General features: G+C 62.8%; 13 protein-coding genes across 27 annotated transcripts; 5 read left to right on the top strand and 8 right to left on the bottom strand.

Annotated features, from left to right (window-relative positions):
* Positions 1-15424: 15424 nt before the first annotated feature.
* LIF (LIF interleukin 6 family cytokine) lies at positions 15425-18736 on the bottom strand. Of its 3 annotated transcripts, none has more exons than XM_065692394.1 (3): positions 18658-18736; positions 16942-17120; positions 15425-16798 (listed from the first exon to the last, which is right to left on the bottom strand). In XM_065692394.1, exons 1-3 carry the CDS (start codon positions 18674-18676, stop codon positions 16361-16363), a joined length of 636 nt encoding a protein of 211 aa, XP_065548466.1. In that variant the 5' UTR covers positions 18677-18736; the 3' UTR covers positions 15425-16360. The 3 variants fall into 3 exon arrangements, with proteins under 3 accessions (XP_065548466.1, XP_065548465.1, XP_065548464.1); XM_065692393.1 differs by lacking the exon at positions 18658-18736 and adding an exon at positions 17964-18055; XM_065692392.1 differs by lacking the exon at positions 18658-18736 and having other exon boundaries at positions 16942-18028.
* Positions 18737-22875: 4139 nt separating this feature from the next.
* LOC136020926 (uncharacterized) lies at positions 22876-26488 on the bottom strand. The gene is made up of 4 exons (XM_065692585.1): positions 26470-26488; positions 25118-25436; positions 24165-24301; positions 22876-24037 (listed from the first exon to the last, which is right to left on the bottom strand). The coding sequence occupies exons 2-4, from the start codon at positions 25152-25154 to the stop codon at positions 23576-23578; spliced, it is 636 nt and encodes a 211-aa protein (XP_065548657.1). The 5' UTR covers positions 25155-25436; positions 26470-26488; the 3' UTR covers positions 22876-23575.
* Positions 26489-28056: 1568 nt separating this feature from the next.
* Positions 28057-32597, bottom strand: CASTOR1 (cytosolic arginine sensor for mTORC1 subunit 1). Of its 3 annotated transcripts, none has more exons than XM_065692759.1 (9): positions 32412-32597; positions 32264-32334; positions 30246-30439; positions 30001-30133; positions 29357-29495; positions 28685-28798; positions 28504-28586; positions 28301-28395; positions 28057-28216 (listed from the first exon to the last, which is right to left on the bottom strand). In XM_065692759.1, exons 1-9 carry the CDS (start codon positions 32522-32524, stop codon positions 28151-28153), a joined length of 1008 nt encoding a protein of 335 aa, XP_065548831.1. In that variant the 5' UTR covers positions 32525-32597; the 3' UTR covers positions 28057-28150. The 3 variants fall into 3 exon arrangements, with proteins under 3 accessions (XP_065548831.1, XP_065548832.1, XP_065548833.1); XM_065692760.1 differs by having other exon boundaries at positions 29357-29480; positions 32412-32596; XM_065692761.1 differs by lacking the exons at positions 32264-32334; positions 32412-32597 and adding an exon at positions 31100-32257.
* A 275-nt stretch (positions 32598-32872) lies between these two features.
* Positions 32873-41927, bottom strand: TBC1D10A (TBC1 domain family member 10A). Of its 2 annotated transcripts, none has more exons than XM_065692581.1 (9): positions 41679-41927; positions 39254-39353; positions 36372-36479; positions 36014-36120; positions 35372-35486; positions 35199-35264; positions 34709-34898; positions 34226-34380; positions 32873-34057 (listed from the first exon to the last, which is right to left on the bottom strand). In XM_065692581.1, the coding sequence occupies exons 1-9, from the start codon at positions 41873-41875 to the stop codon at positions 33656-33658; spliced, it is 1440 nt and encodes a 479-aa protein (XP_065548653.1). In that variant the 5' UTR covers positions 41876-41927; the 3' UTR covers positions 32873-33655. The 2 variants fall into 2 exon arrangements, with proteins under 2 accessions (XP_065548653.1, XP_065548655.1); XM_065692583.1 differs by lacking the exon at positions 41679-41927 and adding an exon at positions 41344-41444.
* A 1977-nt stretch (positions 41928-43904) lies between these two features.
* Positions 43905-58316, bottom strand: SF3A1 (splicing factor 3a subunit 1). The gene is made up of 16 exons (XM_065692578.1): positions 58125-58316; positions 56231-56343; positions 54328-54532; positions 53302-53559; positions 52580-52654; positions 51929-52079; positions 50624-50817; positions 49893-50010; positions 49616-49801; positions 49159-49280; positions 48731-48973; positions 47459-47669; positions 46561-46715; positions 45799-45900; positions 45518-45589; positions 43905-44539 (listed from the first exon to the last, which is right to left on the bottom strand). Exons 1-16 carry the CDS (start codon positions 58188-58190, stop codon positions 44438-44440), a joined length of 2373 nt encoding a protein of 790 aa, XP_065548650.1. The 5' UTR covers positions 58191-58316; the 3' UTR covers positions 43905-44437.
* Positions 58317-58678: 362 nt separating this feature from the next.
* On the top strand, positions 58679-64711 carry CCDC157 (coiled-coil domain containing 157). Of its 6 annotated transcripts, none has more exons than XM_065692166.1 (10): positions 58679-59090; positions 60325-60496; positions 61093-61777; positions 61860-61937; positions 62243-62433; positions 62544-62699; positions 63198-63366; positions 63676-63815; positions 64278-64348; positions 64426-64711. In XM_065692166.1, exons 1-10 carry the CDS (start codon positions 58843-58845, stop codon positions 64682-64684), a joined length of 2169 nt encoding a protein of 722 aa, XP_065548238.1. In that variant the 5' UTR covers positions 58679-58842; the 3' UTR covers positions 64685-64711. The 6 variants fall into 6 exon arrangements, with proteins under 6 accessions (XP_065548238.1, XP_065548240.1, XP_065548237.1 ...); XM_065692168.1 differs by having other exon boundaries at positions 61090-61777; positions 62553-62699; XM_065692165.1 differs by having other exon boundaries at positions 61090-61777.
* A 263-nt stretch (positions 64712-64974) lies between these two features.
* Positions 64975-69512, bottom strand: RNF215 (ring finger protein 215). Of its 2 annotated transcripts, XM_065692173.1 has the most exons (11): positions 69478-69512; positions 68431-68818; positions 68071-68199; positions 67795-67866; positions 67631-67716; positions 67148-67202; positions 66908-67012; positions 66070-66186; positions 65857-65994; positions 65644-65746; positions 64975-65549 (listed from the first exon to the last, which is right to left on the bottom strand). In XM_065692173.1, the coding sequence occupies exons 1-11, from the start codon at positions 69495-69497 to the stop codon at positions 65527-65529; spliced, it is 1236 nt and encodes a 411-aa protein (XP_065548245.1). In that variant the 5' UTR covers positions 69498-69512; the 3' UTR covers positions 64975-65526. The 2 variants fall into 2 exon arrangements, with proteins under 2 accessions (XP_065548245.1, XP_065548244.1); XM_065692172.1 differs by lacking the exon at positions 64975-65549 and having other exon boundaries at positions 65600-65746.
* A 697-nt stretch (positions 69513-70209) lies between these two features.
* Positions 70210-75325, top strand: SEC14L2 (SEC14 like lipid binding 2). Its single transcript, XM_065692174.1, has 12 exons — positions 70210-70358; positions 71472-71547; positions 72013-72056; positions 72202-72261; positions 72339-72527; positions 72895-72990; positions 73134-73194; positions 73270-73353; positions 73489-73595; positions 73690-73829; positions 74714-74883; positions 74965-75325. The coding sequence occupies exons 1-12, from the start codon at positions 70305-70307 to the stop codon at positions 75114-75116; spliced, it is 1233 nt and encodes a 410-aa protein (XP_065548246.1). The 5' UTR covers positions 70210-70304; the 3' UTR covers positions 75117-75325.
* Positions 75326-75721: 396 nt separating this feature from the next.
* Positions 75722-77575, top strand: MTFP1 (mitochondrial fission process 1). Of its 2 annotated transcripts, none has more exons than XM_065692175.1 (4): positions 75722-75828; positions 76686-76813; positions 76890-77122; positions 77376-77575. In XM_065692175.1, the coding sequence occupies exons 1-4, from the start codon at positions 75777-75779 to the stop codon at positions 77449-77451; spliced, it is 489 nt and encodes a 162-aa protein (XP_065548247.1). In that variant the 5' UTR covers positions 75722-75776; the 3' UTR covers positions 77452-77575. The 2 variants fall into 2 exon arrangements, with proteins under 2 accessions (XP_065548247.1, XP_065548248.1); XM_065692176.1 differs by having other exon boundaries at positions 75734-75851; positions 76631-76813.
* A 1632-nt stretch (positions 77576-79207) lies between these two features.
* GAL3ST1 (galactose-3-O-sulfotransferase 1) lies at positions 79208-86069 on the bottom strand. Of its 3 annotated transcripts, none has more exons than XM_065692452.1 (3): positions 85931-86069; positions 82474-82607; positions 79208-81253 (listed from the first exon to the last, which is right to left on the bottom strand). In XM_065692452.1, the coding sequence occupies exons 2-3, from the start codon at positions 82596-82598 to the stop codon at positions 80101-80103; spliced, it is 1278 nt and encodes a 425-aa protein (XP_065548524.1). In that variant the 5' UTR covers positions 82599-82607; positions 85931-86069; the 3' UTR covers positions 79208-80100. The 3 variants fall into 3 exon arrangements, with proteins under 3 accessions (XP_065548524.1, XP_065548522.1, XP_065548523.1); XM_065692450.1 differs by lacking the exon at positions 85931-86069 and adding an exon at positions 85084-85354; XM_065692451.1 differs by lacking the exon at positions 85931-86069 and adding an exon at positions 84666-84733.
* A 4345-nt stretch (positions 86070-90414) lies between these two features.
* PES1 (pescadillo ribosomal biogenesis factor 1) lies at positions 90415-97374 on the bottom strand. Its single transcript, XM_065692348.1, has 15 exons — positions 97227-97374; positions 96753-96832; positions 96400-96553; positions 96206-96315; positions 94500-94671; positions 94164-94253; positions 92939-93055; positions 92739-92816; positions 92292-92381; positions 91978-92108; positions 91725-91850; positions 91460-91644; positions 91217-91356; positions 90886-91053; positions 90415-90625 (listed from the first exon to the last, which is right to left on the bottom strand). The coding sequence occupies exons 1-15, from the start codon at positions 97248-97250 to the stop codon at positions 90539-90541; spliced, it is 1752 nt and encodes a 583-aa protein (XP_065548420.1). The 5' UTR covers positions 97251-97374; the 3' UTR covers positions 90415-90538.
* A 1556-nt stretch (positions 97375-98930) lies between these two features.
* Positions 98931-102559, top strand: TCN2 (transcobalamin 2). The gene is made up of 10 exons (XM_065692349.1): positions 98931-99114; positions 99648-99834; positions 99940-99996; positions 100575-100717; positions 100806-100967; positions 101048-101223; positions 101691-101865; positions 101948-102140; positions 102246-102367; positions 102456-102559. The coding sequence occupies exons 1-10, from the start codon at positions 99030-99032 to the stop codon at positions 102515-102517; spliced, it is 1362 nt and encodes a 453-aa protein (XP_065548421.1). The 5' UTR covers positions 98931-99029; the 3' UTR covers positions 102518-102559.
* Positions 102560-102947: 388 nt separating this feature from the next.
* On the top strand, positions 102948-107982 carry SLC35E4 (solute carrier family 35 member E4). The gene is made up of 2 exons (XM_065692589.1): positions 102948-103908; positions 105356-107982. Exons 1-2 carry the CDS (start codon positions 103299-103301, stop codon positions 105763-105765), a joined length of 1020 nt encoding a protein of 339 aa, XP_065548661.1. The 5' UTR covers positions 102948-103298; the 3' UTR covers positions 105766-107982.
* The last annotated feature ends 11542 nt before the right edge of the window (positions 107983-119524 follow it).

Genomic DNA, 119524 nt, shown 5'->3' with positions numbered 1-119524 from the left:
GTAGGTTCTGCATTCTTCCTCTTGAGTCAGCAGGTGAAGTATGTGGTTGTGGTTGCAGTGCCTGCGTTTCTCATGCCGCAGGGCTGCCATCCTTGGGGGCCAAGATCCTCCTGCCAAAAGCATCATGTCACCCTGCTGGAATCCCACCCACGTGTGGCGCTGGGCAAAGGCTTTTTGGTTAATGGATGAGTAAAATTTCATCAGGCTTTTGTTGTCATCACGAGCTAAGTAAGAGGGGTTTGCATCTGAGCTGGCACATTTTCCATAGCCAGTTTCCAAGGCTAATTTAAGGCAGGTTGGCACGTACATCTTTCCTTTAAGCGGAGGCTGAGATTCCAGAGCCTCACAGGAGTTTTCCATAGGAAACGCTGCCCTGGGCATATGTGCCAGACATGCCTGTGTGGCATTTCCTGGAGCTTCAATGACCTACTGTTCTAATGCAGAATTGATTCTTCCAAATACCTTGCTCTGGAATTTCACAGAATCCCAGCCTGGTTTGGGTTGGAATGGAGCTTAAAGCTCATCCGGCTCCAACCCCTGCCACGGACAGGGACCCCTTCCACTGGAGCAGCTTGCTCCAAGCCCCTGTGTCCAACCTGGCCTTGAGCACTGCCAGGGATGGGGCAGCCACAGTTTCTCTGGGCACCCTGTGCCAGCGCCTCAGCACCCTCACAGGGAAGAGCTTCTGCCTAAGAGCTCAGCTCAGTCTCCCCTCGGGCAGGTTCAAGCCATTCCCCTTGGCCTGTCCCTACAGGCCCTTGTCCAAAGCCCCTCTCCAGGTTTCCTGCAGCGCCTTTAGGCACTGGAGCTGCTCTAAGGTCTCTCTGGAGCCTTCTCTTCTCCAGCTGAACAAGCCCAGCTCTCTCATACTGTCTTCTGTTTACATGTTAGAAGAGGAAGAATTAAGATACTCAAGCTGTGATCAGTGGATTCAACACAGCGATGGTGTGGTTGGGTTGTAACAGAAATGGTACAGCTGTTCCCTGTGCACTTTGCGTTTGTTTTGGAAGGGCTCATGATTCCCTGTGCATTCCCTTTGCATGCCTCTTGACCTTTTCTGGTCTGGTTAGCTAATGATTTAGCTCTGCATTTAGCACCTTTTGAAGGGGGGGGTCTCTGCTGTGGAGAAGACATGGACTTTGGCAGAGATCAGGAAAGTTCAAGACGTGTTGCTGTGATTTACAAGAAAACGCCCAAGACCTGCCCTGGAGGACTTTGAGAAAACACTTACCAGTGGGAGAAGGGGGATGTGGTAGGCAAAGAGAAGGTACCAGTTTCTTTTACAAGCATGTCATGATCTATTCAGTTCATATTACTTGTATTTCTTTACAGGACGTGCAGCGAGGGGATGTTTATTCTGATGAAAGTCTAAGCTTGATAACAGGAAACCAAGTCCTTTGTGCAGTAAATTGACCTTGAATCACACACAGACCTTTTTTCAGTAACAGAGGGTAAGCCTGTCTAAAACACAGGAAAATGGTGTCTCTAGAAAACAAAGTGGCATTTTGAGTTGGCTAGAATCTACCCAAGCCTTTGCCAGCCTCAGAACCGTGAATGTCAGCCCGAGCAGGTGCTGGAGATGCATCCGAGGTCAGGAGCTTCTCAGGAGGACCAGGGGGACAGTTGCTTTTTGTCCCTGAGTCCTTTTGCTTTAAAGTTCACTCTAACCAGCAAATTGAAATTGCGTGTCCCTGTGGGAGAGAAACGGCACTGGGATGGCACTGGGATGCGTGCCCCGGTGGGGCATTCAGAGGGTTATTGAAGGAATCCCTTCCTCTCCCTCAGCCTCCCCCGTTTAGAGAGTACTGGCCTGTGGGAGTAGGAACCACATCTCATGAGCACTTGCCCATCACAGAGCTGTGATCTTGTCACATGTGGGGACAGGCCAAGGGGAATGGCTTGAACCTGCCCAAGGGGAGACTGAGCTGAGCTCTTAGGCAGAAGCTCTTCCCTGTGAGGGTGCTGAGGCGCGGGCACAGGGTGCCCAGAGAAGCTGTGGCTGCCCCATCCCTGGCAGTGCTCAAGGCCAGGTTGGACACAGGGGCTTGGAGCAAGCTGCTCCAGTGGAAGGGGTCCCTGCCCATGGCAGGGGTTGGGACTGGATGAGCTTTAAAGGTCCTTTCCAACCCAAACCAGGCTGGGATTCTATGATTCTGGATGTTTCTGTTGTCCCCATAGTTCCACAGCATTAATAAACCAGGATGCAGTTCCATCAAGAACCAGCATTTCCAGAGTGAAGGACCTCTGTTTACATACAAAAAGGGTTGTTATTTTTTCCTCTCTGCTGTTCGTCCCCAGTATCTGAGACCTTTGCTGAGCTCTGCTCACACATCTCCAGGTGTCTTCTGCTACAGCTCTCCAGTCCCAGCATCTTCTCCCCCATTTACTGAAGACTGGATCTTGTTCAGTGGAGGCCGTTACTTGCCATTGATCATTCCTCCTATGCCAGTGTGGCTTTGGTCATTCCTGGCTGTGTCCCTAAGCAGGTTGTTGGGAAGGGACAGCACACATGGCATTACCTGTCGATTCTCCTAAAAGCTTAGATCAAGTCTCTTTGTTGGGTCAGTTTTCAGCCAGAAGCTTTCCCTGCTCTGCCTCAGCCCATGGCCAGTGTGCAAGGGGAATGGTGAGAACAACCTCAGGGATGTGGGGCAGGGGCCATGGACTTCTTGTTTTGACACCAACCTCCATGTAGACCCACTTCAAGAGGAGCAGGAGGCTGTAGAACAGCACATGGCAAAACTCCCCCAAAACAATCTTGGTGTTAATCCATGGTAAAAAGTTCCTGGGGTTTCAAGACCAAGTTGGACAGAGCCTTGGGTGACATCGTGTAGTGTGAGGCATCCCTGCTCATGGCAGGAGGTTGGAACTGGATGATCTTAAAGTCCTTTCTAATGCTAATCATTCTATGATTCTGTGATTCTGTGAATCAGTGTAGGCTTCAGACATGGAAGGTCTTGGTAAGCATGACATCGAGACAAAGCGTAGTTGCCTGCACACAACCAAATATTTCCTTTGGCTTCTGGTGGCTTGGCAGTTACCTGCTTTCCCTGTCGATGCAGTGGAATTACGCTGAAAATAGAAAGTACATGTTGTCAGGCAACCGGCCCAAGGCTTTTTTTACTTCAAAGTACTGCACAGAGAGCTCAACCTGAGACTTTGGGGCAGAAAAAACCCAAACACACTCAGTATTTCCATACATTTTGGATAAGGCCGGATGGGCACATCCAGTGCTTGCTGCTTGCGTAAAGTGTGTGCTCCAAGGCTTTTGCTGACTTGGAAATTGGACTCACAGTCAACCCATGATGTTTCTACAAAGGAGGTCCAAGCATGAGCAAGGATTGGACATGGTTGTGTCCATTTGCAGCTTTAAAGAGACATCAGTTTGCGAGTGAACTCGCCGTGTCGGCGCTGCTTTGGAGGGCCATCACCTCCTTGTTTTCAGGAGTTACTGAGCCGCTTGGCTGGCCAGCTTTCCTTTTCCCAGGCTGTTTGGGAGAATGTAAGAGCTGAGCTACTTGGCTACAAGAGATTTTCTTCTCTGAACTTGGCAGCTGCTCGTTCCGGAAGAGAATCAGCATATTTGGCCACTGGTTGCAAAGGAAAAGGGAAAACCATTAGTTTTTCATTTCGCTTATTTAACTATCCAGTGGGAGACATTGACTGTGTTTGGGTGACCCTCATTACTAAGGCATTGCGAGGCTTCCCTCCTCTGCCCTTTGCTTTAAAGGAGAAAATAGAAATATTCAGTTTTCAAAAATGCATATATTCTCCTTGGCTGGATGCGGAGGAAGCGGGTGCCAAGTCTCTAATTGTGTCAGGCCTTACACAGCAGTATAGTCAACGTCACGGCTTCATGAGTCAGGGTTTTCTGTCTGAAAAGGATCACGTCAAGAAGCCTGGGACAAAAATTCCCTATAGCCCAGCAACAGAGCTTTGCTGTGTAAGAAGCTCTGTTAGGAAAGAGCGTTAGATGTGAAAGTCAGATAGTTCTGCCTGGGCATCCTTCCACGTCGGACAAAGGAAGTACTGAGGAGCGGTCAGCGCGGCTCCCGATGACTCAAGTGCTGTGATAATTGCTGCTGGAGCGCAGTGTGTGAACCTCCAACCTGCGAGGCCGCGGTGGCCGGCGCGGGGCGGGGGTGCTGAGCTCAGCCTGCTTTGAAGTCGCTCCATGTGCTGCTCACTGCTCGGGTTCCTGCAGCTGAGGGACGCGGGGCTGGACCATGGCGATGTCCAGGCTGGTGTCCAGGCTTGCTGTGAGCTCACACCGCACCCAGAGCTCCTGCTCCTTACGTCACCTCGGCTTTGCCTGTGCCACAGGCAGCCCCACGCGCATCACCGGGGCAGGAAACACTGCCCCTGGGCACGCCTGGAGTTTTCAGTGTCTTGCAATCGGTATTTCCTCCGCCCTCCGACAGAAATTCCATTAACCCACAGGTGCTTATTTCATCCGTGGCTCACAGGGCCCTTTGCAAAGGAGGTTGAACATCTTTCTCCCTACTGTAAAGAGGGAGAAGCTTAAATTCAGGCTGGAAGTGACTCTGCTGAGATCACACAAGTCTGCAGGAGGGCATGCGGAGGTGTCAGTCCTCCAGGGTCTGTCATCAGGTGCTAAACTGGAGTTTCTGATACTGCATAGACTTCTGTTGAGAATTTCCTTGGTTAATCTGGAATATCACCAGAGAGCCCTGTGAAGCCGGGCTTTGGGAAATGAAGTGTTTGCTAAACGCAGCTCTTTGCTGGATGCCATCTCACTTTGTGGTCTGCACCTTAGTTGTGTGTTCTGGGGTGTTTGAGGGAGGCATATGGGGGTGCTGAGGTGCTGGCACAGGCTGCTCCATCCCTGGCAGTGCTCAAGGCCAGGTTGCACACAGGGGCTTGGAGCAAGCTGCTCCAGTGGAAGGGGTCCCTGCCCGTGGCAGGGGTTGGGGCTGGATGAGCTTTAAGGTCCCTTCAACCCAAACCATTCTATGGTTGTTTGATCTAAGAGAGGTCCCTATGGAGGGGTGTTCTGCTGAAGCTGAAATCTTTTCTGATGGTTTTTTCACCCTAATTCAAGGTGTTAGAAGGCTCTAACTGAAGGCCAACAGCCCTAAACTCCGTATTTGGTCACTGAAGAGAGATCAGCTCTTCCTTGGCGTGAGTCAGAGCAGAGGTGAATTCTTCTTCTGAATCACTCCAAAGGAAGTCTTTCATCTCTCTGTCTCCATTACCTGTAGAGGGATGTCTCCCCCATCACTGGTCTTTGAATGAGCTGGTGTGAATACCCATCCACGTTGAGCTGCTATTGACTACCAAAGCCAGTGGACTTGCTCCTGGGGCCTTGTGTGGGGTGATGAGAAGTCATGCATGGGGGGATTCTTTTCCCTCTGTGCACCAAGGAGGCTTTGCACCTTCCTCTGCAGCCTGTGGTGTGAGTTGCTGCCAGAGGCAGAGACTGGCTGCTTGCGCTTTAGGTCTGATCTGGCCATTCTGTCTTCCTTTGACCCAAATTAAGGTTTAGGCACCCCTTACTGGGGCAGAAAGGACGAGACTTTTGCTGACTTCAGTATTTGTGCAGCCTTTTGAGGAACAAAGCGTCACTTTCTGTGGGTTTGGTGATCCCAAAGATCAGTGTTGATCCCCATCAATCCTGCAGCATGTACAGCATTCCAGGAGGTGTCTGGGCTCTGCCTGTCCCCACACCAGCGCAGCCTGCCTTGGGTTGGCTCATTGGGTGGAGGTGACACTGGGGAGAGGTGGGCAAGAAGGTGGTTTGGCAGATGACAGCAAAGATGGAATGAAAACGTATGGGAATCATGCAAGGGGCTGAACGTCGGGGAGTCCTCGAGGTTTTGGCGACTATTCCCACTCCCCAGAAACTGGGGTTTCTGCTGCAAAAGAGCTGATTCATGGGCAATTTGTTGGAGGATGCTACTGGGAGGTGCTTCCAGAGCTGCGCTGCAGCTGGGACATGGAGTTTTGAGCCTCATCTATGGCATTTTCTGAAGTGGCAGGTGAAGGAGGTAATGAAGGTGCCCCAGGTCCAGCCTCCTGCTTCCGGGATGCAGTGAGGGCTTTGCTGACCTACTTAGGCCAAGGAAGGAGGGAAGAACCTTCTTCACTGAGCTCTTGTTCCGCAGTTCCTGCAGCCAAGGAACATACCTTTGCTACGGAAACACATGAACAGGCAGCTCTTTGCAAGGAACTGAACCCACCTGTGTGGGAGGAAGAGGGAGGCCAGCCGCAACAGCTGCCCTCTGCTAGGCAGGAGGCTACGGAGCAGCCTTGGTGCCTTCTGAGTAAGAACAAGTTGTTAAGCAAAGCCGGGGAGCAGATTCCCCATCGCTGGGAGCCAGGCAAGTCTGTTCTTGGTGGGAAGTTCCTTCTTGGAGTCTCACCTGGGAAAGAAGAAGGGGAATATGGAAATCAGTGGCTGCGTGGGACCGTGGGGCTGCAGCCTGCCCGTGGATGGGGCAGAGCAGGTCCAGCCCTGCGGCAGGGCCTGCCCTGGGATGTCGGAGCAAGGTGGGCTTCCATAGAAGCTGTTTTACCCAGGGACATGAATGCACAAATCTCTTCTCAAAGAGGGAGGAGGACCTTGGATTTCCCCTCACCTGAGCTCTCTGTTCCTGGTGCTCTCCCACGTAGAGGCAAAGAGGAGCAGCTCCCTTGCTCTTGCCATCCTCCTCCTGGTGCTGCTGGGAGGGAGCCATCCTCATGGACCTGCACACAGCTGTGTCCCTGTGTCACGGGTGGGCAGCACCAAACAGCCCCCTCCACTCGTTTCATAGAATCCCAGCCTGGTTTGGGTTGAAGGGACCTTCAAGCTCCAGGGAAGAGCTTCTGCCTAAGAGCTCATCTCAGTCTCCCCTCAGGCAGGTTCAAGCCATTCCCCTTGGCCTGTCCCTACAGGCCCTTGTCCCAAGCCCCTCTCCAGGGTTCCTGCAGCCCCTTCAGGCACTGGAGCTGCTCTCAGGTCTCCCCTTCAGGAGCCTTCTCTTGTCCAGGCTGCCCCAGCCCAGCTCTCTCAGCCTGTCGAGGCCAAGAGATGCCCGAGCCCCAGGGACCAGGAGGGTTTTCCATGGTGCTGCCCTGCTGCCCCGCTCCTCCTGGTTGCCACTTGCTCGATGTTGACGTGCTTCATGCTAACATCGAGCCCTGGGCTGCAGCCCAGGCTCCGGGCCCAGCAGTCACTGTGCCAGCTCCAGCTCGTGAGCGGCTCTGGATGTCTCCCAGCACATTGCATTGAGGGCTGCGGGCTGATCCCACGGGGCTGTGCTTGCATCTGGCATCCACACGTCCTTGTGTGGATGGCCGCTCTCCGCGGGGGGATGGAGCACCCGTGCTGGCCCGTCCGGCCCCGCCAGCTGCCCGGGGTGCCCGCGGAAGCGGCGCTGCGGCTCGGAGCAGCGGAAGCGGCAGCCGGCGCGTCCTGGCCACGTTTCCTTCCCCTGCAGTTCCCGGGAAGGGAAGCTCTTTGCCCTCCAGCACTGCCCCACCACCGTGTCCAGCAGCAAAAGGCTCTGGGTGCTGCTGGGGCCTCGCTGCCTTTTGGGCCGCACTTTGCAGAACTCACCCTAAAAGTGAAGGGTTGGGGTTTTGGAGATAAAGGTGGGATGAGTCCGTGCAGGCAGCCGGGTGCGGATGGGACAGGAGAGGTTGGGCTGAGGGGTACAACCTCAGGTTAGGCTTTGGGGGAGCTGGGATGTTTCTAGGGAACTGCCCTGCCTGGTTTCTGCCCAGCTGGGTCCCTCCTCCCCTGTGCTTATGAAAAGACGGTTTTCAGCCAAAAATGCCTTGGTTCCGCAGCCCCTCTCTGAGCCTTGTGACACTGCCTGTAGCGAGGCAGAGTGGTGATCGCTGCTCATCGCTTTCCCACAATGGGCTGGACACCGCTGTAAGGAAGCCAAAACAACCTCCTGGCTCCAGAAGGGATTTAGACCATTCAGCTGCCTGAATCCAGCCCCTCACCCTGGATGTCTCCTCTCGCCTCCATCCGCTCGCAACCAAACCGGTTGTACATCCCGGCCGGGGGGTTGAGGTTGGGCGAAAGTCCATGGAATTGGGGACCAATGCTTGGAGATGCTGTGGTGAGCAGCTCCTTGGTGAGAGCGAGCTGCTCTGCATCCCCATCCTGCTGCTTCCTGGGGCTCTTCCACAGACAGCGGTCCCAGCGCACCCCCAGCCTGGCCATAGGGAGAACTCCCCAGGATGTCTCTTGCTGTGGTCAAATCCCAGAGTTTCTTGTCCCCCCCTCCGCTGATGGCTCTGCCCTGCTCACCACAGCCCCTGCAGCTCCCACCTCACCTTGTCCAGGCTAAGCCAGGGCCGGGCTTTTCCATCCTTTCTGGCAGGCCGTGTCCCATGCGGGCCGGGTCAGGGCTTTCTGGCAGCATTCAAGGTGTCCCATGAGCTGCAGCTGCAGGAAGAGGGGTTCCTGTGCCCTGCCAGCTGCTGTCGGATCGGGCTCAGCCCCGCTCTGCAGCCCGCCCGCACCAGCCCCAGCGCTCTCCCATCACTTTGGTGGCCCCCCCGGCTCGGCCCCTAGCCCTGTGCTGACACCTCCCTGTGCCCCCGGCTTCACCGCTAGCGGAGCCGGCGCCCGTGGGGGCAGCGGTGACAGCAGCAGCTCCCATCCCGGCTGCGGGCGCTCGCGTGCAGGCAGCTGGAGGGAATCAGGCGCTGCTCGAGAGAATCTGGGCAAAGGCAAGGGAAAAATCCCTGGGACCTGGCAGGGGCCCGCGCAAGTTTCCATGAGAAATGTAGCGTGGCCGTGGCCAGCGCCGCGGCGGTGCTGGAGCCCTCCCAGGCCTCCCCCGGGCGCAGCGGCGCTGCCAATGCGCACCCAACCTCCGGCTGAGCGCCGGTGCCACGGCTCCGGCGGCACCGCGAGCCCCGTGTCCCGGCGCTGCCGGCGCTTCGCAGCCCCCTGCGGAGCCGCTGCTCCCGGGACGTGGTCACCGCTGTCGGCAGAGCCTTTCATTTCCTTCGTCTCGGAGCGTGTGACGGCGCAGAGGAGCAGGCCCGAAGGGAAGCGTGTGTGCTCGGTCATCAGCCCTGCGGTTACCGGCTGTCTGGAAGCGGCGCTGGAGCGGGGCTCTGGGAACAGCTGCCAGGCTTCCAGCCTTGTTTTCGTGTTCCAAGAGGTTAGCTGAGAGCCCGATGCGAAGAGACACCCATACACACCCGAAACCCCGCCACACACACGGAGCCACACGCACACGCACGGAAACACACACATAAACACAGATGGGGGCCGACATGGGGACACGTAAACACACCCCGTGTGCGGAACCGGCCCCGCGGCCGCCGGACGGCACCGCTTTGGTGTGAGCGGGTCACGGGGAGCGGGGACGGCGGTCCCCATGGAGCGGGGTCGGGAGCCGGGAGCCCGTTGCCCTTTGCACCTCCAGGCTGTGAAGCGCAGCTTGTTCTGCCCCGGCTGCGGGGCGATGGGGCAAGTCCCTCCCTGCGCTGGTCTGAGACCTCTGCGGGAAGAGCCCGGTCGCAGTAGCCGAGCAGAGGCACAGCTGGGGCTTGTTTCCTCCCGGGCTTGGCTGCGGGACGAGCATGTGGGATGTGCCGGGATCAGGAGCCAGCGGGTCCCCTCTGCCCCGCGTGCTGGAAGGGGTGAAGAAAGCTTTAGTAGGGGTTGTGTTGGGGCAGGAAAGGAGAGAGCCTTTTGCTTTGCCCCCAGGGGATGGGAAAACCCGGTCCTCGAGGCGTTGTGGCTTGTGGTGCACTGGGGACCTGGTGCTGGGGTCATGGGGACCAACTGTAATGGGGACCAGTGGAACCAGGGTGATGGGGACCAGTTGTGGTGGGATAATGGGGACCAGTGGGGCTCGGGAGATGGGGACCGTTGGTGCTGGGGACTGGCAGTGCCAGGGTGATGGGGACTGGTGGTGCCAGGTGATGGGGACCAGTGGAGCTGTGGTGTTGGGTACCAGGGAGAGCCACTGCTGCCTCACCTGAGGCTGACGCACAGCAGCGCCCAGGTGGGGTGTTTGGCAGCACCAAGGTGGGGCAACCACAGCTTCCGTATGGAAATCCCCATCCCGGAACCCGGCAGGCATCTCACCTACAGACGCCAGGAGCAGACGGACTTCGCCCACCCGGCGCTGCCCTCCCTGCCCCTCAGTCATGCGCAGAGCCCATGTGGGAAATGCCGGGCCGGGAGGAAGGCGAGCAGGAATCCTTCTAGGAGCAGAGGATGAGTCAGGAGCACCGTTCCTGGCAGGTTCCTGCCTCGCGGCGCCCGCCTGCGGAGGAGGAGATTCTCCGGTGGCTCGTAAAGGCTGGGCCCAGGCTGCAGCTCCCGTGCTGCCGTGGGGGCTCCTTCGGGGCTGGCTCCCCGGCAGCTCCGGTCTCCACAAGACCCGCAGGAGCCTCCGGTCTCTGCAGCCTCGGGGCTCGCTCAGCCGCTCGCCCGGCGGGGCTGCGCGCACCCCTTGTCCTGCGAGGAGACAGCCCCGGAGAGCCCGCGGCCGGGGGGAGCAGAGCGAGCCCGAGCCGGGCAGCGCTGTCCCCGCGCTTCGTTTGGCTGCGGCGGATTCACGGGGCAGCGCTTCCGGCCCGCAACCCTACCCAGGGGCAGCGGGAGCCGGGGGGATGCGTGGCAGCACAGGACCCCAGGATCCCAGGCTCCTTGGGGTTCAAGGGACCTCAAAGCCCACCCAGCTCCAGCCCCTGCCCCGGGCAGGGACCCCTTCCACTGGAGCAGCTTGCTCCAAGCCCCTGTGTCCAACCTGGCCTTGAGCACTGCCAGGGATGGGGCAGCCACGGCTTCTCTGGGCGTCCTTGCAGTGAGCTTAGCACCAGGGTGAAGCGCAGTCAGGTTCAGTGGGGACACCAAGGTGCCCATCGGGGCTTGGTCACTGCCCTGCTGCTGCCGTGGGCAGGCGGTCCCAGTGGTGGGGTCCTGCTGGGGCTGGGTGCTGGAGGTGCTGCAGGGTTGGGCATCCCCAGTTTTAGGTGCTGTTGGGCTGGAGGTGCTGCCTCTCGCTGGGCTTGGGGAGCCTGGGGAGACCAAAGAGGAGTTGAACACCTCAGAGACGGGTAGATCCAGCCTGGGCCATGGCTGCTCCCTTCTGCCATCCCCCTTTAACAGCAACAGAAACCTCTGCTCTCCATTTGCTCTGGTTCTCCAGGAATCTCCACTGCTTTTGCTGGTTTTCCGCATTCTTCCCTGTCCCAGTGGGAAGGACGATGGCAGAGGCTCATCTTCCCACCAGGCCACACTGAGCTGCAGCCAAGCATGGCACAACCCCCTTTGCTTTCCAGGGCCGGGGACCATGAGCTGTGGCAGCAGGAGTGGCATGTGGGGCGCCGGTGGCACGTGCCCCTCGGTGTGCCATGTCACCCTGGCTCTTGGAACCCTGGGCACCAAGCTGCTACTTGGACCTGGGGCTGGTCCTTCCCCACCGTCCTCATCGGGTGTCACTGGTTTCTCCCCTTCATCAAGGGTCCTCCATCAGTGAAGAGAGCACCCAGGGCTGTCTGAGGGTGACAGAGGGGAGACTGAGCTGAGCTCTTAGGCAGAAGCTCTTCCCTGTGAGGGTGCTGAGGCGCTGGCACAGGGTGCCCAGAGAAGCTGTGGCTGCCCCATCCCTGGCAGTGCTCAAGGCCAGGCTGGACACAGGGGCTTGGAGCAAGCTGCTCCAGTGGAAGGGGTCCCTGGCCGTGGCAGGGGTTGGGACTGGATGAGCTTTAAAGGTCCTTTCCAACCCAAACCAGGCTGGGATTCTGTGACTGAATGAAAGCCGTGCTGGGGCAACCCCCACCAGCAGACACCTGCCCTTCACTCCTGTCAAAAGCCAAGGCAGCAAATCCCACCCTTGATGGAGGCTGGTGGAGAAGGGTCCCCGAAGCCCTGTGCAGCTGAGGTGCAGCAGGGAGAGGCCTCTCCAGCTGGCTCTGACCCCGCTCCAGGCTCGCTCGCTGTGAGACTAAACACTTGCTGAGCAAAGCTGCCGCCGAGGGTCCCTGGGGCCGCCGGGATGTGTCATCCGCCCCGGGGCCAGCGCCGCGCTCCAGCCGTGTCACACAGCGACTGCTGCGCCGGGGGGTCCGGATCCGGCCCGTGGGCTCCCCCCGGCCCTGGCCGGCCCGGGCCAAGTCCCCTGCCGGGCACGGCGGCGGCTCTGGGAGCCGGGTCCTGCGGCGGGGGGTGCGCTCGTCTCGCCTGCAGCCATTGTCTTGTTTGTTCGTCACGGTTGGTCCCCAGGCAGGGAGTTTGGGCCGTTTGGGGCAAGGGCTGTTTCTTCCCATGTGAACGTGCGGCTCCCAGGCCGCTGCGCTCTGATGTGGTCAGGGCCACGCAGGAGCATCTGCTATTGCAGCAGCCGTGCCCGGGGATGAATGCGTTTCAGATGGGCTCCGCTCGGCTTTCCGTGCTCGGGCTGGTGGCCAGCCTGGGACGGTGGGGAAGAGCTGCCGCCTGCGCTGTGGACATGATGTTCCCCTCCCCAGAAACCTGCCGGGAGCCGGCTTGGGGTCAGGGGCCTGAGGGAGAGGTCGGGACCAGCCGATCCCAAATACCAAGCCTTGGGGGCAAGCCTCAAATGGGGAAGGGGCTCTCATGTGGGCACCAACGGGGCCGACCCCAGCCCGGGTGGACACGGGGGAAGGTGGGATGCTCCGAATGGGCTCTTGCATGGGATGTCCCATCCCGGGCCGGCCCCAGCTGGGATGCTGCCGCCGCAGCGCAGGGTACCGGCGGGGGGGACGTGAAGCCCCAGCCCCGCACCTGCAGCCCGGGGATGGCAAGTCCGGTCTGGCCGGTGTCCCGGGGGCAGCGGCACGGACCCGTCCGGCCGGGTTGTGCGGCGTCAGGCAGCACATGATCCGCGCCGCGGGGCCAAGGGCTGAGGTCAGCCCGTCACACCCAGGCAGCGGCACTGACTTCACCGCGGCTCCTCACGTACCGCGCTCCCTAAGGCAGCGCTGACCCGCAGCCGGGCCGCTGGTCAGAGCGCCCGGTGTCAGCGGCGCTCCCACCGCAGCGAGCGGCTCCCGGAGCCTCCGCGGCTCTGCCGCAGCCAAAGCGGCTCCTCCAGCCCCGGGGCCGGAGGGGAAGCGCTCACGGGGTCCCGCCGGTGCCCTCGGGGGGGGGGGCCGCAGCGCCGGTTCCCCGCCGGTGCTCGCAGCCCGGCGCGGGGGCTGGCCCGGTTCCCCCAGGGCCGGCTGGGTGGGATCGGCGCTGGCTGAGGTCATGGAGAGCCCTTTCCATCTCCCCGGGGCTGGGATGGCCGCTGAGCGCGGGGCCTCGTGTCCTGGCTCGCAGGATGGCGATGGCACGAGCAGGGGCTGCCTCCAGCCCCAGCCTCGCACCCCGCGGCGGGGGCTGTGGGGAGCGCGGGGGTCTCGTCCTCGCCGCGGCCGGAGCCGCGGTTCCAGGGAAGGAAGAGTTAATCCCCACCCGCTGCTAATGAGTCTTAACTGGGAATGACCCGGCACAGGGGAGAAGTGAACCCATTGTCCTCGCCTGTGTTTGACCGCCTTCCAGAGGGACTCATGAAGCGCAGAGCCCGGGCGCGGGTTCCCGATTTGTGTCAGGAGGGGCTGATTTATTCTATTTATTTATTTTTGCCATCTGGAGGAGCAGGGGCGCTGAACGCAAGCGTGAGAAATGCAGATGTGCTCCGCTCCTCGCCGCTGCCCGGCCCAGCCCCGCAGGGCGCGACCGCAGCCCCGGCCGCTGACACCCCTTGAGTCCCCGCAGCCGCATCGGTGCTGGCTGCCCCGGGCACCCGCAGGGTGAGGTGCGGGTATTCACATGCAGGTGGGCTTCCAGCGTGCAGGGTATGTGCCATATGGCAGCCGTGGCTGTGACAGCCGTGGGAGCACCCGAGCGTCCCCAGACACAGAGATGCGGTGACCTTGACGTGGTGCTGGCAAGTGCTGCAGGACCTGGCCCTGCTGCATGGTGCCCACCCCAAATAGCTGGTGCTCACCCCTCCTGCTGCTGTGCCCGGCCCCATCCCTGTGGTTTAGGGGTGGCTGTGTTGCTTTGAGGACACCTTATGTGGTGGTGCAGGCAGGAAATGAGCCCCACAGACTGGCTGCAATCTGGGCACCCTCCAAGGCGGTGGCACTGGGGACATCAAGGGTCCCTTCCCTGGTGGCGGGATGAGGTGATGGAAGAAACCCCCACACCATGCCTGGGATCCACTGGGGATGTCCCCTTGTGCCTCCTCCATGGAGCAGGGAAGCTGGCACTGGTTCGGGGCTCACATCCCACCACGAACAGGGTCAGGATGGAGCTGGGCACCGCTCCTTCTGCTGTCACCCATCGATCTGGTGTGGCACAGGGCTGCCCATGGTGTGGCCGGTTTGGGGACAAACAGATGCCATAACGCCTCCTATAGGAGCTGGGGGATGCTGTGGGCAGCCTGACCCCTTGGGGCAGAGCAAGAGGGGTTCCGGGGGGGACGACTTTTGCATCTTTGTGATGATTTTTGTTGGTCTGGGCTCCTCCGAGACACAGAGATGATCACACAGGATCTTAGCTCATCCGTTTGCTGTCTCATGCCTGGGAGGTTTGGCCCCAGGCCCGAGGGCTCCGGAGGAGGAGGAAAATTTCATCATCCTGCTCCAACGTCTCCCGTATAATCAGGCTCTTGTTAACCGATACAGCCCCGCCGAGCCGCGCCGAGCACCGGGGCACTGCTGGAGCCTTTGGTGGTCTTGGCCACGGAGAAGCTTTGCTGAGCCTCTCCCAGGGCTGCCTGGGAAGCGGCTGGGGCTTTATCTGACCCCCCCAACCCGCACACCCTTGCTCTCCTCCCTCTGCCTCTTTCCAGCCGGTTCCAGCGGTCCCCAGTACCCCCAGGCACTGCCAGAGCGTAGCTCCCTGTGCCACCGTGGTGCCTGCGCTGCGATGGTCCCCATGCTGTGATGCGCCCCACTCCATGATGCTTCCCCTCCATGATGCTCCCCCCTCCATGATGCTCCCCATGCCATGATGATCCCTGCATCACGATGCTTCCCACACCATGGTGCTCGCCACTTCATGATGCTCCCCATTTCATGATGCTTCCCATGCTGTGATGGTCTCCACTCCATGATGGTCCCTACACCAACGTGCTCTCTGCACCACAATGCTCCCCGCACGGTGATAACCCCCACATCATCATGGTCCCTGCACCACGATGCTTCCTGCACCCTCCTGGTGCTTTTGAGCAGCTGGAAAATGTCAGTTTAAGCATTACCCCCCACCCCCACCCCGCCTTCCCTAGAAAACGCCTTCACAATCAGGCATCCCATAGGAGATGGGAAAGGAAGAAGGAGCAGGGGGACAGGGGATGGTGACCCCCTCACCCACTGCGATGCTTGAGGGGGTGTGGGGGCCCTGAGGGTGTTTCAGAGGAGCAGCAGAGGAGTTTGGGGTTGAGTTGAAGGGAACCCAGCAAAGAGAAGGCAAACGGAGTCTGTTTCTGTTGGTTTATTTAAAAAATGGGGGAGAGGGGAAGAAGTATAAAAAAATAAATATTTAAATAGAATTCTCTCTATATATATTACCACAAATCTTATTATTAATTATTATTAATTATTATTATTATTAATAGCATTATTAGAAGCCAGGTAGGAGCCCTCGGTGCACGCTGGGCTTTACCACCGAGGCAATAAATAACCATCACAGCCCGCTCTGGTGCCAGGAGCGAGCCAGCGCCTCCTGTCACCGGCCTGGGGCCCGTCCCCGTGTCCCTGTGTCCCTGTGTCCCCATGTCCCCGCGTCCCTGCGCCGGGGCCACGTTCTGCTGTGCGCAGCCCTTGGTACATTCAGAGCCCTCCCGAAGGGAAGGGCGCTTTTCCAAAGGGAATGGCTCGTGGGGCAGTGGCCAGCTCTGTCCCCAGCGGCGGCCTTGTCCCAGCCGGTGGGACCCAGCCCCAGCTGCCACGGCCACCCCGTACCCTCAGTTTGGCTCCTTTGTGGCAGAGCCCAGCCTCAAGGTGTGCAGGTCCCCATGCTCTCTGTCCCCGCCAGCCGCAGCATCCGGCGTCCTTCATCCCAGGGCTTTGGGGCGATGCTCGGGATGTCCATGAGGTCCCTCTCCAGGGTGGAGGACACCGGCTGTGAGGGACAGAGTCCAGCCCTGCCGCCAGCCCCTCACAGCTCCCCACATGGAGCACGGAAGCAGCCGAGATGCATGCCAGGACCAGCCTGCGCTGCAGCATCACCTCTGGGATGCGCTGCCTCGTCCCGCTGGATGCCGGCCCCAGCTCTGCTCCACCCGGGACACACCAGGCTGCAACGTTCACCCCCGCAAGGGGCAGATAAAGGCCAGAGGTCGGTGGGGCCAGCGCAGGGTCCAGGGTAATAAATAGGAGCTGAGAGGAGGCCGGTGCGGGGCAGAGGAGCCGGGGCAGGCGCTCACGGGGGGCTGAGGTGAGGTAGGAGGACACGGGCCGCCTGGGCGATGACCTGCACGTATTTCCTGAGCACCTGGCAGCCCTGCTGCTTCTTCTTGAAGGTGCTCTTACCCTTGGAGCTCTCCCCGTAGCTGACGTCCACCTGGAAGATGTTGTAGTTCTTGCAGAGCAGGCAGGTGAGGTTGGAGATGAGGCCCCGCGTGGTCTTGGTGGTGTTGTGGAGCCGGTCCAGGAGCTCCTTGGCCGTGGGGTTGAGCTCCTCCTGGTCCCGAGTGATGTTGCCGAGCGAGGCGTTGAGGAAGGCGAAGAGCTTGTACATGGCCACCATCACCTCCTTCCTCTCGCTCGTCCGGTTGACGCGGAAGGCGGGGAAGAACACGCTGCCGGGGTTGCAGAGCTTGTCGGTCTCGCTGCTGAACGGCTCTCCCTGGCACTTCAGCTGGGAGGAGAGGACACCGTCAGCCCCGTGTCCCCTGCCCGCCCCCCTGGACACCTCCTGCCACCGTCCCCGGCCCTTCCCATCCATGCACAATCAGCCCCAGGGGTGGTTTCGCGGCCGCAACCTCCCCGAGCAGCACTTACATAGAGGCTGAAGAGGTCCTGAGCGGTGGCGTTGAGCAGCGCGACCTGCCTGCGGGTCTGCTCCTGCACGTTGGAGCGGCACAAGCCGTGGCCGGGGCAGCCGGGGCCGCTCACCAGCAGCGCCCGCCCGGCCACCGGCCGCCGCTGCAGCAGGAGCAGGGCCACGAAGGGCACGACGCCTGCGGGGAGAGAGGCAAGAGAGAGGTCACGGCGGGGCCCGAACCGGTGGAGGTCCCTGGGCACCGCGGCACTGGTGACACAGAGCATCCCCTGAGCGTGTGCCCAGCTCCGGGTGTGCAGCCAGAGCGGGGACGCATCCTGCTGGGGCTGGGGGTCCAAGCCGGAGCCCACGTTCCCATCGCGGCCGTGCAGAGGCTCCCGTCCCTCGGCCGTGCCCCTCACCTGCCCCCCGGCAGGCGCTCTCCCGCCTCCCTTCCCGGCGGGGCGCCCCACGGCATTCCCACATTTCGCAAGGGGCCCGGTGACGACCTGTTGGGTTTGATCAAATATGCAAAGCGCTTTCCCTCTCCGTTATCCCCGTCCCGGCGCTGCGGGAACAAGGCCCCACCCCGGCCCCGGCTGACTCACCGGGGGCGCCCGCAAGGAAACCTGCCTCCGGCAAACCCTCCCTGCCCGCTCCAGCCCCAGCGCCTGCCTCAGTTTCCCTGTCTGCGGAGCAGGCACGAGGAGCCCCCCGGGAATGACGCTGCAGCTGCCAGAGACACCAGCCAGGAGATCCCTGGATGCGGAGCAAGGAGACCCTTGAGCTTCTGGGTGACCCTGGTGAGAGCGGGATGCTCCAACCCCCCAACCCTGGGGACCCCTCAAAGCAGAATCCCTGCTCAGGGAGGCCCAAGCGCCTCCGGAGCACGGCATTCCCAGCGCAGGGTACCCCAGGATGCCAGCACCGGGTGCCCTGGATGCGTCCCCAGCCGAAGCTGCCCGCACTTGCCAGCGCCTCGGCCACGCCGGGTAATTCAAACCTTGTTTTATTTACCCTGCCCAGGTGGGAAAGGACTTACCTGGGCGTGATGAGATTCCCGGCCCACCGCCGCTGCGCGGGGGGGGGGACCCTCCCTTCCTGGGTTTTCCCATGGGATTCAGATGCCCTGACCCCCCCCCCCCCCCCCCAAGCCCCTCTCACTGCATCCTCCCCTTGCCCCGGCCGCTGCCCTCTGCCCATTTCACATGTGCCAGGGGATGGACTGAGGGAGGGCCCCGGGTGGGTGCTGCCCTATAGGAACCCCCAGCACCGCTGCTGGGGTAGCATCCGCTCCCTGCTGCACTTGGCATCCTCCCCAGTGGCTCCAGCGCTGCGGGGCAGCGGCGGCCCACAGCACCGGGAGCCCCAGAAGGAGGAAAAGCAGGAGGGGGGTGGAAAAATATAAAAAAGCCCAAAAAAGCCCAAAAAGAAAATTATCCCCCCCCGTGTTGGGTTTCTTTCCCCGCTGCTTGGCCGCAGTTCCAGTTATATAAGTGTCCAGATGTTGGCTGCCCCGCGCCAGCGCCGCGCTGCGCTCCCGGCTGCCAATTCCCAGAGATGCTCATCCCGGGGGAACGCGGCGTGGCTGGAGCCCTGGCTCCGGCGCTGGCAGCGGCGGCGAACCGGGACCCGCCTGTGCCCGAGCATCACCGGGGAAAGAGGAGCGGGGGGAGAGGGAGGGAAGGGTGGGAAAGGGGGAATAATCCCCCCCCAAAGCTGAGTTTTCTTTTTACCTGCCGGCACGAACTTCATTGTGAGCCGCGTCCCGGGAGCGACTTAATAGGGATTGGTGTTGGCAGAGGGAGTTTTCAGAAATTCATGTTCATACTGGGGGACTTCTCGGGGTTTATATACCGGTCCGGCAGCCAGCCTGTGTTGTAAGAAAGGGGAGGAGGGGGGGACGCGGGGGGGAGCAGCACCACTATCGTTACTTCTATTGAAACTGGAAATCAGGAAGTCGAGGGCTTTGGAAATCCTGAATGATTCTTAGAAATAAACTTCTGATAAAGTTGATGTCACCGGGATTGCGGCTTTGGGGGCTGCTGCCTTTTATTTTTCAATCCTTTTCACGCACGGGGCCGGGGAGGTGCTGCGGGGATGTGGGTGGGAAGGGAAACGGGGGGGGGGCAATGGGGATTGCCCCCGGCCCGCAGGGAGGCCAGCGCCGGCACGTGGGGTTCGGGGGTGTCGCGGTGCCGCTGTCGAGGCGCGATGTGAGCACACGGGGCCGTGAGTCACGGAGCCACCAGCACTTTCACCCCCGGGGCCCCCTCCCCTTGATGGGGCTTCCCCGGCGGCTGCCGGAGCAGTCCGCACAATGAAGGGGGGATAAAGATGACTTGGGGGGGGGATTGGAGGGGTAAAAGGTGGTGTCGGGGTCCCCCGAGGGGTGCGGGAGCCCCGCTCACAGTGGGGTGGACGCGGTGGCATCGGTGTCCCCCACCCTGCCATGGGTTTGTCCCTTTGGGCACCAATGTCAGGAGTAAAGGGTGGGTTTTCTGGAGGAAAAAGGACAAACCCACCCAGGGGGAGAGGCTGGGCCTGCCCCCCCACCCTTTAACCCTTCCATCCCCACTACCAGCGCTGGGCTGCTTGGGAGGATGCTAAACCCAGTGCGGGATCGAGCACCCGAGCAGGGGTCAGCCCCTGCTGGGGTCCTGTGGGACCAAGGTGCTGTTTGCGCCCCGGGTTGGGTGTAAAAGGGGTTAAAGGGGATTTGGCTCTATGCATTTGCTCTGTGTTTTCTGCCTCAGAGGGGCACGGCCCAGCTGAAACTTTGGATCAGGTTTAGCAAGTTTGTGCCCTGGCAGCGCGAAGCCGCCGGTGACAGTCGAGGAACGGTGATGCAAGAGCCACTACGACCCCGGCGTTCCCCGCGTGGCACCCCGAGGGGACACCAGGACGCCCCCGTGCTGGCCGGGGCGTGCTGGGCACGTAGCTGCTGCCTGCCTCAGTTTCCCCAGGCAGGAACCAGGTCTGCCGGTGGCATTGATGCCCCATAGCCCATTTCAGCCCAGTCTGCCCTTACTGGGATGCCCCCGCAGCCCATGCCTGGTTTTATTGGGGTGCAGCGAGCAGCACCTCATTTATTGGTGGAGAGCTGATGCCTGATGGCACTTCATTAGCTCGGGAATGGGTGTTTCTTAATGAACAGGGAATGTTCTCGGGGTGGTTGTGTGCAGGGATTGACATTTGCTGTGCATTCCCGCAATTTCCTCAGCCCAGGGCTGCTGTGTCCGGGAGCTGGGCAGGGATCTGGGGGTTCATTTGTAATAGGTTTTCAAGGCAGAGTAAAAAGGAGGGCTCTCCCTTTAGAGGGGAGGATGCTCCAATAGGAAAACCTGAATCCCTGGTCAGGGCAGGCTGAATAGGGGAGATGCCCGGGAAAAATCCCCTTTCCCAATCACTTTGGTGGCAGGAATGCCCGTACGCTGATCCCGCAGGGATGTCCCATGGAAAGGTGGGATGCAGGTGCTGGATGAGGTGCTGGCATGAAGGGGATCCCGGTAGGTCCCAAGGGGATGGTTGGGAAGTGGGGGGAGCCCTCCCCATCGGAGGGAGCAGAGGGAACCTGGGGGTGTCCCCGGCTTGGGGACCCCAGGAGCGGAGCTGGAGGCAGGACTGGCAGGAGGTGGAGCAGCACCGAGCGCTGCTGCGCTGCTGTCCCCACCGTGCCCAGCCTGCCCGGGGACACGGGCACCAGCCCAGGGCGTCCCAAGGCCACCGCTGTCCCCCTCTCCCCATCCCTGTCCCCATGCTGCCCCCTGCTGCCTCAGACCAGAACTAGACATTCCCCATCCCATAATTGCCCCCCTCGCCCCATCCCCAGCCAGAACTGTCCCCTTATTCCCACCCTAGAACTTACCCCCATCCCCATCGGAGACCTCTCCTCTCCCCATCCCAGAACTGCCCCCTCCACCTTCATCCTGTAATTATGTGTCCCCCCAATACTCATCCCAGAACTGCCCCATCCCATAATTGCCCCCCCCCCGCCCCCCCCGGGCCTGTCCCCAACCCCATCCCATCCCAGACTCCCTTCCTCGGTCCCCTCTGGGTCCCCATCCCGTGCTGTCCCCATACAGGGTTGGGAGGGGGGGGAGCCCCAGATTTCTACCGTGGGGGAGATCTTAGGTTTGGGGCCCGAGTTGGGGCTGCCCAGGGAGCGCCATGGCAGGGGGATGAATCTGGTTACTCCCGTCTGAGCCCCACTGGTGTCACCCCCAGGCACGCACCCATCCGGATGGCAGGGCCCTGTGGCAGGGCCCCTGGGGACTATATCCAAGGAACGTCCCCCCCATGGGGTAGCTTTTCCTATGGGATGGGCACTGGGGTCCCCCTGGGTGTCCCCATGGGGACATGTGACCTGGCAGCACCCCCTGGTGACAGCCAGCCCCTGTCTGGGTGTCCCCTCACCCCCCCACCCCAGGGCCGGTCCCAGGGGTCACGTACCTGTGCCCTCCCCTCCGCAGCCCATGCACGCTGCCGGGGTGCAGCGGCGGGTGGTGGCACCGTCACCCGCAGCGTGGCAAAGGGGCCCAGGCTGCTTCATGGTGACATCGTGGCCCCCTCCTTGTGTCCCCTACGGCAGCGGTGCCAGCGCAGCGGCGGCCGTCCTGGTGCCGATGCTCCCTGTGACTGAGCGAGGCGGTGCCGGTGCTGGGCAGCCGCGGGCACCGGCACACGGCACCGGCGCACGGCACACGGCACAGGGGGGAACAAGTGACTCCAGGGCCACATGACCAGGTCTCAGGGTTTTTGACTCAGCCGTGGCAGCGGGTGGCCGGGTCCCCGCGGTGGCCACAGCAAAGAGCGCTTTGGTTTAGCTGCTCCAGGTCACTTGCACGCAGGGCTGGGTGACATCTGGCACATGGGTTGTGCCCCACTGCCGCATGGCACTGTGATGGTGTTGCCAGTCCATGCCATGAGATGTGGTGCTTTGCCATGTCGCATGCCATGTGCCACACTGCGCCATGTGCCACGCTGTGCCATGTGCCACACTGTGCCGTGCCGTGTGCTGCATCCCATCGTGTGCCGCACGTTATCGCATTCTGCATCCCACCAGGTACCACATCCCATCATGTGCCACATGTCATTGCATGCTGCATCCCACCAGGTACCACATCCCATCATGTGCCACATCCCATAGTGTGCTGCATCCCATGCCACGCCACACCATGTGCCAGGCCATGCTGTGCCATGGGGCTGGGCAAGGACACTGGAAGACAGCCCCTCTCTGCCCACAGACACCTGGACACAGGGATATTGGGCCACCAGGATACCAGGACCCAGGGACACCAGGACACAGGGACACAGGGCCCATGGGCCGACGTCAGTGCTTTATTTCCTGTGCCATTACACAGACCCGGGCTCTGCCCTTCTCACAGTACCAAAATATAGTGAAATCCATAAATAAACCCTCGTCACATTCAGAGGTGATACAAAATAAGATTTATCACAAAAATAGATATTTATATATTAAAAGCGTGTCCTTAAATATCTCTTCCCACTGTGGGAACACATTAAATTAACACCAGGAGTCAATAAATACAATAACACACAAATAATATGGTATAAATTAACGGGGGGGGGGGGGTGTGCCACCACCCAGTGTCACAGTGTGGTGGCTGGAGCCCAGCCCCTGCCGGGCACAGCCTGAGGGGCCTGGGGACACTGAGGGTACAGGACAATGAGCAGAGAGGGATGAGCCTGGGTTCTCCCAGGACATGGGGATGCTGAGAGCACAGGGACACCCTGAGCACGGGGGCACCCTGGGCACAGGGACACCCTGAGCACGGGGGCACCCTGAGTATGGGGACACCCTGAGCACGGGGACACCCTGAGCACGGGGACACCCTGGGCACGGGGACACCCTGAGCACAGGGGCACCCTGAGCACGGGGACACCCTGGGCACGGGGACACCAAGTGTGCAAGAGTGAGCACAGAGGCACAACACAGGGACAAGCGCAGGGACACCAAGCAGAGGGGGACACTGAGAGCACAGGGATGAGCCCAGGGGTGAGCACGGTGACATCGAGCTTGTGGAGACACAGAGCTTGATGGGACGCCAAGCACACCAGGACACAGAGCTTGCAGAGACACGGAGTATGCAGAGACACCAAGCACACAGGGACATGGAGCTTGCAGGGACATGGAACACACAGGGACACCAAGCTCCCAGGGACATGGAGTTCATAGGATCCCACCCCAAGATGCTCTCAGGGGCCGGCAGCCCCAGCGCAGGCGGGTGCTGGTTCTTAGTCAGGCCGGGTCACCAGACCCACTGAATCACTGGAAACTCCGGCAGAGCTCGGTGACAAGCGCCAGCTCCATCCCGCAGCCATGGCACCGGCGACACTGGAGCGTGCAGCTCCCCACGGCACAGGAACGTGGGGCAGGAGGTGGGGGAGCTGCTGGGAGAAGAGCGGGGCTGTCCTGCAGCCGGGTGAGCGGTGGCACGGGGACAGCTTGGTCCTCATGGCAAGCTGAGGTGGTGGGAGCCGCTCGGGGCACGCCGGTGTCCTTAACCCTGCGAGCCTATAGGGTCCCCATGGCGCATCCCAGCCAGCTGGAGAGTGTCCATCCAGGGAAAGGGATGGGTAAAACGGAGGTGATGATGGAGATGATGACACATGGGCACCTCGGTGGCCGCGCTAGGAGCGTGCAGGCAGCTGCGAGCCCCGCTGTGATCTCCGCTTGTCCCGGCGCGCTCGGGCTCGGACCCGAGCCTCCAGCTGGGCACTGAGCTTGGCCATGAAGCGCGCGTAGCTCCAGAGGAGCCGGCACCCCTCCAGCTTCTGCCGGAACACCCTGGTGGGGGCCGTGGGGCCGGGCGCGGGCCGGGGGCCGGGCCGGGGCCCCGGGAAGAGCCCCTCCAGGTTGTTGAGGAGCCCTCGCACCTTCAGGTGGGTGCTGGCCAAGCGGCGCAGGATTTCGGCGCCGGGCGGGTTGAGGTCGCGCTGCTGCCGGGTGAGGTCCTGCAGCGCCCGCGCCATGCGGGCCATGGTCCCCCGCAGCCCCCGCAGCCCCCCGGGCCCCAGCACCGGGCCCCGCAGCCACTCGGGGGGGTGGTTGGTGCGGCAGAGGTGGTGGAAGGCCAGGCGCTGGTCCTCCTCCTGCCCGGGGTGGGAGGGAAAGGTCAGGGGGGTGGGATGGGAGCAGCACAGGGACCCCCCCCCAGCGCTGTGTGTCCCCCCGTGGAGGGGACAGGAGCGACCCCGCACCCTGGGGCTGAGGACTCACGTAGAAGGTGAAGAGCTCCTGCGCATCCTCGGCCATGTGCCTCACCAGCGCCTGGATCTGCTGCAGGGTCGGGGGCTGCAGGGGCCGCCCCCCCTGGCCCGGCACTGCCCAGAGGATGAAGAGCCCTTTGGTGACAACTGGGGAGGAAAAGAAGGGTCAGGAGGGGACACTGGGGCATCGCTGGGTGCAGGGGGGGAGCCCCTTGCCCGTGCTGGAAAGGCACAAGCTCACTGGTCCCTGAGCCGCAGGAAGAGCTCAGCCCTGTGCGCCCATCACCTCAGCATCAGGTCTGGAAGCAAGAACAGCTTGTGCCAGGCACATGCAACCATCCCCTGTGCCACAGTCCCCAGTCCTGCTGCAGGGACAAGCGCCTGTGCCTAAAGCCTGCCGGGGACTCAGCAGGGAGCAGGAAGATGAGGACAAGGGTGGTAAAGATGCCACCTTGCAGCCGCAGCAGCTACCCCAGCAGCTGCCTGTCACCATGGGCCACCATGAAGGTGGAGACAGCAGTGACACCCCTGGATCCGGCCCCTTGGCTCCAGCTGGATGCTGTCCCGACCCCCCCTGTCACCCATGGCTGTGTGCCGGTGGTGGCCTCAGATGTGCTGGACCAGCACCCAGCACTGCTGCACTGCGGGGGTTGAAGGGCTTGTGTGGGCTGCAGGGTCTGTGCCAGCAACCAACTGACTCCGCCATCAGTCCCCACACTGACCCCAAACCATGTCCCCTCCTGCCCACCCCCTTCCCGGGGCACAAAGGGACCCCCATGGGATGCCCATCCCCACGCCCCCACGTGGGGTGGGATGCACCCGTCCCCTGCCAGCACCCCGGGGAGGTGACACCGCAGCGGCACGGGGGGGGCAGAGCCGGGGTGACACCAGCAGCCCCCGCTCAGTGACTGAGCCCCCCCCGTGAGCCCTGCGGGCAGCCGGGGCCCGGCAGCAGCCACGTACCTGCCAGCACGCGCCAGGGCCGCCCGTCGCTCCGCATGGCCGGGGCAGGGTGTTTCGGCGCGAGTTCACTTCCTTCACTGCTGCCGATGGGGAACTTCGCCTTTTAAAGAGCACCCATTGCCCCCACCTCCGACCGGGGCACCCGGCCCCAGCGGGGAGGCAGCGGGGAGCGAGGCCGTGCCCCGGGGCCAATGAGCGGGGCTGAGCCCGGCAGGAGGAAATGATGCTGCCCGGCCAACGGGCTCGTTCTTCGATTCAGTTCCTCGAGGGAGTCCGTGTGGGTCCCGCTGCTCATCCCGGAACCCCAGGACCCGGCTTCCTGGAGAAGGGATGCTTTGAGTCACTCTGGTTTCACCGCGCGGCACCCAATGGGGTGCTTGAACCGAAAACATCCTCAGCTGCCCCGAAACCCAAATGCAAAAGAGCGCGGGAGCGGCGGGGCTGGCACCCAGGGACGGGGGTGCCACCATGTGGGGACACGCATGTCCCATCACGGGGGGCTTCCCGTACTGGGTCCAGCCATGGGAGCTAAAAACCTGTCTGGATAAGGAGGGAGGTGGAAGCCTGGGAAGTTCGTAGCATCCTGGGATGCCCTGGGACTGCCTTGTGCCATGAGGAGAGCTCAGCCCTTTGAGCCTATCACCCTGGCATCAGGCCTGGAGGCACAAACTGCATGTGCCAGGCACACGCATCCATCCTCTTACGCCAAAGTCCCTGCTCCCACTGCAGGGACAAGCCAATCCCTGTTCAAAAGCCTACTGGGGACCCAAACGGGAGGAGAAGGATGAGCGTCCCAGCATGGCCACAGCACCCAGTGATGCTCCGGAGGATGCTCCATCCTTCCACCCATCTGCTCCCAGCAACCCATCCCTGTCGGTGATGACTTTGGGTGCTGATGGAGCGTGGCTCAGCCCCTCTGCCCAGCAGCACCCGTGGGTGCCTGTGGGGAAGAACCACACGCGGCGGGTGTTGCCCAAGGGCAGCGGAAGCGTGGTGCGGGCAGCGCTGCCCTCACTGCTGCGTCAGCCTTATGCAACCACCATGGGAGAGCCCAGCTTGCTCAGCACCAGCCCCAGCACCACAGCAGCACCCACTGCGAACAGCCCCCTTACCCGCACCCCAGCTCCCCTTTCCCAGCGGATGGAGCCGGCTTTGCCTGCTCCATGAAATGGGTGCATGGGATCAGCTCTTTGGGACACGCTGGGCTCCGTGCTGGTGCCACCAAATTGCCAGTGTGAGGAGAGGGAGCTTCCCCGTGCCAAACTTCCACCCTGGGAGGGTTCGGTGGTGGCACGGGGGGGGACAGCCCAGTGACAATGTCTGCTCCGGGCGGAAGCGCGCCCGTGACTCACCCCCGGGGGAAGAAGTGCTCTCTTTTCCCTGAATTTCCCCCCAGGCATCCGCAAGCTGAGGAGTCCCCAGGGCAGGATCTGTCTCCTCCTCCTCCATGTGTCCTGCAGCAGAGGCGATGCTGGGCTGGGTTTGGGGGGCCGGGAGCCAGGAGATCAGCCCTCTACCTGCACATCTGTCTGCAGGAGTTCATCCATCTGTCTGTCTAGGCAGTCCATTTACCATCTGTCCGTATGTCCACCTATCCATCCACACACCCATCTGCATGTCTACCACCCGTCCACCTCTCCATCGGCCTGTCTATCCATCTACCTGTCACCCATATGATGAATCAACTGCTCATGCATCTGTACATCCACTCATCCATCCATCCACCTATCCACCAATCTGTGTGTGCCCATCCATCCATCTATCCACTTGTCCATGCATCCATCTGTCTTTCCTTCCATGCATCCATCGACCCATCGATAAATCCATCCATCCATCCCTCCATCCCTCCCTCCGTCCGTCCATCCATCCACCATCCCTCCATCCATCCCTCCATCCCTCCCTCCCTGTCCCTGCGGACCCTCCAGCATGCGCGGTGCCTGGCAGGACCCCGGCGCTGCGCCCAGGTGAGCAGGACCCTGCAGGCAGAGCAGTGCACTTCACGCCCACCCTTCGCCCCCCAGGGCTCCCCACGGCTCCCCATGGCTGTGACACCCGGGGCAGGCGGGTGGCGGGGCCTGTGCAGGCGCAGCAGGGACAGGAACAGCGCCGGTGACCGCATGGGCCGGGGCAGTTTCCTCATCGCTGGGCGCGTCACCGGCGTCCCATGACAGGGGACGAGACAGGAAAGAGGAGCCCGAAGCCACCGCAGGAACCCGGCGGGAGCTGACGTGGGGAGGACACGGCCGGGACCCTGCTGGTGCTTGGGGCAATGGGGACGGGACCGGAGCAGAGCTGGGGTCACCCCCAGCCCCAGCCCCAGCCCCACTGAGCTGCTCTCAAAGGGGTTTCCAGCACCCAAAGCAGAGGGCATTGGAGCTGACCCCATCACCAGGCACACGGGGGTGATCCCCCCCCATCACCTCCATTCCCATCCCGCCCAGTGCCACCCCCCAGGTACGTGGCAATAAAAATAACAGCTTTTATTGACTCATCCATAAACTAAGTGGAAACGCAGCTTGGCAGAGCTGGGGTCACCACGACAGGCGACAGGCACCGGGGAGGGGACACCGGGCCCCACTATGGGGAGCTCTGGGGTGCCAGGGAGGCTTTTCACCAAGGTGGGGCTGGTCCAGGGGTGCCCCAGAGCACCACGGCCACTTCCCTCCCAAGGGGACCACCCACAGGGGCACACACGGGGCATGAGGACACATCCTGGGCTGTCACCCCCATCACTGCTCTGTGGCACGTCCCCTCCATGTCCCCTCCTCCAGCAGGTCCCTGGGGACATCCATTCTCCTCCTGAGCCCCCCAACAGGGATGGAGCCATGGGATGGCACAGCAGGACCACTGTCCCATTGCCATGAGGCCACCAGGTCCCCACATCCCCAGCAGGCAGGGAGCCATGCTGCACCTGCCTCTGCCCCACACCATGGGGAGCCTTAACATTAAAAGGAATACGGTGGGGGTGAGGAGGGGCAGGGGCACCCCCCCGTGCCACCACACTGGGCAACCCTGCATGGGGACAATCGGCCACTATCTGCTGCTGTCCTGGCGCTGCTGCAGCAGCTGGATGACCTCAGCGATGCCCTCCTCAGGGACCTGCCAGGGGGGTAACGGGGATGTCAGACCCATGGGGACACCCCCAGGGCAGTGGGTCCTCGGGGAGGGGGGTCAGGGGCTCACCAAGGCGTGATCGAAGTTGAAGGTGCTGATGTAGTACGCGGAGATGTCCGCAGCGGCCAGCGGCTCCGCGATCTGCGCCACGATGCCGCACTCATCTGGGCAGGAAAGGGGTCCCCATAGAGCGGTGGCCTTGGTGCCACGGGGGTGCCCAAGGGGAGCGTCACCCCAAGAGCAGGTCAGGGGAGGATGGGGACGTGTCTCACCGAAGCCGAGGGGCTGCCCCCCGATCCGCACCATCCGCCACAGCTCCCCTGTCGAGCTGGTCAGCAGCAGGTCACTGGGGAACCTGAGAGAGGGGGGTGCGGGGTGAACCCCCCCTTTCCTGGGGTTCACTCAGCCCCCGGGTAGGGCAGAGGGACGGACACCCCCAGGGACAGCACCCACCGCTTCTGGGTTTCGGCGTCCATCACGATGGAGATGTAGCCATCGATGAGGGAGAAGGCGAAGAAGGTGATGGAGTCGAGGTCCTGGCTGCCGGCGCCGGCCTCCCGCGGGGGGCTGCAGGGCAGGAAAGGGGTGGAGATCCCCAGAGATCCCCAAAATGGGGTGGAAAGGGCTCGGGGGTGGCACAGGGCATCGCGTTGGGTGAGCTGGGACTGGTGATAACCAGTGGGTCTGCAGCTCGCACAGGGGCCGGGCTGGGGCAGGGGTGACACCAGGACTTGGGGCACTCCCGCAGCGCTGCAGTGGCTCTGGAGCAGGAGGGTGCCCCAGGAAGGCCTCATCCCAGGGACACGGCCAGGAGCATCCCCTTGCCACGGCGCCATCACCACCAGTTTCACAACCCCTCTCTCCTGCTCTGCTCAGTGCGGGGCTTGTCCTTAGGTTGCCCTGGGGCTCCCACCTCCCATGGTGGCCGTGGGACGCGCAGCAGCCACATGTGGGTCAGGAGGGCAAAACCAGGTTGCAAAACACACCCAGAGCTTGAAAAGCCACTGGGAGCGAGGGGAAAGGGACACTTGGCACTGCAGCTCAGGTGGCGCAAGGGTGATGGGATGGATGGAAGGAGGGAGGGATGCGAGGAGCACCCACCACGTCCCCACTGCCAGGACCCACCTGTGGGAGTAGAAGAGGACGTCGATGAGCATGGTGGCGATGGCGGGCAGCGTGTCGGGGGCCACGGTCAGGATGCAGAAACGGGTCTGGGGGCTCTGCACCGGGTGCAGCGTGGGGCTGGCAGCTGCGGGGGAGGCACCTGTCAGGTTGGGGACAGGAGCGCAGTGCCACCGCGTGGCCACCGCAGCCACAGCCCCGCATCCCTCGGGGCACAGGAGGGGACCTGAGAGCAGCTCCTGAGCCTAAAGGGGCTGCAGGAAACCTGGAGAGGGGCTTGGGACAAGGGCCTGTAGGGACAGGCCAAGGGGAATGGCTTGAACCTGCCCGAGGGGAGACTGAGCTGAGCTCTTAGGCAGAAGCTCTTCCCTGTGAGGGTGCTGAGGCGCTGGCACAGGGTGCCCAGAGAAGCTGTGGCTGCCCCATCCCTGGCAGTGCTCAAGGCCAGGTTGGACACAGGGGCTTGGAGCAAGCTGCTCCAGTGGAAGGGGTCCCTGCCCGTGGCAGGGGTTGGAGCTGGAGGAGCTTTAAGGTCCCTTCAACCCAAACCAGGCTGGGATTCCATGACGTGGGTACCACTGGTGAGAGCTGGAGCACCTCTGAGGGGACCGGGTGGCCCTGGGGGACATGGACCCGGTGTCACTCACCTGGCTTGGGCTTGAGGAACCCATTGCTCACATCCTCGCAGGTGACGGGGACGCATTCACCGCTCTCCTCCTTGTAGATGTCGAACTCCCCGGCCAGTGTGTGGATCACCACGGGCAGGTCCCGCTCCCGGACCTGGCCAGGGGGGCAGGATCAGGCCCATCACCACCAGCACCAGCTGGGGCCAGAGGGGTCCTCACGCAGCACCCCCATGGACCAGCCCCCTCCACCCTCGCCCAGCGCTCACCAGGATGAAGTCGGTCTGGTAGGTGGAGAGCATCAGCACGGAGACGTGGTGCTCGGCCAGCGGCGCGATGACCGAGCGCGCGATCTTGGTGACGCCGGTGGCCTGGCAGCCGGGGGGCTCGCGCCCGTTGGACACCACGCTGAGCACCAGCCACGTCGAGTCCGCCACCTGCATGAACTCGGAGGGCGGCAGCTCTGCGGGGGCACGGGGACACCGGGGCTGTGGCCACAGCACATCCCCTCCGCACACCCTGCCCAGGACACCTCACACTGCTCCTCAGGGGGCAGAGCTGGCCGGGGGTCAGGGCAGGATCAGCCCCAGGTGTGGGGCTGGAGGTGCTGGCTGGGGGGCACAGACCAGCCCCATCCGTGAGAAGAACCAGCATCACGAGCCGAGATCGTGGACCAAGCCTATGACACTCCAGCCCCAGGCCCCATCTCTCCTCCCCACAGCAGCACCCCAGGGTGGGTGCAAGGGGGTGTTAGGGTGCACTGCACCCCAAAACCAGCATTACGCTGGGGATGCCTGGCTCGTCCCCTGCCCCCCAGCAGTCCCCAGCACCACAGCAGGACACGGGGCACCAGAGGGGACGAGGGAAGGGACATCTGGTTGTGCCCCCCACCACCCCCACTGCGCCCACCCCCTGCCCAGGAGGGGACCTGGCACTGCTGGGGTGCCCCAGGACCCATCCCTGGGCACCATTTCCGCACCCCACAGCGCTCCCGGGGTGGGGGGGTGGCCACCCAAGGGGTCTCCAACCCACTCCCCCCACCCACGGGACACGTGGAGCCCGCCGGTGCCGCAGCCCCCCCAAGAAGACAAACTCATCGCCCCGGTGGTGGTGGGGAGCTCACCCGGGGGGGTCCCCGTCGTGGGGCGGGCTCCGCACCCTGTTCCTGCTCCGTGGCTGGGGCAGGGCAGGAGCGGGGCCGGATCCAGGCCCTCGGCGGGTGTTCCCAGCGCCTGTTCCTGCGCAGGAAGCGCCAGAACAGCCTCGGCTCCGGCCCAGGGCTCCGCGCTGGGGCCGCGGGGGGGGACACGCGGGGACGTGGGGACCTGCCCCAGCGCCGGCCGCTCAATCGCTTTCCAGCACCACCCTGGGCGGGGGGGGACACCCCGCTCCTCGCGTGTCCCCCCCGCGGTGCCACCTCGTCCCCCACGGGACAGCGGGGCGCGGCTCTCCTGCGCGGGGTCCCCGCAGCGGGGGGGCCCCTGGCACCCGCAGGCGCGGGGGACACGCACGGGGCCGCGGGGCCACCGGCTCGGGAGCCATTGTTCGGCACTTCCCGCCCTCCCCTCGGGACGGGGAACGTCCGTGCACGGGCCCCGCAATGAAACAATTCCTGGGGACGGGACCGGGGCGGGGGGGGCAGGAGCCCGGCCCCGCGGCCCTTCCCGTGGGCAAGGAGGTGGGAGCTGGGTGCGGCCGCAGCGCTGCCCCCTGCCCCGGCCGCACAGCCGAGGGGGCGAACTGCGGCCGGCCCCGCTCCCGGCCCCGGCCCCGGCCCCGGCCCCAGCAGGAAGGTTTGGGCGGGGGAAGGCCGGGCGGGACCCGGACCCTCCGGCGCGGCGCAGCCCGTCGGGCCGGTACCCCCGGTGGCGGGGGTGAACGCGCGCTGGGTCACCCGCGTGGGGCCGTCACCGAATGACACATCCCGAGAGGGCGGCGGGGCCGGGGCGGCTCCAACCCCCCCGCAGGACACCCCGAAACCCGGCCCCAGCTGCCCCGCAGCACCCCCGGGAGAGCTCCGGTGGGTGCGGAATCGGCCCCCGAGCACCGCAGCTCTGCCCGGGCCGTGGCCGGGCAGGCTGGGACATCCCCAGCGCAGGCGCCGAGGGGATGGGAGCTCCGTGGCCAAGAGCCCCGGGGACGGGCACGCTCCCAGGGAGCCGCGCTGCCAGCCGGGACTCGCTCCCTGCGGCCCGGGACCGGAGCGTTGCTGTGCCCGGGTGGGCTGAGAACGGGCACAACTCGCGTCAGCGCTGCCAGCGGGCGCGGCGCGGACACTGCGCGGTACCTCTGAAGCCCTCCTCGTCCAGCATGATGGTGTAGTCCTCGGGGGTCTCCGTCAGGCTGAAGAACTTGCACCTGAAGAAGAAACCGGCGCTGCCAACCCCGGGGCCGGGCCCCGGCGGAGGAGGAGCGGGGGGCAGGAAGATCGGTACCTGCAGCGCTGGGGCAGGAAGAGCAGCTTGAGCAGCGGGTGCGTGTAGAGCCAGAGCCCGCGGCGGGCCAGGCTCAGCACCCGCACCCGGTGCTCCAGGATGTGCAGGTCCATGGCCCCGCCGCACCGGGACCCGCCGCCGCCGCGGCACAAGCCCGTCCCGTCCAGGGGGCGGGGACACCGCTGGCCACGCCCATCGTTAGGCCCATCGCCACGCCCCCCCCCCCCCCGGCCCCGGCCATACAGGGACCGGGCTCATCGCGACCCCAAACGCAGACCCCCCCCCCCCCCGGACACGGGGTTAACCAGGGCGGTGACATCGGGGTGAGAGCGGCGGGCCCTGCCCCATGGCGCCCTCCCAGCACCTTCCCCCCCGGCAGGACCCCCCAGGGGAACATGGGGGGACCCCCCCGCCCCATGGCCCCCCCCCACTCGGCAGACGGGAGGACACGGGGCCGCAGGCGCCTTTACACAATCTGCTTTATTTACCTTTGTACAAAACCGTGTTTCCCCGCTTTATTTTACAAAGCCACCCCCCAACCCTCAGGCAGGAGAGAGGGGACCCCAAACCAGGGAGGGCATCGGCCCCGCTGGGCCTCGGGGCGGGGGGGGGGGGCAGAAGTGCTGGGGGGAGCCCCGGGAGGTGAAACGCGCCCCCCGAGGCTGAGGACATGGGGAGGGGCTGTAGCCCCGTGGTCTGGCATCAACCCCCCTGCTCCTGCAGCTCCCAACCTCGGTCCCTGTCCTGCAACGGTTACTGCCACGGAGGAGTAATAAATAGGCTCAAGTGAGTAGGTACATTGGGTACTACAGGTAGGGCTACAGCTCGATATATCCTCACTAGATAAAGAGGAGCAGGGTGAGGGGTGCCCCCGCCTCCCCATACACCCCCAGTGCCCCTGCGCCAGGCGTGAGTGCTCAGGAACTGGCCCTGGGGCTGGCAGAGGGATGGAGGCAATGGAGGGACCCTGGGGGCAGTGGGTCACAGGGCTCTGGGACAGGGCGAAGGGACCAAGGGGCACCTGGGATCCCCCAGCTGTGGGGAGGGAACTTGGGTGGCTCAGCCACCCCTGCCAGGGCTCCCACCGCACATGGTGCCAGCACCGAGGTGTCCCCGTGGGTCACCGCAGCCCCTGCAGACGGGGACCGTGGCGTGTCCCCATCCCTCCGGTGCCGGGGGGACACGGGTCCCCACGCAGCCCCCAGCAGTGGCTTCCAGCCGGGTCCATGCGTGCCGTGCTGGCCTTACAAGTACGTGTCCTCGCTCTCCCGGGAGCTCAGGCTCTCCTTGGATTGGTGGTGGGGGGAGACCTGGGGGTGCAGCAGCTCCGGGGCCGAGCTGGGAGCCCCATGGCCCTCAGCACCGGGGCCGTTGGCTGGGCTGGCCGGGCTCTTCTCTTGGCTCTTCTTGCTCTTCTCCTTGCTCTTGCGGGCCTTGGGCACGGGTGCGGGCCCAGGGGACACAATGATGGAGGGGACGGGCTCCAGCGCCTTGCGAGGGGGGGGCTCGGCCTCGCTGATGGCCTTGGCGCCGTGCAGGCGTGGGGGGCTCTTGCACTGCAGCTCCCCGTGCGTCTCCCGCCACTTCTTCAGCTGGATGAGGTGCTCCCGCTCGATCTGACGCTCCGTCACCGGCAGCTCGATGACCTGCGGGACACGGCTCGGGTCAGCAGCGACGGCACTGAGCCGCGCGGGGCACCCCCCGGGCAGAGGCAACCCCAAATCCAAGCTGTCTGGGGGCTGCCCCCCCCGCTACACCAGCTCTGCCCACCCCAGTGCAGTCACTGGGGCCCCAGAGCTCCCCCAGCACCTCACCTCCTGCACCAGGAAGGTCTCCTGCATGATCTTGGGGCTGAGGGCCCTCAGCCTCTCCATGGTCTCGTACTGGCCTTGGCAGGACTTGAGCTTGTCCGAGGAGCCCAGCGTGTGTTTGAGCAGCACCAGGCCCACGCGGAAGATGATCTTCACCCCTGCAATGGGAGAGGTGAGGCAAGGAGGGCCCAGCAAGCAGGGTGACGCTGCCACCGTGTCCCTCAGGTGCTGTGGGACAGCAGGTCCCAGCCCTGCCAGCAGTCAGGACATGCAACAGGGTGGATTTGGGACACACGTGTCCCCAGACCCCAAGCCAACAGCCCAGCCTCCACCCCAGGCACGCGGCTGCCCCAAACCTGCCCTACAATAGGTCCCATGTGCCAGGCACAGGCAAGCAGCTGCTGCAGAGCTCCTGCTGCAGCCCCAGGTGCTGTCCATGTGCTCGCCCCGGGACAAGGAGGAGGGTGGTGGGTGAGGAGCTTCTACCTTCACAGAAGAACATGTCCCAGACGCGCAGGACGGAGCTCCAGGGCAGCGTGCGGGAGAAGGCGCACATGAACCACTCGGTCATATAGAGGATGGGGTCAATCTTCTGCTTGCTCAGGTGCTTGTAGGCCACAGGAGAGACCTTGTGCAGCAGCGAGAAGAGGATCTGCCCATCCAGCTGAATGGCCTCCTGCAGGGACAGCATCCAGAGGCCTTAACCCCAGCACAGCCCTGGGACCAGCACCCAGCCCCACCAGAGGAGCAGCCACCCCCCAGACCTGGCTCCTGGAGCAGAGCTGTGCCCCACGGATGCTGGGAGCAGGAGCCCCCCATCCCTGACTGCGGGATGCTCCCAGGGACCACGGCACAACACGGACACTGTGGGAGCACCCAGGAGTCCCCACACCCCCTTCTCCCTCTGGGGTGAGGAGCTGAGGGAGGCATCAGAGGTCCCCGCCGCCCCCAGAGGCACCACGGGCCCTTCACTCACCAGCTTCTCGCTGTAGTAGCCGGGGAGATACTTCTCACAGATCTGCACCAGGCACCAGAACGCTTGCTGCGAGCCAAGGACAGCAGTGAGTGCCCACGGAGCAGCCCCACGGCTCCCTGTGACCAAGGGAGGCAAGGGCACCCCTCAGCATCCCCCTGGGCCCCAGCTCGTACCTCGGCTGGCATGTGCATGAGCAGGACGGCGGCGATGGGGGCCTGGGCCTGGCAGTAGCCCTCCTCAGGGCGGTACAGGGTGTACGCCTTCAGCACCCGGAACAGGTCCTGCTGCCTGCAGGGACACGGGGACAGGGAGCTGGACACAGGGCATGGCAGCGTCCCTGCAGAGCCCATGGGTGAATCCACACTGGGCATCCCATGGGGACCCAGCACCGGCCTGGGGTCCCGCTTCCACACATCCCCAGGGACACAATAACCAAAGCTCTGCACACGGAGGCCCCATCCTACCCGGATCCAGAGGTAAGGCGGGGAGACTGCCATCTCCCATGGGTGCTGGCTCAAGCTGAACTATGGCCAGGCAAGGACCCAGCTGCAAGCAGTGGCACAGACACTCCCCAACACATGGGGAAGGACAGGTCCCCGGTGACCTGGAGGCCACAGTGGCCACCTCCTCCCTCCACCTGAGGTCAGAGGTGGTGCTGAGGGCTGCGCCCCATGCACGGAGCTCCTGAGAAGCCATCCTGCTTTCAGCCTGTGCCTGGATGCCCTGGGAGCTGTGGAGGGGGAACACACAGCGCCCAGCCCACAGTGCTGGTCCAAGCCAGGGCTCGAGCCCGGACACGCAGCAGCTCCACTCACCCGTGGCCTCCGCGTGAGACAAACATCTCATGGAAGGGGAACTGGCGGTGGAGATCCCGCTCGATCACATCCAGCCACTTCGGGTCCCCCGTGAGGAGATCCAGCTCCTGGGGAGCACAGAGTCGGGGTGAGCAGCAGCCCACACCAGCACGGTGCCAGGTCCATGGGGCTGGGGCAATGGCCTCCAGGCTGGGCCTGGCTCTGCCCCAAACACGAGCCCCACCAGGCTGTGGGTCAGTGCACCCTTGAGCCCCCCCCACCAGCAGAAAGAAGCAGCACCTGGGACCCCAAGTGATGCCCCTGCCCTAGGGGGAGAAGGAGCTGACCCAGCACCAGCACCCCCTGTACCAGCACTCACATCAAACTTGCCAATGTTCTGCTCCAGCTTGACCTTGCTCCCGGACAGGTACTGCCAGGCCCGGCCCCGCAGCGAGGGGGGGATCCCCTTCTGGCACCGCAGCCGGATCTGCAGGACACACGCAGCTATCACTGGGAATACCATGGAGCAGCCGCAGGCAAAGAGGCTCCGGGGTCAAGATGGGAGCGGGGCTGAGCACCGGCTGCACCCCTGGGTGCCTGGGCACAGAGGCACAGCCTGGTTTGGGTTGAAGGGACCTTGAGGCTCATCTGGTTCCAACCCCTGCCACGGGAGCTGCAGACATTGCCAGGAGCCAGCTGAGGGCTCGTGACCCGCAAACAGCTCCAGACCAGCCCGGCTCTGCCTCAAAGCGGGATCCATTCTTCCCTGTGAGGGTGCTGGGGCGCTGGCACAGGGTGCCCAGAGAAGCTGTGGCTGCCCCATCCCTGGCAGTGCTCAAGGCCAGGTTGGACACAGGGGCTTGGAGCAAGCTGCTCCAGTGGAAGGGGTCCCTGCCCGTGGCAGGGGTTGGAGCTGGAGGAGCTTTAAGGGCCCTTCCAACACAAACCATTGTGTGATTCCATTCATTCTGTGACCCTGCTGGGAGCTGGAAAAGCAAACACTGGAGCCAAATGGGGAGCGGGTGCTCCCTCCCTGGCACAGCCAACGGGAAGCACTGGAATCACACAGGAGCACTCTCCAGGCTCCAGTCCAGGCCTCCTCTGACCCAAGGAGAGCAGGGTGATGCACGCTGCTGAGCTCTTGCCCTTTCCCCCCTCTCATTCCGGGCCTGCTGGGCCGCAGCTCCACGCATGGCCAGCTCCCGAGAGGCCAGCTCCGTGCCCAGAGCCAGCCCCTGGTTTCCTTGGCACTGGGCACCAGCAGGACCAAAGTCCAGTGCGGCAGTGCCAGCACCTACCCCACAGCAGGGCTTAACCCTGCTCCTGCCAGCAGGGACCAAAACCAGGTACCACCAGTGCTGGGGCACCAGCAGCACCACCTCCCCATGGACCCTGGCCAGCACACACAGCATTGCTGGGCCCATCAGAGCAGTGCTTCCAGCAGTCACCCCACATAAGACCCTGCAGACCCCCAGCATGGCTCCACCCCTGCCATCCCCACACGGGGAGCTCATCCCAACTGCCAGAGAACTGGGATGCCAGAGCCCCCACATCCTCCCCAGTGTCTCCAGCCTGCCTGGAGCTCCCCTCCCTTTGCTGCTGCAGCTCAGGAGCAGGCTGTTTCCAGGCAGCCGGGTGCAGCTCCCTGTCCCCAGGGGGGGTTTTGCTGCTCCCGCCCCATGGTGCTGTGTTTACCGGGGCAGCCCCGGTCCTGCAGGGCCTTTGTGCCTGCAGGAAGCCCTCGGGCGATGCCCACGGCAGCTCTGCCCTGCTGCCAGCTCCCTCCAGAGCCAGCTCCCCTTCCTGCTGGCCCAGCTGCCAGGAAGGAAGCTGCCCTGCTGGGTTCAGTGCAGCCCCTGCAGCTCTACAGGCGCCGGAGCCAGGCACCTCATCCCCTTGGAAACTCCAAGCATCTCATCCCCATGGCCCCGGTGCCGGGGGTACCCGGCCCCTTGGATCCCACTGTGCTCTTCCAGGGATCCGGAGCGTGTTCAGGCTGAGGGAAGCTAAAAGCTAAGAGCAGTCTGAGTGCTGCTCATGGGTCTGTCCTCCTCCGGGCTGGCGACAAAGGGCAAGGACCAGCACTCAGTGCCAGGAAGGACGTGAGGCCAAGGTTCCATCGGGATCCAGGCCAGGCGGGTGAAGGAGGGAGCGATTTGGGATGCTGGAGCAGTGCAGGTGTGGGTGAGCCCAGCAGGGCTGGCCCAAGGGATCCCCGGGCTGTCAGCCAGCCCCGGGGCGCTCAGAGGCACAGGGAGCAGCCACGCGGCATGGCCCCGTACCAAAGCAGCCTGGCTCCTGCCAGAGCAGCACCGAGGCCAGGCCTGGCTCCCTTCCCCAAGCAGCCTCAGAGCTCCAGGCACAGAGCAGCTCTTTGGAGATCCAGATCCACCCCCAGCAGTGTTCAAGGCCAGGCTGGATGGGGCTTGGAGCAAGCTGCTCCAGTGGAAAGTGTCCCTGCCCGTGGCAGGGGTTGGGAACGGATGAGCTTTAAGGTCCCTTCCAACACAAACCAGGCTGGAGTTCTGTGATTCAAGAGGCTCTAGGCACCGTTTTTCACTTCAAGACACTCAGTACATCACATCAGCCCCATGGAGACCCCCAGGAGCTCAGCCCAAGCAGAGGGAGCTCCTCTGCCAGCCCTGCTGCTGCTGGAGCCCTGACCCCAGCCTGGGCACGGCTGGAGAGCAGCAGAAAGCACCCCCAGAACAAAGTGCCCTCTGCTGCGTTCCAAAAAGCTCTCCCGCATCCTTTGTGAGCAGCCAAGAAACAGGAGGGATTCCTGAGCTGAACAAGAGGCTCCGAGCAGAGACAGCGCTTTGGGAGCACCGCACGGAGCTGTGCCAGAAGGCTCTGCCAGCGGGGTGAGGAGGAGGAAGAGGAGGCCCTTTAGCTGCTCTCCAGCAGCACTGGCTGGTGCCAACAGCATCACTGCTTCCAGGGGACACATAGGACTTCTGCATCCCATCCCATCCCATCCCGGCCCGCTTCACAGGCTCAGGTCAGGAAGCAGCCAGGCAGCACACGGCCCCACAGGTCTCCCTAGGACCCCAGCCTGCAGACCAGCATCGCACGCACCAGCCTCAAACATTTCCTACACGGAGTCCTTTGCATCTATGAGCTGCTCAAAGCAGAAGTTTCCATGAGCCAGCAATTCCCTCCAGGGATGGGACACAGGACACAGGGTGCTGGCTGCCTCGGCGGACACGGCTGTCCCTCCTGCTGGGGCAGCCCCAGGGGACGTGGCTGTCACCCACTCACCTTCTTGTGTTTTTTGGCCATCCACTTGTCCCAGTTGTTGAGCATATCCAGCCACTTGGACTCCCGCTGCCGCAGCACCTCCAAGGGCACCTCCTCCAGCCTGTGGGAGGGGGAAGAGGCCATCAGTGCAGGGCCCCCCAGCTCCTCTCCAGCACCTTGTGTCCTGGGTTCCCCCCACGCACAGAGCCCAGCCAGGACATGCTTGAGCTGGAAGCACTCAGCACCCATGACACCACGGTGCCAGCACAGAACCAGCTCCAGACCCCTCCGGATCACCCTGCACTGCACCCACTGCGTGCCCGAGCATCCCTGGAGAGCTGTGCCCAGGAGAAGGGCACATCAGGAAGGTGAGGAACTGGGAAGCACATCCAGAGCCATTTGTAGAGCTGAGCGCTGGCTGCAGGCGGGGAAAGCTGTGGCCATAAGCATCATGTCATGCTCGCGCTCCAAGCCTGGCGCTGCTCCAGGCCCGGCACGGAGCCCGGCAGAGCTGAGGGTCCCCCAGGAGGGAGGGGAGAGTTTTCCAGCACGGCTCAGCCGAGCTGGGAACCGGAGTTAACCCTCCCGAGGCAGGAGGGATGCTGCTGCGATGCCTCCAACCCCCCCGGGCATCCTCTGCCTTCCATCAGCAAGGAGATGGGTGACAGAGAGCTCAGCCAGGCCCCGGGCAGGGACATCCCAGGGACAGCAGAAGCTCCTCAAGCCATCAGAGCCAACCTCAGCAGGCTCAGCGCTGCCCACAACCACACCAAATCCTTCCCGAGTACTCAAGGACCACAGCCCGGTGCTGAGCATCCTCCATGGAGAACAGGACACCCAGGCCCTGCCTCCTCCCGGAAAGCGGGGAGCCCAGGGCTGTACCCAGCTGGCAGCCCCTTGCCCAGCCCCTCGTCTGGATCCCACCCTCCGGGGCCAGGTCCGAAGGGATCCAGCACAGGGGATGGAGGGCGCTGGCCCCGTGCCGGGGCTCTTGAGGCGTGGGAAGCTCGGGAGCGCTGGCCCGAGGCCTGCTGGAGCCCAGCCAGCCCTGAGTGGAAGCTGTTACCAGCTGCTGGCAGCGGGCACAGATGGGCACCAGAGGCACTTCATATGGCCCAGGCGGGAGGACAGGGTGGGGGCACCCACACGAGATGCCCTGTGCAAGGAGGATGCTCCTCTGCATGCACACTGCAGGTGACAGCCCCACAGCCTGGCCCTTCACCGGTGCCCCAGACCCTCCGCAGGTGCTGGGAGCTCCCACTTGCCCTCCCTATACTTCCCCAAGACCCTTCCAGTCAGGGAGACCCCAGCTCTGCAAAGGCAGAGGGAAGCTCTGAACTCCTACTTATCCACTCCTGGACAGATGGAGAGCGGATAAGAGCCCTGGAGAAGGACAGGATTGGACCTCAGCACATCCATGGGGCACAGGAGGAAGGCTCAGTCCCCAGCGACTGCAGCCACCAGGCTGAGAGCAGCGCAGAGCAGCCCCTTGCCCCCAGCACCAGGAGCTCCAGCAGGCAAAGCTGCAGGGACCAGGGCATCCCCAGGGACACCGAAGCGCTGCGGGGATGGGGTGCAGCAGCAGGAGCCACCCTGCTCCTACAGTGCTGAGCCACGAGCAGCGCCAGGGCTCACCCCCCGGCGCGATGCACCTTGGCCAGCACCAGCAGCGAACCCCCCGGTGCCTTCTGCCCCCAGGGACTGGTCCCGTAACACCCGAGGGGCAAACGCTTTGCTCCGTGTGCGCGGGGAAACCGAGGCACGGGCCGCAGGGCGGGCGGCCCACCCGGGGCACATCCAGGCACCGCAGGCCCTGGGCTGCCCAGGGCGTCGCTGCGAAGCGCGCCCGGCACGGCACAAACATGCGGCCGAAGCAGCCCCGAGCGCATTCCTGCTGCCAGCACCGCCCTGGGCTGCTCCCGGCCCCATCCCGGGCTGCCCGGCTCCCTCCCAGGGCTTCCCCGCTGCCGCCTGCCCCCGCAGGAGGCCCAGCAACGGCCCCGACCGCCCCCGTCTGCCCGCTGGAATCCAGCGCTCGGAGGAGAGCGGGCCCGGAGGTACCGGATCCCCGAGGCCGGATCCGCGGCGCTGCCCGGCTTTCCCCCCCTTACCGGCACCGGGGAGAGGCCGGACCAAGGCTGCGGGCCCCGGCTCAGCCCCGGCCCGCCCCGCGGGCGTCCCCGGGGCTCGGCCGAGCTCTGCCCCTCGCGGCGGGTCCCGGACCCCCCCCACTCCCGCGGCGCTGCCCCCCCGGCGGCCCCGCGCCCCGCCCCGGGCGCTGCCGCTCTTCCGGGGCGCGGGCCCGGCGGGGCCGGGCTCTGCGGGGAGCAGGGGACGGGCCCCGGGGGACGCTCCCGGCCGCGGCCCGGCCCCGCGGGTGCCGGCAGCTGCTGCACCGAGCGCCCGCTGACGCGCGGCCCGCCCGGCCCGGCCCGGCCCGACTCACGGCCCCTCGGCGCTGCGGCTGCCCACGATGAAGCCGAACTTGTCGACGCGCCGCTCCTCGGGGCCGCCGCCGTTGACCTCGGAGTCGGAGCCCAGCGAGCTGAGCTCGTCGGCGCCGGGCTCGGCCAGGCTCTCGCGGGTCCCGGCCAGGCTGCGGTGGCGGCCGCCGGGCGAGCCGGGCCCGCGGCTCTTGGCCATGGCGGCTCCGCGGCGCCTCAGCGCTCCTCCATGCCGCGGCCACGGCGGCGGACACGCCCCCCCGCCCGGGCACGCCCCCGCGCCGAGACGCTATTGGGCGGGAGCGAGCGGGCAGCCAATCAGCCGCAAGGATGGCGACGGGGAACGGCCACCATTGGCTGAGCGGCCTCGTGGGAGCTGTCAATCAGGGTGACAGCGAAGGGAGGCGGGGCCAGCGGCGGCAGCGGGACCGGAGCCGCAGCGGGGCTGTCACAGGCACGCACGGGGCCGGGGCCGGGGGCCCGGGCAGGTTGGAGCCAGCGGTGCACATGGCACTTGGCACATGGCACTTGGCACTTGGCACTTGGCACACCGCACCCCATCCTGCCCCAGCGCCGGGGCTCCCACCGCCGCCTCACGCTGAGGTTTCCTAAGCGGCGGCATCGTCAGCGCCAGCCCCGGCCGGTGGAACACAGCAGCAACGGGCTGGGATATGCCCTGGGTGAAGCTTTCACAGGGCTGGTCCATAGGGAGCAGGCACCAAGCTCCATCCCACCTCCAGACCCTTCACACAGGTCCTCCCCCGGCGCGGACAGCTCTGTGAGGGATGGGTTTGTCCCAGACAGACACACTGAGGTCCTGTTCCACCGTTTGCGTTGATGGAAAGGGCTGGCCAGGCTGCACCTGAGCTATTCCAAGCAGGAGGTGTTCCGCTGGATCAGTGGGCCGGGAGCTCAGCCCTGCTAGGGTGAAAATGGCACCTGAGCACGAGGGCAGTGGAAAAGACACACGTGGGATCACCTACATATGGGATCAGGAAGCATCACAGAACTTACCCCTACCAGGCACAGCTGGAGGAGCAAAGCTGGGTGACTGCAAGCCCAGCCCCACGCCGGATTTCTAACACCACTTCTCCATTTCAGAGCTTTCCTGCAGCTTGGTTTTACACCAGCACCAGTTTGCACCAATCCTCTCATGTTTTAAAGCAAAGCAAGGTCATTGCACATCTTTGCTGTGGGACAGGAGCACATTCCCAAGGGAAGGATGCTGATGTGGGTTCACCACAGCCAGGGGACCAAAGCCAGCACCAGGCACGTTCCCCAGGGCAGCAGGGCTTGGCCGAGAGGAGCACACGAGGGCAGAGGAAGCTGGTGCATCCCTCCTCATGCTACATCTCTCACCCCTGAGCAAGGCAATGAGGATGTTGCAGTAGTGCCTGACCACCACTAAGAATAATAATAAATCCGTGGGTTTGGATTATCCCAAGAGGAGAAGAGAGGCACCCACACCACAGACAACAGCCGCTCCTGCAGTACCTGTCCATTAACCTGTGTGCCTGCAGCACAGCTCTGATGGAAGCACAGAACAGGATCTCCACAAGCCCAAGGAGGCAGCTGCACAACATGAAGCACAAACCCCCTTTTCCAATCAAACTCTAAATTCAGAACAGTCTTTCTGCCCACACACACAGACAGCAGCATTTGTGTGCATTATGTTTACACCTAAAGTATAAATCACAGCATCACAGAAAGAGAGTGCCAGAGCCTCAGCACCCTCACAGGGAAGAGCTTCTGCCTAAGAGCTCAGCTCAGTCTCCCCTCTGGCAGGTTCAAGCCATTCCCCTGGGCCTGTCCCTACAGGCCCTTGTCCCAAGCCCCTCTCCAGGTTTCCTGCAGCCCCTTCAGGCACTGGAGCTGCTCTCAGGTCCTCCCTTCAGGAGCCTTCTCTTGTCCAGGCTGCCCCAGCCCAGCTCTCTCAGCCTGGCTCCAGAGCAGAGCTGCTCCAGCCCTCGCAGCATCCCCATGGCCTCCTCTGGCCTTGCTCCAACAGCTCCAGGTCCCATTTGTGCTTTACACTGAGGAGCAACTCTGGATCACCAGGGGAATTTTAACCAAACCCCTGTCCTGCAGCCTTTCCTGGAAAACACAAGGATTTCCTGCAGTAAGTGACAAACCCCAGTGTACATCCCTGCAGCCCCTTCAAGTGCTCTGAAGCCAGGCACAGCTCCATCCATGTCATCAAACCCCGAGGCACCACATCACCACAGACGCCTGCACCAAAAGGTGTTTATTAAAACAAAGTGGAGGCTCTACAGAAGCAGCACGAAGCTGTTTAACACACACAGACCCAAACACTCCTGCTCAGGGAGGGTAAGTTTCCAAGTCAGGGTTAATCTGAGAGGCTCTTGCAGAGGGATCCAAGACAGGGAAAGAACAAGGGGCTTGGCAACTGTGTTGAGAAGGAAGAAGCAGTCAGGAAAAGGTGAAGTGAAGCAGCAAGCAGCACTCTGACAGATGATGGTCAGTGTAAACCCCTCAAAGATGGATGTACTGAGCTGGGCACCATCTCAATGTTGCTTCTAGAGGGAATGCAAGCAAACCATGAAACCCTAAAAGACCAAGTCAGTCCATTTACACATTTCAGGGCTCTATTAACTTCCCCTCTCCCCCAGACACAGGGTTCAGCATCTGTCTCATCAAATTAAGAGCAGTGGGAATAGCCCCTAAAAGGCTGGAAGACTCAAAGGGTTGGGATTATACAAGTGGTAACACAGCCACTTTATGCCTCTGGGCTCCACGGCTCCTATTTCTTTCTGCCTCCTCTCTCTTTGAGGGCCAGGTGGATGAGGGAGCCACTGGTCATGTTGTAATAGGCCAGAGAGTTCGAGTCCTTGATGAAGATGCCCTGAGGAGAGGAGAAAAAAAAAAAAAAAACAGTCAAAGAAGAACTCTTAAACGCTGCCTTCCCACAAAAGCCCAGAGCCAAAGCCCACCCGGCCATGGTGACAGGACAGGGGGTGACAGAACAATGCAGGCGTTGGAAAAACCAGGACAGATCCCAGTGTCTTGGAAGAGGGGCACTGGAGGAGTGGAGAAGAGGGGATGCAGGAAGTGACAATACACACCAGATAGCTTCACACACACACACACACACACACACACAGAGCCACCACCACAAGTGAAGTTATGTAGATGCACAGAATCCCAGTCTGGTTTGGGTTGAAGGGACCTTAAAGCTCCTCCAGTTCCAACCCCTGCCACAGGCAGGGACCCCTTCCACTAGAGCAGCTTGCTCCAAGCCCGTGTCCAGCCTGGTCTTGAATGCTTCCAAGCTTCCTTTCTCACCAAGGGTTAACACATCTGCCCACAGATGAACTCCCAAGCGTACAAAGTTCAGTGCTCAGGCAGCAGGTTGTGCCTGTGCATGACTGGAAACGAGACCCCCCTTGCAGCTCTGTGTCCAGCTCTGGGGCAACAACACAAGAGGGACATGGAGCTGTTGGAGCGAGGCCAGAGGGGGCCTTCGCAGGACTTCCAAGTTACTCTCATCCACCTTCCCAAGCACATACAACAGAGGAGACTGACACACTGAAGTGTCAACCTCCCCCAGTAAAAGAAGAGGCTGACTTTAGAGAAAGCCACCAAGCCCAGAGGACTCATCAGCTGCAGCAACAACTCAACAGTCCACTGATGCCACCTATCCAAAGGTAGTCCTGTTGTCCTGCTGTGCAGTTCTGTAGTTGAAGGTGCTGCACAGCCAGGAACATCATTCCCTCTGCTCCCTGCAGCACCCCAGTAGATGCATTACCAACTTCTGGTACAAGTCAGTTCGTGTGTTAGAAAGCACTGCATAATAAGCAGCATTCCAAGGGCTTCAACCCACCTCATACTGCAGCTTCTGCTTCCCAGCCGGCATCCCTGTGGCCTCGTGGATCTTCACCTTTATAACAGACACCTGGGGAGAAGCAAAGAGCTTGTTCAGGGGGCTTTCCCTGTTGTATGGCTGTACCCGCTGCTCCCCACACACCCCCCCTCACAGGAGGATACAGCCTGGGGAGCATCCCGAGGTTTACAGCTCCCAGCATCAGGTCAGCTGCTGCTCCCCAAGGGAAGAGGCTCAGAGCGCAGGGAGGAAGGGGGCAGCCAGGTCCATGCGCTACATGCCTGGTCCGAGAGGGGCAGGGTGAACACCAGCACTTGGCCATTCAGCTTCCATTCCGTCTTGTCCTGCATGTTGGGAACCTGGACTTTGACCGTGACCGGACCCTGGAGGAAACACAGATAATGTCTCAAGGGGAGGAGGCTCCGCACTGTGATAACCGAGTGCCAGGCACAGTGTTTGCTCCCAAGACCAGGCACTATCTTCAGCTCTCAGTAAACACAAGCCTTAATGATGGGAAAAAGCCTTCACTGCTCCCAAAACAAAGCATTCAGCTGGATTTCTCTCATGCCTCCCTCTGCTCAGGCACCACAGGCACTCACAGCCCTCCTGAAGGACTCAGGACAGCACATGCTGATGGCAAACCTCAGAAGGTTCAGTATAACACCCAGTCCGTGTTGTTATGGAATACTCACATCACCACGGTCATGCTGACACTGAGATATCGAATCTCCTTCCACCTCCAGCTCAGCAGTTCTTAAAGCCTTATTAGCACCTTTAGCTCTTCTTTGCATTACCATAAACCCACCTCTCCCTGCCCTCAAGTGCAGAAGGGCACCATCCCCACACCCTGCTGGAGTGCTGTATCATTCTTCTCAGCAAGGCACACAGCAGTTTGGGAATGCCAGCACCTCAGGAGGTCACTCCCTTGTGCACACCAGCACCTCTCCATGCAGTGAACTGGCTTCACGTCTCTGTGGGGCTGCAGAGCCCAGGGTGTCAGCACTCTCTGGTGCTTCTCTGTGAGCAGCCATACACACACGTACCTTGTTCCTGCGCAGGAACTCCTCCTCTGGGATGAGGCTGTCCTCACTCTTCAGCTTCTTCGAGACCGGCTCATCCTCCATGGGTGGAGGAGGGTGCACAGGAGGCATCGGTGCCGGGGAGGGAACCGGAGCCACGGGAGGAGCAGGAACAAAGGCTGGAAGGGGGCAGAGGGACACAACGTGCGCACTGAGACACAGCAGGTACCCCTCACATAGAAGCTCTCTGAGCAACCAGCAAGGGCTGAAAATAACCAGGAGCGTGCATGGAGGAAGTTCACACAACCAACAGCAACATGCGAACTTCAAACATCAGAACTTTTATAGAGGGAAACAGGCCAGGAAAAGACAATAAGCAGCCAAAGAGCTTCCTGCAGATGCTGCAGAAGAGCAAAGGCTCCGAGCTGGGCAGACAGCACTGCCAGCACCTCGCTTTAAAGAAGTAAAAAAGAAGGAAAAAGAAGGGGAAAGGGAAGAATGGCCTTTTCCATTGTGGTTTTCAACTCTGAAACACCTAATGCTATGAGGAAAGGAGCCAAGTAACAGCTTTGCCCCGCAGCTGCAGCAGCTTCTGTAAGGAGCTGCAACACCCAGAGAGGTGCTGGCAGATCCTCTTCAGCCCAGGGCCTTTTGGGTGCTTCCCTTTCCCCTGGGCAGGCTCCCAGGGACACAGCCACCAACCAGTGACACCCAATTCACTGTCACGCTGCAGGAGTTTTGAGCCCCGCAGCAGTTGCTGTGAAACAGGTCACACCAAACACCCCCAAACTCTCACTGATGGGGTTTGGGGCCTGCAGTGCCACCTACACCTCTCATCCCAGGCACCAAAGGCGCAGAATGGAGCTCAAGCCCATGCTGACCAGGACTGAGCTGCTGCTGAACAGGCACACAGTGAGCTTACCTGTTGGCACAATCATGGGGGGCGGGCGGGGGCTCATGATGGGGGGAGCAGAGGGGGGCATGGGCACCACGTTGATGCGTGGGGTGTGGATGATGGGTGGCATCGGGGTGGCGATGACAGATCCTGGAGGCAAACGGACCACGGACGTCATCGGGGGCCGAGGCATGACAGGGACTGCAGAAACCACAGCAGCACGCACAGGAGGCGGCATCTGCAGGGAGACAGCATCATTTCATTAGCAGGAACATAGAATCAGAGAATGGGATGGGTTGGAAAGGACCTTAAGATCATCCATTTCCAACCCCCTGCCACAGGCAGGGACCCCTTCCACTGGAACAGCTTGCTCCAAGCCCCTGTGTCCAACCTGGCCTTGAGCACTGCCAGGGATGGGGCAGCCACAGCTTCTCTGGGCACCCTGTGCCAGCACCTCAGCACCCTCACGGGGAAGAGCTTCTGCCTTATATCTAACCTGACCGTCTCCCCTTTCAGTCTGAACCCATCGCCCCTTGTCCTGTCGCTACAGTCCCTGATGGAGAGTCCCTCTCCAGCATCCTTGTAGTCCCCTTCAGACACTGGAAGCTGCTCCGAGGTCTCCAGCAGCTTCTCTTCTGCAGGCTGAACAGCCCCAATGTTCTCAGCCTGGCTCCATACAGGAGGTGCTTCAGCCCCTGCTCATCCTCATGGCCTCCTCTGGCCTTGCTCCAACAGCTCCACATCCTTCTTATGTTGAGGACACCAGAAGTGCACACAGAACACGCAGGAATGCTGGGGGCTGTTCCCAATCCTGGCTAAAATAACATGGATTTCTGCAGGCCTAAGGCTTGCAGGGAACCTCAGGCCCAGGCTCAGGAGCCTCATTAACAAACGAGATGGTTCTTCCTTCCCTCACCACCCTGGGTGCCACTCTCAGACAGCAGAACCCCTGGGGCAGGGAGTCACCCGGAGAAGCTCTTACCTGCAGCTCCTTTGGTTCTGCATCCTGCCTGTTTACACCCAAGACAGGCCCCCACCCTCCCAGTGTCAGCCACGCTCTCTGCCTCTGAGACTTCACCACCTCTTTCCCTGCCCAGCTGCTCACATCTTTCTGATGCCTCTAAGGACAATCCACTCCACCCGAGTCTTGTTTTCCATTTTTAACAGCAAGTTCAACATTCTGATGTTTCCAAATGAATCTTAAACTGCCCCTAGGCCTGTTTATAACCTGCTGTTATAACCCTTAACCTTCAACAGGACTCCCTTCTAACTGTGGCCTTTGGAAGCCCAAACACTCACTGTGGGGGGACGAGGCACGGATGTGATGGGCTGAGCACTAGCAGGGGGATTTGATGCTGATGAAGGAGGAGGTGGCTGGGGTATCTCATTGGGTTTGCTGGGCCCAATCTTCTCCTTGCTGTCATCTTCTGGCACCAGTCCCTTGGCCTTATGGATTGCTTCAATCTGCTCTTGGAGGGTGATATTGGCCTGAGCAGCCTGTTGTGTGCGGGCCATGCTGCCCGAGTGGCCATCCCAGGTCACCTGAGAGGATAAAATACATCAGAATAAGCCTAACCCCAGCCTGTCCAGACTGCAACGTGAGCTGCAAAGACATCAAGGGAGCAGTCTGACAGCAAGAACAGAGGCAGGAAGACTTGTGTGTCACTGAGCATACAGAATAGTACAGGAACCTGCTAAAACCAAACCAACACTAATGTCCACTCTACCTTTTCCTCTGGTTTCTGGATTTCCTCTTCACCAATCTTTTTACCAATGGCAGTTTCTTCTACACCAAAGATATCAGTACGGCGCTCTGCCAGCTGCTTCAGGCTGCTTTCAATGTCCAAACCTGGAAGCAGCAAGAGAAGTTCTTATCTCAAGTGACAGAATCAAATGTGACCAAGCTTCTGCCAATGATCTTTACGGTACCTGATGGCAGTCTCTCTAGGAGACTGCAACTGCTGCTCAGCAGCAGCCTATGCTCTTTGCCTTTAACTTCACAGAAAGGCTTTGATGTACTAAAGATAAATGTAGCCACATAATAAGCATGCTGAGAACAGCAGAAAGCCACATTTAAGATGGGTCTTATCAGAGATTGCTGGGGGAGAGATGGGGTGTGCTAGGAGTTCACAGAACTCATCCAGGAGCTGGGGTTTGCAAACCACAGCTCTCCCTGAAGCTGACCTGGGGCATAGACCTCATCATCACTCTGCTTTTCCCGGATGGAGCGGTCACGCTGCTCCAGCCACCGAGGATCCAGGAGTCCAATCCTCATGTGCTCCTGCATTTTACTGGCAGGAATCTTCTCTCCAGTGATGGGGGAAACAAGATACTCGTCTGGAGCCGGGGCAGGTGGTAACGGCTTTGAAGCTGGAAAAGAAGAGCACAGCGTTGAAGCAGCCTGGAAACAAATGCTTTTGTGGTCAGTGAGGGAGAACTGATCCCCACCAGCCTGACTTACCTTTGGGATCGTAATCCTTCCTCACAATGACCTGGTCTGGTGTGGGAGGAAGAGGCGGTGGCATCGGGGTTTCTGGAGGAGGAGGAACCTTCTGACCTTCATCTTCATCATCTGAGCCCTTATTTAAACCAAACCCAAAAATGACAACCAAGTTCCAGCAGGCAAATACCCACAGACAACATTTGGGAAAGGCATAAACATCCTGTGCAGCGCTGGAAGAGCTGATGCTGCAGCTGCAAAGAGACAGAGCTTCTCTGCCTCTGACACCCACAGTGGTTCCTCTGGATAAATCCCAGTTCAGCAGACCCAGAAGAGGAAGCAAGAACCCCTCAGCTTCCACATTAAAGAGCAGAGTAAGCAGGGGCTTATGGTTAACCCTGCTCTTGTTCCTTGTGACCACAAAACAGCTTAAACAGTGGGTGGAGGAAGAATCTAAAATGAGTCATCTTTCAGCATTCCAGACTCTGCAGAGCGTGGCCCAAAGGCCTGCTCACAGGAAGATAAAATCCACACCATGAGGTGACAGCACCACTGCATTTCTCTCTTGGAGAAACTATATTGTCCATGGAAACATCAGAAGTAGCTTATTCCAACAGAAACGGGTTGGTTTGAAGTTCCATCAGAAAGAAATTTCATTTCCTCAAGGAACTGAGGAACTTCTTACAGTGAAAATGCACCAAGGAGCACACACACTTCATGGGATGAAAGTAATGGGTCTGTTGGGTAGTTACCTCATCCATATCCTGCACTTGTGTGTCTTGATCCAGCTGGGCTGGGGGCTCATCTGTTTTCTCTTGCTTTTCATCTTCCTCATCTGACTCCACCTCCATCTCCACCTCCTCGCTTTCCCCAAACTTCTCATAACGCTCCTGGATCAGGATCCGAGCTCCCAGCTCTTCTGGAGTGGTGGGAGGAGGGAAATTCCCTACAACGCAGAAAACAGAGCTCCTGTTTCCCTATCCCACTTCACTGCTCCATGCACAGACAAGTACGAACCTCCTGAATGAAAAGCAGTTTCTTTATGCAGCAGTGGCATCAAGTATCTCCTTGAAGCTGAGGTATATAAAAGGGAAAGGATGGAGCCTATCCAGACCAACATCAGCATGACACATGAAGATGAAGGGACTTATAGGTAGAACTTAAGAAGTACTTAGGAAGAGAAGGCTCTGAGGAGACCTTAGAGCAGCTCCAGTGTCTAAAGGGGCCACAAGAAACCCAGGAGAGGGGCTTTGGACAAGGGCCTGTAGGGCCAGGCCAAGGGGAAGGGAGACCCCCCTGCAGCCGTGATCCAGCTCTGGGGCAGCAGCACAGGAGGGACGTGGCTGCTGGAGCGAGGGCAGAGGAGGCCATGGGGATGCTGCGAGGGCTGGAGCAGCTCTGCTCTGGAGCCAGGCTGAGAGAGCTGGGCTGGGGCAGCCTGGACAAGAGAAGGCTCCTGAAGGGGAGACCTGAGAGCAGCTCCAGTGCCTAAAGGGGCTGCAGGAAACCTGGAGAGGGGCTTGGGACAAGGGCCTGTAGGGACAGGCCAAGGGGAATGGCTTGAACCTGCCCGAGGGGAGACTGAGCTGACCTCTTAGGCAGAAGCTCTTCCCTGGGAGGGTGCTGAGGCGCTGGCACAGGGTGCCCAGAGAAGCTGTGGCTGCCCCATCCCTGGCAGTGCTCAAGGCCAGGTTGGACACAGGGGCTTGGAGCAAGCTGCTCCAGTGGAAGGGGTCCCTGCCCGTGGCAGGGGGTTGTAATTGAAGGACCTTTAAGGTCCCTTAAAACCAGGCTGGGATTCCCTGACAGGTGAAAATGCTGCCAGAAAGTGCAACAAGTTCTGCTGTCCTGGTGGAAATGGCAAAGTGGACACTAGTGCAGTCCTGGACCTAGTTCAAGGGGAACATTACTGACTGCAGAGACAGCCCCAGCCCTGGTGTTACTGGAAGGCTTTCCCCACATCTGTAAACCCCAAAATCTGCCTAAACCCAGCACTTCAGGACACAGCGCCTGCTCAAAGAGAGCAGAGCTTCATAGAGGTCACAGTGCTTCAGTACCTTGCTCACTGGGCTGAAAGTCAACTGTTTCCACCACCACAAAGTCATGCCAGTCGATCTGGGCATAAGCCACGCGCTCCTTTTCTTTCTCCTCCTCTTCCTTCTTTCTCTCTCGCTCCTGGAACTTTGCCCACTCCACTCTGTAATACACCTGCACAAGCAAAGCACGCACCAAATGTCAGACAAGAGACACAACACAGTCACCTCTATAGCACCTAGAGGCTCGCACTACCAACCCCTTCAGGACAGTTACACAGGCAGTATTCCAGAGGCCTGGCACGAGAAAGAACAGTTACAACCCTGTAATTCCACCTTTCCGAAGGAAAAGCCTCACTGTCAAGAAGACAGAAGTCGAAGTAATAAAGAACAACCTGGAAGGACTCCAAGTGACTGAGGGGTCACAGTGAAGTTGTCTGAGAGTGAAACATTCTGCTCTAAAAAGCTTCATGCAGTTCCTAAGCCTCTGCTGCCACCCCTGGCACCAATGGTAGCCAGTAAGGCAACTGCAGTGCCCTGTGTTCGAGTGGCTGCAGAGGAAACACCCATTTTATTGCCTGTATATTTGTTTTTGCTGCCAATAAACCAGAAACACACGAAGGTGAAACATTCAAAACGTCAGTGAAATGCTTCTGTACATTTCCCAGGCATTACCTGATCAAGGACTTCCTTGGGATTTTCAGCCTCCTTCTTGAGTTTGAGGAGCAAACCTTTGGGCGGGATCAGGATCTGAAACACATGACACAGGACAGTTGGTGACAATTCTTTTTGCCAGAGCCTCTTTAAAAGCAATTATTCTCTTTTCTCACACCAGCAGATCCCTGGCGCTACATTCCAGTAATTCTACTGCAACCCTCTTATTACCTATCCCTCCTGCTTGCACTTGAAAATACTCCCTCCTGGCTTTCCAACTACGCTCTATACTTAAAAACCTTATATTTCAGTAGTGGCTGGTATTTCAGCTCTTATATTTCAGTAGTGGCTGGTACATTTAACAGCCCACTGTGTTCAGCACCACACACTGCCAACAATACGAGATATCCACTCTACTTACAGTGGGATTTAAAGGACAGACCCATAGAATCCCAGCCTGGTTTGGGTTGGAAGGGACCTTAAAGCTCCTCCAGTTCCAACCCCTGCCATGGACAGGGACCCCTTCCACTGGAGCAGCTTGCTCCAAGCCCCTGTGTCCAACCTGGCCTTGAGCACTGCCAGGGATGGGGCAGCCACAGCTTCTCTGGGCACCCTGTGCCAGCCTCAGCACCCTCATGGACCTACAGATGTTCCCAGTCTGGCTGCTTTGCAGTGCTTCAGTAGCCTCCAGAACCCAGCACTGCTGCTGAGGCTTGAACCTGGTAGGTGAGCTGCCAGGGTACCTTGGTGTACTGCTCCACCAGCTTCGTGAAGTAGTTGAAGAGGCTGTGCTGGGGGCGAAGGAAATCAAACTGGTAATTCCTCTGCTCCTTCTGCATCAGCTGCGTGAGGAACTGCCGCCCATTGCGCGCCACGAACTGTGCCGTCAGCTTCACCACATCCAGGTCGAAGGCGGAGATGGAGGGAGGATCCGCAATGAACTCGAACTCTGGAGGAGGCTCTTTGGGAACCACTGTCTCCTGGATCACCTGGGCCTGCACCTGCAGAGCAGAAGGATACAGCTCAGGCACTGCCATCAGGAAACCATCACCAAACACTTGGAGAACCCCTTTGCTTTCAGCTGTTGTGGGAAAGCAACACCAGAGACGCTGGCAGCTGCAAGGAGGAGGAAAGCTGGTATCAGAGGGTGCATCTGGACATCCGGGTTTGGGCCTACTATGAAAACAAGCATTGCCCCATCAGCTAACAAAGCTGGAAGCTGTCAGGACGTTGCTGTAATCCTGCATGATGGGCAATGCCGCACAGCATGACTGCCGGGTGTGCAATGCATGTGGAAGGCATTCAGCCCTTGTTCCAGCCAGTATGGAAAAGGCACAGCTAGGCAAGACTAGCAACACTCTGCATCCCACATTTTAAGAGGAAGTTGATCCCTCTTGGAAATGGTTCCACAAGACAAGCCCAAACTGAACTCCAAGACTCTAAAGACTTGCCTATGGCAGGAGTCCTAAATCCATCCAATCTGAGTGATCACTGGTGTAGGTACCATGTCAATCAACACACATTTGTCATTAAGAAGGACCAAGCAGAACAATAAGTTGGTTCTTTCCCACCCAACTTTGAGTTCCCAGCAACTGGAGGGTGCCCATCTGCAGCAAACCAAGTCCCAGACACTGAACGTCAAGGGATCACTGCTGGCTTTCTTGCAGATGTGTAACCAGCTCCTTGTGCTCCAGACCTCCTGCTTCACATCAGGCTGTGGGCCACCAGGAAGAAGTCAAGTTCTGTGCCCACGTGAAAGGGACACTTACCTTCTGTGGCAACTGCTGCTGGGCAGTCTGCTGCTGCTGCATCACCTTGGGAATAGCAGCCGAGGGCTCCTGGGCTTTGCCCTCTTTGAACTCACTGACTTTGTGCCGGTAGTAGGCATGGTAGGGATCGTTGGGGTTCAGGAAATTGAATTTAGGGTTGTTTATCTCATTCTGGCGAATTCGAGCTTCAAACTCTGGCCCATTTCTGGGGAGGAAACAGAGGAAGCGTTCAGGTGAACAGGCATCAACTCCCGGGTAAAGGTTTGTTTCTTTTATGGTAAGATGTGTTGATGCATCAGCCCCCCAAAGGACAATTTCCTCTCCTCCATGGACGGAGTTCACCTCTAAGTAACTCGCACCCAACAGCTCCGCACACACAAGTTAAAGGCACTTGTCCTGATTTAGTCTGAACACTTCACAGTGAACGCTTCTCCAGACAGTTCAAAACTCGGCAGTGTTCCACAGCCCCATCTGGCCACGGACAAACAAAAGGCCATTTACTGGATTGACAGTTTATGGGATGCAGTTTACAAGTTACTTCCTGACCAATCTGATCTACTCATGAGCTTTTGGGATCAGTTTCACATGCAGAAAGCTCATATAAGGAAAAAAGAAGCTAAGGAGCAGCCTGTGCAGAGGCTGAGCATGGCAGGGTTGAATTCACGGAGGCCTAAGCTGAGGTACCATCCATGCCTCTCAGCCATGTATTTGGAAGCACTTGAGACAGAGCATGTTTCTCTTCACATCCTCTGGTTACCTCCAAGTCTTGTTTGGACACTCTACCCCTTCCAAAGAGGTCTCTACAATACCAAAGGATAAACAGCCCTTTCCATATCCTCACAGAAAGCCATCGCTCCCTGCAGCACCCAGAGATCAGTTACACAATAAGTGCTTTTGTCCAGAGCAGCAGCGAGTAACTCCCTTGAACCCACAGTGATAAGTGGCCCTTTCCAGTGAGGTGACAGCACAGCGTGCAGCTGCTGGATGCCATGGAGGTTAAGAATGAGCCAGCTGAGGGGTGGCACCTCCTGTGTTATCCACATCCTGCCAGGAGAACCAGGATCGAACCACCTAAGACCTCATGCAGTGACAAGACAGAAATCAGATCACAGAGCTGCTGCGAGGGCCGGAGCAGCTCTGCTCTGGAGCCAGGCTGAGAGAGCTGGGCTGGGGCAGCCTGGACAAGAGAAGGCTCCTGAAGGGGAGACCTGAGAGCAGCTCCAGTGCCTAAAGGGGCTGAGAAACCTGGAGGGGGCTTTGGACAAGGGCCTGTAGGGACAGGCCAAGGGGAATGGCTTGAACCTGCCCGAGGGGAGACTGAGCTGAGCTCTTAGGCAGAAGCTCTTCCCTGGGAGGGTGCTGAGGCGCTGGCACAGGGTGCCCAGAGAAGCTGTGGCTGCCCCATCCCTGGCAGTGCTCAAGGCCAGGTTGGACACAGGGGCTTGGAGCAAGCTGCTCCAGTGGAAGGGGTTGGAACTGGATGAGCTTTAAGTTCCCTTCAGCACAAACCAGGCTGGGATTCTAGGAATGATGCCAGTCAGCAAATGGAAGAAGCCCACGTGAGTCAAATTTATCCAGCTTTTAGACTCCTCCCTACATTTCAGATCCACTCCCACCCACCACTCTGCTGGTATCCACACATCGCAGGAGATCCTGCCGCAGGGGAGGATCAGACATTCACTGGAGGAGCCTCTCTACCCTGGCTCTCAGGGCAGGGTGAGATGGGGCTCACTGAGCTGAGTACGAACAGGGGTGGGATTTAACCAGGGGCTCACCACACGAGTGAGGAGCCTTGCTATAGGACTGGGATATCCTTCAGCTTCCAGAGCTGCACAGCCATTAACACCAAAGAGGAAAAGCAGGAAAATCCCTGGAACTGTGAGCCAACAGCAGTGTACATTACCTGGCTACGAAGCTGGCAGTCTTGTCCACAATATTCCTGACTTCTGGAGGAGGGTAAATAATTCCAACCACAGGCTTGGCTGGGGCTGCTTCCTCTTTTGGCTCCTCTTCTGGCTGTAAGAAAAAACAATATACACACATTTATCTGGTGCTCTGCATAGGAGCAGGCACAGAGCTGAGTCTTGGATTTAGTATGGAATAACATTGGTGACACACTGGTGCCTCCCAGCTCCAGCAACGAGCCAAAGGGAAGAGCAGGGCCACAGGAAAACACCTTTGTGGTGCTTGCAACCAGTGAGGATGCTAAATTCAGACAGCCTCAAATCAAACCTGTGCAATCAAAGCTGAAAACAAGAGAAGGAACTTCAAATACTAGTGAGCAACATGTGTGTACCAGCACCAGGGGCTGAAATGGGCCTGGAGTGCTGGAATCCCTATGGCCAGGTGGTTGATCTCCATTGCTCCCCAACTTCACTGGGAATAACAATCCTAACACAGTTTAACTGCCAGAGGGGAGACCGAGATGAGATATTAGGAAGTTCTTCCCTGTTTTGCATCCCCCTGTTCAGTGACCACCAGGTCAGAATGAGGTATTCCAAGCAAACAGCTCCCGGGGCCACTGCCCTCCTTAGCTCGCAGATCCCGGAGTTCTTCCCAACACAAGGCTCTGGTTTAACAATCCCATCCCACAGACTCCCCTCGGCTGCTCAGGGTGGGTGACAACGTGGCTGCTTGTCCACGGCACTGCAGGGGTCTTGGGAGGAAGGTCAGGCCCCTCCATGCAACCAAAACAAGCGCTCCCAGTGCTCTTCCTATCCCAGCCTTGACCCCACGTAGCTTCAGGAATGCCAAGCAAAGAGGAACACCTTGAGCACTCCATGTGGGAATAACTGAGCACTGCTGTACAGGGTGGGAAGCTTGGAATGCTCGCAGAGGCCTGGGGGACCACAAGGAACTAGAACCTGAATGATCAGCCCTCATTAAAGCAGAGCTCTTCAGCTCAGGGCAGCTGCATCAAAAGCTGCTTCACAGCGAACAGCTCTGCAGGGCATTGCTCTCAGGGTAATTCCATGAGGATCCAAACGACGATCCCAGAACCCTCCCTGCAGACGGCTCTGTCCTCCAGCAGAGCAGCAGCTCTTCGCAGGACACTGATGTTCCTCCCCCTTCCTCACCGAGTGACTTCCACAGGAAAAGCTGTTACAAGAGAGCAGGTCTACGGGAAACGCTTATACCCTTAACAGGGAAGTGTTCACATTCCAGTCAAGCCACTGGCTCTGCACAACCCCCACGGCTTGGAGGCAGAACGAGTCAAATACAACCTTAACAGCGAGCGCCATAAGGAGCTGCAGATCCCATCCCCACTTGCTCTGAACACGCCCTTGAGGAGCAGGATAAGGCAGCACCGCGCTGAGAGCAGTTTCCACTCAAGCACCCCACTGAGCTGCCCGTGGGCACAGGGAAGCCGCTGGATTTTACACGGAGGAGCCACGCTCTTCCTCGTGTGCGTTAGGGTCTGCCACCGGCTCGGGGCCCTGCCCTATGGCACAAGCGCTGACGCTGTGGTGTCAACCACGGCCAGAGCAGCAGCCCCTGCCCACGGGCGCTGAGCTCCCGCCCCGGGACCGCCGGGAAAAGCCTCCTGCTGAGGTGAGCGGGGCCAGGCCGCGAGGCCCAGCGGGGCGGGGATGCGGTCCCTGCGGTGCCTTCCCCCTCCCAGGGCTCACGGCAGGCCCGCAACCACCGCCTGGGTCCGCAGGGGGCCTCGGGCCTACCCCGCAACCACCACGGCGGGTCCGCGCAAGAACCGCGAGCAGCCCCGGCACGACCCGCCCGGCCCCGCCGCGCTCCCAGCCGGGCCTGCCCCTGCCCCGTACCCCCCCCCGGGCTCGCACCGGTTTGCTGTCGGCGGGCGGCGCTGGCTGCGCAGGCGCCATGGCCTGCACGGGCCCCGCGGGCATGGCGCTGAGCCGGAGCGGCGGGACCGGAACGGACGGGACTGGGACCGGCGGCAGCGACCCCGGCGGGCGAAATGGCGGCCTGCTGCTGCGCTGCGCCTGCGCGCCGGAAGTGACGATGCGGCCAACAGAGGGCGCGAAGCGCGGACTAACGGGGGGCTGTGTGGTGGCGGTGGAAGGCGCAATGCGCATGCGTAATAGCAGAGGAGCCCTGGAGCAGATGCGGACCACAGCGAGGGGAGGGGCCTGTGTTGGGGGTGTGGTCTGCGGTGGAGGCGTGGGCCTCAATTGGGTGACAGCTATGGGGGCGTGGCCTGAACTGGGGGCTTGGCTTGTGATTGGATGGTCTGCGCTAGGGGCGGGGCCTGAGGTGGGGCGGTGTTTTGCCTGTGATTGGGTAGTCCGCACCAGGAGGGGGGCGTGGTCTGCGGGGAGCGTGGTCTGTGATTGGTTAGACTGCACCGGGGCGTGGTCTGTAGGGGCCGCGGCCTCCGTTGCCATAGCAGCGGCCGGCGCCTGTGTCGGTCCCGTACAGGCCCCGGTCCGGCCCCGGGACCCCTCCCCGGTTCCCCGGAGCAGCCGAGCCCAGGGGCCCGTTGTGCCGCTCCGGCCCCCGCAGGCTGCCCCCGCCCGGCCCGGAGCAGTGCCGCCCAGCATGGCGCACCTCCTGGGCCACCCGGGCTGCATGGAGAGCCTGCGGGCCGACCTGCGGGACCTGCAGGCCGCCATCGCCGACGTGTCCTCGCGGGCCGGCGCCGTGCGAGCCCCCTCCTGGAAGTTCCCGGATCAGGTCTCGTGTGAGCTGGACGTGGCGGCGCTGCTGGAGCGGTACCGGTACAGCCCCGGCGACCCCGAGGTCAGCCAGCACGGCCACGTGCTGCTGCTGGAGCTGCTCATCGACAGGTACGGCCCGCCGGGTGCCGCGGTGGGGTGCCCGGGCCGTCCGGGGCTCTGCGGCTCTGCTCCGTGATGGGCAGGGTGCTGACACCTCGTGCTCCGCAGCTCTGCGGTTAAACCCCAACTCCTTGCCCTGCACAGAGCTCAAATGCTGCCTGCAAAGGAGCAGAGCGAGCCCTGGCACTGCTCTGCGCAGGGCAATGGGCGGACAGGGGCAGGCTCCTTAAATGCCCCCTGAAACCTTGGAAACCCCTCGGGTACAGCTGGGTCTCCAGGCCAGGGAGGCAAAAGCACCGTTTGCAAGGAGGGTGAAGTAAATACGGCTGCGTTTTACCAGGGGAGCCCTTCCTGCAGAGCTCTTGGGTTGGATATTGGCAGCCATGGGTGATGGATTTCATATGGATGTCTATCGTATGGATGTCATAGGTGGGGAGAGCTGAACTGCAGGCTGACAGCTGCAGGAGGGTTTTTATCCTCCCAAGTACTGCTCAGGGGTGGGTGAGTAAGGCTGAGGTGGGTCACAAGAGAACTGCTGCACCCCCAGAGCATGAGCAGCAGCTCAGGGAGGGGATCCTGCCCCTCTGCTGCACTCTGGGGAGACCCCCCCTGCAGCCCTGATCCAGCTCTGGGGCAGCAGCACAAGAGGGACCTGGAGCTGCTGGAGCAAGGGCAGAGGAGGCCATGGGGATGCTGCGAGGGCTGGAACAGCTCTGCTCTGGAGCCAGGCTGAGAGAGCTGGGCTGGGGCAGCCTGGACAAGAGAAGGCTCCTGAAGGGGAGACCTGAGAGCAGCTCCAGTGCCTAAAGGGGCTGCAGGAAACCTGGAGAGGGGCTTGGGACAAGGGCCTGTAGGGACAGGCCAAGGGGAATGGCTTGAACCTGCCCGAGGGGAGACTGAGCTGAGCTCTTAGGCAGAAGCTCTTCCCTGTGAGGGTGCTGAGGCGCTGGCACAGGGTGCCCAGAGAAGCTGTGGCTGCCCCATCCCTGGCAGTGCTCAAGGCCAGGTTGGACACAGGGGCTTGGAGCAAGCTGCTCCAGTGCAAGGGGTCCCTGCCCATGGCAGGGGTTGGGACTGGAGGAGCTTTAAGGTCCCTTCCAACCCAAACCAGGCTGGAATTCCATGATGTGCACCCTCCTTTCACCAAGCTCCCTTTGTCTGGGGCATGGGAGCAGTGCAACCTCCTGCACCCTTCCAGGCCCCTTTCCCCGTTGCTCTCAGCTGTGCTCTGTTGCTGTCCCAGGCTGCTGCTGCTGCTCCAGACCTTCACAGGTTATGCAGAGGAGCTGCTGAGCGACCGAGCGGTGCCGCTGGCGCGGGCCCTGGCTCCTGGCATGTCTGCAGGGCTGACTGTGAGGAGGTACTGGTGCTGCATGCTCAAACTGGGAGCCTTCTACCAGCAGCTTCTGGCCGAGGTGGGACATGTGGGGGCCCTGACACCCCCCGAGCTGGGCGCAGGCTCACAGAAATGGCTCTTGCAGCCCCCTCCATCACTGGGACTGCTCTGAGGTCCTCCTCTGAGATGCCTGTGAGCACTGACCCATGTGCCAAACCACATCCGTCCCACACTGTCCCCTCCCTCCTCTAACCACCAAACCAGGATTCCGCTCATGGAAAAGCCTCACAGTCATTCCTCTGGCATGGCCAGAGGTGTGACAGAAGGGCCGGCCTCAAGAAGGGGAGCGGGTTTCATTGCTGAGCTCCCTGCTGTGACACCACAGCTCCGCTAAGGCTGGGAAGCTGCCTGGCAGCTGGGAAAATGTAATTCCCCAATTCCCCCTCATCCTGCATCCGGAAGGGGGAAGTAAATTCGTTTTGCCCATTATCCACGTGCTTTGGTGGTGATGGAGCTCTGCTGTCCTCCTGCAAGCTCTGGGCTCACTGCCCCTTGGCTGCACGGGTGCCCTCTCCCCGTGTTTCACTCCTCTGTATCTGGGCTCTTACCGATCATCTGCAGCCAACATGGTTTGATCTGAGCCCTGGTTTTGTTCTGTGCTCTCTCCACCAGAAGAAGGCTTCCAGGAAGGAGAACCCTGCACTGCCCTCCAGTCCCCAGGCTGGGACCCCTGAGAAGGAGCCCCCGAAACACTGCTTGCCCAGTGTTCTGGAGCCAAGATCTTCTCGAGACATTGCCCCATCCAATTCCCTGTGCCTGCCATCGAGTGTGCTCGCACCAGCCAGCGGCACCTCGGGCAGTTCCCTGCCCAGGGCTGCCCACAGCGTCCCCATGCAGCCAACTGGGACATCCCCAGGACCCTGTGCCACCTGCACCAGCATCCAGGGCTGCCTCCACGAGGTGGGCAAAGCCATCACCAGCATCTGCCAGAGCCAGAACATCCCCTCGGCCCTCAGCAGGTTCCAGGAGGTGGTGGGGGACACGACAGGGAGAAGGACCCTCTCTGCTACCGATGTGAGCTACTGGGCCTCGGAGCAGAGCAAGGACCTGTCCCGGATCAGCAAACACCTCCAGATGCTGCTGCAGCAGGTCCAGCCGCTGCGGGCTGAGCTGCAGGAGTCAGAGAAGCAGAAGGAGAAGCTGCAGAGGCAGGTTGAGGACATGGCCTGGCTGCTGCAGGTAGAGAAGGACACCCATGTGCAGCAGCAGAAGGAGGCTCAGCAGAGCCTGGAAGCAAAGAACAAAGAGCATTTAGAGGCTGTAGGCAGGCTGGAGCGGGCCAAGGACAACCTACAGAGAGGTACAGCGGTGTTCCCAGTGTCCCCTCCTTGGTCTGAGGGGCTTGAGGAGCTTTTCATTACTGAAGGCTTGTGCTGCTTTAGGAGCCGCTCTGCTGGAGGAACAAGTCTCCACCTTGAAGGAGGAGCTGGCTGGAAAGCAGGCAGCTGTGCAGGAGCTGGGTAAGGACCCCAGGGGCACACAGCGGCTGTATCCCACCCCCTGCCAGGGCCTGTGGAGGTTGTGGGTCTCTGAGGACACCTTGTCCTGGGGCTTCTCCCACCCAGCCTGCACCAAAGGGCACAGAATCCCAGCCTGGTTTGGGTTGAAGGGACCTTAAAGCTCCTCCAGCTCCAATCCCTGCCACGGGCAGGGACCCCTTCCACTGGAGCAGCTTGCTCCAAGCCCCGTCCAGCCTGGCCTTGAGCACTGCCAGGGATGGGGCATTGACCCATCTTTGGCCAGTGAAGGTGCTGTGTGTCCCCAGAGACCGCCAAGGCCACCTTGCTGGAGGAGATGAGGACCACAATGGTGGCCAGGAGCCAGGTGCTGGCGCTGGAGGAGAAGGTGCAGCTGCTCAGCAGCCAGCAGGAGAGCCTGGGCCAGGAGCTGGGCACCACCACCACGCAGCTGCAGAAGGAGAAGGCCAAAGTGGAGAGCATGGAGAGGCACCAGGAGGTACCAGTCCAGCTTCCCCTTGCCCTGGCAGTGGGCTGAGCCCCTGGGTGCTGTCGCCCAGCACCGTGTGGGTGCAGCAGCAGCCCCGGAGCAGGCTCCTGCCCCTGCAGTCCCTGCAGGCCAAGCAGAGGATGCTGCTGGAGCAGCTCGACAGCCTGGACCAGGAGCGGGAGGAGCTGCAGCTCAGCCTGGGGGAGGCCGAGGAGGACAAGGCCCGACTGCAGGAGGAGCTCCAGGAGGGCCGGGAGCAGCACAGGCAGCAGAAGGTCAGTGCTGGCACCCAGCACCCCCGGGGGCTGCCCTGGGGACCCCTGTGCCTTGGGAGGGTGTCCAGAGCCACCCCCTGCCCCATCCCACATCCATGGGCACAGATTTCCCAGCAGGATGAATGTGGGACAGGGGATGCCATGAGGGCCATCTCCTGGAGATCCCTCAGCCCTCGTGCAGGGAAGTCTCCACTGGGTTTCTCCATGGCCAAGGAGCAGAGGGAAGTGACTGCTCAGGCTGCTCCCGTGTCTCCAGCATGCCTGTTCCTGGATGTGCACTGTCCTTCCTGGCTGGTGCTACTGCTTCCAGCTCACACAGGGACCTTCCAGCTAAATCCCTGCCCACTTCCCACCATCATGAGGCATCCTTACCACCTAAGGAAGGGAGGATGCTTTCCCTGGGGATCCAAGTGCTCCCACAGGGCTCCCCCATGCTGCACCATCCCGCAGTTCAGGAGAGCTCTCTGCAGACCTCAGCACCTCTTTTGTACCACCCAGGAGCTGCTGGACGCGCTGCAGCAGGAGAAGCTGCGCCTGGAACGGGCTGTCTCAGAGCTGCAGGAGAACGCGTCCCGGCTGCAGGAGCAGGCGCGGGAGCTGCAGGAGCGGGAGCGGCTCCTGGTCTTCTTCCCTGAGCTCCACGTCCCCACTGAGGCCCAGTTTGAGAGTAAGGGAGCAGGCTCCTGCCCTCAGGCTGTGCCCAGGCTCACAGGGGATCAGGATTATCTGTACAACACCCTCTGTGCCATTCACAGCCAAGCAGGGCTCAGCACTGCGCGGTGCTAAGCCCATCTTAACACGCTTCCCAGCACAGGAACTGCTGATCCCACCTCCAGGCTGGGAGATAAAGCTGGGCCAGGGCATGGACAGGGCTTTGTTTGCCTGCATGGGTTCAGCCGTGCTGGTGCTGAGGGGGCAGGAGAGCTGCAGCCTGAGCCCGGGCTCACAGCACAAGAATGCTGTGTTTTGGTTGCAGGCACTGGGAGCTTGACCGAGGACATGAAGAGGCAGCTCCAGGCCAACAACATCCGCATCGGGGTGCTGGAGCAGGAGAATGCGCGGCTCAGCGCTGCGCTGGGCAAGGTGAAGGCAGCTGCCCAGGAGGGAGTGCTGAAGGTGAGGATGCACCAGCCAGGGTGAGCTGGTGCCATGAGGAGAGGCTGTGGAGCCCAGCACCACCCCGTGGGCCATGGCGCTGTCCCCATCTTCCGGGGACTGCCCGTGCAGGAAAAGCTCTGGGTAGCAAAAGACCAATCCCAGAACCCCAGCCTGGTTTGGGTTGGAAGGGACCTTAAAGCTCCTCCAGCCCCAACCCCTGCCACGGGCAGGGACCCCTTCCACTGGAGCAGCTTGCTCCAAGCCCCTGTGTCCAACCTGGCCTTGAGCACTGCCAGGGATGGGGCAGCCACAGCTTCTCTGGGCACCCTGTGCCAGCGCCTCAGCACCCTCACAGGGAAGAGCTTCTGCCTAAGAGCTCAGCTCAGACTCCCTCCAGCAGCTCCATGTCCCTCCTCTCCATCAGCCCCACTGGAGCTGAACATGGTGGGGAAGTTTCACTCCTTCTCTTCCGTTCTGCAGCTCATCCCGCAGAGCCAGCTATGGTCCCAGCTCAGCCAGTGCAGCAGGGACGCTGTCAGGCAGGACAAGGGGTGAGTAGGACCCCAGAGGCAGGAGCTGGGGACCTTCCCTCTTTTTCCTCCCCTCTAACTGCTGCCACCACCCACAGGCCACCGAGCAGCCGGGACAGCGCAGGGACACAGGGACGCACAGGGACAAAGGGACACGCAGGGACACTGGGATGCACAGGCAACACCAGGCAGCGAGCGCCCAGCAGCCAGCAGGCAAAGCCGCCCTGGGCAGAGCCCATGCGCAAGGCTGGATGCTGTCCCTTGCTTGTGGCTGAGGGCCTGGTGCTGAGCCCCCCTGAGCCCCGAGGCAGAGCCCGTCCCCTGTCCTCTCCCCACACCGCTGGCCACCGCCGATGAATAAATGCTCCTGAGACTAACACAGAAGTGAAGAGCTCAGCACCCAGCCCCTGCCCTGCCCAAGGGACACTGCCTCATCCTGGGGCCCACTCCTGGCCCACGCTCTTGTGCCTCCCCTGGGACTGGCCAAGCTGCCCGGAAGAGGAAGGCTGGGGCTGAGAGGAGGCTGAGCCCCTCAGCCCGTGGAAGCGGCTCTCCCTGTGCTGCCAGCACCCAGAGGGGCCGGGGACCCCTGAGCAGCCCCGAGAGAGCATTAGGAACCTGGTGAGCTCAACACAACACACAGCAGCCTGTCCTCGCTTCCTGTTTAATAGAGACCAGTGAGTCCCAGCCCCTGCGGCACAGCCGGGGCCGGTGACACAGGCCCCATGTGGGGTCCCTGCAGCCCCTTCATGCCCTCCCTCATAATAAGTTAGTATAAATAAAGCACTGGCCCTGCCCTCGGTGGTGAGGCCCCCAGCAGAGCTGGCACCCCGCAGAGCTGGCACCCAGCACCCCACCATGCAGGGGCCACCCCACCACAGGCACCCGTGAATAGAAAACAAAGAGACCTATAAAAGTGACTATGAGCAGGGAGAGCACAGCCCAGCCTCTGCACCCCCCCCACCCTGCTGCACCCATGGGTGCCCCTATTCCCTTCCCAGCACCCACTCCCCCACCCTCCCCACACTGGAACCCCCCACCCCTCTACTCGTGCTCATTCGGGAGAGCCCGCCAGGATCCTCCTTTGGAGTGTGATGAGCGCTGCGCCCGTGCCAGCAGCGGGTGCTGCTGCCTGAGCACCCCCTGCACTTCCCCGGAGCACCTATGGGTCCGTCCCTGGAGCACAGCCACCAGGCCAGCTAGCTCTCTGGGCAGCAGTTCCCTGCAAGGCAGGAGGATGGAGGGGATGGCACAGGGAGCTGGGGGGCTCTGGTTCCCCCCCAGCCCTCACCCCCGTGGTGGCGGTGGGCTCTCACCCAGGATGTTGCGCTTGCAGAGGGGGCAGGTCTGCTGCAGCAGGAGCCAGGGGTCCACGCAGTCCCGGTGGAACTCGTGGCAGCACGGCAGCACCCGCAGCCACTGCGGGGAGGGACGCGGACGTGAGCGGAGCTGGGCCCCTGCAAGCATCCTGCCAGGGATGGCAGGAGCACAGGCAGCCCCAGAGCGGGCTCCGGGCTCCCAGCGCCCACCTGGCTCTTGTGGAACTGGTCCAAGCACACGGCACAGCTATCGATCTCGCAGGCGCGGCTCCGCAGCGCTTTGCCCGGGTGGTAGCGCCGTGTTTTCAGCGCCGAGAGCCGCCGGTGGATGAGCTGCTTCAGGTCGAGCTGCGGGGACAGCAGAGGGTCAGAGCCAGGCGCCCATCACCCCGGGGAGGAGCAGAGCGTGGAGACATTCCCAACCTCAGCATCCCGCTCCGACGGGTCCTGCCGTGACTGCCGCTGGGCCTGCACGATCACACCGGTGCAGAGGAGCAGGGCGATGAGCAGGATGGTGTTCCAGAGCTGCTGCAGGTACTTCTGCAGGGACAGCACCAGGGAGCGAAACATGGAATCATGGAATGGCTTGTGTTGGAAAGGAACTTAAAGCTCCTCCAGCCCCAACCCCTGCCATGGGCAGGGACCCCTTCCCCTGGAGCAGCTTGCTCCAAGCCCCTGTGTCCAACCTGGCCTTGAGCACTGCCAGGGATGGGGTAGCCACAGCTTCCCTGGGCACCCTGTGCCAGCGCCTCAGCACCCTCACAGGGAAGAGCTTCTGCCTAAGAGCTCAGCTCAGTCTCCCCTCGGGCAGGTTCAAGCCATTCCCCTTGGCCTGTCCCTACAGGCCCTTGTCCCAAGCCCCTCTCCAGGGTTCCTGCAGCCCCTTCAGGCACTGGAGCTGCTCTCAGGTCTCCCCTTCAGGAGCCTTCTCTTCTCCAAGCTGCCCTAGCCCAGCTCTCTCAGCCTGGCTCCAGAGCAGAGCTGCTCCAGCCCTCGCAGCATCCCCATGGCCTCCTCTGGCCTCCCTCCAGCAGCTCCACGTCCCTCTTGTGCTGCTGCCCCAGAGCTGGATCAGGGCTGCAGGGGGGGGTCTCCCCAGAGAGCAGCAGAGGGGCAGGATCCCCTCCCTGAGCTGCTGCTCACGCTCTGGGGGTGCAGCCCCGCACACGGGGGGTTCCCTCCACTCCCATCCCCATCATTGCCACTGCCCCACACCTGTAACCGGTCACAGGAGGAGCCCTCCCCGGTGCCGGCACCATACCTGGACCTGTGAGCTGTTCTCCCCGGTGCAGATGACCCCCTGCCACTCGCCATAGAGGCCCCCTCGGGAGAGGCCGCAGGTTGACCACAGCGTGAGGGTCACTCCCTGCAAGGCAGGAGATGGCACTGCCAGTGCTGGGTGTATGGAGGGGAGGAGGAGCCCATCGGTGGGGGAAGTCCCTGCCCTCCCACTGGGAGAGGGGAGGAAGAGGAGGCAGAGGAGGAAGGCAGACCAACATACCAGGTTCTCCAGCAGCACCGCCTGGTACGTGATCTTGGCTGTCGCTCGGAGCCCCCTGTGAGCAAAAGGCAGGAAGAGTCAATCCCACGGGCACAGCAGGATCCAACTGCAGCACCCCAGCACGGGGAGCATCTCCCCCCATTCCCAGAGACACGGGGGATGTGGGGAACAGAGGAACACCCAGGGGACTGCCCCTGCCCAGCCCTGAGCGACCCCGCACAACTTCTTCCCCCAGTGCCGTGCCTCAGTGTCCCCCCATGACACCACAGCAGCGATCCCCACTGGCCACCTGCAGGAAGGACCGAGGGGTCCCATCACTGCAGTGGTGGGGACGAGCAGTGACAGCACCAGGGGTGCTGGTAACCTGCCATGTGGGCTCCGCACTGCTGAAGCTCGCCCCCAGCCCATGTGCTGCGCATGAGGACCCCCGGGGCGGCCCGGCCAGGCGGGGCGCGGGACACAGCCCCACGGCCCCAGCCATACCGCAGCAGCGCTCCCAGCAGCCTGGTGACGTTGTCCGAGGACTGGATGACGATCACGGGCTTGGCAAGCAGCTGGGACACGTCCAGCTGCAAGCAGAGGGGGAAGCAAGAGCCGTGAGCAGGGCACGAGGGCGGCGCGGGGAGCCGCGGGCGGGACGCCCCTACCTCCCGGATGGCGTTCTGGTTCAGCGCCAGGATGAGCAGGGCCGATGCCCCCAGCACCAGCGCTCGCTTCATCTGCGGGGACAGGACAGGGGCTCGGAGGGCAGCACAGGCAGCGGGCTCCCGCTGCAGGCAGCGCCCGGCGCCGCTCTGCCCCGCTGAAGCACCACACGGGACCCAGGAGAGGCCGAGCCGGGGGCGCTGCCAGGGACCCCCCGACGGCCGGGACCCCGCATGCGACGCGGAGCGGGCACCGGCGGCTGCCCCGTGCGCTCGCACCTTGCTGACGACGGCCGTGGTGAAGGACTCCTCGCGGGCGCCGCGGGGCAGCTCGGCCGGCTCCTCGCCCACCGGCACCACCCCGATCCAGCTGCCGGCAGCGCCCGGCTCGGGCTCCGCGTCCCCCACCTGGGCAGGAGCAGGAGCGCGGCACCAGCCCCGGCAGCCGCGGCACCGCCGGGGCAGCGGCCGCGGTGCACAGGGGGCGACAGGGCCCGTCCCGGCCTCCCCCCATGGCCCCATCCCAGCGGCCCCGTTCCCTGCGCACTGCCCCCGCCCGGCCCCGCTGCCCGGTGCCCCGCTCCCCGCTCCCCAGCTCTGCACCGCCCGCTTCCGCTGTGCCCGGTCCCCGGCGCTCACCAGCAGCAGCCGCCCGCGGATCTCCTCCCGCTCCCGCTCGTCCCCCGCGCCCAGCACGGCACCGCGCAGGGTGTAGGAGCCTCCGGGCCCCGCGGCCGCGCTGCCGGCGCCGTGCCCCGGGCCCGGCCCGGCCACCGCCACCTCCACCCGGGCGGCGGGCGCAGGCCCCGGCCCGGCCCGGCACAGCGCCAGCAGCGGCGCCAGCAGCGCGGCCCGCACCGCCGCCATCGCACCTCCGCGCAGCGCCCCGCAGCGCCCCCTGCCGACGCGGAGGACCGTCGGGGCCGAGCGCCGCCGGGGGGCGCCCGAGAGCGAGACCAGGAGTGGGGCCGGGGCCGGGATAAGGGACGGGGATAACAGGGGCCGGTCTGGGTACGGGGTAAGAGTCCTGGGGTAAACGGGACCAGGGTAAAGGACCGGGATAGGGGCAGGAACCCAGAATGGGGACCGGGAGAGGGAAAAGGACACGGACAGGGACAGGGATACGGATAGGGGCAGGCACCAGGGCTGGAAACTGCCCCATCACTGTCTGGGACTGGGACAGGCACGGGGAGAGGGACAGGGACTGGGATGGGCATCGGGAGAGGGGCAGGGGCAGGGATGGTGCCACGCTGGGGGATGTGGCCCCCATGGCCCCACAGCCCCGCTTCCTTGTGGGGCCCATGAGGACACGTGGGAACACATGAGGACATGTGGGGACACATAAGGACACACGCGCACACATAAGGACACACGCGCACACATGAGGACACACGTGTACACATGAGGACACACGTGTACACATGAGGACACATGTGCACACATGAGCACATATGGGGACACAGGAGGACACGCGTGTACAGGGACACGCACAGCCCCGCACACATGTGGGGCACCCCAAGCCCTGGCCTGGGCTCACCCCAACACCCGAGTACCCCAAACCCCCCTGACACCCGTCCACTGTGCCCGTGCCAGCAGCGCCAGCAGTGCCACCGTGGTGGCCCCACTGCAGCCACGTGCACCCGGCACACGTGCCGGAACAGGATTCCTGGGGGATTATCGGCTGACCGGCCGGGTGCAGGGGCCATGGTGTGGTGCCATTCCCAGTGGGACGGGTCTGGGTGTGTCCTGGTATTCCCGGTGCTCCCAACCGTGTCGTAATGATGGAGGCTTAATCTCAGCACTGGAGCCGGTTTAACCGCACAGCAAAACATCCCCATCGCTTGGCTCTGCTGTAAACAACAGTCCGGAAACCCATCCGGCTCCGGAGCTGGGCCGGGAAAGGTGGTCCCCAATGTGGGATACCCAAAATGGGAGCATGGGGCACTGCTGCCGTGAGCATGGCCCCACGGAGGGGACACACACGTGGGACCTGTGTGGTGGGACACGCGTGGGGTGGGAAGGGAGCTGTGGAGTATCCACGGGTTCATGGGATATGGGTGGCTCCGTGGGGCAGTCACCGCTCAGAGGGATGGAGATGGCTCTGTGGGACGCGCATGGGTCCATGGGGTAGACGCAGCTCCGAGGGACACGCATGGCTCCGTCCATGGGGCCGTGGGTGACACACGGCCCCCTTAGCCCCATCACCCTGTGACCCCCATCCTCTCCATGCCCCTACCCTCGCCTAAGCCCCATAACCCCACGCCCCCCACGCCCCCCATACCCCCTCATACCCCACACCCCTGTACCCCCGCACCACACGCAGACCCCCGCACGCCCCATCCCCGCCCCGTCCCCCCGTGCCCCGCCGCTGCCCGGGCAGGGTCCAAGGCCGCGGGGCCGGGCCGGGCCGGGCCGGGGCGGGGCGGGCTGGGGGCGGCGCTCCGGAGCCTCCGCAAGCGGCCGCCGGCGCCGCGGCCCGGGAGAGGCTGCGCGACCCCCCCGGGGCCGGCACCATGAGCGGCCGCGTCGGGGACCTGAGCCCGCGGCAGGCGGAGGCGCTGGCGCAGGTGAGCGGGGACCGGCCCCGGTGGCCCCGGCATCCCCCGCGGCGCTGCCCGGTCCCGTCCCGGCTGCGCCATCCCAGCGGGGACCGCGGCCCCGAGCCCCCGGTCCCGCCCCATCCATCCCCACCGCTCCCGCTGGCCCCGCCGCGGGGTCCGGGCGAGCCGCGGCCGTCAGCCCCGGCGGTGGCCCTGGGGCCGGCCCCGCGATCAGCGGCGCCGCGCCCGGGTGGCTTCCCGCGGGGTCGTTCCTCCCACCGCGCCGGGGCTTCATCCTCGCGCGGCTCCTGGCCCCCCCGAGCCCAGGATGACCCCGCCGGGAGCCGGAGCCGGGATGGGGCACGGAGCAGAAACCGCCCCGGTGCTGGCGGGTGGGGGAAAGCGGAGCTGCGGAGCCCGTCCGTGGGCACCTTGTTCCCGGGGTGAAGGAGCTAATCCCGGGCTTAATTACACCTAATTCAGCGGCAGATAATCCCGTCGGCCTCATTAAGAGCAGGTCCTGGCTTGGTGCGGGGACCTGGGCCATGTGCCGCGGGCACCTGCACCCGGACCCAGCTGGGACCCACAGTGTGTCACCGGAGCGGTGCCATCCCAAAGGATGCCAGCGGCGATGGGGAATGGTCCGGTGGAGGGGGCCGAGAAACCTGGAGAGGGGCTTGGGACAAGGGCCTGTAGGGACAGGCCAAGGGGAATGGCTTGAACCTGCCCGAGGGGAGACTGAGCTGAGCTCTTAGGCAGAAGCTCTTCCCTGGGAGGGTGCTGAGGCGCTGGCACAGGGTGCCCAGAGAAGCTGTGGCTGCCCCATCCCTGGCAGTGCTCAAGGCCAGGTTGGACACAGGGGCTTGGAGCAAGCTGCTCCAGTGCAAGGGGTCCCTGCCCGTGGCAGGGGTTGGAGCTGGAGGAGCTTCAAGGTCCCCTCAACCCAAACCAGGCTGGGGTTCTCTGCTCCCTGCAGCCCCGCACAAGGGGACCAGCTCGGGGACACCAAGTGCTTGGGCCCAGCCATGCGCGGTGGCAGGCACAAGGTGTGGGTGCCCCTGCCCTCCTGGGGCACAAAGCGGCGGCTTTGGGGTTTCCGGTGGGATCGTGGCCCCTCCAGCAGCCCCTCTTCCCTGGCAGTTCCGGGAGAACCTGCAGGATGTGCTGCCCTCGCTGCCCGCACAGGACGACTCTTTCCTCCTCAAGTGGCTCCGAGGTGACCCCAGGGTGGGGGACACACGTTGGGGGTGATGGAGCCAGGAACACGCATTGGGGGTGATGGAGCTGGGGATACGTGGGGTGATGGAGCCGGGGACATGCATTGGGGGTGATGGAGCCAGGGATGCATGTTGGGGGTGATGGAGCTGGGGACACCTCTTGGGGGTGATGGAGTCAGGGACGCGCGTTGGGGGTGATGGAGCTGGGGACGCAGGTGATGGAGCCAAGGATGCATGTTGGGGGTGATGGAGCCAGGAACATGTATTGGGGGTGATGGAGCTGGGGACATGCAATGGGGGTGATGGAGTCAGGGACATGCAATGGGGGTGACGGAGCCAGGGACATGCATTGGGGGTGATGGAGCCAGGGACATGCATTGGGGGTGATGGAGCCAGGGACATGCATTGGGGGTGATGGAGCCGGGCTGGAGCACCCGTTGGAGCTGAGCTCTGCTGTCCTGCAGCACGCTCCTTCGATGTGCCCAAGTCAGAGGCGATGCTCCGCAAGGTGAGAAGGACCCCCCCCGGCCCCCCCCAAGCTCCCGGTTGTCACTGAGATGGCCCTGTTCTCAGACCTGCCCGCGGGGTGCACCCCATCCCATGGGATGGGGGGGTCCCCAGATCCTCTCAGCTCTGCCCCCCCCCCCCCGCAGCACCTCGAGTTCCGCAAGCACATGGACGCCGACAACATCGTGTCATGGGAGGCCCCCGAGGTGGGTGTCCCCGGCCGCGGGGGGTGCGCCGGGGGGGTCCCATCCGCATGGGTGCCGCTGACGGCGGCGCGGCGCAGGTGATCCGCAGGTACATGTCGGGCGGGATGTGCGGCTACGACCGCGAGGGCAGCCCCATCTGGTACGACATCATCGGGCCGCTGGACGCGCGGGGGCTGCTGCTCTCGGCCTCCAAGCAGGACCTGCTCAAGAACAAGTTCCGCGACTGCGAGCTGCTGCGGCGCGAGTGCGAGGAGCAGAGCAGGAAGGTGGGGCCTGACCCATAGCGTGCACCCGGGCATCCCCAGCCCCACCACCCAGTGTCCTCCCCACCCCTCCATGCCCAGTCCATCCCCACCAGTCTGTTCCTGCCAGCCCCACAAGTCCACGTCCTGTCCCTCCTGCCACAGATCATGTCCCTGCCAGCTTCATAAGTCCACATCGCTCCCGTCCCTACCCCTCAATGTCCTCCCCAGCCCCATAAATCCATGCCCACTCCATCCCCACCACCCAGTGTCCCAGCCCCAGCCCGTGGTGCCGTTCTCCCCACTCCAACACCCGCAGGAGGCTCTGCCCAGGGTGTTGCAGCCCCATCCCTGGGGCCGGACCCTGCCTGACTCCCCCCCTCCATCCCAGCTGGGCAGGAAGATCGAGACGGTGCTGATGGTGTACGACTGCGAGGGCCTGGGCTTGAAGCACCTCTGGAAGCCAGCGGTGGACACGTACGGGGAGGTGAGGCTGTGGCAGCGACACCAGGACCGTGGTGCAGGAGCAGGCCCCTGTTGTGCCCTGTACCCCGTGAGCGTTTTGGGGTGGGGGTCCCTGCCCGTGGGGGGTGCGCGGAGGGGGCTGATGGAGCTCTCCCCGTCCCACAGCTCCTGTCCATGTTCGAGGAGAATTACCCCGAGTCCCTCAAGCGCCTCTTCATCGTGAAGGGTGAGTGTGGGCACGGGGCCCCTGCTCGCACCGGGGGGTGCTGACCCCCCCCGTAACACCCCCATCCACCCCCAGCCCCCAAGATCTTCCCCGTCGCCTACAACCTGGTCAAACACTTCCTGAGCGAGGACACCCGCAGGAAGGTCGTGGTGCTGGGATGTGAGTCCGGAGCCATCGCACGGGTCCCCACATCCCCCCCGCTGCCTCCCGTCCACCGGGGGGGGGGCCGTGGCTGCGCTGGGGCTCCCCACGGCGCTCCTGTGCCCCCCAAGCACCGAGTCCTCCTCCCTGCAGCCAACTGGAAGGAGGTCCTGCAGAAGCACATCGACCCCGAGCAGATCCCGGTGGAGTACGGGGGCACCCTCACAGACCCCGATGGGGACCCCAAGTGCTCGAGCAAGGTCGGAGAAGCCCCAGCGCACCCGTGGGTTCCTGAGGGGGTGCAGGGGTGGTCGCCCCCCCCCATACCCACGTCCGTCTCCACCCCCTGTGCAGATCAACTACGGGGGGGACGTGCCGCAGCACTACTACGTGCAGGACCAGCTGGCGCAGCAGTACGAGCACAGCGTGGTGGTGAACCGCGGCTCGTCCCACCAGGTCGAGTACGAGATCCTCTTCCCGGGCTGCGTCCTCAGGTGAGGAGGGGGCTGCACCCCACGGGGATGGGGGGACACAGCACAATGAGGGGACCAACGTGATGGAGGGGACACAATGCAATGAGGGGATGAGTGTGATGGAGGGGACACAGCGCGATGGAGGGGACACGAGGCGATGGGAGGGACACAGCGTGATGGAGGGTACACAGCGCAATGGGGGCGACAGCGCGATCGGGGGGACACAATGCGATGGGGGGACACAGCGCGATGGAGGGGACACAAGGCGATGGGGGAGGACACAATGCGATGAGGGGATGAGTGTGATGGAGGGGACACAAGGCAATGGGGGGGACACAATGCAATGAAGGGGGACACAATGCAATGTGGGGTACACAGCGCGATGGAGGGGACACAGCGCAATGGGGGCGACAGCGCGATGGGGAGGACACAATGCGATGGGGAGGACACAATGCAATAGGGGTGACACAACGCGATGGAGGGGACACAAGGCAATCGGGGAGATGCAATGTGATGGATGGAAGGGGGGTGACACAAAGCGGTGGAGGGGCACAAGGCAATGGAGGTGACAGCGTAATGGAGGGGAAACAAGGCAATGAAGGGACACAACGCGATGGAGGGGACACAACGTGATGCCGGGAAACAAGGCAATGGAGGTGACAGTGTGATGCAGGGGACACAAGGCAATGAAGGGACACAACGTGATGCAGGGGACACAGTGGGATGGAGGGAACACAGAGGGATGGGGGGACACGATGCAATGGATGGGATAAAAGGCACTGGGGGTGACACAATGCAATGGCGTGACAGCGCAATGGTGACACAGTGCAATGGTGACACAATGCACCGGGGGTGACACAGCGCACTGGGGGTGTCCCCACCCCGCGGCTCTCCCCACGGCGCAGGTGGCAGTTCCGGACGGAGGGCGCTGACGTGGGCTTCGGGGTGTACCTGAAGACCAAGGCCGGGGAGCGGCAGCGCGCGGGCGCCATGACCGAGGTGTACCCCAACCAGCGCTACAACTCCCACCTGGTGCCCGAGGACGGGTCCCTGACCTGCTCCACCCCCGGCATCTGTGAGCGCACCCCCCCCCCCCCCCGGGGCACCCCGGGCTGCTCCCCCCGGCGCTGACCGCCCCGTTCTCGCCCCGCCGCAGACGTGCTGCGCTTCGACAACACCTACAGCTACCTCCATGCCAAGCGGGTGAGCTACAGCGTGGAGGTGCTGCTGCCGGACGCCGCCGCCGCGCAGCAGATCCAGCGCCTCGGGGACCGGCCCAGCGAGGAGAGCCTCAACCACAGCCCCTAGCGCTGACCCCCCCCGGCTGCCGGAGCCCCCAGGATGGCCGCAGCCGCCCCAGGATGGAGACGGGGCTGAGGCCCCCGAGCGCAAGGACCAAGGAGGGGCTGAGCGGGGCTGGAGGGGCGGGAGCCCCCGGGGAGCCCCCCAGCTGTGCCTTAGGGGGCTCCTGGGCCCCCACTGCTGCGTGGGGTGGGGGGAGTAAAGGGACGGATGGAGCTGGGTCACCTCTGGTTATTGTCACCCAGCCCCACAACCAAACCCTGCTGCCCCCCCCCCAGCCCCATAACCGGACTCTGCTGCCCCCCCCCAGCCCCATAACTAGACCCTGCGCCCCCCCCAGCCCCATAACCGGGCCCTGCTGGCCCCCCGAGCCCCATAACCAGACCCTGCGCCCCCCCCAGCCCCATAAGCAAACCGTGCTGACCCCCCCAGCCCCATAACCGGACCCTACTGCCCCCCCCCCCCCCCCGGTAACTACTCCCCATTGCCCCCCACCCTCATATCCCAGCCATGTGACCGCCGCTGGGCGTCACGTGACTATTTCCCCTCCCGCAGCCCCGCGACGCCCCGCCCCTCTCGCGTGCCCCGGGGGGGCGGGGCCAGGTGACGTGTCCCCGGAGGGGCGGGGCGGGCTCGTGCTGCGGCGGGAGTGGGAGCGCGCGCGCCATGGGGGCGGCGGAGCCCGACCTCTACCGGGACACGTGGGTCCGGTACCTGGGTGAGCACCGCGGCGGGCACCGGGTGAGGGGCACGTGACACCGGGCACGTGACACCGGCACCGGGCACTTGGCACGGGGGCACCACATCGGGGCGGGCACCGGCACCGGTCAGTGCGCAAGGACCGGGTACCGGCACCGGGCACTGCACATGGACCGGGTACCGGCACCGGGCACTGCACATGGACCGGGTACCGGCACCGGTCAGTGCGCAAGGACCGGGCACCGGCACCGTGCTTGTCCTCAGGCACTGACACCGGGCGCTGTGTCAGGCAGCGCGGTTGCATCAGGCACCAGCACTGTGTTAGCAGGTGCCAGGCACTGACACCCGGCACTGGTTATGCACAATGCACTGAGTACCGGCACCGGGCACGCACACTTGTCCTTGGGCACACGCACCGGGCACCGGGTACCAGACACCAGCACCACGCACTGCATTGCGTCGGACACCGGCACGGTGCAGCCAGTACTGACATTTGCCCTTGGACACTGACACCGGGTACCAGCACCACACACCGAGCACTGGCACTGGGTACTGTTGTCCCACCACACTGGATAACAGCATCGCACACTGGCACCAATACTGGGTACCAGCGCCGCGCACCCGGGCACTGGGCATTGCCACTGCACAGCGGTCACCATCACTGGTCCTGGCACTGTGCGCCAGCAGCACGTGCTGACCCTGCACTGCCCCTGGGGACTGGGCACAGGCACCGGCACCGGTGCTGGTCACCGACAGCCGCGGGGTCCCGCGTGACCCATCTGCTCTGACCCCTCCGTGTGGGTCCTCACTTCTCCCAGCAGGCACAGGAACAGCCCGGGGGGTCCTGGTCCCCACTGACCCCCTGCTGCCCCCCAGGTTATGCCAACGAGGTGGGTGAATCCTTCCGCCCGCTGGTGCCGGTGCCGGTGGTGTGGGCCAGCTACGGCGTGGCCACCGCGTACGTGACTGCCGATGCCATCGACAAGGGCCGCAGAGCTGCCACCGTGAGTGCCACCCCCCCCCACCAGCCCCCCCCACTGCTCCATCCCCATGCCCTGACCCCCCCTCGTCCCCCTCCAGGCGCATGTGCAGGACCCAGCGCAGGCCACGCGGGTCGGGGTGGCCGTGGTGGACACGTTCATCTGGCAGAGCCTGGCCTCGGTGGCCATCCCTGGCTTCACCATCAACCGGCTCTGCGCCGCCTCGCTGGCCCTGCTGGGCACCCTCACCCGCTGGCCGCTGCCCCTGCGCCGCTGGGCCACCACTGCCCTGGGGCTGGCCACCATCCCCGTCATCATCACCCCCATCGACAGGTAAGGGGACACCCGTGGCATGGAGCGCTCCTCATCCCAGGGGAACCTTGGAACTGGGTGGGGGAAGCATGGGGTGATTGAGGGGGGGTCCAGCCCCACAGGGATGACCAGGAACTGGGTGTTAGTAGGGCCCTAAGCCTGGTTTTGGTGACACCCGGGATGCTCCTGGCATTAGGGACCACCCCAGCCACCCCATCAGAGCCGGTTAACCAGGGACACCCCCCGCTGCCCCGCTTCCCTTCTCCTGCCACAGGACCGTGGACTTCCTGATGGACTCCAGCCTCCGCAAGCTCTATGGGGCACCAGGAGAGCCCCCGGCCCCGCACTGAGCCCCCCCGGGGACACTGAACCTGATCTTGGGGTGCTGAGACCCACAACTGTGAACCCCCCTCCCCTGATCCCACACCCGGTGACAGCCCCGGGGCTGGTCCTAATAAACCATTTCAAGGCTGACCCTGTTGTGGGTGGTGTTTGGAGACCCCATGGCCATGTCCCCTCCCTGGGGACACACACACACAGGTCTGGCTGTGTCCCAGCCCCTGGGATCTCCACCTGAGGATGGGGGGTCCCTGATCACCCCCCAGCACCCCCAGGTGCCAGCTGGAGCCCCTCCATCCTCCCACAGGCACTGCCAGTCCCATGGGGGCTGCCACCATGTCCAAGGTCTTCAGTGGCGCCTCCCGGCACCCAAATCCCCCCAGGCAGAAGCCACCTGCTCCAGCGCCATGGCCTGGGGCTGTGCCACCGTGCGCGGTGGCCACGTGTCCCAGTACCACGAGGTACCACCAGGGTGATGTGGCTTCCAGGCAAGGTCATGGGGGCCCCAGCCTGCGGTGGCATCTGCATGGTCCCACGCGGACAAGCTTTAGAGAAGAGAGAACCACTTTTAAGTGGGGAGGAGGAAGGGGGGCACCAGCTCACCCCCAGCCCTGCGCCAGGCTCTGGTGGTCTGGAGCCATCTCACCCCCTTTGTTCATCTCTGTGGGGATGAGGGCTCCCCCCACGCTCTGGGACATTGCCCAAGGCCTGTGCCAGCAGAGCCCCAACCATAGCAGATGCCACCAGCGCCAGCCTGGCCAGCAGGAACCTGGCACCGCGCTGGGGACAGCGCCAGACCAAGCAGGGCTTCAGCAGGCGGGGTGGTGGGTTTGGGACCATGGGGCTGGAGGTGTCCACTCACCTTCCCACCACAGCACCTTCTGCACCAGCAATGGTCCAGCCATCTCCCGGTGGGGTGTCCCCTCTCCTGGGAGCCCTGGGGCAGGATGCGGCCGATAGAGCCTGTGAGGACCCCCAGGATCCCAAACCCACGTGTGCCACCGCATCCTGGCCCGGTCCCCAGCAGCTCTCTGGGAGGGTGTCAGCGCAGTGGCACAGGGCTCTCCAGGAAGGAACTGGGAGCTGGGACAGGGTCTCCAGCAGGAGCACATCCCATCCACACTGCAGAGCTGCTGCTCCCTGCCCCGGGGCTCACTGCTGGCCCCTGTGGGGACAGGCAGCCCTGGGCACGCAGGGACAGCAGCTTGGTCACAGCCAGGACCTCAGATGTCCCCACATCAGCCAGGACCAGAGCTCAGATGTCCCCACATCACAGCCCCCGGCCTCGGCACGGGGACATGCGTGGGGGCATCATCTCTGCAGCCACCTCTGGCCTCAGAACTGGCTTCTCCATCCGCTTATCTGCGGAGACAACCGGTGGCTGAGCTGGGATTTGGCACCTGCTCCCAGCAGGAGAGCTCAGCACGGCATGGGAGATGCCATGGAGCTCAGGCAGGTGCCCCAAGCTCTGTGTCCAGGACCCACGTGCAGCACCATGCGCAGCCGAGGTGGTGGCCCCAGACTGACCCTTAGGGTGTGCATCCACCCCAGTACTGATGGTGCTTCTGGGGACTCCCTCCAGCAGCCGAGCTGGGACCTGGTGGCACAAGGGGGTTGGTTGTGTCACCCGTGGTGGCTGTCCCACGGGTCTGGTGTCCCTGCAAGGCCAGCAGAGTGGATCCATGGTCCTTGGCCTCCCCCTGGAGAAAAAGGAGAGGGATGGAGGTGGCTGGGCCACCCTTGGGTTAAAAACTGCCCCAAACACCATTATCTTACAAAAGTAGAAGGGCTCATTTATTTATGGTCTTCCCAAAGGGAGCAGAACACGGGCTGGGGGCCCTTTGCTGCTGGGGAGCCTCAGCCACAGGTGCCACCAGAGGCATCACTGGGATGGTGGCCACCAGACCCCGTTCCCCATCTCCTTCGCACACCAGTTCTCACTGGACCCTGTGGCCTTCTGGGATGTCCCATGTAGGGACCGGGGCCACGGGGCCCTCTAACCAGGGTGATGTGGGGCTGGGAGGGGACTTGCTGGGTGGATGCTGTTCACTGTGGGGACCATGAGCCCACTGACAAATGGGCTTTTGGGGTGGGTTTTCCATTCTCTAAGTGGCTCCAGGTCACAGCCCAACGTGGACCATGGCTACAGGTAGGCTGAGAACGTGCTGCACTCATCACCGCACGGGCCAGAACCCCTGGAGGGGTGCAGCAGCCCCCAACACACAGCTCGAGGAGCTCAAGGGAAATGGGGTGATTTGAGGAGCCCCTTGAGGTTTGGGTTCCCTGGTGGCAGCTCTGCCCACCCCAGACAATGGGGACACCCTGCCCATGCTGCCTCCAGCTGCAGGGTGCTGGACGTGCTGCTCCTGCCACAACGTGCCCTTCATGAACGCCTCCTCCAGCCTTTCCATGGAGAAGGAAGTGGATTCTCCTGGGAAAAAACCACCCCAAGCCCCCAGTCCTTGATGCTCTCGGGGGCCGAGGGAGAGGCTCTGGTGGGTGCCCAAGCACTGCAGGAAGCTGGTGCAGGGTACCCCGGACCATTCCCAGGTGCTGGGGCCTCCAGTGGGTTCTGCTCACGTCCAACCAACAGACACCATGAGTAAGAAAAAGGAAAGCACCTGGCTCCTCCCGGGGGAGAGCGGGACCCCCGCCACCCCCTACCACTTGAGGAAGTCCCTCACGCGGCTCCATAGCTTGGTGATCCAGAGGTTGACCCCCAGGTCGGTCAGGTACTGGATTTCGGGCGTCAGCATCTTGCGGCACAGCTTCTGGTGCTTCTTGTTGATCTTCTTCTTCAAGTTGTAGCCCAGGATGGACTTCTCCCCCAGCGGCTGCCAGGGTTGCATGGAGGACTCCTGGATGGCGCTGGCGTCCACGGGGTGTCCCCCATCGATGCAGATGCTGTTCATCTTCTCATTCTCCCGCTGCAGCTCAGCCACATCCCTGGCCATCCGCTCCCTCCCGTAGGCCTCCACTTTACGCCAGAAGGTGGCATTAAAATAGCGGTAGAGCTTGGCGTCGATGAGGTTCCAGGAGGTGGCCTTCTCGTAGAGCTCAGGTGTCAGCCGGGACACAGTGGAGCCCTTCCGGGCATTGAGCTTGAAGTAGAGGACATCCTCCAGCTGCCAGCACAGTAGCTCCTTCAGCAGCACCAGCGACTCGTCGAAGTACTCGAGCAACATGACAAGGTGGAAACGCTGATCTATCTCCCGGATGTGCTCCTCCACCAGCGGGCTGTTGGCGTTCATGTTGTTGTCATAGCCCAAGTCGAAGAAGAGGAGGTTTTGGAGGTAGTGAGCATTGAACCCGTTGGGGTCATAGTAGTGCCAAGGGTCCCGGAGGAACTCCGCCAGCTTGTCGTCCCCGCTCAGCTTCCAGGTGAGGGGAATGACGCGCCCGAAGTAGTGGAAGGAGGACTCGAAGAGGTAGGCAGGGTCCCGCAGCACCGTCACAAACGTGGTGTCAGCCGGCAGGAGCTTGCGCACCTCCTCGTAGTGGAAGCGCATGTGGTTGCAGATGATGTTGAAGCAGGCACCGGGCCGGTAGTGCTGCACTTGGCTGCGCTCGAAGAACGCGGGGTAGTAGAAGTCGTTGCGGCCGTTGGGGAAGGCGAACTTGAGGCGGTGCTTCTCGCCAAAGCGGAAGAGGATGTTGAGGATGGTGCTGCTGGCCGTCTTGTGCGTCTTCATGAACATGATGTTCACCTTGGGCACGCAGCTCCGGCCCGACGCGCTGCCCGTGCCGTTGGCTGCCGCGGCCAGAGCCTTGCCGGGGGCTGCAGAGGAGGAGCAGGAGGAGGAGATGGGGATCCTGGTGGGGACAAGATGGGACAAAGTGAGAGGGCAGCTGGGCCAACACGGTTCAGCCACCACTGAGGCTCAGCCGTGTTCCTTCCTGGAGGAGCTGGATGGGGAAAGGGTGCTCAGCCTGGGGATGGGTGCTCACCCCCAGCACCCATTAGGATCCCCAGTGCAGAGGAGGTTGGGTTTGGGCAGAGCCCCCTGTACCCCACACCATCCCCAGAGCCCCTGAGCCACCAAACCAAGCTCACCCACGCCTGGACAGCCCCAGTCACTGAGAATGTGCTGCTGTGGGGGTCAGACTCCACCAGCATCAGCACAGCCTGAGCAGAGGGGTCCCCATCCTTCCCCCTGGGCTTGGCTGTGGTGGCCCTGGTGATGTTGAGATGTGCATCAAGACAAGCCCTCCGTGGCCATAACTCCATGGACAGGAGCTATTAACATTCTTGTGAGGTCTGGAAGCTGCCCACCCCTTGTAGGAGCTGTGGAGGATCCAGCATCCCAGTGAAGAGGTGAATAATCCCCATGCCCAGCTCCACAGATGGGCACTGGGAGCATCATGTGTTTTACCCGAGCTGCCTGGGGCAGGGACCACAGCCCTCTGTGAGTGACTCTGGACACTGTTAATGAAGGTGCAAAGCTGATCCCTGATAACGATCCCTTTGGGCAGCATGAGCAGCAGCTTATGCAACACCCACAGGTGGATCCTGGAGATAAGCTTAGAGATAAATTCAGTGCCAGGAGCTGAGCAACGGAGAGCTTTGAACCTCTCCATGCCCATTGCTCTGCGTGACAGTGTACATGTGGCAGCCCTCTGGTAACTCCTAAGGACAAGCCCTCAATGATAAGCACCCAAGTAACTGCTCCCCTCTGCCTGCTGCTCCTGACTGCTGGGGAATGTCCCTGCGATGCTTTTCCTTCTCCCAGGGGACACAAAGCTGGGGTGGGGTGGGGGTCCTGCACCTCCTCGTCCCACCATCACCCACGGTGTATGTATGGGTGCACACATCTCCATCCTGCCTCAAGGTGAGCATCCTCAGCCCCCCGGGGAGCTGGGGTTCCCCTTCACCGACTTATGGGGTGCAGACACTGGCATGAGGTTGTAGGGAGGGGATGTCTTGGTGTGAAGCCATCAGAGCCTGGGAAACCCCAGGATTTTCCCAAGCTTTCCAGGGCTGGAGAGCTCTGGTTGGGTATGAAACAGGGCGGCCGAGCTGCGCGGGCACTCACTCTGCCATGCTGACTTGCAGCGGAGGGACGGCGTAGGAGTAGAGCAGCAGCATGAAGCTGGTCAGGAGGGTCCCCAGGATGAGCCCCTTGCACATGGACCTCCAGTGCTTCCCATGATGCAGCATCCTGGTCACCTGCAGGAGAGGAGAGCTGTTAGCGCCGGGAGATGGGGAAGCTGGGACAGAGAGGGCTCAACTCACCTGTGCTGGGGAGCATCTCACTGTGTTTTGGCACTGGCACTGCCAAGACTGAGGTGAGGCAGCACCAGGCATGTCCCCACTGCTGGCACAACCGCTTCATGGCCAAGGAGCAGCAGCTCTGCTCAGCCTGAGCAACCTTTGCCCACCTGGAGGAAACCCAGCAGCCTGAGCTAGAGCCAGGGGAAGGAAGGAGCTGCCATGGGGTAGAGCAAGAGGACTGGAACACCACGAACATGAGCAGGAGCTTTCCAAGGGCACTGGGACCCCTTTTCCCAAGGAAACCTCCAGCTGCACCAGGAGCTCCATCAGCTCAGGGATGGATGCTGCTCTGTGCACCCAGCGCAGGCATGAGGGAGGTCCTGGGGCCTCCAGCAGCACTGAGGGCAATGTTCAGCCTTGGGTGGCTCCAGGTGGGGACAGGGGGGACACGGACCTATTGGGCAAGGGGGACCCGGGGCAGGATGTCACCTCCCTGAGCACATTACACGCGTGTGCATGCAGCGGGGCATGCACAGCCAGAGGGCACATGCACACAAACACACATGCACATATGCATGTATATGGAGATGCATGTATTCATACACACTGGGACACAGACACATATTGTGCATGCACACACAGGTACATGCATCTATGTGTGTTCATGCACCCACATCCATGCAGACACATGTGCACACATGTATGCACTCATAAATGCCCCCTAAGGACACAGACACCCTTATGCTTGCACACCCAGGGACACACACACACACACACATGTACATCCATGCACACACAGGGATACACACACACATGCACACCCAGGCATACACAGGGACACGGACACACACATACATGCACACACACACACATACATGCACACCCATACACACAAACGGGGACACACACACACATACATGCACGCACACACACACATGCACACACACACACACATGCACACACACATGCACACACACACATATGTGCACACACACATGCACACACACACGCACACACACACACATGCACACACACACACACACATGCACACACACACACATATGCACACACACACACATGCACGCACACGCATGCACACACACACATATGTGCACACACACATGCACACACACACACGCACACACACATGCACACACACACACATGCACACACACACGCACACACACACATGCACACGCGCACACACACACATGCACACACACACACATATGCACACACACACACATGCACGCACACACATGCACACACACATGCATGCACACACACACACATGCACACACACACACATGCACACACACATATGCACACACACACACATGCACACACACACATGCACGCACACACACACACATGCACACACACACACATGCACACGCGCACACACACACATGCACACACACACACATATGCACACACACACACATGCACGCACACACATGCACACACACATGCATGCACACACACACACATGCACGCACACACACACACATGCACACACACACACATGCACACACACACATATGCACACACACACACATGCACACACACACACGGATACACACACACACATGCACACACACACACGTGCACACGCATGCACGTACAGGGACACACACACAGAGGCGCGGGCCCACCTCTGTCCCCCCGGCACCGCCGGGGACACGGGGGGGGGGTTCGGGCAGCTCCGCTGGCCCGCGGCCGCATTGCTGCAGGCTGTCCTCTGCGGCAGGACACGGGGACGAGCCACCGTGACCGCGGCACCGGGGCTGCCAGCGGAGCCGGGAGCCCCCCCCGAGCTGGGGCAAACCCCGCAGCCCCCTTCCATCCCGGGGCTTGGAGCTGGCTGAGGTTCAATGTCCATCCCAACCCCGACCATTCCGTGATTCTCCGACTGAGCGGCAGCAGCATCTCCCCAGCCCCGGCTCTTTCCTCCCCGCCATGCAGCGAAGCCCCCTCTGTTTATCCCCGCTGCCCCCCAAGCAGGCGGGTTACCTGGTGCGGGCAATGCTGCTGGGACACGCGGAGCCCGGGCGGCTGCTCCCCCTGCCCGCCCCCCCCGGCGCCTCGGGTGCTGAGATTTCCAGCTCGATGAATAATGAATGGAAAGTGCAACCGGAGCCCGGGCTGCGGCCGGGCGCGGGGCACAGCTCGTCCTGGCCCCCGGCGCGGCAGCGAGGACACCGGCGGCGGGGGGGCACCCCAAAAGCTCACCCAAGCGCTGCGCTGCAGCAGGGACGGAGGTCAGGCAGCGCCGGCTGCAGCCAGCCTCATCCTGCCCGGTGCGTGGAGCCGGTGGCAGGCGCAGCACGGCACAGATGGGACACAGCGGGTGTTCAGCACAACCACACGGGAGCGGGTGGCCCTGACCCTTACCCCAGCCCGGCTCTGAGGACCGGGGGGTCTCACATACCCGGGAGCAGCCAGAGTTTGGTCTTGCCCACGGTCACCATCCACAGTGGTAAAAGGTGCTGGTGGGAGCCAGGCAGCGCCAGCGGGGACACCCACCAGCACCGGGGTGAAGCTGCATCCCGCTGGCTCATGGGTTGTCCTTGTCACCACAGCAGCACTGACCCCAGGGAAGCAAACCAGCTCCATGAGCCCGGCTCCAGCCCCGGGGGGGTCCTGCTATCCCCCCCGGAGCAGCAGGGAGCCCCATCCCTGGGCACTGGGATGCCAGGAGGATGGAGCTCCACCCTGGCTGGCTCCCTGGGGTGGCTCTGGCAAACAGTTCCCAACCCAGCTCCTCTATTGACTTTGCCTTCAATGAGTGGCTTAATTATTAATAGCTTGCTGAGAGAAACGTGGTGACTGAGGCGCTCTCCTGGGGCTGCGTTAGTGCCGGGCAGCTGCAGCGCCAGCTCCCAGCTGCCTGCTTGAAATTCCCAGCCGGAGGACACGGCAGCACCGGCCATTTCCCCACAGGTCACTCCCAGCACGGCCCAGGCCATGCGGCTCTGCAGCTCCATCCGCATGTCCCAGCAGCTCCTCTGGTCCTCTGGGACATCCCAGAGCCTTCTTTGGGGTTTTCTCTATAGGTGCCATCTCCTTTACATCCAACCACTATAGCTGCTGTCCACATCCACCTGCCCCTTGCTCCTCTAGCCCTACAAGCCCATGGAAATGGTCCTTATCCCACAATCCCAACTTAATGCAGACATGATGCTTCCTACCCCCCTTGCACTCCCCTTACGGGTGCAAACGCCCATCCTCACACGCCCCGCACACCCTGCCCCCCAGATCTGCCCCCCAAGCATCACCTTTTCCTCTGCTTGAGCTGCTCCCTGTGAGCCCTCCCTCTCCTCTCCTGGGCTGGCCGAGGCGCAGGGGGAGCGGGTGGCACGGGGCGGGGGTGCCGATGCTGCTCCGACATGGAATAAGCTCTTCCCGGCAGCTCCCCGCGAACGCTGGCTGGTCCGAAGCCTCCCCGCTAACCACGGCGCTTACGGCATCTCCGGGGGCCCGGCCCCGTGTCACTGGCCTGGGGAAGGGGGAGAAGAGGCAGCGGTGAGGGGCGCTGCGGGAGGGACGCGGGGCTGCGGCCGGGCACTGCCCGGCTCACCCGGGCCAGCCCCTGGGTGCCCGCGGCCACCCCGAGCCTCCGGCTCCCCACCCACCGCCGCGGCACAGAGGAGGCATTGAGGCGCTGCCGGGCAGAACAACGGCCACGTTTGTCTCCATCTGCGCCACCGGCCTCAACGGGGACATTGTCACCGGCAGCGCCCAGCCCGGCATGGCCCTGCGCTGGCAGCCGGGGTGCCGCCGGCCGCGGGGGGACAATGGCTGCCCCTCGGCGGTGGCACCCGGCTCCTCGCCTCTTGCCGTGTCCCATGGCTGCTGTCAGCTCCCACCACCGCAGCTCACCTGGAGGTGGGGGGCTCGGCCCCACAGCCCCGTGCCTGCCGCCCCGGGGTGCCCGGCCAGCACTGCGCCAGCTCCTCTTCATCCTCCCTCCCGCAGGCTCCCTGCCCTCCCTCCCCGCGCCTGCCCTATCTAAAGAGCTTTTATGGCCTTCGTGGCAGCAATATTTATGCTCCCTGAACCCAGCCCGTGCGATAACGATGGAGCCACTGTGCTGCCACCAGCCTTGCCCACAGTGCTGCTCCCACTGCGCTGCGCTGGCGATCTGGGGGCACCCAAAACGCATTTGGGGGCTCAGTGGTGCTGCTGCCTGCTCAGCTGCAGAAGACACAGCCCCATGGGCAGCATCACCCCACGGTGGGGCAGGAAAGGGGCCATTGTGCTCCCGGACCGGTCCTCGGCACTTCCCACTCCTGATCCTCACCTGAGCCACCAGGATGGAGGGGTTGGGGTTAGCTGAGCCCCAGGGCAGCTCTTGCCCCATCGCAGGCAGTGGTCACATCCTGCCCTGCCTCGGCAGGGCGAGGTCCATCCCGGGGTCAACCTGTGCAATCCCCAGGCTGCCCCAGCCCTGCTGGGGAGAGCCAGAATGTCCCCTGTCATGGCGAGACAAGGGACGAGGAGCTGCCACCACCCTGCAGGGGCTGGCATGGCCCTGCTCCCCTGGGACACCCCCCGGCCGTGCAGGGGGGATCTGACAGCAGAGGGGAAAGGGCACCTCTGTGCAGGGGAGAGAGCAAGTGCCCGAGCGAGCACAGGCAGCTCCGGGACGCGTCCTGCTGGAGCAGAGGCTGCTGTGGGACAGGGACAGGAGGCCTGGCCCAAGTGTGTCCGAGCTCATGGCCTCGTCCAGCCCTTCTTTGAATGCATTTCCAGTTGCATCTAGCCCTGCCTGGGACCATGCCAGGGATTTCTCCTCCCAGGCCCATCTGTCACAGGCCACGACACCAGATTAAATATCAGCCCTGGCTCTTCCAGCCCTTTCCATTCCCTCACCTGGAAACAGCAGCGCGGGGGCAAGGAACCACCCCACAGCCTCTCCACAGGGCACCTCTCCATTCCGGGGTCCCCCTTTGTTTTGGGAATGCTGCCACAAAGAAATCCCACCCGGACAAGGAGCGCGGGATGTGGGGTAGATGAGCCGGGAGCTGCGACACCCCACCTCCAGCACCCCTGTAACCCACCCCCAGGAGGCCTCACCGTGTCCCCCACCCACCTGGGAGAAGGCAGAGCGAATCCCCCCGCTCGCGCTGGGAAGCGGGGCTGGCGCGGGGGATCCCGAGGGATGCGGTGAGGAGCCGGGCTGGGGCACGGGCAGCAGCACCCGGTCCCGGGCCTCGGTCCTGCCGGACACGCACTGCCCAGGCGTGGCGACACAGGGAGCTGTCACGGGGAGAAGGTGTCATCAGGGTGGGAAAGACAGGAACCGGTGCCTGCCCAAGTGGTGCGACCAGTCCTTGGCCTCTGCCAGCCCAGCCCAGCGCCATGAGCCCAGCACCCACCCCAGCACCACGCCTCTGGGTGCTGTGAGTGATGTGGGTGTCTGTGGGTGCTGCAGGTGCCTGTGGGTGCTGTGGGTGTCTCTGAGTGCTGCAGGTGCCTATGAGTGATGTGGGTGTCTCTGGGTAATGCAGGTGCCTATGAGTGATGTGGGTGTCTCTGGGTAATGCAGGTGCCTATGAGTGATGTGGGTGTCTCTAGGTAATGCAGGTGCCTATGAGTGATGTGGGTGTCTCTGGGTGCTGCAGGTGCCTATGAGTGATGTGGGTGTCTCTGGGTAATGCAGGTGCCTATGAGTGATGTGGGTGTCTCTGGGTGCTGCAGGTGCCTATGAGTGATGTGGGTGTCTCTGGGTGCTGCAGGTGCCTATGAGTGATGTGGGTGTCTCTGGGTGCTGCAGGTGCCTATGGGTGCTGTGGGTGTCTCTGGGTGCTGCAGGTGCCTGTGGGTGCTGTGGGTGTCTCTGGGTGCTGCAGGTGCCTGTGGGTGCTGTGGGTGTCTCTGGGTGCTGCAGGTGCCTGTGGGTGCTGTGGGTGTCTCTGGGTAATGCAGGTGCCTATGAGTGATGTGGGTGTCTCTGGGTAATGCAGGTGCCTATGAGTGATGTGGGTGTCTCTGGGTGCTGCAGGTGCCCGTGGGTGCTGTGGGTGCTCGGGCTGCGGTGCGGCTGGGAGGCTCCACTCAAGGTCTCCTGGCCCATGGTGGAAGCCTGGCTCCAGGTGCAGCTTCCCAAGGGCTCCCCCCATGTGCTGGGCACCCCCCCCCTTCCCAAGAGGTGAAGTCAACGAAAGGGGAAAAACGAGGGGAAAGGAAATGAACAGGAAAATGCTCCCGAGTCCGAAAGTGAGGGAAGGGAGGGGAAAAGAGAGGCACGGAGCAGGGCAGGAGGGGCAGGGAAGGAAGAGGAGGGCAGGCAGCGGCGACTGCGGGGCCGCGGTGAGCCCATGGCCGAGGCGAGCCCATGGCCGCGGCCCTGCCCCCGGAGCGCAGCCCCCCGGGACTCCTGCGGGGTGCGGCGGCCCCGCGCCGCCCCGCACAAGGCTCCCGGGGGCCCGCAGCCCCCGCCATGGCCGCCAGGACCCGGGCTCACCAAGCCCAGGGGAGCCCCCCCGCACCTCGGGACCCCCCTTGCCCCCCGCCGAGGAGCCAGGGAAGGGGAAGGCGCCCCACGGACGCTGCCCGCTGCAGGCGCTCCCCTGCTGACCGCCCCGGCAGCCACGGGCAGGCCTCAGCCTGCGAGCAGGCCCCGCGGTGGGAACGGGTGATGGGGGGTGTTGGGGAGAAAAACACGGATTTAGGGGAAAAGCGGGGGCAACGCTGCTGGAGGGGCTGCCAGCCACCCCCGGGGTGCTCCGCACGGACCCCTGCCACTGGAGCAGCTTGCTCCCAGCCCCTGTGTCCAACCTGGCCTTGAGCACTGCCAGGGATGGGGCAGCCACAGCTTCTCTGGGCACCCTGGGCCAGGGCCTGGCCACGGCGTCCCCTCAGTGCCCCCCCAGCAGCCCCGGTCACGGCCACGGTGCCTCCTGGGTCAGTTTGTGCCCTCGCCTTCATCCCGGCACCGGGCACCGGTGAGGAGAACCCGGCTCCATCTCCCCCCCCCGCCATTGCCAGCATCGCGCCGAGCACCCTCTCCCCCGGGCCCTGCCGCAGCCGGACCCGCTCCCGTGCCCGCAGGCACCCTGCCCCTCGCTGGCCATGGCGCACCAGGAGCGGCCGCAGCCCTGCCGAGGGCAGGGCGGCCCCCCCGGCCTCCCCCCTCCTGCCCCACGGGCTGTGCGTGCCCCCGGCCATGGTGGTGGCCCATGGAAAGCCCCAGGCCCTTCCCTACAGAGCCGCTTTCCAGCCCGCTGCTCCCCGTGGCCCCGGGTTGAGCTGAGCACAAAGCCAGGGCAGAGCAGACCCTTCCCAACCCCGCTGGGGGCAGCAAGGACGGGCAAAGGGTGACAAGGAGCAAGGTCAGAGCCACGGTGCGCAGGGGTTGGGGCACCTGGAGCAGGGCCCCCGCAGGAGGAGCCCCCTCCAGCCCCACACGTGCACGGGATGCGGTGCGGTCCCCCCGCAGCCAGGAGGGAGGAGACAGCACTGGGTAAGTGTCACCTGCCCTAATGACACGTAAAAAGCCAAGAGGGTGGCTCTGGGATGGGCTCCTCTCCACCAAAGCCAGGGTGCTCTGTGCTGGGCAGTGCCCGGCAGCTCCTGCTCCACCGTGGGGCTGCTCCTCCACCCAGGGCTGTGCCAATCCAAAAGGAACAACCCCAGAGGGACCTGCAAGAGCCTCCTCCTCCTTCCTCAGGAAGCAGAGGTGGCACCAGCACGAGGGGCTGGTGACACTGATGCCGTGGTCCAAGGCAGGATGAGCAGCACCGGCGCAGGGCAGCACTGGGAAAGGCACAGCAGGAAGTTTATTTACAGAGGGGAAACGGTTTCATTTTGCGTTCCTGTCCCAGGATCAAAGCTGAGGGTTCTTCAGCCAAGGACAAGGGTGGCCACAGGGCACAGCCCCGTCACGCTCGCCGTGCCTTCTTGCTTTTCTTCTTCTCCTCCTTGACAGCAGCATCGTGGGCTTTCCTCTTCGCAGCGAGTTTGTTTGCCTGTGGAGAACCACAGTCAGAGCCACGTGCAGCCACGGAGGGCAGCTCTGCCCTGGACCCACCAACCCCCGGCTGTAACGTGGAGAGATGGACCCATACTGCAGGCACCCGGGTCGCTGCCCTCACCAGCTGCAGCAGAGCAGAAGGAGCAACCTCGAGCCGGCACAAGGTGGGACAGACCTGGCTTTAGTGATCCACCACCACGAGCCCATTTGGGAAGAGGCAAAGGTGCTGGGCCCACAACAGCCCTATGCTCCTACCTCTCGGACTTTCCTCTTCTTGCCAAACATGATCTTCTTGTAGAGGTATTTCTCCCTCTTCTTCATCATCATGATGGCCAGGCGCTTCTCCTCGCTCTGCTGCTCCTGCTCCAGGCGCTGCTTGTCCTCCAGCTGCAGCTTCCCGGCCGTCACCGTCACCGGCAGCGCCTGCAGGAGCCAGAGCTCAGCACCCGGAACCCACCGCCCTCCGCAGGGACGCACGGAGCACCCTCCACAGCAGGCAGCAGGTCCTGAGCAGGGGCAGGGCTCCAGGACCCAGCGGAGCGGTGGCTGCAGGAGCAGCACAGCCGCAGCAGTGCCAGCTCTGTACCTTGTTGCTCTGAGTCTTCTGCTCTTCCAGCTTCTTTAATTTCATCTCCTCTTCCTTTTCAGACTCATCTTCCTCCTCCTCCTCCTCCTCATCGTTGTTGTCCTCCTCTTCCTCCTCTTCTTCCTCCTCACTCTCTTCATCTACAGACAGAGCACCGTTATGAATGGCAGAGCAGGCACCAGCTCCAGAGCAGGTCCAGCCCTGCTCAACTCCCCAGCTCCTGATCCCAGAGCCTGGCGTCACCTGGCTCCTCTCCCCTCTGCATCGCCAGCAGCTTCAGCTTCTCAGGAGGGATGTAGTCTCCCTCCTGCTCTGTCACGAAGGGCGAGAGGTGGGGGGGCAGCAGCACCCCCGGGAAGTAGTCAGCCACAGGGAGGCACAGCTTAGCATTGACCGAGTCGAAGACCCACTGAGGCTGCAGGTAGTACCTGTGGGGCAGAGGGACTCAGGCTCCGGAGCTCATGGGCTAGAGGGGAGCGTGGTGGGACAGCTCTCGTGCCTCACCGACCTGCCAACAACCTGCTGCTGCACCTGGGGCCGGTCAACGATCTGGTGGGTGATGGATGGGTCGCTCACGTCATAGGTGGCCCCGATGCACAAGGACTTGTCCCACGAGACTTGGCCACCGAAGCACCTGCCAGCAAAGCCCACTGAGGGGTCAGGCAGGCAGGGGGGCCCACGGGGTCCCCTCGCCTGCAGCAGGTCAGGCAGATCGGCCCCCAAGGCCTGATGCAGGGGCAGCAGCGGGGCACAGCACGTACCGGATGACAAAGGCCAGCGGCTCCCGAGGCACCTCCCTGTTGAGGAAGAAGCGCAGGCCCTCAAAGAGCTTCTTGTGCTTCTCCAAGGCCTCCTGCTCCTTCTTCCTCGCGTCCATCTGCTCCGCAGTCTCCTGCTCAGAGCAAAGTATTCAGCCTCCTCCCCAAGACCAGCCCCTGCCAAGCCCTCTGCAGGGTGCCAGCCCCATTGTGCTCCCAGTCCCTGCCAGCACCACACCAGCCCCTGCCTGGGCACAAAACCTACCCCAGGCAGGATGCCCCAAGGCCAGGGCTGAGCCCCACCACCAGGCTCTTACCCCCTCCACTGGGAACTCATCCAGCTCCACCTCCTCCTCGTGGGTCGGTGCCACCACTCGGGCCAGGCTGGAGCTCAGAGCCGACAGCTTCTGCAGCAGGAGGAGATGAGGAGGGTCAGGCCCAGACAGGGCTTTGGGATGGCAAAAGGGGCAGCCTCATGGGGGAGAAGCTTCTCGGACCAAGAGGTCACAAGACTGGAGAGAGATTCAGCCTCCTCTGTGTACTGTCCCACCCCAAGTCCCCCACCACGCAGAAGGGACGCCAAGCACAGCTCCTCCCTTGTTCAACAAGGAGTTTGAGACCAGCCTCCTCCACCACGGAAGGGTGTGGCTCTGCTCCTCAGTCCCTACACACCAAGTGCCCCACAGCAGGAGGAGGTGTGGGGTCAGGACACCAAGACCACGCAGGATCCTCCCATGGAGCACGGTGACAGCAGTGTCCCTCACCTCCAGGTAGCTCTCCGAATCCATGGCGTATTCCTTGCCCTCTGCAGGCTTCAGCTCAGCATCGGCCTGGCCATCGATCTGGGGGGAGAAACAGGATGTGGGGAAGCAGCTCCCAAATCCCAGAGACCCCAAACACCCCCTGACCCTCCAGCATGGCCTCGCTTCCCAGCACCCCGAGCCAGGAGCAGCTGGTGCCTCACCTTGGGTGGGTAGAGCAGGTTGAGGGACTGGTAGAGGCGGAAGTTGACGAAGCCCAGGAGCGTGGTGTAGAACTCGGTGAAGGTGGCCATCACCCGGTAATCCACATCCGTGGGGTGCTGCGGGCACAGCGAGGGTGAGGACACAGGGACAAACTCCAGGGAGGGAGAACTAATGCTGCCTGGGCAGGACATGGGCTGGCCAAGGAGATGCTGCAGGGCGAGCTGGAGGGGTGAACCTCAGCAGGGGCCAGACAAAAAACTGGGAAGCCTCAACCCAACTGTGCCAAACCCAGGGGTGAAATGAAAGGATCCTGCCTGGCAAGGGGGAATGGTTCTAAACTGACAGAGGGGAGATGGAGCTGAGCTCTTAGGCAGAAGCTCTTCCCTGTGAGGGTGCTGAGGCGCTGGCCCAGGGTGCCCAGAGAAGCTGTGGCTGCCCCATCCCTGGCAGTGCTCAAGGCCAGGTTGGACACAGGGGCTTGGAGCAAGCTGCTCCAGTGGAAGGGGTCCCTCCCCGTGGCAGGGGGTTGGAACTGGATGAGGTTTAAGGTCCCTTTCAACCCAAACCAGCATGGGATGACTCCGTGATACAATCTTGGCAAGGTGCAGCACAGCGATGAGTCTGACTTGGCTCCTCACTAAGTGGTACCAGCCTCCTTCCTCAGGTTAATCTTTAATTGCTGATTGAGGCATATTTGGTAATTAACAAGAGAAAACAAGGAACTGGGGAGGCTGGTACAGACAGGCATGGGGACACGGGGACAGCCAGCCTGGAGGCTGGGCCCCACTGGGCCCTTTATGCATTCCACAGCATGAGCGCCACAGGGTGGTCCCTCAGCTGTCCTTGGGAGGGACTTTAGCAGCGCCTGTTGTGTCTGATGAGGGGTGACAGGTTTGAACTGAAAGAGGAGATTCAGGCTGGACATGAGGAAGGCATTTTTCACCATGAGGGCAGTGAAACACTGGCACAGGTTGCCCAGATTGGTGGTGGATGCCTCATCCCTGGAGACGTTCAAGGCCAGGCTGGATGTGGTTCTGAGCAACCTGGTCTAGTTGAAGATGTTCCTGCTCATTGCAAGGGGCTGGATTAGATGAGCTTTGGGGATCCCCACCAAGCCAAACTCTGATTCTGTTCTAACCCTTCCCCATCCCAGCGAAGGCAGCAGTGGGGCAGCAGCAGCGCGGGTCCCGCACAGATCCTGCCGTGTTCCCCCCTAGTACTCACATCATGGGCAAAAGTGTAAGGGGTGATCCATGTGATGGGCTGCCCCAGCACCTCGGCCTGGTAGTAGATGCCCTTGATGGAGAGGAAGACCTGGGAGGGACAGGAGAGAAGGCTCAGGGGAAGGAAGACCATGGGTGCTCCCTTGTCCCGTTCTTGTCAACCCTTCCCCTGTCAGTGGAGTCATCAGGGGAGTATCAGGCAGCCCAGCAGCACCCGTTCCCCAGCTGAAGCACCAGCACAGAGGGCCCAGTGCCATCCAGGGGCACAAGCTCATCACCACCACCACAATCCCCCAAGGGCGGGGGTTCTCTGCACCCCCCTTCCTGCAGCACCCACCTTGCGCAGGGAGCGGGAGGCGATCACGTAGTTGAGGAACTCCACGGCCAGGCGCCGGCAGAGCTGGATGGTCTGGACGTGGCACTTGCCTGTGCGCGGGAAGGTGGAGAACAGGAAGCACATGGAGAGAGCATCGTCCAGGTCCCGCAGCGCATCCACAAAGGTCGGATACCTGTGCCCAGGCAGGAGGGGGAATCACACACAGCCACGTCCACCAGGAGCTGCTGGGGCTCGTGGAGACCATGCAGGACAAGGGGACAGGAACCAAAGAGCATCAACCTCCTGCACATCCCACCGGACTGGTGACCCACAGTGATGGGGTGTCCCTGCTGGGCACTGGGGAGCTCACAGACACCAGCTCCTGGGACTCAGGGCTCTCCAAGGAGCCAGGACAGCAACAGCCCAGTTACTGCATGGTGCCAACAGGTTTTAGAGCACCCACAGGCACTGAGTGATGGGGAGCCATGAGCTGGACTGATCCCCAGAGCATAGACAGCAGCTCAAGGAGGGGATCCTGCCCCTCTGCTGCGCTCTGGGGAGACCCCCCCTGCAGCCCTGATCCAGCTCTGGGGCAGCAGCACAAGAGGGACGTGGAGCTGCTGGAGCGAGGGCAGAGGAGGCCACGGGGATGCTGCGAGGGCTGGAGCAGCTCTGCTCTGGAGCCAGGCTGAGAGAGCTGGGCTGGGGCAGCCTGGACAAGAGAAGGCTCCTGAAGGGGAGACCTGAGAGCAGCTCCAGTGCCTAAAGGGGCTGCAGGAACCCTGGAGAGGGGCTTGGGACAAGGGCCTGTAGGGACAGGCCAAGGGGAATGGCTTGAACCTGCCCGAGGGGAGACTGAGCTGAGCTCTTAGGCAGAAGCTCTTCCCTGTGAGGGTGCTGAGGCGCTGGCACAGGGTGCCCAGAGAAGCTGTGGCTGCCCCATCCCTGGCAGTGCTCAAGGCCAGGTTGGACACAGGGGCTTGGAGCAAGCTGCTCCAGTGGAAGGGGTCCCTGCCCATGGCAGGGGTTGGAGCTGGATGAGCTTTAAGGTACCTTGCTACATAGACCAGTCTGTGACTCTGAATCCCAGCCTGCAACCACCAGGACCAGTGTTCCTGCGGTGCAGCACAGCGGCCCAGGGCACTCCTTGGCCGGATGAAAGCTGCAGGACTCAAAGGCTGCAGTCAGATGGTGAGGTCCCACCACTCCAGCAGCGCTGCAGTCACAGCATCCCCCATCCCGAGCTTGCTGGGGCAGCGCCTGCCCCTTGCTGCCATTTCCCTTTCCTCAATCTGCACCAGCACAATGAGGTCCCGGACACCACAGGACAATGAAGAGACACTGAGGTTCCTTCCCTGCTTTGGTTTTCTCCTCTCCCACTGCCACCAAACCCATCAAGTCATCAACAGTCACCATCCATCAGCCCTCCCTCTGAGCAAAACAGTGCCCAGGGAGAGGAGGAGAGCTCTGAGCATCTTCCTGGAGATCCCAAATCCATCTGGGATGGCCGGGCACTCCCTGCTCACTCATGCATTGCTACAGCCAGCTTGCAGCACACCTGCCCTTCTGCTCCAGCCCAGAAACACCAGTTTCCATCACCCTCCCTGCAGATACACACAGGAGATGGATCCCTAATGAGGGATGGACACAGCGAAGGCTCCACAGCTCCAGGGCAAGCTCCCGCCCAGAGGACAGCTCTGCCAGGGCAGGGCATGCAGCTCACCCACCTCTCCTTCACAATGTGGTCAAGCTTGTAGGTGGGCTTGTTGTCCTTCAGCCGGTCTACGGTGCTCCACTCGCTCTTCCCGTACGCCTTCCGGAGCTTCCGCACGAACACCTGCGGGACAGCGGGAATGCTGGGGGGGTCTGCGGGAGAGGCCGAGCCCCCAGGGCCCCTCACGGGCTCCTGATGGGAAACCACCTTGTACTCCCGGAACTTGTTGACGATGGGCTCATGGAGGAGGAATTTGATGTCCTTGAGGAGGTAGAAGGTCCTGGGAGCCGTGGAGCCTTTGTTCACCTTCTTCTTGTGCTTGGGCTCGTGGGGATAGATCCCTTTCAGGATGCAGAGGCGCCTGGGGGCAGTGATGAGGGTGAGACACGGGGGCTGTAGCACCCAATGGTGCTGCCACCCCTCGGACACCCAAAACCACAGCACCCTGAGATCCCGGGGCATGCAGGACACAACACCCGGCTCCCCATGGCGAGGGCCCATAGGGACACCTGCCACAGGCCCCATCTCCTGCGGGGGTCCCGGTGGGATGCTGGGCGCACCTGAAGTCGGGCAGGCTCAGCTGCAGCTTCTTCCGCGCCCGGTTACGGGTGATGTAGTTGGTGGCGGCCCCGCGCTCGTACTGCGGAGAGACGGGGGCAGTCGGTACAGGGAGCGCTGCCAGCGGGACGGGGAGGGGGAAATGCGCGGGCGGAATAGAGCCAGTGGGCACGGCGAGAAGAGGGGGAGACCGGCACCGGATGGGATGAGGGGGGGCACGGGAAGGTACAGGGGGAGACGGGGAAGGGGGAACGGACACGGCAGGACACGGTAGGCCATAGCAAGGTACCGGGGGGGGATGGACCCGGTACGGACACAGCCGGGTACCGGGGGGGGTGGACACGGTACGGACACAGCCGGGTACCGGGGGCATGGACACAGCCGGGTACCGGGGGGGGGGGGTGGACACGGTACGGACACTGCCGGGTCCCGGAGCAGGAGAGCTCCGGTGCGGGGAAGGGGGGGGTAACCAGTACCTTCTTCTTCTCCACCCCTCCCATGGCCGCTCCGCCGCTGCCGCGTGCTCCTGGCGCGCCGCAGGACCCCGGGCTGCCCGCGCGCTGCCTGCAAGCGGGCCGCGGGACCCGCACCCACCGGAGCCGCGCCCGGCCGGGGCGGGGCGGGGGGCGGAAACGGAGCGGGCAGAGCCGGCACGGACGTGACGTGACCGCGCCGGGGCAAAGCAGGCGCGCTGTGGGCAGCCCGCGCGGCCCCGTAGGGGGGGTCCTGCGGCGCGGGGCACGCCGGGGCGTGCGAGGCGAGGCGGGGCCGGGGGCGGCCGCAGGGGCCGGGCGGGGCGGGGCTGGTGCCGGTGTGGGCCCCGTCCCGGGGTCTCGCGGAGCCCGCTCGGGAGAGACCGGGCCTGGGGGGTCCGGCTCGTGGTGAGCGCCCGCAGGGGCTCCGTGCCCGGCCCCGGCCTCGGCGAGCCCCGGGATCACGAGCTGAGGAGGTTCGGGTTGGTCTGTGCCGCCCCCGGGTGGAGCGCGGGGTGGCACGGGACGGGCAAAGGCGTTATGAGCCACAGCTGCGAGCACAGAGGGGTTAGAGCCGATAGCGCCCAGCACAGAGGGGTTAGAGCCGATAGCGCCCAGCACAGAGGGGGCTCCTCGGCCCCACTCTTTGCACAGGAATGGGCTGTTTGCCTCGAAACAAACCAAAACCACCAAACAGACCACAAATGGGGAAAAGGAACAATTCCGAGGTGGAAGGGGTTGATGGAAGAGAGGCATTGAGGCTCTGTTGGCTCTGCTCTCCCCGGGCTGTTCTCCTGGGCCAGTGCTGCCGCGCGGTGGCACCTGAGCATCCACTGAACATGCACCAAGAGCCTCTCGGGGTGACGGCTGTTGAAGCAGTTCAGTGTTTGCCCAGTGTCAGATGTCCCTGCCCGAGGCCAGGCATGGAGCTGGAAGAGATTTGAGGTCCTTTCAGCCCAACCCAGGCCGATTTTATGCTGGTCTGTGTGGGGCTGTGGGTAATGAGGGCTTGGACCTGACCCTGCTGGGTCCCTGGAGCTGCTCTTGTCCCCACTGCAGGTTGCAGCCACTCTGGGTGCTTCACCTGCCCCTGGTGCCTCTGGGTGTTGGTGCCTTGCACCCTCCCGCACCCTCATCCATCCCCACCGCCTTTGTGGGTCATCTCCTGCCCCTGTCACTGGTGCGACACCCATGGGTGCTCCCTGGGGTCCCCACTGTGTCCTGTAGAGGCCAGGAGCCACGTCCTCAGCCCCCACCGAGTATGGGTGTTCTGTGGGGCGTAGGAGCGAGTCCCCACAGCCCAGCACCTGCCCCGAGTCTGGGGGTCCCCAGCAGCACCCTGGTGCCCCACGGCAGGATTTACCCGGTGGGGTTCAGCCCCCCCCGCACCCGCGGCCGTGCTGGGCTGGTTAATCCTTGTTTGCAGTTCCGTATGGACAGCGAGTTACAGCTCCCGAAGGGGCCGGAGGGCGCAGGAGCACGGGATTCCCAGCCCCATCCCTTGTTGCTGACTTTGGCCGGTGGCTCTGACCCAGGCAGGGGTTCAGGTCTCACTGCCCCGGAGCAGGGCAGGGGCACCCTGTGCTGAGCCGGGCTGTGCCGGGTCAGGGAGCTGGGAGGGAAGGGGGGCCGGGAATTCCTTATCTCTGCCCCGCGGGGGTCGGGCTTCACTTCCCTTCTCTTCGCCTCCAGCCAAAGTTCTTCCCTGTTCCTGCTGACTCGGCTCCAGTGTGCGGAAAGAGCCTCTTGTGACACCTCCCTGTCCCCGGCTCCGTCCCAGCTCCCCGCGTCGTGCTGTGCTGAGCCATGGCACAGCACCCACGGTCCCGCTGCAGCGTGTGGCTGCTCCTGGTGCTGCTGCAGGCTGCGGTCCTGCCCGCCCGGCTCTGCGGTGAGTATGGCTACGGGCACACCCCGCAGCCCCCCCGGGGGCTCCCCGCTGCTGAGCAGGTCCCTGGGGAGCCGTGACACGAGCCCCATCCTGTGCTCCGGCCCCGTGCCCTGGCTCTGGGGCAGATGCTGGCCGGGTGAAACCGCTCTGGTGATGGCTTGCCCAGGGCTGAGCTCTATGAAGTGCCTGCTGCGGTTAAGCCTTATTCCTGTGCCCCTTCTTCCCAGCGCCTGCAGCCCCCAACCACCCTTGTACCTGAGGATGGGGCAGCCCTGGCAGGCCCCTGCAGCCCCCTGGGTTGCCTTGGGCTCTCCACACTCCTGCTTCATGTCATTTATGTTTATTCCCCATTTCGGGGCAGAGACTTGAGCTCTGGGGACCTGAGGGGGGGCTGCAGAGGGCAGGGCCACACGGCAGTGTGGGGTGCTGGGTCTCCATCACCACCACAGCCCCACACCACTGGTGCTGGGTGCTGCAGGCGCCCCGGGGCTCTCCTGCCCCACTCACCCTCTGCTCCCTGCCGGGGCCGGTAGAAGCCCCGGGGCAGGTGGCCGTGCTGCGGGCTCTGAGCTCCCGGCTGCTGGCGCTGGCCGCGGATCCTGAGCGGGACCCTGACCCCAGTGTGTACCTGGCGCTTCGCCTGGCCAGGGAGCACGACCTGCGCCGGGAGCAGCAGTACCTGGAGCGGCTGCAGGACGCCTTCCAGCACCGCTACGGCCGGTAGGTCCCGCGGGGGACTCCGCATGTCCCCTGGGTCACTGTGGGGTGTCCCCTGGGTCACTGCGGGGTGTCCCCTGGCCTTCCACTGACACCGAGTCCCCGCAGGAGCCTGCAGGCAGCTGGAGATCCCCGGCACCATGCTGCGGACACCGAGCACAGCACGTATGTGTGTGTCCCACACAGGGACAGTCCCCTCTGCTGGCAGGGTGACAAGCACCGGTGCAGTGTGGGGGGGTGACGGGTACTGGTGTGCTGCAGTTGGGGTGATGGGTACCGGTGTGCTGCAGGGGTGACCAGTACCAGTGTGCTGCAGGGGTGATGAGTACTGGTGTGCTGCAGGGGTGACAAGTACCGGTGTGCTGCAGGGGTGATGGGTACCAGTGTGTGCAGGGGGGGTGATGGGTACCAGTGTGCGCAGGGGGGGTGATGGGTACTGGTGTGCTGCAGGGGTGATGGGTACCAGTGTGTGCAGGCAGGGTGATGGGTACCGGTGTGCTGCAGGGGTGATGGGTACCAGTGTGTGCAGGCAGGGTGATGGGTACCGGTGTGCGCAGGGGGAGTGATGGGTACCGGTGTGCTGCAGGGGTGATGGGTACCAGTGTGTGCAGGCAGGGTGATGGGTACCGGTGTGCGCAGGGGGGGTGATGGGTACCTGTGTGCTGCAGGGGTGATGGGTACCGGTGTGCGCAGGGGGGGTGATGGGTACCAGGGTGCTGCAGGGGTTGACGGGGTGTTTGCAGGAGCACTGATGTGGAGTGGCTGGAGACGGGGCGGCTGGCACTGTACCTGCTGGGGCTGAGGGCCACGTGTTCCCCGCTGGAGCACAAGCTCCTGCGCTCACTGGTGACGTGGCTCAAGTACTACCTGGAGGAGGACTGGGCAGGTGAGAGCAGCCCCATGGCGTGACCACAGTGAGCACCCACCTGGGCGCTGGCACGTCCGGCTGCGGTGACACAAGCCTTTGTCCTCAGGCTCCCGGCGGCATGGCCACCCCATCACCAGTTACTACCAATACAGCCTGGGCGTGCTGGCGCTGTGTGTGCACCACAAGCGGGTGCGGGAGGAGGTGATCCGCCGGCTCCTGGCTGCCGAGCAGCACGTCAAGTTCGGGTACAGTGCTGGCAGTGCCATAGGTAAAGGGTCCCTGGGGATCGGTGGAGTGGTGGCACCCAGGGTGGGTGCATGGCTGCATGGTGACACCCTGTCCCCACAGACACAGAGGCAGTGGTGGCGATGGCCTTCACCTGCCTGGAGCAGGAGCGGCTGGTGGGGTCCACGCTGGCGGCGGAGCTGCGGGCAGCGGTGCACGGGGCGAGGAAGAGGATGGTGGAGGCACAGGGCGAGGATGGCTTCTTCGGCAACATCTACAGCACTCCCTGGGCCATGCAGGTGGGTGTCCAGTGTGGGGGGACACAAACATGGGATGTGGGTTTGGGACATGGGTGCAGACGTGGGTGTGAGCGTAGGCATAGTGTGAACATCATGAGGTTCAAGAAGGCCAAGTGCAATGTCATGCCCCTGAGTCAGGGCAGTCCCTAGCACAAAGACAGGTGGGGTGGAAATGGGATGGAGCAGCCCTGAGGAGAAGGACTTGGGGTGTTGGGTGATGAGAAGCTCCCCATGACAATGGCAGGGGGTTGGGACTGGGTGAGCTTTAGGATCCTTTCCAGCCTTTCCCTTTCACTCCATAATCCTATGGCTCTATAAGCAGGGGTATGGGTGCAGATGTGGGTACTGGGGCAGAGGCAGGGGCTGGGTGGGCAGTGCTCAGCTCATTGTGGTGCCCACGGCCCAGTGCTCTGAGCCGCCTCCCTTCTGGGGACACTGCCCCATCCCCTTCCTCCCTCTGGCTCCAGGTCTTCATCGCCACCAACTCGTGCGAGGCGCAGGCTCCGTACGGCCGGGCCATGGCTGCGCTGCTGCAGCACGTGGACGCCTTCAGCACCGCCGCCACGCTGGCACAGGTGCTGCCGGTGCTGCACGGCCGCTCCTACCTGGACATCATCTCCATGCGCTGCGAGGAGGAGCTGGGTAGGAGCTGGGGACAGCTGGGGGGGCACTGGCACCGCGGTGGTGGCCTGGTGCCCACCAGCACCCTGGTGGCTTCTCGCAGACACGCTGACGCCCATCAGCCCCGAGCCGCTGTCGGAGCTGCCGGGGAACAAGACGGTGCGGCTGGTGGTGGAGTGTCCTCTGCCACCGTGTCCCGAGCGCTGGCTCTACGACCACCCGGTGCTTGTACCCGCTGGTGCCACCCTCCTGGATGTGCTCAGGGCAGCCACTGAGCAGGGACCCCCTGACTTCACGTATGTGACCCTCACACCCAGCATGGCCATGCCCTGTGCACCCATCCGTGGGCTCATCCACCCGGCAGTGCTGCTGGACCCTAACCCTCATCTCCCCCCTGCCAGGTTTGACACCCGGGACACCCCCCAGGGCCCCTACCTGAGCGGGGTGCTGGGGCTGGAGGCGCAGCAGCAGAAGCGCACGTACTGGCAGCTCCTCACTGCGCCCAGCACCAGCCTGCAGATGGGTGAGTGACGGGACCCGCGGGGGAGGCAGGGCGTTCCTAGCTGTCCCCACGGGCACTTTCCCATCTGGGGCTGTCCCTCTCTCCACAGGTATTGGTGACTACAGACCCTGCGATGGGGAGACCCTCATCCTGCGCCTCACCGAGTGGTAGAGGATGGGGGTGATGGCAATGAACCGCCTGCCCAGGCACGGACTCTGCTGTCTCCTGCCTCATGCTTTCCTGCGCCCGGGTGCCAGCACCCCAGCTCTGCTCTGGTGGGAGAAGGGAGAGCAGGGGGGACACGCGATGCCCTGTGTCGTGTGTGCGTGGTGGGACGGAAGCACGCAGAGCAGCAGCTCTGAGCGTGGATGCGGCAGCAGCTGCTGCAGGCAGCGTTTGGGGTGCCCAAAGCGGCCAGGCCTGGGCAGCCTGAGCCGGAGCCGTCGATCCCCAGTGAGTCACAGCCAGGGCCATCCTCTGGGCGGGACGCATCGGGCGCCCTCCAGCCCGAGGCGCTCGGGCACGGTGGTGGCCGCGGTGCCGCCGCTGGGTGCACCCCAGCCCCGCTCCACGGCTTTAGCCAAAGCCCGGCCCCCGGAGGCGGTGTCGGGCGCTGCGGGTCGGGGTCGCGGTGTCCCCGGGGACTGTGAGGCGGAGCCGGTGCCCCCGCCCGGGCGGCGCTGACGCGGGGCCGGGGCGGGGCCTCGCTCCCTCCCTGCCTCCCTCCCGCCATCACCAAAGTTTCGGCTCGCTGCGGGCATCGCCCCGCTCGCACATGGCCCCAGCGCCCCGCGGCTGAGCCCGGGCACCGCCGGGCACGGGGGGATCCGGCACCGGCGGCACCGGCAGCACCGGCGGCACCGGCAGCACCGGCAGCACCGGCGGCCGAGCTCGGCGCGGGAGGACGGGGCAGAGCGCAGGGTGGCAGCGGCGGGGAGCGGAGCCGGTGCCCATGTGCCCGCGGTCCCGGCGCGGCGATGAGGCGGCGATGACGGCAGCCCCCGCCGAGGGCACCCGCCGGCCCTGGAAGCCGGACCCGGGGCAGGCGCAGGGCGGCCGGGCCCCGCCGTGGCCGTCGGTGCCGCTGACCCTGACGGTGCTGGCCTGGCTGGGCACCGGCACCACCATGGCCGGCCTCAACAAATGGATCTTCTCGGCGCACGGGTTCCGGTACCCGCTGCTGCTGTCGGCGCTGCACATGCTGTCGGGGGCGGCCGTGGGGCAGGCGCTGAGCTGGGCGCGGGGGCTGGCCCCGGCGGCCCCGCGGCACCGCGCCAGGATCTACCTGCTCAGCATCACCTTCTGCACCAGCGTGGCCTTGGGCAACCTGGGCTTGAGCTCCGTGCAGCTGGACGTGGCGCAGGCGGTGGCTGTCACCACGCCGCTGGTGACGCTGCTGCTGTCGCGGGTGCTGGGGCGCCGGCGGCACCACCCGCTGCAGTACGTGGCCATGGGGCCCGTGTGCGCCGGGGCCGCCTGCGCCATCGCCAGCGGCCACCAGCCCGGCTGCGGCTTCCTGCTGGCTGCTGCCGTGCTCCGCGCCCTCAAGTCCATCCAGCAGAGTAAGTGCCGCCCGCCCGCCCCTGTCCTGCCCGCCCCTGTCCTGCCTGTCCCCTGCCCGTCCCCTGCCCTGCCACATGCCCTCCCCATCACAGCCCCCAGGGCACAGGAGTGCTGGCGGCACCCAGCACCACCCTGGTGCTGGTGCTGCTCCCTGGCACCAGTGCCACCCCAACCCTCGGGCACTTTGGCCCCCGGTGCCCCTTTAGCCCTAGTGCCACCCCAGTTCCAGGGGCACCAACTGCCTTCCTGGCCCTGGCATCACTCGCTGCCCACCCTGTTCTTGGTGCCACCCCAGTGCCACCCTTGCCCACCCTATCCCTGGCATCACTCCGGTGATCACCCTGTGTCACTCTAGTGCCACTCTGTCCCTGGTGTCACCCCAGTGTCACCCGCACCCACCGGGCGCTCCCAGCATGGTGCCATGACCTGGTGTGACCCTGCTTTGTCGGTGACAAATGCGCTGGTGTCCCTGCGGCTGGCTCCCAGTGACACTGCCCCATGTCCTGGGGCCCTGGGCGGTGGCAGTGCCACACTGCAGGGACACCCAAACTGCCCAGTCCCATGCATGGGCTCCCCCAGCACCCACCCTGGGCCCCTCGTCACCCATGGGACATGGTGAGTGGCACTGGGTGCACAGCACGGGCCCCGCTGTGCAGCCCCCCTGGCTGTGCCTGCTGTCCTCGGGTGACCCAGCGAGGAGGGACCTGGGGACGCAGCAGGGGCAGTGCCTGGGAGTGGTGCAGGATGAGGAGATGGGCATGGAAACTGCAGAACAGGCCCGGGAAACGGCTCTGTCCAACCTGCCCCTGGGCACCCCTGACCCAGGCACCCCCAGTTCCCCATTTCCCCCTTCCTAGTGACTGTGCTCAGCTCTGGGCCCCTCACTGCAACAGAGACATTGAGGGGCTGGAGCGGGGCCAGAGAAGGGCACGGAGCTGGTGCAGGGCCTGGAGCCCAAGTGTGATGGGGAACGGCTGAGGGACCGGGGGGGTTCAGATGGAGAAGAGAAGGCTCAGGGGGGACCCGATCGCTCCCTACAAGTGCCTGACAGGAGGATGGAGCCAGGAGGGGCTGGGCTCTGCTCCCAAGGAGCAAGGGATGGGACAAGAAGAACCGGCCTCAAGCTGCACCAGGGCAGGTTTAGATGGAGCTGAGGAACAATTCCTGCCCCAGAGGGTGCTCAGGCATTGGAACAGGCTGCCCAGGGCAGGGCTGCAGGCACCGGCCCTGCAAGGGTTCACACCCCGTGGAGACGAGGCCTCAGTGCCATGGGGCAGGGGTGGCCCTGGCAGTGCTGGGGTTGGACTGGATGAGCTGAAAGGGCTTTTCCAGCCTGGCTGGTTCTGTGATTTGGGCCCTGGGCACGAGGGCTCACGCTGGTGGGTGCCCCTATGGGTGCAGGTGTTCCCGGGGGCCATCCCCACTGACTGTCCCCTGTCCCCACAGGTGTCCTGCTGCAGGAGGACCGGCTGGACGCGCTCTCCCTGCTCTGTCTGACGTCCCTGCCCAGCTTCTGCCTGCTCCTGGGCGCTGCGGTGGTGCTGGAAGTGGGGCCCTCCTGGGACGGGGTCCTGCGCTACGACAGCACCCTGTGGGGCTGGGTGCTGCTGAGCTGCCTGGGCTCTGTGCTCTACAACCTGGCCACGTCGCGCGTCCTGGCCCTCACCTCCGCGCTCACCGTGCACGTGCTGGGCAGCGTCACCGTGGTGGGGAACCTGCTGCTGTCGCGCCTCGTGTTCGGCACCCGCCTCAGCGGGCTCAGCTATGCGGGCACGGCGCTGGCGCTGGCCGGGCTGCTCCTGCTCCACCAGCCCCGGCTCCTCGCGGGGCGCTGGGCCCGGGCACCGCAGCCGTGAGGAGGGACAGCGTGGGGCCGGGCCCGGGAGCCGCGGTGGTGACGGCGCAGCGCACACGGGCGGGCTGAGCGCGCCGTGACGGGTGCGCACGCGGGTGTGCTGTGTGAACACGTCTAGTGTGCACGGCGGTGTGTGCACACGTGTGCGGGCGTGCACAGCCATGTGTGCACACGGGTGTGCTGAGCTCAGCATGATGCGTGCGCACACGGGTGTGCCGAGGTGCATGGTGCTGTGCACAGAGCGGTGCTGGTGCGCGCAGGTCTGTGCACACATCTGATGTGTGCGCGGCTCTGTGCACCTCGGTACTGCGTGCACATGTGTCTGCCGGTGCGCACGGAGCTGGCTGCGCTGCTATGCGCGGCACTGCACGTGTGTGCTGCAGTGCGCAGCTCGGCTCGTGTGTCTGCTGGTTCGCGCGGCTCTGCGTGTGCACAGTGCCGCGCACACGGGTTTGCTGAGGTGCTCAGCGCTGTGTGCGCGTGTGCTGGGGTGCCCGGCACTGCACACGTGTGTGCTGGGGTACATAGCTTGGTGCGCTCAGCCCTGCGCACACGGGTGTTGATGTACCCAGCTCTGCGTGTGCGGGGGGGCCCATGCAGAGCTCGGCGTGCACAGGCCCCGTTGCTGCTGTGCGGCTCTGTGTGTTCCAGCAGGTCTCACGTGCGCTCTGTACATAGGAACGTGTCTGTGCGCACGCGTGTGGTGTGTGCGAGTGTGTTGCTGTGTGTGCAGAGCCTGGTGTGCACGTGGGTATTGTGCGCAGGCGTGTCCCCGCGCACATGCCTGTGCACGGAACATGCGTGTGTTGGTGCGCATAGAACTGTGCGTGCAGATGCACCTCCACATGTACCCGGCTCTGCACAGCCTCGTGTGTGATGGGTACTGGTGGCATGTACCTACATGTGTGTGCCACGGCTCTACATGTGTGTCCCCAGGCTGGGGACACAGCTGTGGATACATGGCTTCATGAATCTGAATGCTGTCACAGCACAGTGTGTGCCCACACATGTATGTCTGTGTGCGCACGTGTGTCTCTGTATGCACATGTATCTATGCACATGTATGTGTGCGCACGTGTGTCTGCACACATGTATGTCTGTGTGCACATGTCTATCTGTGTGCACATGTCTATCTGTGTGCACATGTATATCTGTGTGCACATGTATGTCTGTGTGCACATGTATGCCTGTGTGCACATGTATCTGTGTGCACATGTATCTGTGTGCACACATGTATGTGTGTGCACATGTATGTCTGTGTGCACATGTGTGTGCACATGTATGTCTGTGTGCACATTTATGTCTGTGTGCACATGTATGTCTGTGTGCACACATGTATGTCTGTGTGCACATGTATGTGTGCACATTTATGTCTGTGTGCACATGTATGCCTGTGTGCACATGTATCTGTGTGCACACATGTATGGGTGTGCACATGTATGTCTGTGTGCACATGTATGTGTGCACATGTATGCCTGTGTGCGCACATGTATGTGTATGCACATGTATGTCTGTGTGCACATGTATGTCTGTGTGCACATGTATCTCTGTGCGCACATGTATGTCTGTGTGCACACGTGTGTCTGTGTGCACATGTATGTGTGCACATGTATGTCTGTGTGCACACATGTATGCGTATGCACATGTATGTGTGCACACATGTATGTCTGTGTGCACACGTGTGTCTGTGTGCACATGTATGTGTGCACATGTATGTCTGCGTGCACACATGTATGTGTATGCACATGTATGTCTGTGCACACATGTATGTCTGTGCACACGTGTGTCTGTGCACACATGTATGTCTGTGCACACATGTATGTCTGTGCACACGTGTGTCTGTGCACACATGTATGTCTGTGCACACATGTATGTGTGTGCACACGTGTGTGTGTGAGCTCTCTGCTGGCTGGGGTACACCCGGGGTTGTGCACACGCGGTTCTCGTGGCTGAACAAGGCACCGGGGCCGGGGCCGGGTCCCCCCTTGTCCTCGTCCCCACCGTGTCCTGCGGCCGCCCAGCTCCGGCCCCACCGTTCCCGGCTTGCCGAGGCCGGGCCCAGCAAAGGGCACGGGGACGGCCCAGACCTGCTCGCATCGCCCCGGGACAGCGAAGGGAAGTCCCAGCGCGGGTTCACCGGCACCGGCAGCGCCGCGGGCAAAGGGCCCGGCTCTGGTTGCACTTGTCCCAAAATAAAGCTCTATTTTTGTCGTGCTCCTCCCGGCTCCTGGGTCATTCCCGGCCGAGGCCCCATGCGGGGCATGGAGAAGGGTGCTGAGGCGCTGGCACAGGGTGCCCAGAGAAGCTGTGGCTGCCCCATCCCTGGCAGTGCTCAAGGCCAGGTTGGACACAGGGGCTTGGAGCAAGCTGCTCCAGTGGAAGGGGTCCCTGCCCGTGGCAGGGGTTGGAGCTGGAGGAGCTTTAAGGTCCCTTCCAACCCAAACCAGGCTGGGGTTCTGGGATTGGTCTTTTGCTACCCAGAGCTTTTCCTGCACGGGCAGTCCCCGGAAGATGGGGACAGCGCCATGGCCCATGGGGTGGTGCTGGGCTCCACAGCCTCTCCTCATGGCACCAGCTCACCCTGGCTGGTGCATCCTCACCTTCAGCACTCCCTCCTGGGCAGCCGCCTTCACCTTGCCCAGCGCAGCGCTGAGCCGCGCGTTCTCCTGCTCCAGCACCCCGATGCGGATGTTGTTGGCCTGGAGCTGCCTCTTCATGTCCTCGGTCAAGCTCCCAGTGCCTGCAACCAAAACACAGCATTCTTGTGCTGTGAGCCCGGGCTCAGGCTGCAGCTCCCCTGCCCCCTCAGCACCAGCACGGCTGAACCCATGCAGGTTAGGGTCCGTTCCGCCCAGCCCAGGCTGTGCCTCTGAACCAGCGGCGCAGGAACGGGAGGAGGCGCAGGAGCCCCTCGGGTGTCCCAGCCCCCGGCGCTGCGGCTCCCCCCAGGGCCGCTGCCGGCTCCGGGCTGAGTGCGGGGCCCGTGTGGTGCCCGCAGCGTGGCCCTGCCCGGCCCCGGGGAGCAGCGCCCGCCAGTGCCTCCCCCGGCCGCGTCACGGCCGGCAGGGCCCCCGCTGCCTCCCCGGGCACCCCCCCGGGCGCTGCGCCCTCGGCCGCTTCCCGAAGTGCCCCAGGAGCGGCGCCTTCCCCCGCGCCCGCTGCGGGGCTCGAAGCTGCTGGCGCCCAGGCTGCCGTGGCAGGGGCTGCTCCATAGCGGGCAGCGCTGGGACCCGCTTGTGTTTCCCAGTTCCTCCCCAGAGGCCGGTCCCAGGATGCCTGCGGGGGGAATGCCCATCCCGGCCCCTGACCCATCCGCTGGCACCAGGGTCCGCCCAGATCCTGCCCGCATGGAACCCCAGCCCGGTTTGGGTTGAAGGGACCCTACAGCTCCTCCAGCCCCAACCCCTGCCACGGGCAGGGACCCCTTCCCCTGGAGCCCATTGCTCACCAGGGGCTTTGCTGGCCCCGGTTTCCCTGCCCACTGCTCCAAGGATGTGGCCAGGTCCCTGTGCAGGCTGGGGGCTGGGCTGGGGGCTTCAGTGCTGCCCATGGAGGTGCTGGCCTGGAGCTGTGGCCCTCTCATGGGTATTTCAGGCCATGCCCTCAGCCCAGTGGCATCCCAATGCTTCGGTCATGGGGAGGATCGGGCTTCCCCGGACACAGTGCCCATGTGCCGGGTCTGGTGGCATCGCAGGAGCCACCTTCCTGGGGAGCAGACCTGAGGCAGGGAAGGACGGGGACAGCCCCGCTTGGGCACGTGAAGCCAGGGCAGCAGCAGTGGGGATGGGTGGCACCTCCATGTGCTTGGTCCCACCGTGCTGGAGGTGCTGGTGGCGAGGAGCTCCAGGTAGGAGAAGGGGACGTGTGCCCCATGGGATGGTGTTGTTATGAGGGAAGTTTCTTCTGGATCTGCTGTTAAACTGCTGCTGAAATGCTCCTGTGAGGCAGTGATGGAGCGTCCCGGGAGCTGGGAGCTGCTGCCCTTGCTGGAGGAGCAGTGTGTCCCCATGCAGGGGACGGGACATCAGGGAGGCTTTACTGTGCTCACATTATCCGTGTTTCAGGACAGGGGATTAGCTGCTGCCGTAGGGATGTCGGGAGGCTCAGAGGGATGCGGGAGCTGCAGCAGGACCGGAACTTGCTAAGCTGGAGCCAAAGGCAGCAAATGACACATCCCTCACATGCGGGCTGTGGTCTGACACCACCGCGTCACCGGCCTCACACGGTGCCGGGGACCATCCCGGCTCTGGAGCTGAAACCATGGAAAAGCCTTTTTTAGGGCAGACCTGAAGGAAAACGCATCCCTGTGGCAGGACAGCCCCCGGACAACGTGAGGGGTGCCATGGGCAGCGGTGCGGAGCGGGATCTGAGGGTGATGGACGCAGCCCGAGCCCCGCTGGAGGCCAGGGCATGGACGGGGAGACCCTGCAGGCCCCTGCAGCCCCTCCTCTGCTTCAGCCCCTCCAGAAGCGCTGTGAACCCCCCCGGCCAGGCTGGGGTTGCTGCTGCCTTCTCTGCCCACCCTGCCCGGCCCCCGCGCACTGCCCTGCCCCAGTGCCCAGGGCACAGCTGCCTGACACCGAAAGCAAAGAACCCCGGAGCCGGCCCAACCCCTGCACCCACCAACCCCAGCCCAGTGAGCCCCGCGCGAGGGCAGCGCTTGTATCCCGCAGGAACCTGCATCCCGCCTCCTTTATCCTTCCGCTGAGCAGGAGCGCGGAATGCACGCAGCCTCCGTACATCCTCTGCAGAGGCAGAGGTTCTACAGGCTCGGACCGTAGGGCTCATTTGTGCCCATGCTCTGGTGGCCCAGGCTCTGTGTGAGCTCCAGTCACCGCGGTACTGGAGGGATAAAGAACTGTGCCCCTGGCCCAGGGTGCCCAGAGAAGCTGTGGCTGCCCCATCCCTGGCAGTGCTCAAGGCCAGGTTGGACACAGGGGCTTGGAGCAAGCTGCTCCAGTGGAAGGGGTCCCTGCCTGTGGCAGGGGTTGGGACTGGGGGAGCTTTAAGGTCCCTTGCCACTAAACCATTCCATGACTCCATGGTTCCATGACTGCGGATGCTGGAGTCTCTTCCTGCCCTCTCTGGAATGCAGCAGATGACTGGACTTGGAGCTGCTGTCTCAAAACCCGGAGGCACATCCCAGTTAGGAAAAACAAACCCTGGTAACGCTCCAAACATCCTGACTCACAGCTCGCTCCTGGCCTGTGCTAGCACAGTTTGTGCTGGAATAAAACAACCCTCTCGAGCACGGGACTGCTTCAGAGGCCCCCTCAGTGCCCCAATACAAAGAACACGTGAAAACCAACTTTATAGCTTAAACTGTGCTCATTCTGTCTCCAGCCACCTCCCTGGTGGTACCGCACATCCCCTGGGTTCAGAGCACAGGCTCCCTGCTCCAGCCCCCTCGGGTAAGAAGGTTTTTTTAATGCTCTGGCTCGGATCTGGAAAACTGCCGCTGGCTTTTCCTTGGTGCCTTGCCAAGGGGCCACAACAGCGCCTTTGTACTCTGAGCAGCACTGCTGCTCTTACTTCATCTTCACAAACAGGGAGCATCATCCCTGATGAAGAGAGCACAGAATCCAGCCTGGTTTGGGTTGAAGGGACCTTAAAGCTCACCCAGCCCCAACCCCTGCCACGGGCAGGGACCCCTTCCACTGGAGCAGCTTGCTCCAAGCCCCTGTGTCCAACCTGGCCTTGAGCACTGCCAGGGATGGGGCAGCCACAGCTTCTCTGGGCACCCTGTGCCAGCGCCTCAGCACCCTCACAGGGAAGAGCTTCTGCCTTATCTCCAACCTGAACTTCCCATTTCAGTTCAAACCCATCACCTTGTCCTGTAGCTGCAGATCCTGATGCTCACGGGGTGCAGAGCTGCTGCCAGAGCCGGCTCTGGGCTGGGTAATGGGACAAGAGGGCTCAGGCCAGGCCCCACTGCCTGGAAGCCCCAGGGCATCCAGGATTGTTGGGGGCCTCCCATGGCAACCAGCACCACAGAGAGCACTCGGGGCCATGGCAGAGCAGGACAGAGCACGGCCTCGCATCACCTTCTTCCCACCGCCACAGAGCCGGCAGCCTGGGGGGGTCCGGTGCGGGCTTGGGCACCCCACGTGTCCACATGGGGATGGGCACCCTCACATGGGGATGGGCACCCTCACATGGGGCATTGGGCACCCTCACATGGGGCATTGGGCACCCTCACACGGGGCATTGGGCACCCTCACATGGGGATGGGCACCCTCACATGGGGATGGGCACCCTCACATGGGGCATTGGGCACCCTCACATGGGGATGGGCACCCTCACACGGGGCATTGGGCACCCTCACATGGGGATGGGCACCCTCACATGGGGATGGGCACCCTCACACGGGGCATTGGGCACCCTCACATGGGGATGGGCACCCTCACATGGGGATGGGCACTCTCACAGCTCTGGGTCTATGGGAAGAAGGGTCCAGCCCAGCCCCCCTGCCCCCTGCTCTGTGTGACACGAAGCCCCCTCTCCCTTGGAGCAGCTTTGCAGACCTGGAGCTCGAGCAGGACAGCGCCTGCTCCGGGAGCCAAGTGTCCAGCTCCAGCAGCAGCCATACCCTGCTGCTCCTGCAGAAGAAGGTGAGGCCACCACTGCCTGCAGGGCCCTGGGATGGGCTTCATGGCCCCCTCCAGCACAAGGGGAGGGTTTGTGCCTTGGAGTCCTTAAACCATCGCTGAGGTCCTCATCCCTTTGGCCTCCAGCCTGACGGGTGAGGATGTGGGTGCCGAGGATCTCTTCAGGGGAGTAGGAGGCAAACGGTCAGGGGAGGCAGCTCTTGGCTCCTGGGCCACCTTTGACGTGGAAGGTTGCACCTCCAGCCTGACCTCAGGATGCAGCTGCCCCGTCCTGCCTGCAAGTGAGCTGTGGTCTGGAACCACAAGCTACAGACTTAACCTGACTTAGATGTTGCTCCTACGTAGGGAGACCAAGGGTAAAGTACTAGGAACGGGTGAGGTGCTGACACGTGGGCTCCCAGCAGTGGGGTCCAGGCAAAGGTTTAACAACATTTAGCAGCCTGAGCCCCCCTTCAGAGCTTCCCACTTTGGGTCCAGCAGGAACAGGTTCATTAGCAACGGCAGATGAGATAGGCTCTCCTGTGGGAACGTGCCAGGTAGAGTCGAACACAGAAATGAATGTCTGATGGCTTCGATTCCCTGTGTCTCTTGCTAAAATCTGTCCTTGAGACGTGAACGGTGACCAACAGGTCCTGACCGGAGGTTTGCTCCTGCTGTCACAGGGATGACAGCGCCTTCTCCTTGGCCGGGTGTTCCCTGACCCCTCAACTCAATGGGCTGATGGCAACCTCCAGGTAGGGTGCGCTCAGGAAACCCTCCTGGCTGCCCGTGCTCATGATGCTGGTTTCCAGGCCTCAGGGCAGTGCGGCTGCTCTGGGGAATTAGCTCTAGGCTAGGACCAGCCTGTGCGCTGCGGGTGACATGAAGCTCATCAGCCTGCCCTGTAAGTTCGGGTTGAGAGCCCACTCAACCTGGGGACCACACTGACCTTGGCCACTGTGATAACACGGGCCTTTGTTACCCGTGTGATGGGCTGGTTTGAGATGGAAGAATGCCAGGGAGTGGGAGTTCTGTCCTCCAGACCGGCTTCTTGCAGTAGCACAACGTGAATTACAGTCAGAGGCAGCACGGTTTGAGTGCTCTTCTTCAGACCAACAGAGTGACAGTTACGAATGTTTGAGCTCGGAGGCCACCTGGAGCACAGTGAGGGATGTGGCGGGATGTCCCCCTTCCCAAAGACAAGCATCCCTTTGGAGCTCTTTCTTTCACGGTTAGGATGGTGACCGGAAGATCTTACATTTGCTTTCACACAGGCAAAGCACTTTGAAGAGGCCAAAAGGAAGACGGAGCATTTCCACAGGCAGCTCCAGCAGCAGTTTGTGAAGCAGCAGGAGCGGAAGCTGGAGCGCAGGAAGAAGGCAACGCAGAGGTTTGAGAAGTCACTGGAAGTGCTGAGCCGCAGGAGCGGGCAGGCGGCTGCCCCTCGGGCTGGGAGCGGAGCAGCGCCCTCGGAACACGCAGCTGCCACTGATGGCAAAGGGACCGAGACACGCGTCCGGAGAGCTCCTCCTGCAGGCCCCGGCCCGGGTCCTGCCGGCACACTGCAACGTTCGGCTGCTCCTTTAGGGAGCCGAAGCTCGCTCCTGTCCCAGCAATAAACCAGCGTGGTCCTTCCCTCTGCTGCTGCTGCCCCCCGTCTGAATCCAAGGGGCTGCTGTGGTTAAAGGGCCATGGGCTGGGGATGGCTCAGGGAACAGGAGTAAAATACCTCTTCCAAGGCCTGCTGTCCTTCGGGGGAACAGAACAGGGATGGGAAAGGGACAGAGCTTTTCCTTGGCTTGTGCTTTTAGAGAGGAAGCAAACAACATGTTTCATGGCTGTTTGGATTAACAGAGATGTTATCAGAGGCTCATGGTAAATGAATCCATTGTTGGGGAAAAGAAGAAGGATCAGAGACTTCAGCAGTTTAGGAGAAAAAACAGCAAGGAGAGGGGTATTGAAGGCACTGAAGAGGTGGGTAAGTGTCAGCAGCAGATGGAGAAGGTGGCTGCAGGCAAGCAGAACTGATCAACTTCTTTTCCCAAGCAGAGACATTGAGAGCAAGCCCTGAGATGCAGCTGAGTGCAGGAGTGTGGAGCTGGAGACCCTGACACCGTCCAGCCCGGCCTCAGGACGCGCGGTTTGACTGTCCCTGAAACGCGTCCATCTCACTTGTTCTTACAAACCTGGCACTAAGGGAGGAGCTCCGGTTTCTGGAGGCGCCTGGTTGTCAGCCCAGTTCAGTGCTGGGGTTCATAACATCACAAACCTGTTCTGCTTGGAATGAAGCTGATAAGCTCCTGGTTGGGAGGAGCAGTGACTCAGAGGAGGCTGAGGAGAAGGACTTGGGGTGTTGGTCAATGAGAGCTCCCCAGCACTCGGCTTCAGTGGGCGCTTGAGCCCAGAACGCCCCTGTGTGCTGGGCTGCACCCCCAAGAGCGTGAGCAGCAGCTCAGGGAGGGGATCCTGCCCCTCTGCTGTGCTCTGGGGAGACCCCCCCTGCAGCCCTGATCCAGCTGTGGGGCAGCAGCACAAGAGGGACGTGGAGCTGCTGGAGCGAGGCCAGAGGAGGCCACGGAGATGATCAGGGGCTTGAGCACAAAGACAGGCTGAGAAAGTTGGGCTTAGAAACATCTTGGGCCATGCTGGCAGCAGTGCCAGGCTGGTGTCCACCCACATCCCATGGCTCGAGCTGCACTGACACCCAGGAAGAGGTGCACTGAGGTGGAAAGCAAGGAAATGCCAACACACAAATAATGCCATGAGTGCTCAGAGAGGAGCCTGGCGGCGTCACCCAGGGGTGACCTGTGCTGGTGTCACCCAGGGGTGACCTGTGCTGGCCACCCCCAGGGGTTTCCCTGTGGGAGGATGCTGTTAGGAAAGAGCTGGTTTCAAACAAGAGAGAGCTCCCAGGTTTGGTGACAACTGCGTGTTACCACGCAACACTTGAGCTGTTGTCTGAGCACTGCCTGGAGCTCTGGGCTCCGTCCCTGGATGATGTGCCACCCAAAGCACACCCAGGCTCCTGCCGCCTGTGTCTCTGCCCTCCAGCTCTCAGCAGCCTCCGGGGCTGTTGGACTCTCCTGTGTGTGTTTGGCCTGTGCAGCATCCTGGGGCAGCGACTCTCAGTGTTCAATAATGTAGTGTGAAAATGTCCCTTTGGCTTGTTGTAAACCTGCTACCCGGGTAAATCCACTGTGTGCCCACTGCTGGTGCTGTGAGCAGCAGTCACTGATTAGTGCCTACTTCCTGATTTCAGAGTCCTCTGCTTTGTCCCCCCTCCATCAGCCTCCTCCCTGTTGCTGTGGTAACAGCTCCATCCATCCCTCCATCCCTCCCTCCATTCATCCCTCCCTCCATCCATCCATCCCTCCATCCCTCCATCCACCCATCCCTCCATCCCTCCATCCATCCGTCCCTCCATCCCTCCATCCATCCATCCCTCCATCCCTCCATCCATCCATCCCTCCATCCCTCCATCCATCCGTCCCTCCATCCCTCCATCCATCCATCCCTCCATCCCTCCATCCATCCATCCCTCCATCCATCCATCCATCCATCATCCCTCCCTCCGTCCCTCCCTCCAGCCATCCATCTCCCAAACAGCTCCCTCCCCGTATGGACCCCCAGGTGGTGCCTGGCATGCAGCAGCACGCTATGGGGAGCAGTGGCTGTCCTTCCCCTCCAGCCATGGAAGCAGAGGGGCTGTGGGGCTGCGTCTCACAGCGCTCCTCCGCGCACGGCTGGGTTAGCGAGGCGGGCGATGGGGGTCACAGCACACTGATCTGTCTCAGTGCCCTCAGCACCCCCAGGCAGGTTTCCCCCTCAGGGCTGACCCCATCGCTGCCCACGGCTGACTGCAGAGGGTGCTGCTGCCCGAGCCAGGGCCGCCTTCATCCTGCGGCCACCCGGTGCTCCCAGGCCCCTCCACCCCTCCCGCCCTCCCCTTCTGAAGAGCCCCAGGCACTTGGCTCTTCAGCAGGCGCCTCGCTGCAGGAGCTCTGGTTTCTCTCGTTAGGTAGGGTGGAGGTGAGGGCAATGGTGGCTTGCTGGGGAGCTCCCCCGCTCCAGTGGTCCCCTGTGGAGGGCTCCTCATCCCTTCCAGTGACTGACAGAGCGCCCCAGGAGGGACAGGCTGGGGGGGTGTGTTTTCAGACACGGAGCTGCTCATCACCTGCGCAGGCAGTGCGGGGAGCGGGGGATAGCACTGCTGCCCTGCCCTCTGCGGGCCGGTGCCATCCAGGGCTGGGCGAATCCCCATGGCAGCCCAGGCCCAGCACTCACGGCACCCGCGCTTCCCTCCCTGCAGCTCCGTGTCCGTGGGTAGGAGCAAGCAGGCAGGGTCTGGGCCCTGTCCTCAGCCAGGAGGCTCCAAGGACAGGAGGAGCTGATCCGCGCCAGGCCGGGCACACCGTACACAGCAGTGCGGCTGCCCTGGGGCAGGGTTAGACCCCACGCAGGTGACTTGAGGGCAGCCCCACAAGGCAGGACCCAGCACAGTGTGACGGGAGGTGCGGGCTGTGCGCTTCAGCCTCAACACATGCATTTGGCTTAGAGGCAGCCCCTTTGCCTGCCCGTGTGCTCAGGCTCAGACCACAGATACCATGTTAATAGTGTGTGTTCACTGAGTGCTGCATCATAGGAGCTTGCGCTGACCTGCAGCAAGCTTTGTAAAGCCCTGAGATGAATGTGCAGCTGAAAAGAAATAGCACCTCCTGAATGCCAGTCCTGAAACCAGCCCCAGAGCTCCCCTGGGCTTCCCTTGTGTGCATGCTGCACCATCATTGTCATCCACAGCTGCAGGAGCCTGGCAGGAGCCAGCCCCAGAAGCAAAGTGCTAGCGCCTGGGTTCCAGCAGCACCAGGTGCTGAACTCACCCCCTCTCACCGTGAGCTTTCACTTGGAATTTCCCCGGAGCCAGACAGGTCTCTGGCTGCCTGGACAAGCAGCTCCACCACTTCACCCAATGGTGCCCTCGCTGTGCCGACGCTCCTGACCTGTGCCCAGCCAAGGAGCACGCTGGGCCCACCTGCCCCCGGGCCACCGCAGAACCAGGAACTGCTGCTCCCAAAGTGGTGCTTGGGAAGCTCGGCTGTGCTTCGGCTGAGCTACAGTCAACCCGGAGTCAGCTGGCGAGGGAACCAGGGGATGCAGGTCACAGATGACCCCGCATGGTGCAGCGGTGATGCTGTGCTCCCTCTCCCTCTCCCTGGAATAAGCACTGGGAAAAGGCACTGATGTTACGTTTAATGATGTTCCCAGAGCGCTGCCTGAGCCCTTCTGACAGGCTCCAGGGCACAGGGGAAGTGCAGGCTCCTTCCCACCTGCTCACAGCAGGGATGTGGGACACGTCACCCCACTGACAGCAAGACAGGGCAATGGGGGAGCTCCATGGTCAGGGGTCGGTGGGCAGCACAGGCTCCCCCGGGGCTTGGTGTGGATGCGGAGCTCCGAGCTCCCGGCAGAGCATGATGCAGGGCTCCGTGCAGCAGGCATCGTTGTGTGCTTTCTGTCATTTCAGTGTCAGTTTTAACGGGCACAATCCATCCCCCCCTCACTGCCCCTCCCCTGGGTGGGTGGCAGCAGGAACAGGGGATTTATTTGGCGTGGATCGCAGCCTTCCAAGCTCCTATACACTGAGCTTTGCTTCCCATTGCTGCAGTGGAGATGGATGCAGCTCTGGTGAGAGGTTCAATGGTGGGCGAAAGCCCAGATGGGGCCAGGGAGGTCTCCGATGTTGGGGTGGTCACTCACAGGTGTCAGTGTGTGAGCGCACGCATGGACACAGGGATGTGCCTGCACCAGCGTCTCCCAGCTCTCCCCTGCACACATGGTTGGGATCCTCAGGCTCAGGCTCAGGCAGTGATGCAGTGCGGTGTGTTCAGATGCAGCCAATTGTTCCAGGATGGATCTGAGGTTTCCTACATCCTGGATGAGGTGGGATTGACGCAGGTTCAGTGATGTGCCACCCAGCTCCCACAGGGACCTGGCTTCCTCCTGGGCAGAGGAGCCGCTGCTGGCCGGGAGCGGTGGGTGAAGCTGCAGGCCCAGTCAGGCTGCTCTGGGCACTGCCATCACCTCCATCTCCACCTACAGAACCAGGATGTCTCCAGTTACACATGTCCAGGAGGGAACAGCACCGCTTCACAGCTCTTCCCTGCTTTAGAGGAGGTCTGGATGGGACCAGGATGTCCAGCTCCAACCTTTCCGTCCTCTCTCCCTGGATGTCCCAAGGACCAGCCTGTCCCTTTGAGCTGGCTGTGGGGCACAGGCAGCTGGTCCCATCTCCAGGCCACAAGATGGAGCCAGGAGGGGCTGGGCTCTGCTCCCAGGGAACAAGGGATGGGACAAGAGGAACCGGCCTCAAGCTGCCCCAGGGCAGGTTTAGATGGAGCTGAGGAACAATTCCTGCCCCAGAGGGTGCTCGGGCATTGGAACAGGCTGCCCAGGGCAGGGCTGCAGGCACCGGCCCTGCGAGTGCTCACAGCCCGTGGAGACGAGGCCTCAGTGCCATGGGGCAGGGGTGGCCCTGGCAGTGCTGGGGTTGGACTGGATGAGCCTGAGGCTCTTTCCAGCCCACGGAGGCTGTGCCGTGCCCCGCGGGTGCTGCGCGTGCCCCTGCTGCCGATACCCCCGGAGGACCCCTTGCTCCCGGCAGCTGCCGCGCTCTGTGGCACTGCCCCGGGCTCCTGCTCACCGGCTCGCTCACGCTGCGCCTGCCCCGGCTCTGCTCTGTCGCGACTGAGCGGGGTCTGCACGAACGTGGCCGCGGCGGGAGGGGCGGGCGGGATAAAGTTTATTTTCCGGCCTGTTTTTGGGCTCTCAGGCGTGCATTGCCGGGCAGCCAGCGGGACCGCTGCGCGCTGTGCTCTGTGCGCTGTGCCCTGTGTGCTGTGTCCTGTGCCCTGTGTGCCCTGTGCCCTGTGTGCTGTGTGCCCTGTGCCCTGTGTCCTGTGCGCTGTGTGCTGTGTCCTGTGCCCTGTGTGCCCTGTGTGCCCTGTGCCCTGTGTCCTGTGCTCTGTGCGCTGTGCCCTGTGTCCTGTGCCCTGTGTGCTGTGCGCTGTGTGCTGTGCGCTGTGTGCCCTGTGTGCTGTGTCCTGTGTGCTGTGCCCTGTGCCCTGTTGTCCTGGGTTCAGCAGCAGCAGTCATTTTTTCCCCTTCTTAGTAGCTAGT

The sequence above is a fragment of the Lathamus discolor genome, chromosome 12 (assembly GCF_037157495.1).
Source record: "Lathamus discolor isolate bLatDis1 chromosome 12, bLatDis1.hap1, whole genome shotgun sequence".
NCBI lineage: Eukaryota > Metazoa > Chordata > Aves > Psittaciformes > Psittacidae > Lathamus > Lathamus discolor.
The sequence above is the reverse complement of the archived record's forward strand: the minus strand, read 5'-3'. Positions and strand labels throughout refer to the sequence as shown.

Bases quoted from the DNA above. Each gene is read 5' to 3' on its own strand.
- LOC136020926 (XM_065692585.1), bottom strand. From the start codon at position 25,154: ATGCGGAGCGACGGGCGGCCCTGGCGCGTGCTGGCAG. The intron at 24,302-25,117 runs GTACGTGGCTGC...TTTCCTCCCCAG, and splicing joins GCCCTGGCGCGTGCTGGCAG to TTGTCACCAAAGGGCTCTTC. The intron at 24,038-24,164 runs GTGAGTCCTCAG...CACCCCGGGCAG, and splicing joins AGGAGCTCTTCACCTTCTAC to GAGGAGGACCAGCGCCTGGC.
- RNF215 (XM_065692172.1), bottom strand. From the start codon at position 69,497: ATGGCCCCTGCACCCGGCCG. The intron at 67,867-68,070 runs GTGCGAGCGCAC...CTGTCCCCGCAG, and splicing joins CCACGGCCGTCGTCAGCAAG to ATGAAGCGAGCGCTGGTGCT. The intron at 66,187-66,907 runs GTATGGTGCCGG...CTGTCCCTGCAG, and splicing joins AGAACAGCTCACAGGTCCAG to AAGTACCTGCAGCAGCTCTG.
- SEC14L2 (XM_065692174.1), top strand. From the start codon at position 70,305: ATGAGCGGCCGCGTCGGGGACCTGAGCCCGCGGCAGGCGGAGGCGCTG. The intron at 70,359-71,471 runs GTGAGCGGGGAC...CTTCCCTGGCAG, and splicing joins AGGCGGAGGCGCTGGCGCAG to TTCCGGGAGAACCTGCAGGA. The intron at 72,057-72,201 runs GTGAGAAGGACC...CCCCCCCCGCAG, and splicing joins CAGAGGCGATGCTCCGCAAG to CACCTCGAGTTCCGCAAGCA.
- MTFP1 (XM_065692176.1), top strand. From the start codon at position 75,777: ATGGGGGCGGCGGAGCCCGACCTCTACCGGGACACGTGGGTCCGGTAC. The intron at 75,852-76,630 runs GTGAGGGGCACG...TTCTCCCAGCAG, and splicing joins AGCACCGCGGCGGGCACCGG to GCACAGGAACAGCCCGGGGG. The intron at 77,123-77,375 runs GTAAGGGGACAC...CTCCTGCCACAG, and splicing joins ATCATCACCCCCATCGACAG to GACCGTGGACTTCCTGATGG.
- LIF (XM_065692392.1), bottom strand. From the start codon at position 17,208: ATGCTCTGTGTCACCAGTGCCGCGGTGCCCAGGGACCTCCACCGGTTC. The intron at 16,799-16,941 runs GTAAGTGCTGCT...CTCTCCTCCCAG, and splicing joins AGGACCTCTTCAGCCTCTAT to CTGAAGTGCCAGGGAGAGCC.
- CCDC157 (XM_065692165.1), top strand. From the start codon at position 58,843: ATGGCGCACCTCCTGGGCCACCCGGGCTGCATGGAGAGCCTGCGGGCC. The intron at 61,778-61,859 runs GTACAGCGGTGT...GTGCTGCTTTAG, and splicing joins CAAGGACAACCTACAGAGAG to GAGCCGCTCTGCTGGAGGAA. The intron at 62,700-63,197 runs GTCAGTGCTGGC...TGTACCACCCAG, and splicing joins AGCAGCACAGGCAGCAGAAG to GAGCTGCTGGACGCGCTGCA.
- SLC35E4 (XM_065692589.1), top strand. From the start codon at position 103,299: ATGTGCCCGCGGTCCCGGCGCGGCGATGAGGCGGCGATGACGGCAGCC. The intron at 103,909-105,355 runs GTAAGTGCCGCC...CTGTCCCCACAG, and splicing joins CCTCAAGTCCATCCAGCAGA to GTGTCCTGCTGCAGGAGGAC.
- PES1 (XM_065692348.1), bottom strand. From the start codon at position 97,250: ATGGGAGGGGTGGAGAAGAAGAAG. The intron at 91,851-91,977 runs GTACGTGCTGTG...CTTTGCTGGCAG, and splicing joins CCGCTGGCCTTTGTCATCCG to GTGCTTCGGTGGCCAAGTCT. The intron at 91,054-91,216 runs GTACAGAGCTGG...TGGCTCCTGCAG, and splicing joins AGAAGACTCAGAGCAACAAG to GCGCTGCCGGTGACGGTGAC.
- CASTOR1 (XM_065692759.1), bottom strand. From the start codon at position 32,524: ATGGACCTGCACATCCTGGAGCACCGGGTGCGGGTGCTGAGCCTGGCC. The intron at 30,134-30,245 runs GTGAGCGCTGGG...CCCCCTGGCCAG, and splicing joins ACCAGACCGACTTCATCCTG to GTCCGGGAGCGGGACCTGCC. The intron at 28,217-28,300 runs GTGAGCCCCTGA...CCCCCCTGGCAG, and splicing joins TCAACTTCGATCACGCCTTG to GTCCCTGAGGAGGGCATCGC.
- TCN2 (XM_065692349.1), top strand. From the start codon at position 99,030: ATGGCACAGCACCCACGGTCCCGCTGCAGCGTGTGGCTGCTCCTGGTG. The intron at 100,718-100,805 runs GTGAGAGCAGCC...CTTTGTCCTCAG, and splicing joins CCTGGAGGAGGACTGGGCAG to GCTCCCGGCGGCATGGCCAC. The intron at 100,968-101,047 runs GTAAAGGGTCCC...CTGTCCCCACAG, and splicing joins CAGTGCTGGCAGTGCCATAG to ACACAGAGGCAGTGGTGGCG.
- GAL3ST1 (XM_065692452.1), bottom strand. From the start codon at position 82,598: ATGCTGCATCATGGGAAGCACTGGAGGTCCATGTGCAAGGGGCTCATC. The intron at 81,254-82,473 runs GTGAGTGCCCGC...TGTCCCCACCAG, and splicing joins CTGCAAGTCAGCATGGCAGA to GATCCCCATCTCCTCCTCCT.
- TBC1D10A (XM_065692581.1), bottom strand. From the start codon at position 41,875: ATGGCCAAGAGCCGCGGGCCCGGCTCGCCCGGCGGCCGCCACCGCAGC. The intron at 36,480-39,253 runs GTGAGTGGGTGA...TGTGTCCTGCAG, and splicing joins TGGCCAAAAAACACAAGAAG to ATCCGGCTGCGGTGCCAGAA. The intron at 34,381-34,708 runs GTAGAAGCTCCT...CTCCCATTGCAG, and splicing joins GGACATGTTCTTCTGTGAAG to GGGTGAAGATCATCTTCCGC.
- SF3A1 (XM_065692578.1), bottom strand. From the start codon at position 58,190: ATGCCCGCGGGGCCCGTGCAGGCCATGGCGCCTGCGCAGCCAGCGCCG. The intron at 53,560-54,327 runs GTAAGTGTCCCT...TCTGCTCTGCAG, and splicing joins AGCAGCAGTTGCCACAGAAG to GTGCAGGCCCAGGTGATCCA. The intron at 47,670-48,730 runs GTGAGTGTTTGG...GTCTCCCTGCAG, and splicing joins CCGTGCCTCGTCCCCCCACA to ATGCCGCCTCCTGTGCGTGC.